The 144,179-nt window shown below is 37.1% G+C and overlaps 1 protein-coding gene across 1 annotated transcript; it reads left to right on the top strand.

Moving 5' to 3' along the window:
* Window positions 1–23,533: 23,533 nt before the first annotated feature.
* dkk2 (dickkopf WNT signaling pathway inhibitor 2) lies at window positions 23,534–123,259 on the top strand. The gene is made up of 4 exons (XM_028805202.2): window positions 23,534–24,196; window positions 81,049–81,199; window positions 102,166–102,312; window positions 120,631–123,259. The coding sequence occupies exons 1-4, from the start codon at window positions 23,981–23,983 to the stop codon at window positions 120,879–120,881; spliced, it is 765 nt and encodes a 254-aa protein (XP_028661035.1). The 5' UTR covers window positions 23,534–23,980; the 3' UTR covers window positions 120,882–123,259.
* Window positions 123,260–144,179: the final 20,920 nt, after the last annotated feature.

The following is a 144,179-nucleotide window of genomic DNA, read 5'->3' as shown; positions in this document are numbered from 1 at the left end:
CAGAGTAATGGGAATTGTGGAAGATAGGTGAAAAAGAGAGCACAGGCAGGGTGGGATGGGTAGAGAAGAGTGTCAGGAGTGATTTGTGACAGATGGATATCAGCAAGAGTGAAAGGGAAGGTCTACAGGACGGTAGTGAGACCAGCTATGTTATATGGGTTGGAGACAGTGGCACTGACCAGAAGGCAGGAGACAGAGCTGGAGGTGGCAGAGTTAAAGATGTTAAGATTTGCATTGGGTGTGACGAGGATAGACAGGATTAGAAATTAGTACATTAGAGGGTCAGCTCAGGTTGGACGGTTGGGAGACAAAGTCAGAGAGGTGAGATTGCGTTGGTTTGGACATGTGCAAAGGAGAGATGCTGGGTATATTGGGAAAAGGATGCTAAGGATAGAGCTGCCAGGGAAGAGGAAAAGAGGAAGGCCTAAGAGAAGGTTTATGGATGTGGTGAGAGAGGTCATGCAGGTGATGGGTGTAACAGAACAAGATGCAGAGGACAGAAAGATATGGAAGAAGATGATCCTCTGTGGCAACCCCTAACGGGAGCAGCCGAAAGAAGAAGAAGAAGAGGAATCCACCAAGTTGGGCAGTGTTAAGTTCAAAATGGAGACAATTTATATTGGCACATTTATGGCAACACTGGTCTTGACCTCCACAGGGTCCACCACTAGAATTTTCAGATGCAAATAGTAACTGATTTCAAAAACAAAAGAGCATTGTTGTAATTTTGGAAATAAAGGTGTTAATAATTTTCAAAGGCTTTCTACAATTACTTTCAATGTGCCAAATGATTTTCCATTTTAAAACACTATAACCTATCAGGCAAGCTTTCTTTTGTAAAAGAAAAATGTTTTTCCTTCTTAAAAAATAAAAACAAGATTGAATTCATGACACACAGGAACAGCAGAGCAAATAGACTGTGAATCTTTTAAATATGTTTTGCTTTTTGCATCTAATGAATGTGTTAGGGTGATGAGCTCTGTTGAATGCTTTACACATGTTAACAAAGTACACCAGATCCTTTGTATTAACCTCCCTAGCGTTAACCCTGAGCATCTCTCAGGCTCAGAATTTTATGCAAATATGGTTAATCCTGAGTAGTACTTGGGTTAACTAATTTTGATGAGATATAGAACATTAAGCCTGAATAAAGTAAACAACAGTATTCTGCTGTTATCTTGTAGATGCAATAACCTACTGCAGAAAAAGCATTCATTTTTCTTTGTATTCTGCAATTAGTATTCACATGTCAGGCAGAGCATTTAACAAAAGAAAAAAAAACACACACACAATAGCGTGTAAATGAGAAGCCACTTTTAAAACAAACATCAGACGTTGACATGGATAGTGAAACTGATGCATCTGACACTGTATGACTGAATGACCATTATATGCCTGGTGGATTTGGTCCCAAGAAGGTTCACTGTGGTGCAAGTAACTTTGTGGCAAAAATGCAAAATGAATGCAATCAAGTAGAAAGACAAGAAAGACATGGCCCCGTAAGTACTTATCATAATGCATCAACTATTAGTGTTCATGTCTGGAGAAATGTGGAAGTCAACAATAACACAATGCAGTGCAGGCACTGACGTTCTACCCCCTCATTTGCAAGCAACAGAAAAAATATTACAAGTCTGTATGCAAATAAACATGTTTGTACTATCCCAATTGCAACATTTGGCTGTGCATTGGTTTAAAAATATAATAGTATACTAAATTTGGACAGTAGACATAATTATGTTACTATATTTAGGTGGACATTTTATTATTTATATGTTTTTGTTACACATAACATTTTTTCTTCTTGAAAAAAAAAGAAATGTTTTTGATTCATTTTTCCAAGAGTAAAGATGACAATAAGGAGGCTATGCTGATAACTCTGTGAAACATACATACTAATTCATAAGTAAACTGATCACTGGTAAAATAGGATACACTGTATTTCATTAAAATGTTTTTTTGGAAAACTGCTTTCTGATAGGGCATGTGAATAATAAAAAATAAAATAAAGACTGATTGATTGAATGATTGGATATACTGCATAGAAACAGTTCTCTTTGGCCAGGTCTTTAAACTTTTTCTCTTAATGTCCATACGTTAAGTACTATAGGCCAACATGAAGTGATTTATAATAAAAAAACAAATCTAATCTAAATATCTATTATTGTACACTTTGGGTGATATTATAAGTTAATAAATCTGAATAAATAATAATCAACTGATTAATTTAAAAGCTTGTCAGGACCATACTACTTATTCATGGCTGGGATAATATAATAATCTACACATTAGTTACACAACATGATAAAGTAGTTTTAACAGGCAATTTAACATTCATATATCCATGAAAACATACATCCTCAGCAAATGTATGTCCACTCTAACATCAGTGGGCTTGTATTTTAGGTTTCCTGAATCATTCCTGTGCAATGCATTACTATTTGTGCTGCAAATTAATTTCATTTAAGTACTTCCTACTGAAAAACTTTACTTGTAAGCGGTACAAATCGTTGTTTCCACAATTCATTAAGCTAAAAATATTACAGAAAGAATCATAAAAAATTCTAGCAAGTGTTACCCTATTATTTCATATCTTGCATAAAGTCACTACATTGCCTCTTGGTTAAGTTTACAGCCCACTCCAATATATAAAGCCATAAGTTTCTTTGCTCCCTTTTATTTTACAGAGTTATTAAAGCATATCCTCTATAGTGATGCACCACAGTCACTAGTACAAATAAAAATACTGTAGGAGAAATAAACTTTGGTTAAAAGACCCCCAAGCTCCTAATTTAAATTGGTGGTGTGACTGTTCATGGTGCATAATATTAATTTTGCATTTACTACTTGTTATGCATGCGTATCAGAGGATCACCTTCCGGGCTTACCTAAAGTATGTGGTACCACCCCAGGATGAGAACGGGCACTGTTGCTAACAGTCTTGTTTCCTTTTTCCCTCACAGCCTCAAGAAACTGCACCTTGAGGGTAACAGAACTAAGGAAGCTCCAGTACATCCCGTATAAAAGGGAGACATTCCCAGAAGATGGTGGACCTGACCATGCTGGACAGAATGTCATTGAGAATGCCAGCAGAGTGGTTTAGCAGGTAACTAGTCATATATTGTAGCGTCATCTAGTTCATGTTTGGGGTTTTGCCCAGATGACACTCTAACTATTTGTACAATACACCCTCTAGACTAAATTTCCTCCCCCCTTTTCTTTCTCCTTTTCTTTTTGGAAAAATATTATCACACATGACTCCATTACTACCTTAACCAAATTACTACTAATTTCCATGGAGCAATATATCAGGAGACCGCAGAGAATAACAAATGTAAAGCAACTATTGGGTACTGAACTGAGATACTAACTAAATGAAAACAAAATCATTTTGATTTGTAGGTTATGGCAACATCAAGTAGAGTGAAAGACAAAATTGTGTATGCAAAATGAAATAGCTGTATATGTTCAGGATACATTAAATGAAGACCAAAATAAATAGTAAATAAAAAATCAGCTAACAAGAAGTGCTTTGACCCTTTTTTACCTGTACAAAATCCAGTATAAATTACAGGGCTCTGACAATGTCAGGTTAAGAAATGCATTACACACCCTAAGATAATATGTTTTTATAGCTTGTACATTTGCCACCCAGTAATAAAATTGAAAGTTAGGTAGAGCCATGCCATCTTCTGCCTTAGGTCATTGTAGGGTTGTCCTTTGGATATGTGGATATTTTGAATTCCAAATAAATGAGGTTATGATTGAATCTAATTACTTAAAAATTATTTATTAATATATATTTGAATGTTTTAAAATAAAAAAAGAAGCTTAGGAAGGATATTCATCTCAATAATGTTAACTCTTCCAGCCAACGTGAGATGGAGGGTAGATCATCTATGCAAAATTTTATTGATAAAGAGCTTTAAATTTATTTGTGATGTTTACCCCTAGGTATTTAAACTAATCTGTGATGATTAAAGGGAAGGTGTCCAATTGTGTGCTTGAGAATTCACTGGAAAGAGCACACTTTTGTTCAAATTAATTCTGACACCAGAAATCTTTTGAAATTCTGTTAGTGTTGTTAGGACTGCATGCACAGTATTCTGTGGATTGGAGATACAGTACAATATCATCTGGATATAGAGAAATTTTCTGTTCAACTCCTTCTCTGATAATCCCCTTTATCTCATAAGCATTTCGACAATGAACTGCCAGTGGCTCAATGGCGATTGCAAAAAGCAGTGGTAACAAGGGACATCCTTGTCTAGTACTACATTCTAGTTTGAAGTAGACAGAAGTAATGTTGTTAATACAAACTGTAGCTTCTCAACTGGTATACAGTAGTTTGATCCATGCACAAATGTTAGGGCCAAACCCAAATTTCTCCAATATGGTGAAAAGGTAGCACCATTCAACCATATCAAATGTTTTTTCAGCATCCAACGACAATAATATCTCCGGGGTGTTAGACTTGTGGGTGAATATATTACATTAAACAGGCGTCAAAGATTGGAAGCTAAGTGTCTGCCTTTAATAAATACAGTTTGGTCTTGTGATATTATCGAAGGAAATACTTTCTCAATCCTTCTAGCTAGGGCTTTTGAGAGTATCTTAACATCATTACTCAACAGTGAGATTAGTCTGTATGATGCACATTGTAATAAGTCCTTATTTTGCTTAGGAAAGACGGTAATTAAAGCTTGATGAAAAGTTTGAGGTAGAATTTTATTGTCTCTAGCTTCTGTAAATGTTGCTAATAAAAAGGGAGCTAACTTAATTGAGAATTTTTTTTGTAAAATTCAGCAGAGTAGCCATCAGGGCCTGCTGCTTTCCCACTCTGAAGTGAGTTTATAGCATCTAGTAATTCTGATAGTGCCAGAGGTTTATCCAATTCCTCTGCACTGAGAGTATCTAGTTGTGGAATCTGTAATGTATCCAGAAATGCATTAGGTTGTGTTGTGTCTTCTTTAAACTCAGTAGAATATAAGGACTTATAGTAGTCTCTAAATGTGTGCATTATATTTTTATGGTCAATGATTTTGTCTCAGTCTGTGGTGGTAATTGCTGGGATTGCATTGTGAACTTCCTGCTTGTGGATTTGTTGAGCTAAGATCTTATTAGCTTTCTCTCCATGTTCATAGTAATGATGTCTTGATTTAAAAATGAGTTGTTCTGTTTCTTTAGTTGTCAAGAGGTTGAGTTCTGAATGCAGAGCCTGTCTTTTCCTATGAAGTGTTTCATTTGGACATCTAGCATGTTCTTGATCTGTTCTGGTAATTTCACTGCTTAGCTCTGATACCTTCTTGGTTACCAATTTATTTTTGTGGGAAAGATATGATTCCTGCAGAAACCTCCGAAGATGTGTTTGTCTCTAAAAAAAATCAATTTGCTTGGATTTAAATTCTGTATAGTTCTCGTTTGTTAATAAAAGTGAGTTAAGACACCAGTTGTGAGATGAGTATGTCGGGCATAATGATTTTATCTCCATGATCAAACGGTCATGGTTGGAGATAACAATAGTGTCATACTTACAAAATTTAATCATAGGCAAGAAATTTTTATCTATAAAAAAATATTCGATTCTTCAGTAGCAGTGATGCACTGGTGAGTAGGAGGAATATACTCTTGAGTTTGGGTTTAGAAATCTCCAGGGGTCTGATAAGTTGTGATCAGTTACAAACTGTGCAATTGTTTTTGCAGTGTTAGATGTCATTGCCCCTGTGACAGGAGACCTATCTAGGTCTGGATTTAAAACACAATTCAAGTCCCCAGCCATTATAATTTTATGAGTATTCACATTGGGAATGGATGCACATATGTTTTGGATGAAGTACCTATCATCCATATTGGGTGCATAGATATTTTTCAAAATTACTTTAGAGTTAAATAAATTACAGATGACAATCACATATCTCCCTTCAGGATCAAATACTGTATCTGATAATACAATGAGATTGTTTTTGTTGTTGTTGTTCTTCTTCTTCTTCTTTCGGCTGCCCCCATTAGGGGTTGCCACAGAGAATCATCTTCTTCCATATATTTCTGTCCTCTGCATCTTGCTTTATTACACTCATCACCTGTATGTCCTCTCTCCATAAGCCTTTTCTTAGGCATTCCTCTTCTCCTCTTCCCTGGCAGCTCTGTCCTTAGTATCCTTCTTCCAATATACTCAGCATCTCTCATCTGCACATGTCCAAACCAACGCAATTTCACCTCTCTGACTTTGTCTCCCAACCATCCAACTTGAGCTGACTCTCTAATGTACAGCAAATCTTAGCATCTTTAACTCTGCTACCTCCAGCTCTATCTCCTGCTTTCTGGTCAGTGCCACCGTCTCCAGCCCATATAACAAAGCTGGTCTCACTACTGTCCTGTAGACCTTCCCTTTCACTCTTGCTGATACCCATCTGTCACAAATTACTCCTGACACCCTTCTCCACCCATTCCACCCTGCCTGCACTCTTTTTCACCTCGCTTCCACAATCCCCATTACTCTGTACTGTTGATCCCAAGTATTTAAACTCATCCACCTTCACCAACTCTACTCCTTGCGCCCTCACCATTCCACTGACCTCCCTCTCATTTACACACATGTATTCTGTTTTGTTCCTACTGACATTCATGCCTCTCCTCTCCAGAGCATATCTCCACCTCTCCAAGGTCTCCTCAACCTGCTACCTAGTATTGCTACAGATCACAATATCATCAGCAAACATCATAGTCCACGGGGACTCTTGTCTAATCTCGTCTGTCAACCTGTCTATCAACATTGCAAATAAGAAAGGGCTCACAGTCGAAACCTGATGTATTCCCACTTCCACCTTGAAAGCATCCATCACTCCTACAGCAGACCTTACCACTGTCACACTTCCTGTACAACTCTGTTTTGTCTTGGTAGAGTAATTTCCCCTATTGTATTATTAATATGTAACCTTTGTCATTCTGACAAATCTCACAGACTTACCACTGTTTATAAGTTATTATAGTATATAACTTCACCCCACCTTCCCTTCTACATCTATAACCTCAGGCAATTAGGTGTAGTAAAAGACAAGCAGGAGTTAAGTTACAATTTAAACAATGTATTATTGATAATATTAATAAATAATAACAATATGCAAAGTACATTTGCATATTGGCAACCATACAACCTGATAAATGGTGATGTGTAGTTTCAGGTGGCACACAGACTTGTTAGTTATTTAAAAAGTGTCTAGTTAAGGCATCATTTGTGTTCAGCTTTCTTCAGAACAGGCCACATGCCTGTCTCAATATGGCTGCCGAGCTGTGTTCTTCATTGTGTTGTCCTTTTCAGTTCATGGTGTGAGATGTTCTTTCATCAGTTTCGTAAGAGAGAGAGTGAGGTAAAGCAAGGAAATTTATAGGTTTTCTGTCCAACCCCTAGAGCCAATAGGGCGTCATGGTACTTAAAGGCTTCTGATACAAGCCAGTTCCAAACAGCCATACTTCAGATAGATAGATAGATAGATAGATAGATAGATAGATAGATAGATAGATAGATAGATAGATAGATAGATAGATAGATAGATAGATAGATAGATAGATAGATAGATAGATAGATAGATAGATAGATAGATAGATAGATAGATAGATAGATAGATACTTTATTAATCCCAAGGGGAAATTCACATACTCCAGCAGCAGCATACTGATACAAAAAACAATATTAAATTAAAGATTGATAACAATGCTGGTAAAAACAGACAATAACTTTGTATAATGTTAACGTTTATCCCCCCGGGTGGAATTGAAGAGTCGCATAGTTTGGGGGAGGAATGCTCTTCTCAGTCTGTCAGTGGAGCAGGACAGTGACAGCAGTCTGTCGCTGAAGCTGCTCTTCTGTCTGGAGATGACACTGTTTAGTGGATGCAGTGGATTCTCCATAATTGATAGGAGCCTGCTGAGCGCCCGTCGCTCTGCCACAGATGTCAAGCTGTCCAGCTCCATGCCAACAATAGAGCCTGCCTTCCTCACCAGTTTGTCCAGGCGTGAGGCCTCTTTCTTCTTAATGCTGCCTCCCCAGCACACCACCGCATAGAAGAGGGCACTCGCCACAACCGTCTGATAGAACATCTGCAGCATCTTATTGTAGATGTTCAAGGACGCCAGCCTTCTAAGGAAGTATAGTCGGCTCTGTCCTTTCTTACACAGAGCATCAGTATTGGCAGTCCAGTCTAATTTATCATTCAGCTGCACTCCCAGGTATTTATAGGTCTGCACCATCTGCACACAGTCACCTCTGATGATCACGGGGTCCATGAGGGGTCTGGGCCTCCTAAAATCCACCACCAGCTCCTTGGATTGGCTGGTGTTCAGGTGTAGGTGGTTTGAGTCGCACCATTTAACAAAGTCCTTGATTAGGTCCCTATACTCCTCCTCCTGCCCACTCCTGATGCAGCCCACGATAGCAGTGTCGTCAGCGAACTTTTCCACGTGGCAGGACTCCGAGTTGTATTGGAAGTCCGATGTATATAGGCTGAACAGGACCGGAGAAAGTACAGTCCCCTGGGGCGCTCCTGTGTTGCTGACCACAATGTCAGATGTGCAGTTCCCAAGACGCACATACTGAGGTCTGTCTTTAAGATAGTTCACGATCCATGCCACCAGGTATGAATCTACTCCCATCTCTGTCAACTTGTCCCTAAGGAGCAGAGGTTGGATTGTGTTGAAGGCGCTAGAGAAGTCTAGAAACATAATTCTTACAGCACCACTGCCTCTCTCCAAGTGGGAGAGGGATCGGTGTAGCATATAGATGATGGCATCCTCTGCTCCCACCTTCTCCTGGTATGCGAACTGCAGAGGGTCAAGGGCATATTGGACCTGTGGCCTCAGGTGGTGAAGCAGCAACCTCTCCATGGTCTTCATCACATGTGATGTCAGAGCAACAGGCCGGAAGTCATTCAGCTCACTAGGACATGATACCTTTGGGACTTGGGTGATGCAAGATGTTTTCCAAAGCCTCGGGACTCTCCCCTGTTCCAGGCACAGGTTGAAGATGCGCTGTAGAGGACCCCCCAGCTCCGATGCACAGACCTTCAGCAGTCGTGGCGATACTCCATCTGGACCCGCTGCTTTGCTGGCACGAAGTCTCCTCAGCTCTCTGCTCACCTGCGCTGTTGTAATTGTGGGTGGGGATGTCTCTCCTATGCTGATATCAGCAGAAGGATGTGTGGAGGGTGCAGTACTCCAAGGTGAGAGAGTGAGAGTGGGTTAGGGTGGTCAAACCTGTTAAAGAAGTTGTTCATTTGGTTTGCTCTCTTCACGTCTCTCTCGATGGTGGCACCCCGCTTTGAGCTGCAGCCAGTGATGATCTTCATCCCATCCCACACTTCCTTCATGCTGTTATTCTGCAACCACTGCTCCAGCTTTCTCCTGTACTGCTCCTTCGCCGCCCTGAGCTGGACTCTAAGTTCCTTCTGCACGCGCTTGAGCTCATGCTGATCACCGCCTTTAAAAGCCCTTTTCTTCTGGTTCAAAAGGCACTTGATGTCACTTGTAATCCATGGCTTATTGTTAGCATAGCAGCGTACAGTTCTTACTGGAACTACAATGTCCATACAGAAGTTGGTGTAGTCAGTAGTGCTGTCAACAATCTCCTCTATGTTCTCACTATGTGATCCCTGCAGGATATCCCAGTCTGTAGTTCCAAAGCATTCTCTCAGAGCCTTCTCTGCCTCAGGGGACCACTTCCTGAATGAGCGTGTGGTTGTAGGTAGGACCCTCACTCTTGGTTTGTAGTGAGGCTGAAGCAGAACCAGGTTATGATCTGCTTTCCCAAGCGCAGGCAGCGGGGTGGCGCTGTATGCGTCTTTAACGTTTGCATACAGTAAATCAATAGTCTTATTTCCCTGGGTGTTACAGTCCAAATACTGGGAGAAGGCAGGTAATATTTTGTCCAGTGTCACATGGTTAAAGTCCCCAGCAATTAGCACAAGCGCCTCAGGGTGCTGCGTTTGTAACTTAGCAACAGCAGAATGGATGATGTCACTCGCTGTCTCCACATCTGCCCGAGGAGGGATGTAAACAATAACAACAATGACATGTCCAAACTCTCTGGGCAAGTAATAGGGACGCAAACTTACGGCCAACAGTTCGATGTCCCTGCAGCAAGTGGAGACTTTGACGTTAACATGTCCAAAGTTACACCACCGTGTATTAACATAGCGAGCGAGTCCTCCTTCTTTGTGCTTCCCGCAGGTACTTGCATCTCTGACCGCTCTAACTGTGCTAAACCCGGGTAGCTCCACGTTAGCATCTGGGATGGTGGTAGTTAGCCACGTTTCGCAAAAGCACAACAAACTGCATTCTCTGTAGGTTCTGACATTTTTCACCAGTGCAGCCAGTTCGTCAATCTTATTTGAGATTGAGTTCACATTTCCCAGAATCACAGATGGCACCGAAGGCTTAAAACGGCACTTTCTCGCAAGCTGCTTCATTTTTAGCTTAGTGCCGGCTCTGCTGCCACGATACCACCTTCTTACCTTGTCGGGTAAATAGGGAACCACACCGGCACTGGCATTTGTTCTCAGCGCTCGAAGTTGAGTACTTGAATAGACGAGTCTCAGCGTGTAAAAATCCATGCCCACGGTGTAAAAGTAAGTGTGTCCAGGGAACGAATCCACATAAAATAAAGTGATATGAGTGATCAATAAAAAAGAGAAAAATAAAAATAGAAAAATAAAGTCGTACACGGAGCTGCTGAAAAATGCTGCCACTCTCGGCGGTGCCTGAGTCATACGACCAATGGAGGAATAGAACACCGTCACACCTGCCCTCCAAACCATGTGTTAAGGTAAAGCTTGGCAATTAGGCAGCCTGGCTTTCCTGTGGGGGTTGACTGAGAAACAGCAGAGAAACATTTACCAAACTTGTTTGAGACACTTCCCCCAACCCTGTCGTAAAATTCAAAGAGATCCATTCCTAAAGGAGGGGAAGGGGTTCTTAAACCATCAAACCATTGCTGTTATTATCTATAATGTAACACTAATATTACATTGCTTTGTCTAAGTTACAAATAAAGATATACAAAATATTTATCAACTTGTATGCAAAATTTCACATCATAACAAACTCTTACATACTGTGATATGCTTTCTCTAGTTCCACAAAGACTCAATGCAACTCCTTCTGGCCTTCTCTATACTTCTCCATCAACATCCTCAGAGCAAACATCACATCTGTGGTGCTGTTTCCTGGCATGAAACCATACTGCTTGCGCACTAATCATCACCTCACTTCTTAACCTAGCTTCCACTACTCTTTCCCATAACTTCATGCTGTGGCTCATTCATTTTATCTACCTGTAGTTAGGTATCTTCTCACTTTCCAAGATTCCATTAAACAATCTGGTTAAAAACTCCACTGCCATCTCTCCTAAACACCTCCATGCTTCCCCAGGTATGTCATCTGGACCAATGGCCTTTCCATTTTTCATCCTCTTCATAGCTGTCCTTACTTCTTCCTTGCTAATCTGTTACACTTCCTGATTCGCTATCTCCATGTCATCTGACCTCTTTTCTCTCTCGTTGTTTTCATTCATCAGCATATCAAAGTACTCTATCCATCTGCTCAACACACTCTCTTCGCTTGTGAGTACATTTCCATCTTTATCCTTTATCATCCTAACCTGCTGCACATCTTTCCCAGCTCGGTCCCTCTTTCTAGCCAATCGGTACAGGTCCTTTTCTGCCTCCTTAGTGTCCAACCTCTCGTACAACTCATCATATGGATTTTCTTTAGCCTTCGGCACCTCTCTCTTCACCTTGCGCCTTATCTCCTTGTACTCTTGTCTACTTTCTGCATCTCTCTGACTATCCCACTTCTTCTTTACCATCCTCTTCCTCTGTATACTCTCCTGTACTTCCCCATTCCACCACCAGGTTTCCTTTTCCTCCTTCCTCTGTCCAAATGTCATGCCAAGCACCCTTCTTTCTGTCACCCTTACTACATCTGCTGTAGTTTCCCAACTGTCTAGTAACTCTTCTCTGCCACCCAGTGCCTGTCTCACCTTTTCCCTAAACTCAGCCTAGCAGTCTTTCTTTTTCAAATTCCACCATTTGATCCTTGGCTCTGTCCCCACTCTCTTCCTCTTCTTGATCTCCAGTGTCATCCTACAGACCACCATCCTATGCTGCTTAACTACACTTTCCCCTGCCAACAATTTGCAGTCTTCAATCTCCTTCAGATTGACTCTTCTGCATAGGATGTAATCTGCCTGTTTGCATCTTCCTCCACTCTTGTACCTAACCCTATGTTCCTCCTTCTTCTTAAAATACATATTCACCACAGCCATGTCCATCCTTTTGGCAAAATCCACTGTCATCTGACCTTCTTCATTCCTCTCCTTGACACCATACCTACCCATCACCTGCTCATCTCCTCTGTTCCCTTCACCAACAAGTCCATTGAAATTCGCTCCAATCACCACTTTCTGTCCCTTGGGTACACTGTTCATCACCTTATCCAACTCACTCCAAAAATCTTTCTCCTCCATCGCACACCCAACTTGCGGGGCATATGCACTAACAACATTCATCATCACACCTCCAATTTCCAGCTCCATAATCATTACTCTCTCTGACACTCTTTTCACCTCCAAAACACTCTTGACATACATTACTGTTACTTCAGAATAACCCCTACCGCATTTTTCTTCCCATCCACACCATGATAGAACAATCTGAATCCACCTCCGATCCATCATTTCATTTTGTCTCTTGCACACACAATATATCAACCTTACTTCTCTCCATCATATCTGCTAACTCTCTCCCCTTACCAGTCATACTGCCAACATTCAAAGTTCCTACTCTCAGTTCCACTCTCTTTACTTTCTTCCTCTCCTCCTGCCTCTCGACACGTCTCCCCCCTCTTCTTCCCCTTCCTTCTTCTTCTTCGGCCAACAGTAGCCCAATTTCCACGTGCACCCTGTTGGCTAACAGTACTGGTGGAGGTCGTTGTTTACCTGGGGCTCGACCAATCCGGTATGGAAATTTGTATTGTTGTCCGCATATTGATTTGGCAAAAATTTACACCGGATGCCCTTCCTGATGTAACCCTTCCCGTTTATCTGGGCTTGGGACAAGCACGAAGAAACACACTGGTTTGTGCATCCCCTGTTCAGGGTTTACAAATGACATTGTTCTATGTATAAGAATTCCCACACCTCTAGTTTTCTTGGTAAAGCTGGAATGGAATATTTGGCCAGTCCAGTCTTTGTGCAGCCAAAAATGATCCTTGCTTAATAAGTGGGTGTCCTGTAAAAATAATATTTTAGCATTTAGACCTGCTAGGTGAGAGAATATTTTCTTTCTCTTTAATTTGTGATTAACATTCCCTAACCCTAAGATAATTTTAATGGAAAAGCATCACCAGGATGAAGGAATTAACAACAACTAGATACCACAAATCAGAATAATAAAGAAAAGAACCTGAACACATAAATAATAAATACAGTGTATCCACAAACAAATGAGATCTTGCCAAACTGATTAGTAAAATATAGCAATTCTCTAAACAGATATAAAATTCCTTTGCAAAATGATGCAAAAATCATTTTGATCTGCCCCCATACACTAAGATTACAGTCTTTATTATTAAAGCCAAAAGTTAAAAAAATGCAGAAGTAACAAAAATCAAATTATGAATGTTAGAAACAATATATGTCACTTAGGAAGTAAGACAATTAAATATAAAGGTAATTGTAGATTACTTTAACCTTGTAAAATGTTTTATATTTACACATAGGACCTGATACATTCCACTTTCAAGATGTCTCTTTATTCTATTTGTAATCTTTTGTATTGCTTTTTCAACTTACTCATTGACCTATTCATGCCATATATTATTTTATACTATTGTCAAAGGAAGTATATAAAAGAATGATTAAGAAACAAATAATTACAAAATTAAACCCTAAGTGGCCTGGTACCGGGTCAACAGGGGTTCAAAAAATGTTTTAAAACACTTTTCACTGCATCATACTGACTAATTACGCCATACACAGTCACAAACAATACCTTGTTTGAAATACATAGGTGTCTACTATGTGCTCATAGTGATCACATTGTTACACTATGTACAGCTGACTTTTAATCTGGCATGAAATCATATGTATGATGCTTCACATAATGTCATAAAGAAAAAAATTAAAACCATCCTAGTAATTTTTCTGTACGAGGAATACCCAGGTGTTATTCATCATTCGAATGGTCTTAAGCAGTAGATTTCAACCAATGTCTTGAACCCCAGCTATGACTGAGCAAATGGCAACCATATCTCAAGCAGTGGATAAATGGTCCCACCCTTGCGCATGCATTTTTACATGCTCTCACATATAATTCCACAAAACAACAGCAAAAATATACAAGTGACATATTAACACTAACAACATGTTCTCCTGAGGAAAATGATCCCTTACACATATATCTGCAATGAAGGACTCTTGAGAAATCGACATAATCCATACACACAGTGGCAATCATGGGATTGAACCATCTGGTGATTCTGGTTGGGGTGTGGATTTTACACCACAGAACACACACCATTGGATAGCTGAGACTGTAATGTTTACAAGAACACCAAATATGGCTATGTGTAAACAATGGGCTTGCCCCGATGTTGCTCAATGACTTACTGAGCTCGAAGTTTGAGCATGATTTTTGTGTGTTGTCACATATAATGTCAAAAAGCAGCAGGAAATACAGACATGTTATATATAGCAAAATTTACAGCAGCCTTTGATGAATAAGCCTAGCCCAAGCTCACTGTGGGATAAAGCATAAGTGAGATTTTCACCGTTCCTTTATTATTTTATATAAATATTTTATATTTTTTTATATAACTTGATTGAAGTATCATAACGGAACGTTCTTTATTCTTGACTGATGCTTCAGTCTTTATCGCAGTGGTAGTGCTGCTGCTTTGCAGTAAGGAGACTGTGGAAGATTGTGGGTTCGCTTCCCGGTTCCTCCCTGTGTGGATAGCGCTTTGAGTACTGAGAAAAGCGCTATATAAATGTAATGAATTATTATTATTATTAACATGCAGAATAGAAGGAGCTAGAATCTGTTTCACATTGGACACAGCTACTTTTAGGCTCTTACTAGGAAATATGGATTGTTGTGCAATCTTCTACAAGTCATGTCAAAATTTTTTTTTTATAATGAAGAATTTCTTCATAAGACACTGCTTTAAGAAGAGCTATCCTGATGGAAATGTACATGTAATAATGATGGCTTTAATGTCCAACCATTTCTCAAGTGCATGTGTATTTCTGACTCCACAATGCATTCCTTGCCCCTTGTACATCTCTTATCATCACTGACTGATCTGTAGATATCAGCAGACGTTGATATCTACAGATATTGTTCCTTGTTTTACATTCCCTTATGTAAACCCATTCCTCTTTATTGCTATATTGTCATATTTATTGTCTAAATATTGCACTGTAGGCCTGGGAAATGTAATTTCCTACCACTGCATAAAGCACCAAGGTATGTGTATGAATGGTGTGACAGTAAAGCCCTCTTGACTTGACTAGACTTGCTGTCAGATGTTCTAGGATTGTTGTGTTTTTTTCATGTTTTTATTTTCACTTTCTGGTTGGGACTTATAAAGACATTGTTTTTTCCAACTTTTGCTTATGCTTTGTTCATATGCCATTGATCTTCTTGTTATCACTTAAGTAGTTTGACATGCAGCGGCCCTCTCTGAAGCCATTTCATAAACATATGGTCTTCACATAAGAAGCTAATCAGAATTTTATTAAGAAGGATAGACTTTACTATATGAGTATATTTGTGACCAAAGTATTGTTAAGAACATTGGACAAAAATCAATCAACGTTAAGGTTAAGTAACATAATAAGCCTCAATAAGAAAGGGAAAAAAACAGACATATAATAATGTTTTTCAATAGTCATTAACATTAGCAATTAAGTAAAACAAGAAACTTTAACTTGAAGCCCCCCAACCCCAAGTAATACATATCTGCTTTTTCCATTAGTTGCTTTATTCAATTCCAGTTTTATTTGCCCTGACCTTTACTCTTAGTTGACTTTATTCAGCTTGCCATTCTTAAACATCTCATGCACTCTCAATATACAAACACTTTGGCATGGCGCCATTTTATGAACAGATCTATATGGCCATGACTCTTATACAACTTCTATATCAAAGTCTCTTACACTCCCAGCTTGGGTGAAGGTATGAAAGAACACAGTTTTCCTTTCTATTGAAGTTGTTGAAAGATATCAAAATGGCGAAAAGATATCTTGCTGATGTGGTTAAAAGAAGCCAAGACTCTGGAAAGGCTTGTGATGTCTGATGGCTTCTTCTTTGTCAGATTCAAATTATAGGAAGGAAGCTGCTGAAAGACACTAAAATTGTTGCGAGTTGCAAAGATGTCTTAAAAGAAGGCTTGGAGCATCCAATGAGGATTCTTGTTATGAACTAGTGAAGTTGCAGAAGATGCTGAACTATGTAGACATCAGTTTTATATCATTGCAGTAAATACAAGGTAATTGTTTGTATTGAATTCCAGATTACATAAAACAGCAGACATGCCTTTTAGAAAATGAAAAGAACAGCAAAGCTGACAACGTCAATGTTGTAGATGTCTCACTGACTCATGAGAAGAGACTGGAGAGCATACTGCTGACTCCCACCTCAAGGTGACTGGATTTAAATCCTGGTCTGGCACCAGTGTTAAGTTTGCATATTCCCAGTGTCACTACAGTCTTTTCTTCAGATACTCTAGTTATCTTTGGATTGTGGGTAGTCTAACTGTTAACTCTAAATTGGCCCAGTATGAATGAGTGTCAGTATGCGTGAACTTGCACTCCATCTAGAATGAAGTCCAGGTCAGGTATTGCACCAGGCCCTGCCATGCTAAACCACAAGTCAGACTGCATGGAAGAATAAATGCCATAGTATAAATGTATTACACTAAGACAAGAAATAATCTAAATATGTTCTGTCTGCCCTGAGCTATCAAATCAGCTAGTGTTTCTCTGGGACCTCTAAAAATGTATCAAAGTACAGGTAAATGAAAATAATCCTAGCAAAATATGATTTGGTCATTGGCAAAATTACTACGTCAACTTATTATTTTCCATAGCTTACAGTACAGTACATCAAATCAAAAGTTGTTCATAACTACTGAAAAGGAAACTAAAGCACATGGCCATTCAGCCACATTAGTGATAGACATCAAACTGGTTAAGTCTTTTTATTTTAGTAGAAACATAATCCTTGATTAATGGGAATACTTAATTATGTTTGGTAATGAAAGAAGTGAAACTGTTAACAACTACAGCTTTGCATTATATTATTTGAAAATAATTTCCTGTTGGAATGGACTTTCTTATTCCTCTATTTGAAGTTACTTGTCTAATTAATTAATATTGTTTAACCAAAAACTTTGAAAAACTAAATACACATTCCCAATCTTTAAAAATATTAGACAAAAATTAAAGAGTCTTTCACAATCTCTAAAAATAGTTAGTTGAGACTGCCTTATAGCAGCGAATGAATTTAGGCTGTTTAGGGTGATGATAAGATCTGTCAGAGAAGGTGTGCAGACATGGATCTTAAGCAGGACCTCCTCTCATTAACATGTGAACGTTTGAGCAGCAATGTTTAATTAGAACAGTGAAGCAACTGGTAATTCACTTACCTGCCCACAATAGGTTAAGCCAAGTGCCAAGTTAAAAGAGACTGAAAACATAAAAGTCCCACAATCACCACACGTCGACTTTCAAGAAGACAAGAGGTGAAAGTTTAATCCTTTGTAGGCAGACCATTTTTTCTTTGGTGTTTCACTGTTTATTAGTATATGAATATGGACTTGTTGAAAAACATTCTACTTCACCTCAACATCATGTGTTTTAATCATTGCTAGCGAGAAATTTGAAACAAAATCAATACACTTAATCTTTTACATACCTGCAGGAAAGTTCCTTACCCCAGAAACCGAAATAAGTAAAACATCCACAAGAGGGCTATCAACGTCTCAGATAGAAAAATTGGTAGTGGTTTTTGGTTTCGGGACTTTTGCCCAGTGCTTTCAGTGAGGTTCACCATTCAGAACATGTATGCGGTCTGCACTGCTGCTGTTTCACAGATTCCGATTCCTACGTCTGAATCTTGTGCACTGCCTGTGTGGCGTTTACATGCACTCTCCATGTTTGTATGGCTTTTTCCCCAAGATATTACACTTTTTCATCCGCATTCTAAAGACATTTGTGTGTGCGTGTATGAGTGGGCAATGTAATGGACTGGCCTTGTATGTGATGCTGCCAGGATAATCACACCTTAACCCTAACATTTTGGGCTGAGAATTGAGAATGTTGTGTTAGTTTCATGATGTGAATATCATAATTATCCATCCATCCATCCATTATCCAACCCGCTATATCATAACTACAGGGTCAATCCCAGCCAACACAGGACGCAAGGCAGGAAACAAACCCCGGGCAGGGCGCCAGCCCACCGCAGTATCATAATTATATGATATGATAAAGTACATAACACAGAACACATGTAGTAACACGGGCTGTATTAGATTAATATTTTACTAATAAAATGAATATCTGTATATCAGGTTGGTAACTTTATCATTTCATTTTACATCATTTTATATAACATATAAGTATAACAGATTTTAGCCTCATCAATCTTTAATTCCTGCCTTATGTGGGATGTTTCTGTCACAGGATCAATGAGCTCCCCGTGACACTTAAATAGAATAGTATATGAATTTGAGAATTTACATTTATGATGTTTTGTTGTGGCACAGTGGTGCAGTGGGTAACGCTGCTGCCTCACTGTAAGGAGACTAGGGATCATGTCCTGGGTCCTCCCTCCATGGAGTTTGCATGTTCTATTTGTGTCTGTGGGTTTCTTCCAGGCGCTCCAATTTCTTCACACTCTCCAAAGACATGCCAGTTAGGTGAAGTGGCAATGCTAAATGAGTGTGTGCTCACCCTGAGATGGACTAGCGTCCTGCCTGTGGCTTGCTCCTGCCTTGCTAGGATAGGCTCCAGCCCCCTGTGGCTCTGGTCTGGATTAAGCAGGTTAGATAATGACATGTTTTGTTAATTTGTGACATTAATCCAGTGTTACTCAAATGTGACCAAAACCTGCAGGATTTTATTGTGAGTCTATTTTATGTAATTAATAGACTGCCACAAAATAAACAGAAAGATTTAGGGGGTCAGTCAGAAGCTAACGACCGCATTGCAGCAGCAGATCTGAAAAAAAAAATCCTCTCAAAGCCGTAACTTGATGAAGTGCTTTGTTCTTTCTTAATCAGATTTAAGGGATCTGCGGAATATTATTTAAAAAACATTAAACAAAAACATTTAAAAACTTCAGATAGTGAACTGGAATTCATTCAAAATGACATTATGAAAAAAATGTACATTTAACTTACCAGTAACTTAATTATAAGCTAGGTACTGCTTGCTTTTATCTTTCTTATTGATGAGGTCCAGATCATTTTTCAGTAAATTTAATTTCCAAGCCTTACACAAAACTTGAGCATATAATGCGTAAGTCAACAAATGAAAAAGTATATATTTGTTTATGTAGAAGTTTTTCAAATAGCAAGTTCTCCTACATTAGAAAAGTAAACATTATAAATTATATTAAATTATATTCCCACATTTTACTGTCTTCAATAACTAAAAGTATCATTGTGCTACACATGTATAATGTAATTCACATGCCATACATGCAAAATATGTACTGTATATTTTCATCTTAATTTATGTCATAATTACTATAATAACAATAATTCATTTCATCACTAACCATAGATGCCATCTGCTACAACATATCATATCTGAACAATATACACAAAAGCATTTTTGCAGCTGTAAAGGCTCGCCATGACCCGTTTTGCAGCATGTTAGTTTCCCAGCTGCTTCAGCACCCTGCTGATTTTTCTTTTTCTTCCATTTTCTGTTTCTTTTCTTTTTTTGTGTCTTTTATGACTTTTGACATACAGCAGCCATGTGTGAACTAAAACAGTACAAAAGATAACCTTGACATTTGAAAACAATAGTCAGCATAAACCTTAATGGTTATTTGTACTGATTTGGCATGTAAGAAACTGTTTTATTTTCAGCTCTAAATTTAAAAAAAAATCTATCTGACATTTACTTGCATTGAGAGAAAGTTTAAGTCTTATAAATCTAAAGCATTATATTAGATTGTCTAGCATCCATTGCCACCCATTCAGCTGAATGCATAAGAGAGCATATGTACTATAAAATCTTGAGAAAAAAATGTAGCAAAAAGAGATCCCAATAGGCAAAAAGCATATGTAATTTTATTTTAAAGCAACAGCATCAAGCTGCATGAGAACTGCTCCACTGGCATCAGAAATCTGTTCTGAACTGGAAAGAGCAATTTTAAGATGACTGTTGTTTCAGCTTTGTTTTGCACTTTTTCAAATTTATATTTTTCAGTTTAAATTTGCACATAGGTTACTGATTATGGTCTTGGGAACATACTTCTGAAGGGTGATCAGTTTTTCTCAAGAACTCACAAGTGCTTTTCAAAATCACAACTTTCAAAAGTAAAAGCATACCAGCACGTAAAATACACAAATGCCCATTTCATTCATACATTCAGAATTCATTTTCCTATCATTTTTAAAATAATTCACTCATAAAATGAAGTAATATTTTGTAAATATTAATACATATTTTATTGTTTTTCCAGTGCAAAATGTGTGGCGTTTAAAATCAACTCTACTAAAAATTGATGTATAATAGATAGTCTATTTAGTTATTATGATTAAGTTAACATCACCAATGTTTTGTGTAACTTTTGCTAGTTTCATTTTGTTTAGCAAGAAAGTAGTTTATCTGTACTTAACATTAACAGTCCTCACATCATTGCACTATTTTGTACAGTGTGTTTTACACTATATTTCTTTTCTTGTATTAATAAATGGCTATCATTTCTAGATAAAGTAATTACCCAAATTAAACGAAGCCATTCTATCTATCTATCTATCTATCTATCTATCTATCTATCTATCTATCTATCTATCTATCTATCTATCTATCTATCTATCACACCAGTTTTGCCAAAGGGTAAAAATAATTTGTAATATCTAATAAACACACTTTATCGAATCAATTTTACATATGTTAAAGTGATCATTTCCTCTGTCTACAAGGATCACTTAAAATGAAATTTGACACTCCCCTATCTCTGTTATAAAACAAATAGGTACCTTTTCTGCAAGGCTAAATGAACACAGTCAGTTTAGATAGACATTTTAAAAAAACAAGCTGAAAAGGCGCAGAAAAGAGAAATTTGATGCGAAATAATCCCGATGCTTGTATCGAAGCAAGTACAGAATAAAGTAGACTTCGGTAATTGTAGGAAACGGAGATCAGATGTTCCTTTTCTCGTGGTAACTCCGTATTTCGAGTACTGTAAACATGTCTATGTACCTTACACTTGCATTCTCACCTGCTGTTTCTAAGCGTGCATGTTTCAGTCTGAGACGAGAAGGCAGTTGATTTAAAAGTTACCAACTTTATTATGTTCGCGTCAATAAATGTATTCCAATATTCAGTGCTCTCAGAAAATCTCAGTTACTCCTCTCTTGACAAAAAGAGATTTGGTCCTTGAATTGGTTACACTCATTCATCCGGAATCCGACCGCACATACAAAAAGTTGTATTTCTGTTCAACAAACACGTAAACACCAGAGAATAAGAAAGTCGTCGTAATTTTCTTAATTATCATGACATCAGTTCACAACACTTTTACTATAGGTTTATCTACAGTATGTAAACATTATAACTGGCGATCTGATTGTTATGCGCTAATATTGCATTGTTGTCGTCTTTTCTAGATAAGCATTTCCTTCGATGTTTCAATGTGAATGGTGAGATTTATAAAAATAAACAAACAAACATTAAAAAAAACTATAAACTTAAGAACTTAAGATCTTTGTTTAATGACAAGAGCGACATTTTTAATCCTTGACTATCTCTGCAATCAATTGATAATACGTCTCTCCCCTATGAATAATGCTCCTGGTACTGAGCACACAGCAAATTGTCCTTTTAGAAAGAAACATGCAGATGAATCCGATAAGGAATACCGATAAAAGACTGCTCGAGACTTTTACTGCATCCGTTTTTCTTTTTCTTTTTTCTTTTTTCAGAAATGTAAAGTTCTATCAGATAAGACAATTTTCCGTCTTTACAAATGTCAGTGTAATTAACAGTGCGAGGCTCGCGCCTTGCTGTCTATAACCTCATGCTGTCAAGAAACAGAATTTGACACGTGGGACTAAACTGACAAGTCACTTTACAGTCGCGGCTTATCACAAGATCACCGAGTTCTAGTGAAGGATAAACCCACGTTATTTCAACTAATTTGCGACCTGATGGGTAAAAGCGCAATGCTCAATAAAAAAAAAGTATTTGACTGTTTACATCACTTTGTGTATTTGTGTGTTTGTAAATCTTGGTATGTCTGCCGCTTTCTTTTCTTTTCTTTCTTTCTTTCTTTCTTTCTTTCTTTCTTTCTTTCTTTCTTTCTTTCTTTCTTTCTTTCTTTCTTTCTTTCTTTCTTATATACTGTATATATATTCATTGCATTCGTAGTCTGAGTCCCGACCTGAATTGTGTGGGTGGTTACCTACCAGTACGCCTGATGAGCCCAAATGAGGGGTAAACACGTGTCGCGTACTCTGCATTATTTGACAGTAAATTATGCAATATATATATATATATATATATATATATATATATATATATATATATATATATATATATATATATATATATATATATATATACACAGCTTATTACCAGAATAAAGTCACCTTATCACAGGGCACGCGTGTTACAGTTGGAGTTTAAACTTTATTTTCGTATCACTTGGTTCTAACTGCTAAGTATTATTAAGTAACATATATTTAAACAAAATGAAGACTGAAGTTTTAAGCATTATATGGGTTAGACTCTGCAGCTAGGGGTAGCATATATATACTGTACATACAGTATATTCAGATCCATTTCTGTATCTGTCCCAGGAAGGCTAAGTAACTCTATCATCATGCAAGTACATAATCTTAGAAACGCTACAGCAAGATTTTAAACACAAAGGAATTTCCTTATCTTTCTTTCTTTCTTTCTTTTTTTCTTTCTTTCTTTCTTCAGGTCAGGTTCAGGTCTGATGGCTTGAATAAATCTATGCAAATTACCTTACCATACCTTACTGACAGACTTTAACATTAGTTACAAATCAAACTAAGTTGTCAAGTTTTTCTTTCTTTCTTTCTTTCTTTCTTTCTTTCTTTCTTTCTTTCTTTCTTTCTTTCTTTCTTTCTTTCTTTCTTTCTTTCTTTCTTTCTTTCTCACCCTCATCCTATAGCTTCCCCCAGGTTTCAGATGTCAGCGCACGGACGAGGGCGTTCAGACTCCCCTGTTCAGCTGGCCTGCGAGACGCGTTTGAGATCAGTTTCACTCTTTGTCGGCTCTCAATGGGGGCGGCGGCGGAAACAAACCCATTGTGGAACCTATAAAAAGAAAGGCACTGAGATCATAAAATACCAGACTGAGTGAGCCTTTCTGCTTTCTGATCGTATGCACGGACAGACGGGGCACATCAGTACTTTGATGCAACTGGGCATGCAAGCATAAACTGGTTGAATGGCAACTTAAAAAAAGTTCGCGAAAAACTTCACTTTACATATTTCTTGCAACTTCAGCCCTCACTTGAGTTAACGTAAAAAGATTTAGGAGTATTCTTTTTTATAACCACGGAAAGGAGTCTGATATAAAATTGTCAATTTAGATTCTCACCTCACCGTTCAGTGTGGGTGCAAAATCTGTTTTTACGTTTGAAAGGTAACATCAGGAACAATCAGAATTTTCTTGCATTTTTATCCTGTGTTTCTACGATTCAGCTGATTTGAAATGTTGCTCCCGACGTGCACGCGCCTGTTCTGCCTGTGGCTCCTGCTGGCGGCGGTGCTGAGACTGGGAAGTCTTCAAAACTCTGACGACTCCAGATCGAAGGTGAACGCTATCAAGTCAAGTCTGACAAGTCAGGATCCGACTCAGGCCAGCAACAACCGCTCCGCTGTTTTTCACTCAGCGTTTCATAGCAAGAAAGGCGCCGCTGTTGGGCAGGTAAGAATCAAGGGGTTTAGCTGAGAGGCTGACAGTTTATCATCCGTAGACTGCAGCTACCTGCGCATTGCAGACGTTGGGAGAATTTAGTGTGATTAGCAGATATTGTGCAGAATATTGGAAATTTGAACTTTTTTTTTCTTTCATATAACTATATGCAGTAATAAGGAGCTTTTTAGCTTACGGTTAAAATGCCTTTTAACATTCAGCTCCACACACCAAAGGTTTGCTACTATGCATGTTTTCATGTAGTATTCTTTCTAAATTAATTACGAGCTATTCCAAGATAACAACTTATACATAGATCCCATATAAATCTATTGATTATATACATAACTGAATACGCGTCTGATAGAAAATCGCAGCTCTGTGAATTGTTGTATCGGTGCGCCTTGACTCATCACAGCTATTTGAAAATGTTATTAGGTGGAACATTACAGTGATATAGCAAATTTCATTTAGGGCTTAATGACTGGTAATTACTTCTGAAAACAAACATTGGGTACCAATGCAATTATTTATTAATTACTTTTGCATCACACATAGTGTCAAAGTGTAATTGACCACGTAACTGATTATATAACCTTTTTATTAGCAATTTAATGAATGACACTTGTGTTCATATTTTAACAAACTTGATCACAGTAATGAAACACTCTTAATATGATGTTAACACCCGTTATTCTTGTTTTCAGCAGGGCAGTATACACGTTTTTAACGGCACTGTAATGATAGATAGATAGATAGATAGATAGATAGATAGATAGATAGATAGATAGATAGATAGATAGATAGATAGATAGATAGATAGATAGATAGATAGATAGATAGATAGATAGATAGATATGGTACTGCTTGCTTACCATTTAGGAAGTAAAAAGTAAATGCATTTTTTGATTTACATCACCCTGCCCAGTAAACCGAGGAACACTACGTTAATCTTCATAGGTTCAGTTTTTCCTTCCCGGTAACTATCAGTAGTATTCTGATCTTGACATTTTCTAGTGAAAGTGGCGTAATGGTTGGCGCTTTTGCTTCATAACTCTGCATTGTATTTCTCTGCGAACTACTCTGTTCTTTTTATACAAAATTCATTAGCAATAGTTAAGTGTTGCAGTGATGGATCTTGCATGATGCTTTTGGAATAGTCTCCAGATCTCCACAATTTTGTAATAAATGCAGTTTCGGGAAACAGGGCTACATTTTCAACGGTGGGAATTCAATTATTACTACATGTTGCACACCTTAATCTTGTGTTAGTGGTGGAAGTGTTTTTGGTGTATAAGCCACTGGGCAGCTTAAGTAGACTGAGAATGAAGTGTTTCCTGTTGGCTGCCTGTATGTGTATGTCAGTTTTCTTCTACATGTGAAAGACATGCAGGTTAGATTATTCTAGACGAACGTGTCTAAGTATTTCCTGCAATGGACATGTATCTCATCCAGAACTGCTTTATCCCTTATGCTTATTTGGTCCCATACACTCCTGCTGTATGTAACCCTGTAATGGAAACCAGAGGTTCCAAAAATATATGGACAAGGAACAAAAAAGCCACATACACTTTGCAAATACTGATTTACTTTTAGTTAAGTAGATTGATAGTGGCATCACTTAGAAGAACCAGTCTGGCATCTTTATTTTTAAGAGTAAATATAGTAAAATAAAGACCAGCAGAGGCACATTGGTTAGTACCACTGCTTCACCTGGGCTTGAATCCAAGCCCTCTTGTGTGTGGAGTTTGCACGTTCTACCTGTGTATATAGTTTTTTCTGTCTCTGCTTAAATCTAAGTTGGAATAATCAAAATGAATTTTGAATTGAATTAAATTGGTGGTTTTACTTGTTTAATCTGAATCATAAAACAGGAGGTACATTTAGGAAGACATTTTGCTAATTAATATATTGTGCATGGTTTTCAGCTATACTGAATAACTTCCTGTAGTTTTAATTTTATCTTGCACTCCAATAATCAGCAATTTTGCTTATTGTTTACATATGTTTGATTAAGAATAAAAATGCAACATAAAATTTACAACTTTAAAAAAACATAATCAGGCACAAATACATTTAATTTAATATGGAATACTTAATGTATATATATATATACATATATATGAATATATGACTACTTTGTACTATGTCAGGATATATTTTTCAATAGTCATGTTTTGTGTTTGTGTTGTAACTAAGTTTTTCTAAGTAATTATACTGTCTTTATAGTAGTATATAATATGCCAGATTTATAAATGAAAGTATTTAATTAGAAAATACTGAATTAATTTGAACTGAATTAAAATTAATAGAATTTTTTTAAAAACTTTATTTTTAAAGTTAATTTTTCAGAAGAACACTCCTGTCTAAAAAGTAATATACAGTGGGATAAGCTGATTTCATAGCCATATAAATATTTTCATGACATTTCTGGATATTAAACAACAAGCAGTTTTTATTCCCCCTAAGCAATTTGGTTTTCTTCCCATTTGAAATGCTTTTTACACAAATAACTTGAAGTTTAGACTCCTGCTTGTGAGAAAATTAGCTACAGCTTGCTGGGATTTGAAGGAATTGGGAAAGCAGATATAGATCATGAAGGTCTTCTGTTCCAATAGCCACAAGGTGCGGGTTTAGAACCCACAAGTATTCAAACAAAGCATTTGGAAAAATTAAACAATTTGTTTGTGTACCAAGCTGCACTATTTAAATCATACTGAAAATGCCTTTTTGGTAATGTAATATATAGTAATGTGTAACAGACTTTATTGAGTAGAACATGAATTCTAAGCAGAAGAATGCAGTTTTAAGGGAAAACAGAAATGCTTACAATAAATGTGTAAGGTTTTTAAGGTGAAACTACAGAGATTAATAATCAGAGTAGCATGTTACCATGAACACCTTTTACCTTTACTATTAGCATAATAAAAGGTATATTTATAGATGGGTTACAATTACTTCTCCAGCAAACAACTGTCATATAAAGCACTGGTTTATTTTTCTACGAAAAAGCCAAAAACATGTTATACTTATGTGATCACCTTAGACGTAAGGTAAAATAAGATAATCCTTAATTGATGAATAAGAGTTGATGAGTGCATAATTGTGCACTATACGGACGGTCTCCCTGTTTATGTTTGGCTCCTGTCTTGTGCCCAGTGCGTCAAACAAAGTCTCTGGCCTTAAGAAAATAAAGTAAGAGATGCAGGTTCTGAATCTGATTGGATATTAATTTGTTTTGTGTTAATAACCCCGAACTTGTAATTACTTACAAAGTAACCTTAATACTATATACCCTGTATTAAAATAAAAATATGGAGTACACAAATATACATATATACATAAAAATCATTTTAGACTTAGAGTTGACACCAAATCTGTTTGAGCTAGAGTCAATGTGCTCGGTTCTGGGCACTTGCCTAAACTGTCTTGAAGCGGCAGCAGAGAGCAGAATGTTAGCTAAGCTGCTGGCTATTTTGAATAATGTCTCATATCCTCTGCATGGCACCCTGCTCAGCCTGAAGAGAACCTTCAACACAATACTGATTTAATCATGGTGCTCCACGGAGGTTGTTGCCAGCTACCATTAGCTACCATGACATAACCCTTGGTTAGAGGTTATGCCATTTGAATATATACATTTTACTTAGATTATTTTACTGTATTCATTTCTGTTAAATTCTGAGTGGATTTGTTGTAGTGTTTAAATTTTGGGAACTGCTACTCCACACCTTTTATTTTTATGTATCTATCTATGGACCTGAAAGTTTTTCCAAATATGGAATTACTGTTCACTCTGATACTTTTTTGTCAATGTGTCAAAAATTTTGTTACCTAACTTAAAATTAAATTTAATTCCATTGTATGAATTAATGCAAAATAGTAGAATATGAATATTTTTATTGAAAACCTTTCAGAAATGGAATAAAGGAAGAATTCTTTTGAACTATAGATATGAAACCATGTTCAACTAAGAGAGGTTTTAAACAGGACCATCACATTAGAAAGAGTGTGGCATAGTGTTTGCTGGGTAGAGAAATCCATAACAGTGGTGTGTTACTTGTAATAAAAGATAATAATAATGTACTGTGATATAAACAGAATGGTATTGGCGTATACAGTAGCAAACATGACAGCAGCTGATTACAACACTGCATAATGTGGTGCTTTTTGAAGGTGTCTTTTGACCATGCGAGTGTGTTCTTTACAGTCCTTTTAAAGTAGAGTTTCTGTAGTTGTGGATAAGGGTGAGGAAATGGATGGAGTCAGACTTGAGTAAGTCATCTTCATCTACATCAGTAATGTTGAAGCTGTGGAGAAAATAGTCTGGTTTGGTAATTCCTTTGTTACTAGTCCTTTAAAGAACAGTTGAATGAATGTGAACATTCTCATCTTTGTAAACTATTTTGTCTTGCAGGTGTAGTAATAAGTAACACAATATGATTGAACATGCTAGTTTCTTATTTAATCAGAGTAGATTGATAATAATTTTGATGAGCTGGCAAGTATTATACATCTTTAGAAGTTGTTTGGACAATGGGGATTAGCAGCATGTGATTCTGAGTAGTTGAGTATTTCTGGATTATTGAATGTAATATTCAGTTTGGTGATAGAACAAAGTGAAAGGTCAATTACATATTATCCATCCAGCAATTTTAACAACTGTTTATCTTTGTCACTGTCACATGGAGAGTATTTCTACTAGTAATAACAATGGGCAGCACAGTTGGAACGTATTTAATGCTGCTGCCTCACAGATCCAGGACAATGGGCTCAGTTATTCTTTTTCCACATTTACATGGGGTTTTCTCCAAGTACTCCAGTTTCTTGTCACATTCCTAAGATTTATTGTCCACTTTCTTAAATTCACAGCAAGTGCAGTTTTATGGTTTAACTTTTTAAGTTTTACCTGGGAGGTATTGTTATGTACTGGCTAAGACACATGAGTTGAACACCCAAGCTTTTAGGTTCAAATCCTGCATCCAGCTCAGCGTGTGACCCCGAGCAAATCATTTACACTGCCGTGGTAACATGAACAGCTGTAATTAATCTAAACTTGCAAGTTACCATCCTTCAGGTTGTCATCCAAATAATAATAGGAATGAAATATGTGAAAAGTTAATTGATGGTTTTAAATTGGCCCAATGTAAGTGAGAGCGTATGCCCCATGATGGACTGGCAGCATTGGTTTTTGTCTTGCACCCATTGCTGCTGTGACTCAGTTTAACTTGGATTTAGCAGGTTTAAAATCATAGATTAATGATGGAAGAAGCACTGTTCAGGGTTCCATCATCACTGTAAAATTCATTTTAACAGAAACAAATGTTTCAGGGCAGAGCTTTTTTTTTTCAGAGAGAAACAAAGTGCAGAGAAAAAAAGTTCAATGACTGTGTTTATTGTATGCTTATGCTCCTCCATAAGTCCTTCTTAAACAATGTTCTGTCCTAAACCCATAATTGGATTTATGGTCTATAGATTACACAAATTAGAAAAACAAAAAGCAAACATAAGAAATGACATGGGCCAAATGTCCTTTGCTGGAGTTTAGGATAATTCTTTCCAGTCCTTTTCTAAAACTGTACTATATCAATAAATGGCTCTGTGAAGATGGAAAAGGATGATCTTGATTAACACGTTTATGAGTGAAATTATCTTTGAAGGGCTTACGATGGATTTCTTCCTTGAACAGTCTGGCACATTTGTTTCTGTACTCACTAGACTAGCATAGTGAAAATGCCTATGATGTCACTGGTTTCTGATATGCCACACATTTTTTTTATTGCCTAATATGTTAACACTTTCATTTTTCTAGTAAACAACTGAGTTAATTTGCTGGTCAAGTTTCACTTTTAGATTAATGGATAACAATCAGAGCAGAGGAACAGATGAATGTTTAGTCAAGTAAGTATAGCCATTTATTTAGATGTTTATGCAAAGCAACATACAAATGGCTGTGCTGTTTTTGTATGTATCCAATTGTAGCCTCTAGTGTGTTAAATAACTTGTTGAGGTTCACACAGTGAGTCAGTGGTAGGGATTAAATTGGCAAGGTGCCAGTAGACCACACTGCTTGATGAACCACAGGAAAGAAAAGTCCGCTTGGGTGGCTTTTCATAACATGCTGTATTTGTGAGAAGAGTTAGTGTGCATTTCAGAAGCTTTCCCCAAAGCTGCTGCAAGATGCTTTCAAGACAATCTGTTTATGCTGTCACCACCTCAAAGGGTGGTGAGAATATATGAAGATTTCAGTTTATACTGTTCTCGGTGGTGATATAAACATCAAAAAACAAAGAGAAACTTTCAAAGGTATCATGCAAAAAACATTTCAAAGATAGAGCAACATGGAAGTTATGAGAAGTATAAACCTTCATGAAAAGTTTAAAAGAAAGTTATCAGTTAAAGGGATATCCAAAAATGACTGTTTTTGTGTGTATTACTTGCTCCGTGTTCTTTGTAGAGGTGGCCAAGAAAAAAAATTGAATCTAATGTTTACAGTATATGGAAAATGGAGATCACAAAGTTTTTGAGACATTGGGCTTCAGTGATGACCCAAATTCAAGAATAGTAAACAACATCAAAACAACCTTGGAAAAAAAATATCAAATTACTCAGGTTGCATAATCCACATGTGAGATATCTAGTCATATGTTTTCAACATCTAAAACACATGAAATTTGGCTAAACTATAGTTAATTAAACCACTTCTTTAAAATGCTCTCCTGCACGGGACAGAGAGGAGCACGCTCAAACAGGATAAAGTGTCTGAACTGAAGATTTGCCTCCACTCCCCCATTCTGTGCCCAGTAGTAGCTCTTTGACTGGCTATCGTGACACTTCACGTGTTATCAAAATTGCATAATGTTGTCTAGGAGAGGAGTAGAATTAGAGATTAAATGTTAAACAAATGACTAAAACAGGTGGAAAAGACAGTTCTGCATACCCAAAGTGTTTCACCAAATAGAAGGTCGATTCATCTGTGTAGTTTCACATACTGTTATTAAATAACTCTAATGTCCTACCAAAAGGAACATAAATGTAATGATCTATGACGATTCAAAGGTTCAATCTCATTTGAGCACATTTTAATATCATATACAGGTGGATTTTTCAGCAATGACATATATAATATTACTTTATCAAAAATAAATATATTTAGGATGTTGTGAACATATGACTCAGCAACACCAGCATTTTGAGATTCTTTAATGGATGTTTTAATATCGTTTGCTGTTGTCCAGTATGGTTGAAACCCATTGTATCAGGAATTTTCTTTTTTCCCTCTATGAAAACATGTATTTAAAAATATTTCTTGGCCTTCGCTACAAACAATGCCAGGTGAGATACAAATATAAAAATTCTAATGTTTGTGTAGAGTATTCCTTTATTACAAATTTTAATGCAGTCTAATACATGTAAATAGCCAAACAAAATTGCACAATACTCTGTCCACTCAGATTCCCATTCTGGCTCCTCTTTGATTCTTGTGAAGTAGTTTTAAAATATTCTAAATGAGACTCTGGGAGCTTTAGTAAGACACATCTCCAGTGAGGAGCAAACACATCTGCATTATGTAAGCATACAAAATAAATCAGGTGCATTGGATCAGTGGGGTCTAATTTAGGTCACCTTTTTAGCCTGGAGTTCCTTTACATTTGATTAGATAGTATTTATTAATCCCATGGGGAAATTCAAATATATACAGCAGCAGAAACATAAAAAAACAAGTATACAGACTCACAGGACCAATCACTGAATCAGTCAATCAATAAAAATAAAAAAATGTATATTGTGCAGATATTTAAAAATTAACTTAACAAGTACATCATTAGACTCCAAGAGAACTGCTCCTGGAAGTGATGGAGGGGATTTTTCATGATGGCATCCATTTGTGCCACCATTCTCTTTTCCACAACAGCTTCCATTGTGTCCAGGGTTCACCCCATAATGGAGCAGGCTTTCCTGATAAGTTTGTTCAACAATTGTGCTTCTTTTCAGCTCAAGTTGCTTCCTCAGGAGGCTGCAGCGTAGAACAATACACTGGCTAATACGGACTGGTAGCACATTTCCAGTGGCTTACTGCACACATCAGAAGACATTAGTCTCCTTAGCAAGTGCAGTCTGCTCTGGCCTTTCTTGTACAGTGCCACTGTGCTGTCAGACCTGTCCAGTTTGTTGCTTGTGTGAATCCCCAGGTACTAGTAGCTCTGCACCACTTCCATGTCCTCCCCCTGAATAGTGACTGGTCTCAGTGGCTCCTTGGCGTGCCAGAAGCCCACTACCAGCTCTTTTCTTTTCCTGATTTTGAGTTGCAAGTTGTTGTCCCTGCACCCCAAGACATAGTTCTCCACAACCTTCCTGTGCTCCAACTCATCTCCATTATTAATGCAGCCTATGATAGAAGAGTCATCTGAACATTCCTGTAGATGGCAAGTGCTGGTATTGTGCCAGAAGTCTGTTTTGTAGAGGATAAATAGGAAGGGAGACAGAACAGTTCTCTGAGTTGTTCCAGTATTACACACCATCATTTCCGGCACATAGTTCCTCAGCCTCACAAACTGCTGTCTTTTGGTCAGGTAGTCCATGATCCAGGAGATTGTGGGGGAATCAAGATTCAAAACCTTGAGCTTTTTACCTGGTTGATGATGCAGAATAATGTTAAAAGCACTGGAAACATCAAATAAAATTATCCTAACTGTGGTATCAGCTTTGTCAAAGTGGGAATAGGATTTGTGTTTGAAATTTCTCCTCACAGCTAATGCATTACACAACCATTTCTTATTACAGTCAATGTAAGATATTATGAAAGAATGTCAGAAATTCCTAAGGTTGACCAGCCAATGAATATCAAGTGCCAAAATATTTGCTCAGACATATAACTCTATTGGCACCTACAGTTAGGTCCATAAATATTTGGACAGAGACAACTTTTTTCTAATTTTGGTTCTGTACATTACCACAATGAATTTTAAATGAAACAACTCAGATGCAGTTGAAGTGCAGACTTTCAGCTTTAATTCAGTGGGGTGAACAAAACGATTGCATAAAAATGTGAGGCAACTAAAGCATTTTTTTTAAAACAATCCCTTCATTTCAGGGACTCAAAAGTAATTGGACAATTGACTCAAAGGCTATTTCATGGGCAGGTGTGGGCACGTCCGTCGTTATGTCATTATCAGTTAAGCAGATAAAAGGCCTGGAGTTGATTTGAGGTGTGGTGCTTGCATATGGAAGATTTTGCTGTGAACAGACAACATGCAGTCGAAGGAGCTCTCCATGCAGGTGAAAGAAGCCATCCTTAAGCTGCGAAAACAGAAAAAACTCATCAGAGAAATTGCTACAATATTACGAGTGGCAAAATCTACAGTTTGGTACATCCTGAGAAAGAAAGCAAGCACTGGTGAACTCAGCAACGCAAAAAGACCTGGACGTCCATGGAAGATAACAGTGGTGGATGCTCGCAGAATCATTTTCATGGTGAAGAGAAACCCCTTCACAACAGCCAACCAAGTGAACGACACTCTCCAGGGGGTAGGCATATCGATATCCAAGTCTACCATGAAGAGAAGACTGCATGAAAGTAAATACAGAGGGTGCACTGCAAGGTGCAAGCCACAAGCCACTCATAAGCCTCAAGAATAGAAAGGCCAGATTGGACTTTGCTAAAGAACATCTAAAAAAGCCAGCACAGTTCTGGAAAAACATTCTTTGGACATATGAAACCAAGATCAACCTCTATCAGAATGATGGCATGGCAAGAAAAAAGTATGGAGAAGGCGTGAAACAACTCATTATCCAAAGCATACCCCATCATCTGTAAAACACAGTGGAGGCAGTGTGATGGCTTGGGCATGCATGGCTGCCAGTGGCACTGGGACACTAGTGTTTATTGATGATGTGACACAGGACAGAAGCAGCCGAATGAATTCTGAGGTGTTCAGAGACATGTTGTCTGCTCAAATCCAGCTAAATGCAGTCAGATTGATTGGGTGGCGTTTCATGATACAGATGGACAATGACCCAAATCATACAGCCAAAGCAACCCAGGAGTTTATTAAAGCAAAGAAGTGGAACATTCTTGAATGGCCAAGTCAGTCAGTCACCTGATCTTAACCCAATTGAGCATGCATTTCACTTGTTGAAGGCTAAACTTCAGACAGAAAGGCCCACAAACAAACAGCAACTGAAAGCCGCTGCACTAAAGGCCTGGCAGAGCATTAAAAAGGAGAAAACCCAGCATCTGGCGATGTCCATGAGTTCAAGACTTCAGGCTGTCATTTCCAGCAAAGGGTTTTCAACCAAGTATTAGAAATGAACATTTTATTTCCAGTTATTTAATTTGTCCAATTACTTTTGAGCCCCTGAAATGAAGGGATTATGTTAAAAAAATGCTTTATTTGCCTCACATTTTTATGCAATCGTTTTGTTCACCCCACTGAATTAAAGCTGAAAGTCTGCACTTCAACTGCATCTGAGTTGTTTCATTTAAAATTCATTGTGGTAATATACAGAACCAAAATTAGAAAAAAAATTGTCTCTGTCCAAATATTTATGGACCTAACTGTATACGTTATTTGTGGGTGGTAAGTTGGCAAAGTGGTTGGTTGATGGATCCAGCATCCTGGATTTAAATCCTCCACCAAGTCATTGTCGATGTGATATATGCAGTTTCTCCCAATGTTCATTTTGGTTTCCTCCATTACCTGCAGAGTTCTATCCACATCCCCAAAGAAATATTGGTTAGGTTAATTGGTGCTTCAACTTGACTCAGTGTGTGCATAACTGGGTGTTGTCTTGGAATGGAATACTGTCCAGTGTCTGATCTACCTGGATTAAGTAGATTAGAGAATTATATATAATGTTTGTGCTTCTTAAGCTCATAAAGCACTGTGTTCTTAAATAACATGTAACAATTATGTTGAGCAATGGTCCCCTTCCATATTTCTACTTCTACAACCCGCTGCAGTAATTTTCTTTGTTCTGTCATTCATTATGTTCTACTGGAGTCAACAATCTCTACAGTATAAATTATATTTTAATGTCTAAATTCTGTCATGTGAGTACCTTTCTTCTTTTAGTAAGTCTTAGGCATTGCTTTAAAATGTGGCTCAATAGGTTCCTTAGTCTCGTAATATTTAGAGAAACCTGTGAGAAAGTTTAAAGAAAAGCTTGCTTAAAGATCTTTCATGTTCCTTAAACCTTACTTTCTATGCAATTACTGTATATGGAAGCTTAACTATATGTGTGCTGAGATGAGTTGGAATAGCACACATTTCAAAGGTTTCTCTATTCATATCCTCTAAAAGTCAATTAATGATTCTAAAATAACCCTATGTGAATGAGAATGGGTGTCTGCATGAGTCATTGACTGGTGGGTCATCCAGAGTTGGCTCCTGCTTTGTTCTCAGTGTTAATGGTATAGCCCTCTACAACCCTGAAATGTATAATGCAGGCTTGAGAATGGTATGGTATGGACATTTCAGTTTTGGCTAGCATCCTATCTTCATGTTGGCCTTTTTAAGCAACATCTAGTACTTTGATGTTTTACTATTGTCTTATTGTAGGAAAAATGTCATCAGGCCAGCTACCACTGTCAGCCTGTCTAAAATATATAAATGTATCCAGTCTAGAGCTACTGTGTTTAGCAAAGTTGATGAAATCATTAGATAAAGTAAACAAAATGGGGAAAACTGGTCTGAACATTTCAAATCCAATGTATAATCAGCAAGAGGGACTTTCTAAGTGTTGCTTTACTGCAAGGATAAATGGTCTGTCAAAATTCTTTCTTTTAAAAGGCAGAGTTTTTATTCTTCATAATTACAGTTTACTCTCAGTTGTTCTGCAATAAACAATGATAAATGTACAGTTCATTTATAATTGTCTTCTCTTTTCAAATGTAATTGAAACTTACTAGTCTAAAGAGGTGATTTTTTTAAACAAAGAATTTCCTGAATATGAAAAGAAAAGGAAAATAATATATAACATTATATGTCCCAGTGGTTAGGCCTGATATCCTAGACCTCCACAAGTCTGTCTATGTGGTGCTTGCAGTTTCTCCCTGAGTCTGTATGGATTTCTTGGGGGGTTTCTCAGGTTTTACTCTCACATCCCAGAAACATGTTTGTTCGCTTAAAAAGCAACTCTAAATAGGCCCCATTTGAGCAAATCTGGGGGTTTTCATAAGTGTACTCTGTGATGGATTGGCACCCAGTCCAGTGCTGGTTGCTGCATGGCATTCAGTGATGCTGAGATAGGATGAAGTAGGTTTGATAATAATGGATGGAGATATAACAATTTGGTTCCTAATTTTAATTATATGTAAACACATTAACTCCATTACTGAAAGCTTTAAACTCCCACTGTCACTCATTTTGAACATAAGAGTTTAAAATGAAGATATAAAGGGTACTTGGGAATTTTTTTGACTGTTTTCTTTCTTATTTTTCCTCATACCGTGATCCCAGCTTTTACTCCTGTACATCCGAAAAGGTAGGCCCTGTATTTCTAAAGAATATTTTCGGTCAAAACTTTCCATGTCTGTAACACATGTAAAATACAGTATGGGGCAATTCTTTAATGAGTTAAATGACTTTCTGCATCCATAAGGTGAGGTTTGGCACATTGTTGAAATGTGGAATTTATCAGGATTCAGCAACATAACATTTCCTAAAACTGCACAAAAAAAAGTTAACAAGCTCCAACATCTGTATGCTTTTGCTTTGTTCTTGTTTTCAGCTTTATTATTCCAAGATAATATTACATGACTAGTAAAGTGCAGGAAACAAAATAAGGAATAGTTTTCAAATGCTGAATAGCACAAAGATATTTAACTGGAATAAAGTCTTAAACTAAAACATGAAAAGCAGTATAATTGTAATTAGAATAGCATGGTGGAACAGTTTCTTATCCTGCTCAAATCCTGGCTCTATTTTTTTGAGTTTGCTTGCTTTCCTTGGTACTCCATTTCCCTCCCAAGAACAAGTGTGGGTATACACATCGGTGAGCCTTGTAATGAACTGGCCTTCCATTCAGGATTGGTTCCTGCTTGGGTTCAATGCTGTAGCGATAGATAAGCACACTAAGAATTTGAGAGCTGGCTGTAATTTGATTAATATATTATTAGGAATAAGTGGGGCCACCTATTCTTGAGTGAGCTTGCCTCAAAGTGAAATGGCACTACAGTAAATCATACTTTTTGAAGGCACATTTTCTTTATAGTCTTAAGTATCGCAGTGACAAGGGGGTGAGTTTATTTAACAAAGACCTTGATCGTACTTGAAGACCAGTAGGATCACACTTCCTATATGGAAGTATGCAGATTTCTGCTCATTCTGCTCCTTTTCCCTTGTCACGGATGAGCGGGGACACTGCCCGGCCGGGACGCCTGGACAGTTCCCGAGTTGGACGATACTTCTCCTCGGCCACGAGAGGGCAGCCGCTCGGGCCTAATTGGGGCCACAGGAATGGAGCCAGGACACTCACCACTGTGAGAAGACGTTGCCACCGCCAGGGGGCGCCGGGACAGTTAGGGAGTCCTGGATGGCAGCACTTCTGCCACACCAGGAAGTGCTGCCGGAAGTAATCCCAAGGGCACCCGGTGTGCTTCCAGATGTTCTCCTGACTCTTCCGCCACACCAGGAAGGGATGTCAGGGGGAGCACCTGGGGCTCATCCGGGTCATAATAAAAGGGGCCACCTCCCTCCACTAGGAGAGCCAGAGTTGGGAGGAAGAAGACGAAGCTTGTGAGGAGGGCGAGAGGAGGTCGAAGGTGAAAGAGAAGAAGAAGAGAAAGAAGAAGAAGAGAGAAAGAGAGAGAAGGTTGAAGGTGAGAAGAGAAGAAGAGAGAAAGAGAAAGAGAAGAAGAAAGAGTTGGTGAAGGAAGGCATTGTGGTGCAAAGAGGAAATAAAGAAGTGTGTTTTGGACATTCTGGTGTCTGTCTGTCTGTGTCTGGGGGTATGCTTTCCACACCCTATATTTCTAGTTATTCATCCATTTTCTTATTCATTTGCTGTACTGTAGAGGTGCTGACAGCTACTCTACTGTCATTATTTGACTTGACTTAGTAACCCAACTTCAGCAGTTATGATTGTAATTTTTTTTTCTTAAAATGTATGCATAATTAAGGCAACTAAGCAGGAACTTAAGATGTACAAAGTTAGTGAGATAAGGAAATTGTAACAAAAGCAGCAGAAAATAACCTTTTAGGAGGCCAATACAACTTTTTAGGTTTTAAAGTATTTTTTTGTGAGTGGCAACTATATAGTTTCTACAGTAACTTATTTACAAAATTCTAGTCATCCTCCATCTTCCACTTGTAGACTCGCAGGATCGGTCTGATATGGCCCATTTTATTGGCCATTGAAACTTTGTGGCCTACCTGTAATGAACTTATGGAGGATTAACAAATGAAAAAGAATCAGGAGATGGAGAACACAAAATCATAGTTAAAAAAAGGAAACAAAGTGAGCAGGAATATATCAATTACTAAACCAAAAGTCAAAGCCAGAGAAACTTGTGAAAGTCTAAGCCCCAAAAATATGTGTTAAAAAACTTCTAAGCACCGCAAAACGTTTTTTTTTTAATCTACTGTCTTGGACAACTTTGAAATATAAGGTGATGGCTTTTATATTGTCACCATAGGAACATCACATGCCATGACTTCTGGGACTCACAAGGTCACAGCCACATTAGTGTTACGATCTTTGTTACCTTTTAATTTTTCCTGACCTTATTTTGTATTATTTCTGCTGTATTTTCTTTTATACATAGGTTTTGAAACATGACGATTTCAATTCTGCCATTTATATTATTGTAGAAAATTTATTTAAGGAAGTTAAAATATTTTCATGGTTTTTATGACTCCATTTTTGTTTGGTTATTGGTGCTGCCACCGTAGTTCCATAGCTACAACACTGCTAAGCACAGAGAGCTGAAGTCATCCTGGTTATCTGAAATTGCAAGTAACAACTGTATTTTAATCATGTGCATTTTCTTGGTTCATTTAACATTTACAAAATTTTGACCTAAGACCTTTTGACTACAATATAGTTTATTATATTGGGTGTTGGTGATAGATACAACTGATTTTTTGCAACAAATCTTAGCTTTGTGTCACACCTATGATTACTTCTCATTTTCTGGCCTCCTCATAACTTTCTGCTTCCATTACAATAGGCAGAACAGTTAACAGTGGTAAACAAAATGGCAATGAGCCAAGATAATAAAAACAATCCTAAAACTTATAAAAATCATCAAACTATTTAAATAATCAAATCCTACATCTTCCAAAACTTTTAAGTAGCAATAAGACCTGAGATCAATGGATGTAGCTCACAATTGTGATGGATCAATAATATAATTTACAACCACCAGCTTTCACACAACAGTACCAATACAAAAATTATACCTAAGCAAATAATGGTTTGCCTGAAACCCCCTGCCCAAACTCTGGTCACACAAGGTCAAAAGCAACCTGACTTCCACACTGTCCCCCAGTTCATCCAGAGACCGTTAGCGGCCAGGCTAACAGGGAGATGTGTAATAAAGTGTTTCTCACAATGCTAGATTTGCAACCCTTTCTGCAGTGGGAGAAAATGAGATCTGAGATCCAGAGTCATTAAAACATTATTAGTAAATGTGCTTTAGTTTAAAACAATGTGCAATGCATAGACTACATTGTGGTACCCAAGTTGATTTGATGTTTTTTATCACCCTTTACAGAATCACAGTGATTAAGCTTGAACTAATTTGTGTTTGTGTCAGTTCATCTAAAAAAACGTGGGGACAAGCTTCTTTGTGAACTTTTGCTGAGTGAAAGTGCTGCACTTGTTAACATATCAAAATACAATAATCTTAACTTTTCTTATTTTAACTGTAAATACCATTTCACACTTGTTGAGTTCTGTGCCCCTGGAAGGCATTGGAATGAGCAGGGGATAAAAGCTTGGAAAGAATCGATATGTTGCTTCTTTGGGTGACACAAGCCTTGTAACACTGTTTGAAAGCAGCCATTTTAGTATCTTCAGGTTCAAATTTTTCATTTAAAAGAAAAGTATAGCTCACATTGACTGCCCTGTTTATGCTCTACATGACTTTTCTTAAAGGCACACAGCTTAATTTTCAATAAAGGCAGCATATAACAATTTCAGTCACATTTTCATGTTGTTAACAGTGCTTGAAGTGGAAACAAAAAGTTGCAAATACTCTGCTTCTTGGTCCTCCTTGAGATGCGCTACATACTTTACACAATTTCTTAATTAATCTTTCTCCCTCACAGCTTTGAGTGCACATGTCATTTGTATATTATATTGAAAGAAGGGTTCATTCCCTTTGGAGTTTCAAGCATTTGGTGCTTGTATGCAACCGTCAATGCTGGTGCTCTGACACTAAAACAGAAAATGGCAAGTACAGCGTTCCAGACCCACTACAAGCCCTGGTAGTAAGATTACCAAATTTTGCATAATGCTGGTATAGAAGCTTTTTAAAAATTTGGTAGTTCAGTACTTTTCTGGTACTGGTTTGCACCGGCTAACTCCTATGATATTCAAAATCAACTCTGAATGCAAAAAAGTCAACCAAATTTCTGAACAGTGTGATTAGGGTTCTCCTGCCTTCTGTGTAAAGCACATGGTGGTAGAAGACCATTTCCTGCCTCAGAGCTATTAAAATGTACTCTTTAATTGTTGTATATCTTTTTTATTTTGCATATTAAATAATTTAATAAGAGTAGCAAATGAAATCCAATTGTTCTATTGCTGAGTTCCATAGTTATAACAATATGCCTAGCATAACATTTTCAGTTCCACTTATTTCAATTCAGGGTCATATCCTAGTAGTATTGTCCATAAAATGGAAAGCAAACTAGCATTATGATGCAATACACTGCAGGGCCTGCACGGTCACCTACACTCACACTCAGTCAATTCAAACATTGCAAGTTAACCTCACACACATAGCTTAGAGATGTTTGAAGAAAATCAGATTACCTGGAGTAAAAGTACATGCGCACATAGGGAGAATGTCCAAACTGCAGCACTGGATCCACGAAGTAAGAGCGGTAATCAATGTGCCAACCTCTGGCCAGATTCTTTTAATAAGAATTAGATTTATGTTTATTGTAACATTGGATTATTGTCACACTATACAGCTCATCCATGTGTTATGAATCCCTTGAGGTTTTTTGCTGTTGTATATAATACGTATTTTGTTACCATTTCTCAGGTTAATTGCTAAATTACAACATTTTAGATAATTTAATTCATGCCAGATCTTCTTTTTGTCATTTTATGCTCCTGATTTTCTGGAACATCACATATACTTGTAAATAGTAGCTAAGTATTGAAAATAAAATAAGCACATGTTTATCCATGTATAAATTTTTGACACTCCTTAGACTGATACAGGGTCATGGGGAGCTAGAGCCTATTCTGGTAGCAATGATTTCAAGAAGGAACCATTCCTGGATGGGGATGTTAGTCAGTCACAAGGCCCACTCATGCATACATAGCTACTCTTACTCGAATTGAGCCCAATTTAAAGTTACTAATAAACTTTATCCACATGAGTATGGAACAAAAACCAGAGCGCCTGGAGAAAACCTCACAGACGACCCAAGAAAAATGGCACTCAAACAGACACCAGGCTGGGATTTGAAGCCAGATGTTGAACTACCAGGTAGCAGTGCTAAGGTCTGCACCGCTATGCCACTCTAACACAAGTATAGATGGCTTAAGAGGATAAAAGGTGTGACTTGAATGCTAAAACTGATGAAGCTGCATAGGCAGAGAGCTTTAAAAAGTAGTATCCTTAAGCTTAAAGAACATTCTCAAAGAGTTGTCTCGAATGCATTTCTTATTGTAAAAAGACTAGATTAGTAAATTTCAGGAATCTGACAGGTCAGATGGGGTATGGGGTATGGGGTATTAGAATTAACAGCTATGCAAGTCACTAGCAGTGTAGCAGTCATGTTCTGACATGGCAGTCACAGAGTTAATTTGCAACAAGCTCTAAACTTCCACTAGGCCGAGCCAGTGTGGTAAATCTGTATCTTTATGAGCAAGCGTGTAGTATAGAAGGATAATGAATTTTGCATGCTTAATCATTGCAAGGGGAGTGTTGATCGAAGGCTGGCAAACTTGCCATTGCTATAATAAATCATGATGGCTTATTTATTTATTTATTTTTTAAATAAATGGACCCCTGGGTATTTGGGCTCAGACCACCAGCTGGCAGGTGGTCCAAAGGATTTTTGCAATGATTGTTTGCACGAGCAAATAAACTATTCCATTAATTTTGGCTAAACATAATAAAGTTCAGCCCAAGAGGAAGAGATGTTTGTAAGATTTTTTTCTTTTTTACAATTAGGAAATAACCAAAATAGATTGCTAGAAAAGCCCTTTTAATGTGAATTCTTTGATTCTAAAGCTCTGTTTTATTCTCTGCTTTTACCACTATAAAAATAAAAGTTTTTCAGCCAGTGACATCATGCTGCCTTGATTTCAATGAAAAGATTTTTGTCTGACATCTTGAAACAGACTGTTCTTTATCTGAAACCTCCATGCTTTTAGAGAGGGGAGTTTGTGCTTTTTCTATTTTGAAGTGTCTAAAAGTGAAACATGCTTCACCATGAAATATATGAATGCTGCTGAGCTGTCCTTTTTCATTAGGCTGTCTTAAATAATGCCTTTTTTGTATAAAATGTCCTTGTGCTGTCTTTGCTAATGCCACTGCATAATTAAAGGCAACTAAAAAGTAAACCTAAATAGCTTTGCAAAAGTGCCTTTCATATGGCATGAAGTACACTGAAATTATGTAAATTCTGAGCTATTCATGGTGTCAAATGGAAATGTACATACAGTAAAACAATTCTAAGAATTCAAAAGTGACCTGAGTTTTTGTGAAATTAACATCCTAATACATTATAGTAGCTTAGTTCGAAGGTGTTTAGGTTATGTTTAATTGCTCTCTTGTTACACTTCTGTAAGCATTGGGTAGTGAGATTTAAGCTTTCAACTCATCTAATTTGAAAAATAATAATATACCGTAACGAAAAACATCTATTAGAATAAAAAAAATGCAAATTCAGAGTACATTTGATATGATGTGCAGAAATCTAAAATTTTCTTTATTTTTTTTAATGAATACAGATGTTGACAGTCTAAACAGGGACTTCAGACTATATTTTTCCTTTCTGATTTGTGAAGGGAAATCTCTGAAAACCCACTAATTGATACTGATGTGCAAGTAGAAAACATGCTTAGTTTTTCTCATACATTCTCACTAAAAAGTACAGAGTGGTACTTAAAGTCAAGTCAAGTCAATTCCAATTTATTGTTATGTGTACATATTACACTGAAATACCCAGATTTACTTCCCTGTCTTGTAACTCTCTAACTGAAGTTTATGTGTATATATTTTCTTTTATAATCTTAGTCCATGTTTAATCTAAAGATAGAGATGTTGGTTTTTGGTTAGTTGGTAATTTAACCCTTTTATAGTGAGTGTGGATGTATATGTACCAATTCGGATTTTTCTTTTTGCCTTGCGCCTGATGCCTTCTCGCATCTCGGTAATTCGAAAAGAAGATGCCTAGATAGAGGGATTCAAACAGTATAGAAACCTGAAAGTTATACAGTATAATGTATGTTTACTTAAAAGAACAAGATTGTTTTTTAAGAGGTTCATATTTATGATAAAATTATGTTAATATTATAAGATCCTTTCATCATCAGACCCACTTATTTATATTTAGGGTCATCTGGTAAGAGTCTATCTTGATGGTTTTTGGTACTATGGTAATTCCAAAGTGGAATTACCATCTTTCGAGCCCTATATTTATATATATATATACAGTATATACATATATTGAGAAACAAGCCCAGACACAGACAGAAACTGAGACAGCCAGAAGTCCCAAAACATACACTTTTATTTCTACTCCTGCACACAGCACCAAACAATACACAAATCAGCAGTAAAGCTCACAGTCCTTTCTCTTCTATTCTCTCTGTTGTCACCTCTACTCCACTCCTCACAAGCTCCGTCCTCTTCCACCTGACTCCGGCTTCTCGAATGGAGTGAGGCGGCCCCTTTTATGTTGCACCTGGATATGTTCCAGGTGCACCCCGATGAACCTCCCGCAGCACCTCCTGGTGAGGCGAAAGGGCACGCGGAAGCACTCCAGGTGCACTCGGTTCCCCTTCCAGCAGCACTTCCTGGTGTGGTGGAAGTGCTGCCAACCAGGGCTCCAGGATTGTCCAGGCGCCCTCTGGTGGTGGCCATGGACCCCAACAGGGTTGAGCTTCCAAGCTCTCCATTCGTGACCCTGATGTAATCCAGGGGGCTGCCATCTTGCACCCCGGGGAAGATATTGACCCTCTCCCAGTCTTTCGCTTCTCCAGGTGTCCCGGTGGGGCAAGGTCCCTGGTAGTCAGAAGCACCTACAAGATCATGAAAAAGGAGTAAAATGCTGAGGGTCTCATCTGGTCAAACACATCTGTAGTTTTTTTAAAAGCTACATCTATGACAGAAAGGGGTCAAGTTCAGATTTCTTTATCCAGGTCATTTGTCATTAGGTAATGAGGGTAAACAAATAGATATGTAACTTTCTGGCTTACCTATAAGCACTTCATCCACACTATATATATTTGTTTATTTATTAGCTGCCAATTTGTTACGTACATCTATCTAATGGTCTCCTTTGGCCTTCAGAGCATCATAAATTCAACTGGACATTTATTCCACAACAAAATGGATGCATTGTACCATTGGGAAAAAATTGCATTGTGCCATTGCTGCAAATTAGATGCCTGCACAGTCATACTGCGGACAGCCCTTTCAAATGATCAATGATACTTGATAGGTTTGATAGGCTCAATAGGGTTTATATACATAAAGAGTCTGGGTAAGAATACAAGCCAGTTAAGTTTGAAGATAATACCAACATAGGTGGAATAGAAGATAATGTAGAATCACCTGTATTGTTACAGGGGGATGGGGACAGTATACATTCTTGGGTAAATTAGAGACAGATGAAATTTAATGTAAGTAAATGTGAGGTATTACACATAGTGAAGTAAAGTATCTAGTAAGAAAGTAATTAATCTAGGAATCATAGTAGGCTCATCACTATCTACATCAAGACTATGTATAGACGCAATCAAAAATGCCAAAAAGAAGTTAAGTTATATATTATAATGTGTGGAGTAAACGTAAAGGGAGGTTATGTTTAAGTTACATAATACAATAGTGAGCCCTCATCTGGAGTACTGTGTGCAGATATAGATCAAGGTGTTTAAAATTAAAAGATTCAGGGACTGTTCAAAGCACTAAAGTTGTGGAAACTCACTGTCATGTTCTTGGAACCATTTGGTGATACTACTTGCCTTGTGACATGGTGTATTAATATATTGGACGTGTCCATCCAAGTGTGGATAAGGTGTAGACATGAAAAGCTTAATTTTATTGGTATCAATGTTTGGATAAACCTTGCTGTTCAGACATTGTTCAGTGGGTATCAGGAGTACTAATTTGTGGCAGGCAAACATTCCCCACCATGCTCTCACTGGCCTATACTGCTATGTGACATACTGAAATGTTGTGAAGGTACTGGGGTATACCTAATATACTGACAACTCTTTGTATATGCATGAATAATAAGAAAATCACACAAAGACCCAATAATAGTTAGGAGTTCAAGAGGGGCAAACCTTGTTTAATGACATTAGTTGCTGGAAACCAAAATAAACATGTTTTAAATGAGAGCTTGTGCTGTGGGCACACCACTGTGCCTCTAACAATTGCTGCTCATATCTGATGAAATAGTGTTGTTTCTTCTGGGCTATATATTCTGGGGGGTCAGTGACAGTGTGGTTTGCATCCCAGGAATTCTTCACAGGAATCTCAGGAATTCTTCTATGTCATGTTTGTTGCAGCTGTAGAGAAAGAAGGAGGTCGGTTAGTGGGTTTGTTAGTTCCCTCAGTATCTTTCCCCAGTGTTTTATTCACATTGGTCCTTGTAAGGTTCAATATAGATTCAGTATATACTGTAGGTATATAATATACAGTGTACCTGTAAATATAACCATTCATTCTGTCCCAGCAGCATGAGGAACAATACAGGAATACCTCTATCCACATTAGCCCATTTTAAATTCTCTAATTAACCTGACATGCAGATCTTTAGGATAAGAAAACTGGTGTTCCTGGCTCTGACAATGACTGAGATGAGATTGCCTAACCCAGCAACACTGGACATAAAGTAGGAACCAGATCTGGTGAGAGTGCCAGCCCATCGCATGTACTGCTCAAGCATACAGTACATCCCCACTCACGTGAGGCCTTTTTAGAGTCCACAATTAACTTAACCCGTCTTTAGGGATGTGGGAGAAAAACACATGCAGATACAGAGAGAATATAGTATGTAGAAAATTCAACTAGCAATGTGCCTTTCATTGTCATTACATAATTAATAAAAAACATGTTTTTTTGGAAACAAATATTCCACAAATTTGTAAATTACTAATTATAAGAATAGTATTACATGTTATTTATTTCGCACATTTTCCATGCTCAAATGTAAACTTTTCATTGAAGCTAAATGCCATGTATCCTTTAACTGTGCAGCTGAATCAGCATTTGACCTTGGGTGACCATGTGAAAAAGGTCTCTCTTCTTTGTCTGGTTTGTTATAATTGTACAGTAAATTAGAAGACAAATGTGTGACTTGCAGAAAGCCATCTCTATGGTAAGTTGTTATAATGCCTGCAACCAATGATTAGAGAACTTCAGTATCAATTAATGAACAGCTACCTGACAGAAAAAGGCATAAATCAGGTCAACAGGAAAATGCTTGCTATTAAACATCGTATTGATATTTTACATATTGTCACTCTTTATAGTCAACTTTTATAATTTGACCATTTCCCTGCTGATTTTTTGCTGTTTACTGTACTGTTTGCCTGCGGTGGGTTGGCACCCTGCCCAGGATTGGTTCCCTGCCTTGTGCCCTGTGTTGGCTGGGATTGGCTCCAGCAGACCCCCGTGACCCTGTGTTCGGATTCAGCGGGTTGGAAAATGGATGGATGGATGTACTGTTTGCTGACAATATATAGAATAAATTATATGATGGGTGGTAAAATATTTAATGTTTTTGTTTTTCCTCCATTTGGATATTTATAGTACAGTGTTGCTCTGTCCTGACGTTCCCATTGTTCGAGGAGTGATGGTGAAGAAGCTCAATGTGGAATTATTCAGAGTTTAACAAGAGGAGAGCAATGCTGTCCTCTGCTGAGCACACTCAGTCCTCACTCATCCTGTTAGGCACATGTGATACCTGGACACTGGTGAAACAGTTTTGACAGAAATGTCACTTGAGATGTCATCAATTTGGTGACTGACAGTGGCTATAGTACCAAAGCAACAATATGAATAAAGGCTTCATTTTGAATGCATTGAACAGTACTAGGATATTGAAATGAATGTAAATGTAATATAATGAAACTAGCTTAACTAAATTAATAGACACCTGAAATTGAACCTATCCAGGCGGCATTGGGTACAAAGCAGAAATCAGCCCTAGACTGGGCACTAGACACTCACATGGCCCACACATACACACATATCAAGACAATCTAACTTTATCTATTAAAATACTAGCATTTCTTTGGCTGATGTGGGCAGAAAGCACATACAGACAAAGGGAGAATCACCACACACAGACATCGTGTCAGCCCAGGATACAAACCTAGAACAGTAAATCTGGGAGGCAGCAGGGCTAACCACTGTGCCTCCCATGTTTATATTAAATGTTTTCTAGAAATTGAGTTAGATGCCAATAGAATAAAGGAGCAGAATGGTGTTTCTTTTTCTTAAATATACCTTCAGCATGGGCATCTCACATTCCTCCATGCTTAAGGGGCTATACCCCATTATATAAGTCTTCATTGTTTACCAATCTAGTGGCCAAAACTTTATCTGAGGGTTGGTTAATCAAGTGTTTTTAAGTTACTGAGCTAGAGTAAGCATGTGGCTTCCTTCCTTTGGAATAGTTTCTTTGGTTACAATGTGCTGTGTGGTCCTTGTATTGTTAAAGCGTCTGTGTCTTGGTAGTTCAAGTCAGACAAAGTGACAGTCTTGAATTAACCAATAAGATTTAGAGTTCTTTAAATATATTCCAAGGGTTAAGTGCAAAAGAAAATTTGTGGAAAAAAAAAAACTTTATTGTGTGGACCACCCAGTGTAATCCAGAAGACATGAACAGAAAAATAGATGAACCACTTATGTGAAAAAATTATTTGAAAGTGTACCAAATGTGAAAAATTAAGCATTTATGCTGTTAGATACTGCATTTTGATCTGTTTCCAGGACCACAAATGTTTTAGTTGTGGTGGAAAGCTATTAAAGATATTTGTTCAGTCTGTATTGTTGGTTATTTTTCAGTTGTAGGTGCATGTCAATCTGTAAAGCTTTTAATAGCAGTTAGATATAATTAGACATGCCTGCAAACAATAGCAAGAAATAAAAAAAATAACAATTTAAAGGGGAATTGCTCTATTCTCATTAGACCCATAAAAAGAACAGCCTTCAGTTTTTGACATGGCACCTGCACCTTTAAAACATTGACCACAGTTTAGTGTAAATCGAACTTTATAAGTGAAATCTCTCTATTCTTGTCTGCTTTCTATTAGTAACATTGTCAATGAGATGTCTGATGTCGGCTTCTCTGCTTATTATCGATGTCACTCGTGTCTTGAACAGACAGCTAGTTTGCATAACCCTGAATTCCAGCATACTATATTTGCTTATTAAAAACTGATTAGCATTATTTATTCTGATATTACTGTAATTCTGAAATAGCATGCCATATATCTTCCTATGCAACCAGGTGCAATAGGGTTTTTTAATGTACATATTGAAACAAAAGAAAGGCCTGTCATATAAAACCTGTTAACTTAGTCATGGGCATATTCTCTGTATAAAGTCAATTTCAGCTTATACTGCAAGCTCACCAACATTTTCAACTTTCGTACTGTTTGTGCATTCTGGTTACTTAGGAGGCTGCTGTTGCTTGTCGTAACATTCATGCAAATGTGATTTAATGAACATCATCAATTATACTTTGCAATCGGGCATTTAACATTTTGTATTTGATTATTTCCTGCAATAGGCTGGAGCCCATTCAGGGTTCATTACCAACTTGCTTGTGATTCTGGCAGAATGCTCATGGAAACATTCCAGGACTTTCAGTCATGTGGTGTAGAGCATCATCTTGCTGCGGAAGTCCATTGGCAGATGAGAATATTAATATGTCATAAAGACATGCACCTAACCTGGACTGATGTTCAGATATCTTGGGCATTTAAGTGTTGCTCAGCTTGGATCATTGACTCCTGGCAGGATGGATCCATGGACTCATAGGCTTTTCATTCTGTTCTTGTTAGTGCTTGAAGTAGAGACAAATTGTTTGTGGTATTTAGTGCCACGATGCAATAATATCCAATTTAAGAGAGGAGGGGGAGTCCCCAGTGACAGTTTGAGCACATGATACAGTAACGTAACAATCAAAGAGCTTCTTTTCCCATGAAGCTTCTAGTATCCCTGGGTATTGGGTACCAGCCCACTTCAAGTATTGGTTCTTGTCCTCTTATTCAGCAAGGTTATTGGTCCTGATCCACTCATTGAAGCACATCGCATGCTTTTTATAATCTTGTATTCAAACCCGCTTAAGTCTACTGTCTTTAAATTTTTTTTTAATTGTTCATAAACGTACACAACCACACCCTCTCTAACATGATCAGTATGTGTATCTGAACAGTGTATGACATGCAGTCCTGCCACTAATTGGGTACTCAATTACTCTAGAAGGGCAGATGTGTCTAATTAAGTGGCCAAGCATGTGACAAATTGGTCATAGTTAAGGTTCTTGCTGTATTTTAACACTTTCTTCATTTCTTTCTTTCTTGATTTCCTATCATTGTTGTCTTACATACTGGTTGTAATCATTTCATGTTTTTAATTGTGTTTCTTTTTAAAGCTCAGCTTGATATCCATTCACACTCTGTCCATCTGTTTGGAAAATAATGAAACATTTTTAACCAAATGAAAAATTCCTTTTCACATCAAAGGGAAGACAGTTTTTTTGTTCAATTTTATGCTCGCTCCATTTATGTATGCACATTTTACAAACTAATGGCATGCATTTCTTCATATGAAATGCTCTATGTGTGAAAGTACATGTAGTAGATTCATCGCACAGGACTGGTATGATTAGGTTAACCACTAAACCTGGTGCCCGTTTCCAAATATTTACAGATTATTTGAAATTTTCTTCATTTAGATGAAAAGTTTTCTATGTGTTCCTTGAAGTACCGCAATGCATATAGGTGTTTACTTGTTTTGTGTATTTTGTTACTTCCACTCTGTAGAATATGGAAAGTTAAAACGTACACTTCTAAGTTCTGTCAAGTATAAGTTAGGAAACTGAATGGGAGCATATGTAATATATGGTTCCATGACAACTCCCCACCTTAGTCAATTCCCCACATTCCCAACTCCCCACAATTACAATTCCCCACATCACAATTCCCCACATTGCAATTCCCCAAATTCACAATTCCCCACGTCCACAACTCCCCACATTGGGATAATATTTATTATAACCATAGACTAATGTACTATATAAGACAGTCCATATAATGATACAAAAGCGTGCCCTCCGTTTCCCCACATCGAGCATTATTTTATTTAAAAACGCTACTTGTTAATAAATATGTAAAAATACATTATCCAAGCATGCATTTTTATATACAATTTGCCTTTTAAAAATTTGAAACAGGTAAGTTGAATTCTATTATTTTTTGAATCTTTCTTAAAACATGCTAAAACGTAACATTTTTGATTTTTATCTTTTTTAAATTACCAAAATTAAAGTTCTCAAAAATAATAGACTCTACTTATGGTGTAAAAATAAAAACACGAAATAAATCAAATAAAATTCTTCTCGCGCCTTACAACGTATCTACGTGCTCCGCGTCGCGCGCACCAAGTTTGCACGTTTGATAGTCTGTAGCGAACTTACCCTAGTCGGGTACTGTACATTTAGTTTAATGATTTTCTTTTATTAGATAAACCTGTACAGTGGAATTATTAGCAAATGGAATAGGACCTTATCTAATTCATTATTTTGTACCAAGCATATTTTGTATTAAACTCATTTGTTCATTTGTGTATATCAGTTACTTATATTTTGTAATCAGTAATGCATTTCAATAAATTGTCATGAAATAAAACTTTTGGAGATTAATTACTACTATTTGCATTTTAGAATTCCTTCATTATATTATTAATTCAGTGCACTCCATATTATCCCAATGTGGGGAGTTGTGGAAGTGGGGAATTGCAATGTGGGGAATTGCAATGTGGGGAATTGTGATGTGGGGAATTGTAATTGTGGGGAGTTGGGAATGTGGGGAATTGACTGATGTGGGGAATTGTCTGGCCACCGTAATATATATGTTTGTTTTTTGCCAAAAAAGGCATTACATTTAAAGATTATAGGGTGGCCACTGATCCATACTGTTCAGGTATTAGTTACAAGCTGGAGAGACTGCATGGTATCCTGTAATCACAGGATATGCATCAGACAAGAGATGGAGATGGGAAAAATGATAATTCCAAGTAGTAATAACTAGAGAACAATATTATTTGAGAAGTGATACTTTTATAAATCTAGCAGACCTCCAAATCCAAATTCCCACTTTACACTATAGTATGTGCAACATTGGGAAAAGGCAAAAGTGAACGTTCAGTAATGCAGAAATGGATTGAGGAGTGCAATCATGTGAAACTGCTTAATCTAAGCATTCATTCATAAAGAGTTTTTTTTAAAGATGAAAGTGTAAATTGTATCAGTATTTTGTGTTGTAGTTATTCTTTTGTATTGTGTTTAGAGATGCTATAAACTGCACCACCCTGTTGCTTAAAGTGTGTTTGTGATTGTTTCTGGTCAGTCAATGTGGAAACATGGATGCCAAAAACCCTTAGCTAAATGCTTTCATTGAATTTCTTACTAGACAAAAATAAACTTTGCAGTCATTTCTGCCTAGTCAGCATACACCAGAACTTCATACATCACTGTCAACGTTAACACACCAATTGATTTTGCAGTTTTCACCATTTATGTTGATTGGTTCTGAAACGGGAAATGTGCACTATAAGCCACAAATGAAATTTAATTGTCATTGACATACTGTATTTTAGTATGCAGGAGCCACCTACAACATCAGAACAGTAGGATAGCCCATTCAGGTTTAGGCTTTTTCTGAACATACCCCATATACTGTTTGTGTATGTACAGTATATGTACTGTATATCTATAATATATATGTGTGTGTTTGCTGTTCAGGAGACAAGCTTATTGTAAATGTGTGTGTCTGTGTAATAAAGCAGAAGTGAAAATATACAGACTGGAATCTGACTGCTTCTCAGGGGATACAGTTATTTCTGTGGCTCATTTAAGATTGAAGATCATTTTATCAGCAAAAGGAAATGTTTGAATAAACTTTGAACTTGTTACTGTGATTGTATTCAGAGTGTTGTGGCTTCCGAATTTCAGTCTGGCATATATGTTAGTTATAGATGTGTATCTTTCAAGACTGTATGACCAAATAATCTTGTATCTACCCATGCCAAGTAATTTGAGAGAATGAAAAACTGCAAAATGCATATTGTTTTGACTTTTAAAATTGTATCAAAATGTAAACTATCCTTTCTCGGTTTTATTCTTTGTCTGGCAAATAGTGAAAAATAAGTAAACATTATGATGTAATGATATATGTAGAGTGGGATTTAATGCTTACTGCTGAAGACCGATGCAAATTGGTTTCACTGGTTGTGCAGAAGAACTGTGCAATTGTAAAGAGTCAGGCATACCACTAGCAATATAAAGTGTGCTTAATTGCTGTTAGATGCCTTCTGTAATTTGTGGCTTAAGTAAATTGTGCTTCCCAAAGTACTTATGTGGATTATATAGACTTTCTCTGACCTTTCAGTTAGCAATTTTTCAGGCACTGCCCACACAAACTTCAGTGCATATGTTTTTTCCCATCCTCTCTCTTCCTGCAAGGATATTTCACAAAAGCTGAAAAATAAAAATTTAAGATTTAAAATTTTTTTTACGTAGGTGCTTTGCTATTTATTGTTATATACAGTATAAAATAATTTAATTACATGAGCTGTATGTTGTGAGGTACAGAGAATACAATATAAACAAAATGGGTTAATTAAAAAAAGTTTATTAGACAAAATTTATTTTACATTTTTATTGTAACTGTTTCTTTGACAATTTCCCATAGTGACCAAAATATTACAGAAATCCAGGCCCCTGGACCGATGCAGCATTGACCATATATGCTGTTTTTTTTTATCCCTTCTCTTAAAACAACTGTGCAATATGCACTAAATGTTCTTCTTTCTGTCCAGTTTTTGTAACCTGTTTAGTGTTTTGAAAAATGTAGGAATGCAAAGCCACATATTGCTTTGGGATATCCTGCCCTGCAGGCATGACAGAAATTCAAAGTTTGGCTTCCACTTAATGGATCCCATAGAACAGCACTGGGTGGCACATGAAAAGGTAGCCATGTGCATGGTAAGGAGTCCCACAACTGGTGAAGTTGACGTAAAGTCGACTCCTCTGTAGGTTTAGCTTAATTTTGTTAAGTCTTTAATTTGTTTGTTTGTTGGAGAGCAGACTTGCCATATTTCTTGAAATACTGTATTTTGATCGTGTGAACAAAATGGTCTTATTAGAGGCTCCTTCAAGTTGACAAATGAAGGAATTTTGGAACGATATGCGGTTGCCTGCATAGTCCAGCAATTAGTGAAACACACAAATCAGCAATTAGTGAATAAGCAGCATACTGCTACTTCAGAGAGCAGTTTGTCCATACCTCAGAAATTGTTGCCAACATTGTGGATTGTACAGAAAACAGTCCCCAGAAGTTAATGAGACGATTATCATAACTGAGGAGTGTGTTACAAAGGTCATTTCTGTATTTACTCTATGAATTGCAGGCTACTTTTCCATGTGCCACCCACTAGAAAAGAATCAGGTCAACAAAACATTAAGATTCCAAGTAACTGCAGTAGAAAGAAAGCATTGTAACAAGGAGCAATCCAACAATAGAGATAACTCATTGCATGGAACTGATTATCAGCAATATCTGCACAGTGAGGGGTGCAATATCCCTAGGGACCACTAGGTGTCAGTATACCTGGAGGCTACAGAAGGTTAAGCGTGAATAGTGGCCAATTTCATGGTATAAACACCCAATGCATAGGGAATGTGCAAAAAACTAACTGGAAAGGGAAAGTGTGGTTTGGGGTAGAGTAAATACAGTATAAGACAGGGAAGAACGAAAACATTATAGTGTTTGAATAATGTACACCAAGTAAGTCACCTGAAGTGTCCTAGATTTAAAAGATTTAAGAAACCACAAGAAAAACGGGAAGGCATTTATTCTAACAATATGTGTTTTTCTCTGTTTTGCTAAGTATCCTTATACTTCTGAATTAAAAAACAGTAATATTTCATGATTCCTTGGCTACTGCATTTTGATTCAAGGTTGATGCTAAGTGAGGGAATCATAACATGACAATATACTGTACTATTGTAAAAACATATCAAAATGTGTAGCACCTTTCATGGCATAATGTTTTATACAATTGTATATAATATAATAAGAATAATTTAAAATCACACATCTATTACTGCAAAATAATAACCAATCCTAATTTATATTTACAAATTTCTTGCTTTAATCCAAAATTAATTACAAATACATCAAACACTTGTTTACATTCATCTTCAGCTGAAGCTCTGTTTAAGTCACAATCTCACCAGCCAGTCACTCCATGAGGGCTGAATAGGAAGCCTCAAGGCACTTAATCATCACTTCTAAGAACTTCACCTCCTTTGGTGCAAATGAAAGTGACTACAGGTGCACTAGAGAGTCAAAAGAAAGGCACCACCCAAAAAGGGAATGGTTTTGCAGGTGGTGGCCACAGACAATTGCACTCTCCTTATCCTTTCTTTTTCTTTTCTAGTTTTGCATTTTGCTAGTGTCCTTGTCACTACTGGTAGCATGAGGTGGTACCTGCAGCCAATTCAGGTTGCACAGGTAGTCCAGCTCCATTAGGATGGCACATCTATATGTGCTGTTTCAAGAAGGTTTGCTGTGTCTCCCACTACAGTCTCAAGAGCATGGAGGAGATGCCAGGAGACTGACCCTTGCAAGAGGATACCTGGACAGGGCCATCAATGGGCATCAACCCAGCAGCAGGACTGGTACCTTCTCCTTTTTGCAAGGAGGGGCAGAAGGAACACTGCCAGAGCTCTGCAAAATGACCTCCAGCTGGCTACTGGTGTGAATATTTCTGACCAAACTGTCAGAAATATACTCCATGAGGGTGGCATTGGTTCTGACATCCCCTAGCGGTACCTGTACACACAGCCCATTACCGTGCAGCTCAATTGGCATTCACCATAGAATATCACAATTGGCAGCTCCACCATTGGCACCCCGTTCTCTTCACAAATGAGAGCAGGTTCACACTGAGCACATGTGACAAACATAAAAGAGTCTGGAGACGCCGTGGTGAACATTATGCAACATCATCCTGTATAACCAGTTTGGTGTTGGGTCAGTGATGGTCTGGGGAGGCATACACTTCTCTCTTCTCTACCGTCTCATTAGAAGCATGCCTGGATGTTGTTATGAGTGCATATGGGCATGTGAGGGGCCATACACACTACTGAGTCACATGATGAAATTCATACAAGTTGGATATGCCTGTGATTTAAATTTTTGATGTTGATTTTTGGTGTGATGTTGAATCCAGCCCTCAGTGAGTTGGTGATTTTGGCTTCCATAATTTTCATTTTTTTCTCAGTGAATTACACAGTATTACTCTGTAAAGATTTTCCACTTAAATATTTGATTCATCGAGATATATATGTGTGTGTGTGTGTTAATACTGTACATAGTATATATGGTATTATAAATATTTTTATACACTAAACACATTTACATATTTTTCAAACCCAAAAACTCTTTCTCCACTCCTTCTTGTGGTTGCAGTAGTCTATGTAAATTGAACACAAGGGAAATTCTTTTATCATACATTTTTTTCTGTTCATCAAAATGAATTCACTTTTTCTAGTTTTGATATTTTGGAATAAGAGTAGCAAGAAAAGTCCAATCAAGTGTATTTTCTGAAAGTCATGAACCAGTTATACTTGAAAAAGGTTTCTTATTTCATTTATTTGGACTGGTGTTCCATTTATTACTTTCAATTCCCCACAGTTCTCAATATAACATAAAAAACTAACATGAACTAAGCATTCTGTTAGGTAGCGAAGGCAGAAATTGGAAAAGGTAACTTGAATATGTTGTATTTGTGTTAGTCTTTAAAGGCTAAGTTACTTGGACTTTTAAGACTCTGAATCAGCAGATGGCCACATACTGTACATTGTTTAATTTGAATCTACAATGGGCTAAATGACTTCACCTAACCACTAAAAAATTACACTTGTTTTAATTATGTATCTGAAAAGCTGGAGGTTTTGCTCATATCTTTTAGGGATACATCTAGGCACAAAGTACTAAGGTTCTGTATGTGCCTTTTTACATGCATTAGTAAAATACTTTGAGACTTTGAAATACACTTTTATTTATCAATATATTTTCTGAACCTATTTATTCCACAACAGTAATTCAGAAGGCCAGTAGTACCAGGCACAAGTCAGGAGCTAAGACTGAATGGGATGACAGTCCATTTCAGGGAAACCGATTTATGTAAAAAAAAAGAAGGTTTCAAGTAAAGCCAATGAGGGAGCTGAGTGACTCCACTATTTATTAGTGTATTTACATTTAGGTAATTTCTAATTGCTGTTCCAAATTCCTGTAACATTCCAATAATGCACTTGTTATGTTTTTTGGCGACTCTGTATTTACCTAGTTTGAATGATATGGTTGTGAGTGTGGACTGACAACACATTCAGAGTTGGATCCTGTATTGGGTTTAAAGTAGTCAATATCTCTACAAGAAGCAGCTGAGGTGAAGGTGAAGTACGAGTGCAGATTGCCCACCAACAGTTGCCAAGATTTAGTGGGGTCATGGGGGTACGAGACCAAGTCTGAAGTAGACAGGAAATCCTCTGTGGGAGGCCAGTCACAATAATTGTGTGTGAAAGTTTACAGCCCTGATTTAGTGCTAATATACAATTAGAAAATACCCATTGTGAGTGTCTGTCAGTGTGACTTGCAAGTTGATTTGCCACATTAGCTCACTAGAGAGCGGCCACAGCAATATTTTACATTAGAATGTCAATTTTGATGTCATTTTCTCTGTTTTTTTATTTCTTGTGCTGATTGTACCTAGAGATGTAAAAGTGATGAGGTTTTTAAGACTCCATTAGTGCAGGTAAGTTGGTAAGCAACACAGTAAACCATGTTTATGATTATTTTAGTCATTATTAGAATATTATATAAAGTGCATTAATAACAATCATTGGAGTTCGCACATTTGATGCAGTTGAGTAGTAGAAACACAATGCCCAGATTTCGAATTTGCCTATGCTGGGAATTGTGCTCTTGGTGAGTTATATACTAAGCTCAAAAGAAGATGTAAATTAATGTTTCCTTTTTTGGTTTCAAATATGATTTTCCAGACTTGAGGCCCCCAGTAGGAAGCATGTGTAGGTCCCCTGGTTTTTAGTAATAGCCCTTCTTTATGCAGTTAGCCCTTGGCCTGTTTCCTAGTACTTTATGAGTATTAAAAGATGAATGCAGGAATGTCCCAAGTGACAGAAAGGAAGAAGTACTGACTGTATATCATTGAAGTTTCATAGAATCTCTGAACTCCAGATCTAATTAAGGCATTAAGCCAGAAATAGTCCCTAGATTGAGGTATAAACGCACATTTCCTGCGAGGGGATGGTCAAATGAGAACAGGAGGCAGAGGAAACAGTTTTCAATCGGAAGAAGACTCCCCTCAAAATGAAAAGCATAGAGCAATTCATCACAGAAAAAGATAGTATGAAGCAGGAACAATAAACAAGTTTTGAAAATGGGACCCTTACAGGTTTTATATAGTGCCTAGGTTAGATATTGTGGTTTTGGGAGAATTTAGCTATTGACTAAGCAAAATGGCAAGGAGTCACTCCATCTGTAAATTTTCTAATGTTTCTTTTTTTTCGTATAGAATTTTTTACTGTTTGTTCCTAACTTTTTAACAACTGTACAGATTATAAACATCCTAGTAACCATGTAGAATTATAAGACAGAGTCCTGATTATACATAGAAATCAATTGGTCTTAATAGACAATAAATGGTAAAATTAAGTCAGCACTAGTCTACATTGTAGTTAATCTCAAAAAAATGTGAATGCAGGAATATGAAAACCAACACTATGAATTTTTTTGAGTACATATGTGATGGGACATAGTCTTCTTACTTCATTAGAATGGTCTTTAGCCTCCAGTGTCAAGAGTGTCACAGACAGATGTGCTGAGTGAATACTACATAACAGAGCAGTTGAATTGCCGAAAGTTGACTGTAAAAACCAAGGTGTTAGAAAAGACGCAGTTGTTGTAATAGGTCATTGATGTCAGTTAAATAACATTTTATAGAAGCAAACAAAAGATTTTTTTAATAAGGGATTTAATTGGTCTAATACCTTTAAGTCTGAAAACTATATTTAAACATTTTTAGACTGATTATGTACATATCAGAGACATGTATTGTTTTCAATCTGAAAAAGCCCTGTATAACAGTTTAGACATAAGAGACACAAACTCAACTAATTTGCTTTTAAAGATTACCATGTGCATAAATTTGCAGCTGCCTTCACAAAATAATAAAGATTAATATTTGTCAGACACTTGATTGTTCAACATTTGTAACTGTGGATTTTTTTTGTGATTTATATGTTAATTTACTGTAGCTGCATAGAGTCATGATAAAATATTGTCCACACACTATCAACTTAACAGTCGGTCTGCATCTAAATCTTCAATATGGTCATGTGTTTTAGGTAGTGACCAAGAAAGAAAGAAAGAAAGAATCAGACCATTAGAACAAGCAGTCAAAATAAGTTTTCTCCTCAGTGTTGCTCATTGTCTAAGACAGGATGACGAGCTTGGCAATGCAAGAGAACTTCAAGGTAGCACTGCTGCTTCTCCTCCAGACAAAGAGGAGGAAGTTGAGGCTGTTTATGTAATTAATTAGGATGATCTTGGGTACCTGCCATGACTGGTGAAAATACCAATTTACAGACTCAGGACATGTTGGACAATTTATATCTCTTGACTATCCTGAGAGTGGTTAGGTATTTTCCAAGATAGTCCACCATTCACTTGATCATAACACTGTAGAATTTCTGTAGGGATGCTCTTAACAGGTGCACTATTAGATAGATAGATAGATAGATAGATAGATAGATAGATAGATAGATAGATAGATAGATAGATAGATAGATAGATAGATAGATAGATAGATAGATAGATAGATAGATAGATAGATAGATAGATAGATTTATGAGAGAAATGTCCTAGGGAGAAATTTAGCATTTACGAAAGCTCAAGGAATACTGAAATACAAACAAGAGTTACTAAAAAGTAGAAAAAAACATCACTTGATTAATGATAAGAGGGCACTGTAAAACATTATAAAGGTATATTGTATACAGTGGCGTAGGAAGGCGGGTGCGGTGGGTGAGGCCCGCACTGGGTACCAGTTCTGAGGGTGTGACAAAAAATTGCCGGTTTTGTATTAATGCGCCTTTTGTTACATAAAATAACATGTCAAATAATTTACATGGGCTTTAACAAACCCTAATTGCAGCAAATTGCGGGTGAATGATGTGATGCTGTAATGATTTAGTATTATTGTGTAGTGCGTGGGGGGAGGGGGTGTTCTGTCTCGTTTCTTTTGAACTGTGCTGGTGCTCAAGTAAACAAACAACTGAGAGGAGTTTTTCGAAACTCAAACTAATTAAGAATTATCTCAGATCCACTATGAACCAAGCACGACTCTCTAGCTTAGCCATTTTGTCAATTGAAAATAGTGTAGCTGAAGGTATCGATTTTGATGATGCAATTTCAAAATTTGCAGAACAAAAAGTCAGAAAGAAGAGATTCTAAGTATCATGTTAAAGTACAATTTGTTGGATTAGAACCTAGAGAACGAAACGTGTAAACAATTGAGTTTTCATTAAATTGTATTATAATAATAATAAAGTTATGCCCTAGGTACTATCACTATGAAAAAAGATTTCTTACATTGTACATTAAACTGGCTTATTAATAAAAAGGCATTTTACTTTTTTTTTTATAAAAAATTGTTTACAAAATAATTAACATTATGCCCTCTTTACTTAACCAAATTGAATAAAAAAATTGCTTTCTCAATAAATTTTATTTTATATTTTGTTGGACATGGGGGTGACAAGTTTAAACTCCGCACCGGGTGCCACCAGACCTTGCTACGCCACTGATTGTATAAACGAGCTCCATATATTATATATATTATTTTCTCTTGTCTTTACAGATCTTTATATAGATGTTTATACATTGTTCGAAATTACTATCTCATAAATACAATATCCCAGCAACATGTTATTTTTTTCAACATAAAAATGAGAAATTTAGTGAAAAATAATAAGGATAAACCACCCCTCCACCATTTTCTATTCTTGAAACAATGCTTGCTAGTTTTGATGAAGATAGGCGGAGTTTTAACATGGAATTTTAGGAATGTACCCCTAGATGATCTCAGGGGACAAATACAAAAGGATCATCATATGTGAATTTCAATGGAACTCAGCTATTTAGAAAATGTATTTCTCTTCACTTTGTGTTAAAACCTGCTACAGTATAATTCAGCTAAAAATTGTACATTGTTCATTAATACATACATGCATATTAATAGTGGGAGAAAGAGAGCTGAATCAATCAGCTGGATGTCCTCACGCTGCAATGTTTAAAGTAGGATCAACTCTCTACTCGTCAAGTCATCCGGGGACCTTGGTTACCACATTGGGTGACACCAAACCTCATAATGCCACTGGGTGAGAGATATAGCTAGCCAGGAAGGGGCAGAGGACGATTAGATGCTGGAATGGACAAGGCTATTGTGGGTAATTTAGCCAGGACAATGGAAACACCAGACTCTTTTTGAAAGATGTCCAGGGATTTGTTATCAGTACAGGGATTCAGGATCTTGGTTTTATGTCTTATCTGAATGGTGGCACCAATTTTTACAACACAGAGTCTCTGTCACTCCACTGGAGCATTCAAATCAACACACAGACCACAGGGCAAGCACACACCCCCATCCCCCCCCCCCATAGTCTCATCAACACTTTTTCCAACAGCAGCTCAAGTTTGTCCTAGATGATCTCTTTTCCAAGTACTAGCTGGGCCCAAACATGTTTAGCGTCAGGTGGATGACCTATTCTGAAGTGCAGGCAGTATGGTTGCTAGTATGTTTGTTGCTCAAAGCTGAAATCGAACTTGGGTTAAATTGTTAATCTTCATGATGCTAAGTCAGGTGAACATATCATGACAGTTATTGTGTGTGTACATTCAATCAGAGCATTACTGTATTTGATCATCATAGGAGTAGATGGCTAATGGATCAGGAGACTACCTGGTATAGTATTTATGTGGATATAACCTTTAAACTATTTCCAAGCCTATTAAAGCAAACAACACTGTTGTTTAAAAAAAGGAGTTTAAAAATGATATAAGAAAATTATTTTCTTGCATGCAGCAACTGAAACCTATTGATCACTTTAGGATGCCTGTATGGACAGCAGTAGAAAACATGGCTAACATTAACTTTGAAGGCATGTCTATCTTACAGCTACTAACATGACATCAATCAGCACAGGTCAAGAGATTAAGTGCCACATCTGCCTGCAATTCAAGATGAGCCAGATGCTTTGTAGTCATTTCTGTGGATAACTGTTTTAATCGTACTGTTGTTAAAATAGTTCTTACCAGCTATAGGCTAAATTCAGACATAATTTTACCTATCCAAAATCTGCATGCAATCCTAAAAAAATCTGAGATAAACATAACAAAATTTATTTTTAAGTCTCATATTTAAATGCAGGTAGCCAATGAGACTACATGAGATTGCATTTAATGCTTTCTAGCACTAACAAAATGTACTTGAATATTGTGCATACAGTTAGAGACTTATTACAGAAGAATGGCTACAATATGAACACAAGCATGAACTCATGTAGTAGTTTGTATTTGAATACAATGAATTTATAAAAGCAAGATCTATAATCTGTAAAAATACAGTTAAAAATCAGAGGCAAAAGCTTTATAATGATGAATAAACTATTATTATTTAAAAGGATTGTGACTCATAGATCATATACAGTATTTATGCAACTACAGAGAAACATTTTTTCAAACTGCTTAGATTCTGATGCAGCAATATTTTTTGCAGTGCAGTGGTAAGTACTGAAGTATTATTGTACAAGGGGTGAAGGAGATTATTGCAATTTTCCATTGTGCTTTTAATAAAGTAGGAGACTGCCTTAATGGTAGAGAACAATTTCAATAAGAAGATAGATACTCCTCTCAATCATGTTTGAAAACTGTCTTTAGAGTAGCCACAAGCTTAATTGTGGCCAAAACAGGATCCAAACAGGTAAATAGTTCTTATTAAGCTGACTTAATGCTGTAATTAGTTATGTGGTTATCATATTTTGTGAAAAAGGTTGTGATTTTGGGTGGTTCAGTTAATTTTCAGTGATCAATGCCTCAACTCAATAATTCTGCTCTTTTTTCTTTGGACTGATCTCCTTTAGACTCTTTAATTCATATGTCGTTGTTTATTGTGTTTTTTGTTATGTTTTTAAATATAGGTCTATTGTACTTGTTTGCATGTGGTCTAAAGAGATTTACATTGTGAAAATAAATTAAATCTGTCAGTTTGCAATGTGTCATGGGCAGAAGTTTTAATCTTTGTTGATAGATATGTACTTTAGTATATTTGGCATTACTTGTTTTTACAAAGATCAGCAAGAAGACAATTATTTTGCAAAAGACATCTTGTTAGTTGCTACAGGACACTGTATAATATATATCAAATAAAAATTAAATTAAGTTAAATGAAAATAATGCAACATGAATGTTTTTTTCTGTGAATATTAAATTAATATAAAACAATGTGAATGTTTTAAATGTTATATTAAAATATCTTACAAAAAATAAGTTTTAGGTAGGTTAGATGCATTACCCACATATTCCTTTCCTCTACCCTCCTATGTCCTCTTTTGAGTGAGAGGCATTTATTACAATTTTATCGCTCCACTTTCATCAAGGTCCCTTCGTCTTCCACTTGGCCTCTTCTTGTCCTTTCTGCCACCACATTCCAGCTCTTCCTTCATACTGTGCATCTTGCTTGATCTTTAATTTTCATTGCATGTACTCCAATCCTTCTTCTCAAACCTGTACCTGTCCTCCTTTTCTATAGTAAAGGTCTTCACATCAAGTCAGTTGTTATTGTGCCTTATTTTTTGCTTTGATGAATACAACATAAATACAGAAAGTTAGGATAGCTGCCCAAACTTATTGTCTACACATCTCCCACAAATTACTGCCATCATTTCCTCACCTCTACTGTATATAGCTTGACATCTAAATAAAACAAGTCCCAGTACTTCCTCCAAAAGATTTCCGTTCTCAGTGTTGCAATTTATATAAAATTACATAAGCAATCTCACAAAATGGTGGCAAACACAGGTCATGGTGACTAACCTGCACGCCACTACATCTTACTGTACATCGATCCACTTCTAATAACCAGTGTGCTGGAGAGAGTTCCTCCATTACTTTTATATCTCATGCTACTTAGCAATTTACCTGCTATTCCAGGTGTCTATTGCATCCTCCACTTGGCATTTCATCTGTTGGCCTTCAATTTCACTGAACTTGTTCCCTTCTGAATCATACCTTATTCTAATCCAAGGGGATTTATTTTGGGGAAAGTTACATATACTTTGCTGGAAATGCCACACAAACCACTGAAACTGTTTAAGTGACCGGTTGCAGGACCCCACTTAAATGTAAGGAGAGCCTGTTGTGAAGTGTTGTTGGATTACGAACATATGCCAAATGTTAAGTTGTGCTATTATTTCAATTTTAAAATTCTTAAAGTGAATGCAAGCAAATAGAATGCGTGTATTCTAGAGTGATTTACGCCATTTAAGAATATAAGAGGTTTGTCAAATGAGTTAGACCAAGCAATTTTAGTTAGCTAATGGCTAATTCTGATGAAAATCTCTTCCATATACTTTTTAAAAATTCTCAAGTTGAAGTGTGTGTGTGTCAGGAGTATGTTCATGGAGTATATGCAGTATATTCATCCTGAGAAAAGATAAAGAAAAGGACGCCCACAAGTCAATTTAAAATAAGAAATCAGAAATCTACTAAGAAATTTGAGCATGAAGCATGGTGCCTACAAAATGTGACAGATAATAAGAATGCAAAATGTAGAATGAGAACAAATAAAGAAATTATTAGTTTCATGGTTGCCACAGTGCCTGATTTAATTTATGCCATTTTCTCATGTTTAATTATGAATTGAATATTCCATGCCGGCGGCACGGTGGCGCAGTGGGTAGCGCTGCTGCCTCGCAGTTGGGAGATCTGGGGACCTGGGTTCGATTCCCGGGTCCTCCCTGCGTGGAGTTTGCATGTTCTCCCCGTGTCTGCGTGGGTTTCCTCCGGGCGCTCCGGTTTCCTCCCACAGTCCAAAGACATGCAGGTTAGGTGGATTGGCGATTCTAAATTGGCCCTAGTGTGTGCTTGGTGTGTGAGTGTGTTTGTGTGTGTCCTGCGGTGGGTTGGCACCCTGCCCAGGATTGGTTCCCTGCCTTGTGCCCTGTGTTGGCTGGGATTGGCTCCAGCAGACCCCCGTGACCCTGTGTTCGGATTCAGCGGGCTGGAAACTGGATGGATGGATGGATATTCCATGCAGCAATTTGGTGAGTTTCACACTCACTGAGAATATACTTATGGAAATACATTTTTCATGAAATTACTCTGAGCTTTTGTAAGTGAAAAAGAGTAATTTGGAAACTTAATGTGATTTGCATATAGACAGATGAAAGAATCAATGACTCAGTGACATCTTAGAGGTCTAGGTAAGGATTTTAATCTCCTCCACTGTATAAAGTAGAAGGGATGCCAGAGTGACTAAAGCTTTCAATATTTTTTCAATAGAAAGAAAGAAAGAAAGAAAGAAAGAAAGAAAGAAAGAAAGAAAGAAAGAAAGAAAGAAAGAAAGAAAGAAAGAAAGTCTTAAACTTATGATAGGATCTGCTCAATATTCACTCCTTGGAAGTTTTCTTATTTTATTAATTCAACATTTACAAACTCTGAACATTTTAATATTTAAAAGTACTGTACAATGAAAGAATGAATTTTGAGTTTAGCTGATTTTGGTGGGATTTAATAAAGGTATCTTTGATTTGTAAAATGTGGTAATACACACTGTAGTAAAAAGCACACCTTTAGACTATAATTGACCTACCAAGGAAAATTTCCACCATCTTTTAACATGTTAAAGTTTTGTGTAAACCTTTTGTGAGTATAATTTAAGAAAAGTTGCAGGATGGAAGGAGGGGCCACAATAACAAAAAAGCAACTAAATGGTGAAATATATATGTTACATACAATATTTAAATAAAAAAATATCTTTTTATTCATACCTTTTTTTAGATGGTAAATATAAATGGCCAACACAGGGTGCAGATAAAAGTGTTGCAAGTGTAACTATTGTCAGAACCTGAATTGCAATATGTCAGACAGCATCCTGGAATCAATGTCCATTTTTATGGGTCCCAGAAGACATTCCATATTGATAAATAATGGAAGGATACCCTGAAGTATGAAGTACGTTTCCAGAACTAGAGAGGTTATAGGTTTCAGAAGCGGATAGGTGTCTCCTATCTAACCTTTGTAATGTACAAGTGTCCTGGCCTGACCCTTTAAGGCAAATATGGCATTCAGGATTGCAAGGACACCTGGGGTCACTGAAGTGAGTTCTAGGAGGAAGGCCACAGGAGTTGCCAGGGCAAATCCTGAACACAGAAGTGATTTTCAGACCTGCCCCAGAAATAGTCTCTGGCCAGAGGCTTAAAGACCCTGTAGACTGTTGACTATTTGAACCAAGAGTCAGGAGTGAAGTAGTTGGCAGCGGCTTACCAGGCAGAGGAAGAGTGGCCAGTGTGATAGAAGGAGAACAAAGAGAAGGTTGGAAGTAGTGCTTTGGTTTTGGTGTATTTTTATAGTTGGGAGTGAAGTAGCCACCTACCTGGCTACGTGGGGATCCTGTGTATTCTGTTAGGACTTGAGAACCATCATTGTTTTGTGTTTTATTAATACACCTTCTGTATTACCTATCTCTATATGTTTATTTATGTTAATGAAAGAGTTTTTCTTTTTAGGGTATTTCCGGGACATCTCAGGGGAGTCCTCCTACAGAGCACAGAATGTAAAGTGCATGATGTATGTACTTAATGCTAATGGCCTATAAAGATTTCATAGACTAAGATGGCTGGGAATCCTTCCATAAATATTCTGCATACCAAACAGTAAAGGGTAAATCATTGTCTTTTTTTCCTAAATACTGAGAAGAACAAGGTATTAAAATAGTGAAGCGTTTGAACAGCACAGCTGGAGGCTGTGTGTAAACTGAGTGGCATCTTTTATTTGGGGCACCTCTTCTAGCCACGTAGCTGACAGTTTAAATCACTGACAACATTTTATGGCCAGAGTGTTATTTAAGGCAGGTAGGTAGGATCAGTACTACCAACAGATGGAGCAATTTAGGTGACTCTGAGCAAGGCAATTCAGTGGAAGTCCAAAACGTCAGTATGAATGTATTAGGAATAGCAACTCTTCTAAATTGTTAAACATGAATGGTAAACATGCATTACATAACTAGCCAACAGCAAGGCATATGAAATTGTAGAACCAATAATACAAGAAGAGCAGTGTTTCAATACTAACGGATATTGACGCATTGTTGCTGATTAGGTGCACTCCTTTCAATGTAGAATAATATCCCATAACACAAGCCTAGACAGGTCCTGGAACAGCTTCTTTCAGGACTTCTTCAGCCATCAGATTTCAATTCAATGACAGGAAGACATGAAATGAGGTATTCAAAATAGAGATCCTCCACCGGTTCATTTATTATAATAAATGTGTGTTGATATGTTTGAAAATCCCTGTGCCACTCTTTTGATAGCTTATTGAGTCAACATGGCAATGTATTCAGGCTGCTTTGAGGAAAAATGGAGGAGCAATGTGGTAGGTGGTAGATGTAATTAACTGATCATTCATTCAGTGGGTGTGGGCAGATACACTACACTCATAGGCACTAACATTATATAGTGAAAGAATAGGCAACCATAAGTACTAAGGGATATCAGTCTATCTTTACAACATCTTCTTGTTATAGTTTTTCAGACCCTGCTATGCATCAGAGAAAATGGAAGTTTGAGCTGGCATTATCTTTGTCAAGATTGTGAAATTACTGCTCTACATCTGTAGTTTTGGTAGTATAGTGTCTCAGCATGGTCTATCATAGTTACTAGTGTATTTCTCTGCTCCCTAGTATAGAATGAGTTTATGTATAATTGCTGACAATGTACCTGAAAATGTGCAATAGGGAAGTTAAAATGTAACAGTTATGTGTTTGACCACAAAATGTACAATGTACAATTTATTCAAAGTAAAATGTTTCCTTAAATGTCCTTAAATTCAGTATGCTATTTTTTCCTGTACCAAGAGTGGATATCAGTAATGATTCACTCTTGAAACACTGGAATTAGGGTGCCATTCCTAGAGCAAGGTATTTTTTTAAACATATCTGTCTTTATATCAGTTTTTCTTGAAGTATATCAGGATCTCCTCTCATAGACCAAAATATAAAAGTTTGTCTGACTGACAACTTTAGGTCTGCTATGCTGGGTTTGTAAGTATGCCCTGTGATGGACTGGCACCCGCTTCTGGTAGATTCCTGCTTTTCCAAGGATGCTGCTGAAATTAAGTGGGTGCACCAAAAGGAGAGACAGTTGCAGATAATAATCAGTATTACAGAATAATACAATTTGGGAAAATCACTTTAATTTTGTTTTACTTTATGTCAATGAAAACATTCATTTTGCTGCAAGAGGTGGTAACATACTTTCTGCTGTATGGGATTTAAGGTTGGAGGTGACAAGCCAAACAACGAAAATATATGAACTTCAGAAAAACCGGTGAAAGCACAATCATATTCTTAAATAACGAAATATTCTGATCTAAACTTAATTAAGACTTTAGTTTAAAAAAGGTGTATCTGATGGTGTTTAAGACATCACTAGAATGTAATGCTTAGCACTGCTGCCTCACTGCTCCACAAGAATGGATTGACATCCAGGTTTGTTTCCTTTTTCTAGATGTCTGTGCATGTTTTTCTACAGGGACCCTGATTTTTATTTTATCTTCAAAAAAGACAAATGCCTATTAGGGGTGCAGTTGACTTTAACTGGTCTGTTACAGTATGCAAGTCTGCATTTGTACATTAGTGTGCAATACAAAAGACTCATTGCCCAGGATTGGCAGTATACCTGTCAGTATGGTTTTGACAAAGCATGGTTGGTTGCACCAGGCCTGAGTAAAATATCTGATTGTTTGATTGCTAATTTGCCACAGTTGTAAACTGTAAACAGGAAATTGACAGTTGTAGTAGGATAGTAAATCTCTGAAAGAAAAAAGGCCAGTCTAATCTAATACATGCAAGAGATGAAATCTAATACAGGCAATACAAAATTATATATAAAGGAGATATGGCAAAGGCTAATAAACATTGAATGCAAACATTAATAGATGGGTTTTAACTTTATGTTACTATTTAGAAAAGTGTATCCCTAATATTCTAAGGAATTTTTACGGCAGCAGGTCTCATGTGGAGTTATGGGGAACAAATAAAGTTAAGGAGAACAAATAAAGTTTACAGCAGCAGGTTTCATGTGGAGTTACGGAGGACAAATAAAGCTGAGTTTAAAGTTAAAACTGATATTGTTTTAGCTACTTAATTCTACAAACCAGAATTTTTGGACAGCGAAATTTAATAACTGAAGGGCTGTTAAAGTTTGGCGTGTTATTATTTCTTCTCACAAAAAAGCACAAGTGACCACTGTTGCCCATAATCCAACATCTGCAGTATTTAATATTAAGTTGACGTTTCCTGCCATCAAGTGGTCTCCTAAACTTTGGCTAAGTATAAGCCTCAAATTTCAATCAGTTCTTAGGTGCCCATTTTTGTCCAACATGTGCTGTAAGTAAAACTGTGTTTAGTGGCATTTATTAAAACTAAATGATATGGTGATTGGTAATCAATAAACAAACTCCCTAAAGCTGTTTAAAAACTGAGTGATAATGATATCCACCTGTCTCAGACTGAAATGCTTATCTTGTTGTTCAATAAGGTAGACAAAAATGTATGAAATACAGCAAGGCACACAATAGGTTTTTCGGACTTTTAGATGTTGTATTGATAAAACAGAAGCCTGTCTATGCTTAGCATAACTTAGCATAACTTGCTCCTCTTTTCAGACTTTATATATGCATATACTCTATTTGGTTTAACAGTTTCCATTGCTCCAGACTGCTACATCCAAAATTCTGAATTATGAGAACCAAATTGTGCATGTCAGTATGTCAGAGTTTCATCTGCATACTAGGACACAGAAAGAACATGCAAACTCCATGCATGGAGGACCCAGGACATGAAGCCTGGTCTCCATACTGTGAGGCAGCAATGCTACAACTGCACCACTATACTATACTATACTATACTATACTATACTATACTATACTATACTATACTATACTATAAATGGACAATAGGTACATTAATAATAGGTAATACATTGAAATAGATAGTAATAAATAAATAATAATAACAACTAATAATAAAAACAACAGTAATAATAAATGTTCTGCTTATAGATAAACTACTAGGAGCAGATCTGAGGGCAGTGCAGAATCACAGAGTTCAAAGTCTGGACTGCTAAGGGGTAGAAGCTGTTGTAGAACCTGTCAGAAATAAGTTGGATGCTATGATACCTTCTGCCAGATGAAAGTAGGACAAAGAGACCATAGGAAGGGTTAAATTCTCTGGAATTTGTGGATGCAGTGCTTAATAAAGATGTCATTAATGGAAGGTAGACCAGTCCCAATGATCTTTTCTGCTATATGTAGTATCCGTCGTAGGCCCCTGCAGTCAGAGACACTGCAGTCCTCATACCAGAAGGTGATGGTGCCCCTGTAGAATGTGGTGAAAATGTGAGGAGGTTTGCTTGCCTTCCTCTTCTGCAAATTAAAATGGAGGTGCTGCAGCAACTTCTTGGCTATTGAGGTGATGCTAATTGGCCAAGTAAGGTCAACTGCCAGGTGCACACCAAGGAATTTGGTGTTCTTGACCAATTTCTCTACAGAGCCATTGATGTGCAGTGGGGTGAACACAGAATTGGTCTTTCTGAAGTCAACAATCATCTCTTTCATCTTATCCCAGACTTGTAATGCTGCCAAGATAAACTTAAAGTCCTGGTGATGTTTAAATTTAGTAGATGTATGGATGGATACTTCAAAGTCAAAGCCAAAGTGAACTTTATTGTCATCTCACCATATACAAGTATACAGATAGACGAAATTGCAAAGCTCAGGGTCCACAGTGTAAGAACATGATGTGCAAATAATAAATTAAAAATAGAATTAAAATTTAGATTTAAAAATTAAAAACACAAACAAGACAAGACATTGTGCAAAGACAGGACAAAGAAGTAGCAGCAATATTGATGTGTAAGATATGTAATATAATAAATAAATAAATAATAAATAATAGATATAGATAATACAGAAATTATCAGTGTATGATAATAGTTGTTTAAGACATGTGTAAACAATGACAGGTCAGAATGTTTCACAGCAGAAGGGTAACAAGAGTGTCAAAATACTTAAAGGTCAGTATGAGATTTACAGTTCTTTTCTACATGCACGCTCATCTTTGCAGGAAAGTGGCTCTCATGTATAAAAGTTCTGTTTTTTGAGGTAGTTGAGGCAGTGTGGAAGGTCCCAGGGGGCAGCCTGGTGTTAAGGAGTCTAACAGCTTGGGGGTAAACACTCTCCTGTAGCCTGGCAGATCTGGCTTTGATGCTGCAGTATCTTCTCTTGGATGGCAGAAGTGTGAAAAGTCCATGTGAGGGGTGTAAGGGGTCCTGCACAATGCTGCAGGTCTTGTGGACACTGCGTTTGTAAAATATGTCCTGTAGTGAAAGGAGAGGCACCCCAGTAATGTTCTCTGCTGTCTTCACTATCCTTTGTAGGCGCATACCAGACAGTGATACAGCTGGTCAGAACACTCTCAATGGTGTCTCTGTAGAACATGGTGAGGATGGAAGGGGGAAGACTTGCTCGCTTCAGTCGCTTCAGGAAGTGTAGTGCTGGGCTTTCTTGATTAGTGATGAGGTGTTATGTGTCCACGTAAGTTCCTCAGTTATGTGCACACCGAGGAACTTGGTACTCCTAACAGTCTCCACATCTAAACCGTTGATGCTGAGTGGGATGTAGGCAGGACGTGATTTTCTGAAGTCCACAATTATCTCTTTTGACTTGTTGACATTGAGAGATAGATTGTTGTCTTCACACCATGCAGACAACTGTTCCACCTCATCTCTGTATGCTGTTTCATCATCCCCGCTTATCAGTCCCAGCACCGTCGCATCATCCGCAAACTTGATGATGTGGTTGGTGTTGTGCGTGGCTATGCAGTCGTGAGTCAGCAGGGTGAACAGCAATGGACTAAGCACGCAGCCCTGCGGTGCTCCAGTGCTCAGTGTGATGATGCTGGAAGTGTTGTAGCCCATCCGAACTGACTGGGGCCTCTCCGTCAAGAAGTCCAGGATCCAATTGCAGAGGGTGGTGTTCAGGCACAACCTGCTCAGTTTTACAACCAGCTTTTGAGGGATGATTGTGTTGAAGGCAGAGCTAAAGTCTATCTATCTATCTATCTATCTATCTATCTATCTATCTATCTATCTATCTATCTATCTATCTATCTATCTATCTATCTATCTATCTATCTATCTATCTATCTATCTATCTATCTATCTATCTATCTATCTATACTTCAATCAAATGATGCAACAAAAGATTTCTAATAGAATGAATTGTTGGTGCAAAGGCAAAACTACAAATGAACCCGCTGTATTTGATCTGAAAATGCAGCATCTGTGAAGCATTTTATTGCTTGATAAACATATTTTGTCACACTTAAAAATTAAATAAATTGAAATATCCCTATATATTGAAATGTCTGTTTTTCCTTTTACAATTGAAAAAAAAAAACTGGATACAAACACTAATGTAATAGGTAGATGTCAGATTTGGAACAAAATTCCCTGAAACAAGTAAATAATGTAATGACCTTACTCTACCTTGATTTAATTGCTTCCATAAGGAAATACCGCTAATAAAAATACCACAGGCGCCCAAATAAAACAGTGGGCAACATACGCCAGCCGTAAATTCTGGGATCAGATTTAGTAATTACCACCTAATTCAATAACTACGATTCCAATGCAAAGTTGCTCCTGTGACCATAAACCTTACTATTGTGCTCGGAAGGGGCATTGCTCTCTAAACACTCAGAATAAAAGCATGCTTTTCTGCTACATGAAGGAGTCACCATCTGGTTGAATTTAATCTTCGTAGAAAACGATGCCATGGGGCACAAGGGACGTAAGTAAACAACGATCAGGTTACCGAGTTTATGTGTTTTTTGACTTGGGACATCTCCACTGTTCTGAATTTTTTTTTTCACCTAATTACATAGAAAGGGAGAATTGTTGCTAATTAGGTGGACTTTTCCTGCCAAGAATAAAGTATGATGAGCCACATGCCAATCAGCAGTAGTTGCCGATGGATGATTGTTTTAATGTGCTTGTACTTCTATTCCTGCTCCTCCCCAGCATCTCTGATCTTCTGCAACATACAATTTGTTTCAAAAGATTTGCTTAATGTATAAGTAGAGTGTTTACAGAAAGAGAAAAATGAAAGACAACACACTTTTTTTTGCATACCATACTGGCAATATTATTTCATTAAAGTGCAAAACTGATTTGCAAAGAATTTTACTGTTCAATGTAATTTTCAACACATAATGACATTTTTTGCAGGACAAAATATAACAATATTCTATTCCTTATTTATCCTTCCCAAGAGATCCGAAAGTTTGCAGTCACTTCCACAATTTATTTGCTCTTGGCATATAATTCACTTACATTTGCGTAACTGAATTTTTTGTTTTATTTAGAATCACATTTCATGTTATGTAAGCCAATGGAAATGGTAGACTAATTTCAAATGTGATAGCTATCTTATTGCTTTAGTTGTTGGCTGTCTATACAAAACATAATCTCTGTTACATCCTGTGTATTGTAAATCAGTGTAAAATTGAATTTTCTAATTTTTAGAAAAAAATTAAGTGACATACTTACTTACACAGGACAAAAAAATTGCTTGGTACGGATATAAGAGTTGTTTGAAAATAAAAGACAAGAGTAATTCAATTATTAATTAACATTGTTCAGTGTTTTGGTGAATCACTATATAGTTTTTTAAATATGTGCATTTGTCATTATATCACATACCAAATTGTCAGACACTTTGCTTCTTATGTGTAAAGGGGGGCCACACAAGATTTTATTTTAGTTTTTTGCTGAGGTGCCCTCTCTGTGGAGTTTGTATGGTCTCCACCTATGCATATGGTTTTTCTCATGATAAGTCAGTTTCCTCCTGCAGCCCAAAGACATGCAATTAATATGACTGGTTACTCTAAATTGGCCCAATGCAGTAATGCAGTAACCCTGTCATACGTTGATATCCTATTCAGAACTGGCTCCTCTACAGTCTGGTTGGCTAACCTCTTGTGCTGAGATAAACCAAAGAAAGTGAGTATAGAAAATTAATACTTATCCCTCTATATATAAAATCCAACATCTGTCTGTCTATCAACTTTTCACGAGAGAACTACTTAACGAATTTAGATTGGGTTTTTTTCTATAATTTTCTTGAACATTCAGGTTGATTTTGCGACTTCTCTCATTGCACTAACAATCATAGTTTGCTTGCAGGAGTGATATTCATGCTAATCCGAGACAGAGGCTGTGGGCCGAGGGGAGAGGGAAGCGTGACGTCAGGAGTGGGGAGGCAGGGCCCTCCTCACTGTCCTATTCCACTACTACACAGGTGGAGCCGCAGGAATGGCTAGTCTATATAAAAAAACAATCTTTATTTTTATAAAGCATGATCCAATAGTGAACACCATGCTAATGTGCTTAACAAGTACACTGGTATTGCACACTTTTAAATTTATAGTTTAAAATTGGAAAAAAAGCGGGTGAAGTAACTCACTCCAAGGTTAACAGTGAGTAAAATGAAATTAACAGTAGAATAAAGGGCATATAGATATTTATTTTCTTTAGAACTGTGAAGAGCAATAAAGCAAAACATCAATAACGTTTGGGGCACCATGGACTAACCCAGTTAAGGAGGAGTGAAGAAATCATCCAGGATTTTATTAGAACTTCGGCAGGGTTGACACAGATGTGTCTTTTTCCTGTGCCTGGTTCAACATGACGATGCCTTACTACTGCAGGGTTGTTTAAGTGGCTGGAGGAATGGGGGAGGCGGGACTTTGATGACGTCAGACTTCATCTGACCAGACAAGGTCCACTTGGCCAAGGGCGTAAGTAAAGAATAGTTAGCTGATGTGCAACCCTCAACTCCCTCACCATGCACCTTGTAAACCAGAACACACATTCTTCACAAATGATGTAACACAACATAAATAAACACATGCAATAACAAGTATACACATTGTCACAATAACATTGTAAATCTTAATATTTATGTTTTACTTGATGGCATCATTGAGCATCACCACTTTAGAACTGGTTGCTCACTAGGAGATGTGTCTCATATGCATATATGTCTGTGATGTCAAAGTATGTTGTTACTAACTGTCACCACTTCATTCTAAATAAAGGAAAGTTTGGTCAGCTAGGGAAAACTACTTTACTTTCTCAAGTAATTTCAGTTTGGTTTAGGCTTTTTGCCTATTTTGTGATTACGAGTTTGTTTAGCCCTTGTATTTTGATCACTTGCTTTTTTAATGTCTGTAATCCTAACATTTTTGAGAACTCTCTTTTCAATTACCTGTAAAATATCTCCACCACTCATTGCCTGAATTGTAGAAACTTCATCTTCCTTGTTATTAAGGATCTTATTGTGACACATTTATAAACTTAATATCTATCCCATAACCCTGATTGATTTAAATAAGTTGAAGAATAATTTTCTATACAGTATGTATAGCATTAATATACAGTATCTACACACGTATCTATCAATCAATCAATCAATTATGGCTTCTTGTGGGCTCTAAGTAAATCAAGAGATGAGGCTCCAAAAGAGATTCTTTAAATTCTACTGCCTGGTAGTGTTTTTAAATACACAGTAAGCAAGGTAACAGCATCATTATCTAAGAAATCTGCAAGTATGTATTTTGAAGTCCATTGTGGGTTGCCTTGAGCAGCCTCTCAGGAAGCGTTGCATCTCTTGAAAATGATAGCAATACTTTCTTTATCTTCATCATTCCTCCTTTTATAACACTCCCACATAAGCTTTTAAATATAAGGAGTGATTTCTGAGCTTCCTACCTGATATTCTTTGGCCATTGTGGCCCCCCATATCTTGGATTCTGCACTTCTGGTTACTTCCTAACAATAAAGCAAAGCATGCTCTGAGGCAGTTCTCGGCTCCCCTTTTAGTGGTCCTCCCTGTCTATCTATCTATCTATCTATCTATCTATCTATCTATCTATCTATCTATCTATCTATCTATCTATCTATCTATCTATCTATCTATCTATCTATCTATCTATCTATCTATCTATCTATCTATCTATCTATCTATCTATCTATCTATCTATCTATCTATCTATCTATCTATCTATCTATCTATCTATCTATCTGTGTTTACTAAATGCAAGCCTCTATACGTGAGACCACCAGCAAAATGTCTAAACCACATGGCTTATGTTACAATTGTTATTAATCCTGGATAGACAAGTAAGACTTGGAAAAATTCTGAGCAATCTGTTTTAGCATTCAGCTGTATCTTTTTTATCAGTAAATGCTGTGTGTTTGTGTCAGATTATTTGTATTGCAACTGCTTTTGCGTGAATAAATGGCTCTTGTGCAGAATTCTTATCCACAATAATAGCCTGCCTTATTTTTTTAGTAACTAAAATTAGTTTGCATTCTTACAATGCAAGCTTCAGTGTTAAATGTTTGTTCATCCACTGTAACCTTTTCCAAAGGCCTTGCTGATGCACTCTACAAACTCCTTGCCTGTTGCAGTGCCCTGACTTAACTGTATGGCTTGTCTTTGGCTATGCCTCTTGTTTACTTTTGCATAGCAGCTTCATTAGTCTGCCAGTCATCCATTCAGCCGTAACATTGCTCGTATTTTAGAAGATTCTAAATAACATGAATCCTGCTGTAATGAATGTCTTAAGCATCACTTGCTTTGCCACGCCTTCCCATTACCTTAGTTTACCCTCAAGAGCCTAACTCACAGCAAGGAATGGAAATCACCATCTCAGAAGTGAAGAAATGGCACAATTACATCACCCTTTGTGGCTCACAATTAATCAAATGACACTTTTTAAATACCTATTAGCTTTGGAATACATAAGATAACATTTTACGCATAACAATTAAACAATAACATCAATGTTGTCTGAACTATAACATATAAGAGACTCTTATTATCAATTAAACAAGAACTGAGTTTTCATTATTTAATGTGCATCAATTCAATTATTTTTTAATAATCAGAATGATAAATGTGATGTCAATTCACATATCAATAAAAAAATTAATGTGACAATTAATTTCCCCTCTAATTCAATTTTCTTCATCAACACAGCAGTGGTTAATGCTACTCCTCCCATCCCATCAGCACTGCATTTGGATTTGTAAAATATGTGCATTTTTCCAATGTTCACGCCCATTTTATATGTGCATTGCCTGTTCTTCCAGTAACATGCGCATTACAGTCACTGGTTGACTGCTGTGTAACCGAGTGTAAGTGTGTGTGTGGATCCTGCCATGGACTGATACCACCTCCAAGATTTGCACTTGATGCTCCTGGGAAGTAAGATTTGAAGTGTTTTGACACTGAATTGAGTGTTCTAGGATGCTGATTACAAATACCCAGCCATTGACCATCTTTGTAGCAACCAGCGCTGATCAAGAAGCTGCCCTGAACACAAAAGTAAAACCAAGTCAATTGCCTGAAAGTTTTTCAGTCTTCCTGACACCACATCAGTGTGAATGTGAGAAGAAACCCTTGCAAAATCCACCGATCAGATTAAAAGTGTTTAACATATTTGCACATTTGGAAAATTAAAAAAATATATATGATAAGGTATCACCATTTGGCTGCACACAACTTGAACTGGTTTATTGTTATTTATATTATTTGATTAATGTTATGTGTATTGCTAGGATGGTGAAATCAAAGCCAAAGTCAGTCAACACTGTTTTCCAGACAAAACAAAATCAAAGTATTGCATATAGTTATCACAACATTGAAGGTTGGGGGCTAGATTTAAACTGGTATGTAGTGGTTCAAAATGTGATTATATGAACAATTTATTGGGTTTATATATGGCTGGATGTCCAGGAGTTCCCCAGGACATTGAACAAAATAGGACGAAGAAATATACTCTGCAGGTAGTATTGAGCGAACCACTTAACTGCTGAGTGCTTCAAGACATATAACACTAATAAACATGCTTAAACTACTTTGTGGTCAAGGGGTAAAGCCTCCCCAAAAACATCAAAAAGAAGAAGATCATTTCAAACTTGGGCCTATTCAGGCGACACCCATTACACTGGATTACATTGGAATTACAATTACAATTACAATGGGTTACATTAAAGTTCATTCAGAGTTACTAACTGACCCCATCACAACTGTTTTATGTATGTGGGAAGAAAACTGGACTACCTGGGTAAGAACCCACTTAGTCATGGCAAACTCCACACAGACAATGCCAGAATGAGGCATTCAAATTCAGAATGAGGTATACATGAGGCAGTGGTGCTAGCACCTGCTTCAAATGCAGATATCTATAAGGATTTTCTTTTGATTTTTTTAAAGTATTAATTAAATAAATATTCTTTATAATAAATATACACTTTAACAAAAGTAAATATACATATTAGGTTAGTGTTTATCTCGCAAACCGTTGCCAAAGACAATATTAGAAGCAATTTGTCAGACACAGCCTCACTTAGCTTAATCTGACAGCATCTTTCTGGGCAGGGAAACTTGATTTGTAGAGAATACCACTCCGTAACACAGAGAAAAAAAAAAAAGCAACCGAAAAGTTATGAAAAGTTTCATCAGTTCACTATTTTACTTTCTAATAAGAAGTGAGGCAGGAGCTAAATCAGGCTTTCTCCTTGTGAAACCACAATCTGTGCTGATAAACATATGTCGATAATCAGAAAAAGTGAAGACATGAGCTATATCGTATGTTTTTCTGTCACATTCTTATTTATTGTCATTTGATAGTCCTGCACACCTGCTTGAATAAATTTGTCTGTGGAATGTTTAAATGGCAAGGACTGGCTAGCCTGCTGGCTTGGCGCTGTCACAACTGTACACACAGATGGATTTGTTTATTTGCTGCAGTGTTAATTTCCTCCTCTCCACTGCCATTAAGAATATCTCTTGTAAATAGATAGATAGATAGATAGATAGATAGATAGATAGATAGATAGATAGATAGATAGATAGATAGATAGATAGATAGATAGATAGATAGATAGATAGATAGATAGATAGATAGATAGATAGATAGATAGATAGATAGATAGATACTTTATTAATCCCAAGGGGAAATTCATATGATTTTCCATCTAACAAACCCACTTATTCAAGTTCAAGGACACTGACAACAAATGGGCACATGATTCAATCCCAAGATTATGAAGGTGTAAAGTAACTGTGAGGAAGCAGTGTTAACAACAGCTACCACTGTGCCAGGCTAGATATGATTATGTTTGACTTCATAAACTGACTAATGCTTTTCAATGTGGTATATTCAGAGCTGGCAAAATGCCACACTTTTTTAGTGATTAGCCCTCTACCTCCCTGTTCCATGGGCATGAGTTTGATTCATTGCCTGGTCAGTATTTGTGTGTAGTTTACATTGCTCTCACCAAATGTACAGGTGTTTTTTCTAAGATAATAAACACATGAATGATGTTAGAAATTACATAGTGAATTCTGTGCATACATACTGGAATAAATATCTATACAAAAAAGACATTACAATTTTATGGAGTCTGTGTCCGAGTACCGCTTATTTTGTCAGTAGCATTTTCAGTGCATTTTACAAGAGTGAGTTACATTTTGATAATTACATGTGATTTTTGGCATTGTTTTTGAGTGGCATCACTGCCAAAATTATTTGAGAGTGAAAGCAACAGGAATTTTGTTTTTTAAAGAATAGAATTTTGTCCTTGCAATGATGTGTAGAGAAGGGCCATGAAACATCACTGATTTTAAGGTTTGATTGACATTTTTGCCAGGGGGAACAGGGAGTACTGAAATGGATACAACACCTTTCAGCAAACCAACGAAGAAAAGCAATACTTTTAGTTGAGTTCCAAGTCATTGACTAAACTATGCATGTTCCCTTTTTGGAAGGGAAGGAGGTGTGCCTCGTGATTGGCTGGTTAGCATTGACTACTCCCATTGGCCAGAAGAACAAAGTGCTGCCCTTGTCTTGCTGCTGCTTTCACTCTCAAATAACTTTGGCAGTGATACCGCACAAGAACATGGCCAAAAATCACATGACCACAAAACACTTGCCAAGTGCATCACTCACACTCAAAATGTAACTGTACAAATATGCTTGAAATGTAACTTGTGCTTGTGAAATGTGCTTAAAATGTAATTTGCACTTGTAAAATGTGCTCAAGATGTTAAATTTTGTAGCTTACAAAAATAGCCATACTCGGACATGGATTTTTGGCAGTAGTCTAAATCCATACAATTTTTACTCCATTCATCTGTGCAAAACTGCTCAAGATCTGTCAGGGATCAGGAGATGAGGGAACTCAGGATGATGAATCCATGAAGCATGGTCAGTAAACATGTCTGTCTATGTACAGTGTATTTAAAGTGATATACTACATGGGAATTATGGAATATGGTAACTGCATATGTTAAGCGAAAAATCAAGTAAAAAAGTATTTTCGTGCAGAAAAAATGTAAAAAATTGTTAAACACATCACCAAAATTGTATTTGATCTCTTGCCTTACATTACTTTCACATACATTATTAATATGTAATTAAAGTAAATTAAAAGCAAAACTGAAAGGAAAAGAGAATTCAAAATAATCTAAGCGGATACATGTGTGAAACTAACTTACAGATAAAACCCACTTCTGGATGTACAGGATAAGTGCAGTGGTGTTAAAAGAGAGCAATCATTCAGCATTAATCAGTCATGCAAAAAGCTGCTAAAAGAAGAATTGACAATTATCCTTTTAGAGCAGAGATATGTTGCATTTTTAATATGCTTTGCCCCACAAGACTAAAGTGTCCTTTGTTTTGTCTTCTTTTTCTTTGTATTCTATAGGTGTATCCCTGTAGCAATGATAAGGAATGCAGCATTGGAAGCTTTTGCCACAGTCCTCAGAAGGGTCCCACGAGATGCTTGGCTTGTAGGAGAAAGAAGAAACGTTGCAACAGAAACAGCATGTGCTGCCCAGGAAATCACTGCAGCAATGGTATTCATTCTGTTCTCAAGTTTGACTTAAGCGTTGATAAAAAATGCTATTGTTGCTATTGTTATCTTTCGTTTAGTGTTTCAATGGGATACTCTACTAATACTTTATTCAAAGTACCCCTCAGATTCTCAGGAATTTTGTTTGAATGGCTATTCCAAAAGCAAATGCTCATTAATTCTAGAGTCACTAGGTGACTTTGTGAGAAGAGTTGGCTTCCTGGCAGAGAGGTAATGCAGCTCCCCTCAAAAATAACAGAAGTGAGAGTCTGCGATAACTGGGGCAGGGCAGGCAAGTAAGTAATGCAGACTCCACCCCCATATCGTTTAGTCTGGTACAACAAATAAGATTTTCTTTAGTTCCTTTATATAATCTTTGCAAGTGAGGTGCAGTATTTATATGTTCCTCGTATTTAGATGCACGTCCTCACAATGCACCTCAGGAATGCTTAACCTTTACACCTCATTGCTCTCCTCTGGTGACCTTTTGTCTTAGTTAATGTTGTTATTGTTATATTGATAGTTTGTTCTGTCTGCTTCTAGGATGGACTGCTGCACTCAGTTTCTTATTTTATAGCTTAAAGTTATAGTTCCCTCAACATGGAATAAATTACCTTGATCATTTTGTTGTTGTTGTTGTTGTTGGACAAGAACCTCAAAGTGTACACAATATATTTCAGCTTTGTGCCCCAAAGCATAGGATCATGAAAATAAAACAAAATCTCTGCACAGCACCACAAAAGCAAAGATATGACATTTAAAAAGAATATTAATAAACTAGTTTATTTTGAATTTAAAAAGACATTCCATTTCCCTTCTTGAAAAAAGTCACAGCCTCCATTGTGGGAGAAGGGGAACCTGTAGTTTTTGTGGCCATGGTTTTGAAGAGTCCTCTTTAAGCACATGCTATAACTTTCTTTTAAAATTAAAAATATCATCATTATATCCACTCAAACTAAATTTTAAATCTGTTCTAATGGCAGTGAAGAAGAAAAATGCAATTACGCAATGATGTTACTTCATTATTTTGTATTATACAGTATTATGATGTACTGTATATACTGTATTGATTATTCAGAAATTTTATTACACAGGACAACTAAAATGTTTCCTGTTGTAAAAGGCGCTATATATGTGCCCGACCCGACACAGACTGACACGGAGGCATGTGTAAAAGATTTATTTTTTCTTCAGCTGAGGTCCACGTCTTCCCCATATCCCTCAGCCCTAACACAGCACAAGCACACCAAAATAACTAAAGCAAAGTATACACTATAATACTCTCTTTTTCCTCCACCACTCCTCCCAGGCAACCTCGTCCTCCTCCTCCCGACTCTCGCTCCCAAGTGGTGGCCGCTGGCTCCTTTTATTAGGCACCCGGAAGTACTCCAGGTGCTTGATTGCCGAGTCCCAGCTGCACTTCCGGGTGTTGTGAAAACATTGCCCACAAGAGCCCAGCAGCTATCGCTGCAGCACACCCTGGCAGCGCCTGCGGAACCCAACAGGGCTGCACCACACTCTAACTCCCATGAAGCCCTGCGGGAGTCCAAGGCACCACTGCAACCCAGGGAGGCTGCCATCTAGTGTCCAGGGGGAGGTATTGGGTCTGCCATGCTTGGTCCCCCAGAACATATGCTGACAGGGTGTCCCGGCTGGGCAGGGGCCCCGGCCGTCCATCACACTGTTTAGATTATTTTTAGTTTTAGGTTTTCATTTCTTTCTGCTGCTCTCATGTTTTATCATTTTTACAATTTATCCACGCTCCCTTGTTGCTGCTCGGTTTCCTTTTTTTTTCTTTTCTTGTGTTTGTCATTTTGCATCAGTGCCTTAGTCCCAGTTATGTCTTTTCTGTGTAAAAGTCAACACTCACTAGCAATCAAGACCCTTTAGGTGCAGTGGACACTTGGGTTACTTGGTAGTCCTATATGTGTCACCTGCAGCATAAGCCTCAAAGCTGTGACATTTTTCTCATTTAGTGGGGTCTTTGGCTCTTGTTTGTGCTTCTCCATTGTTTGTTTTGGATGTTTAGTTTTTTGACTTATTTCTGATTTTGGATTATGGACTTTTGGTTTAGTTTATTGCTTTTGTTTTCTCTTTCTTTAATTAATAGATTTTTTATATTTTTAAATATTTACACTTTAGCTTTGTACAATTTGAATCTTTTGAAATTTTGATTTTCCTCCTTTGTTTTGTTATTTTAGTTAATAAAAAGTTTAATATGAGAAGTTTTGCTTTAAGGCCAGGTCATTTTGACCTGATTATGAACAATACATCCACCACAGTATATGTAGACATGTTGCATTCATAAAGTACAGTATATCATGCTGATATAATTCAAGAACATACATCTTGATCCATCTGTCAGTAAAATGGAGAGAGTGCCATAAACTAGATAAAACAGAGCTTGTATTACTTTAATGATCAGCAATGCTGCCTCACAGCCCCAGAATCCTAGGTTCAGATTCGTGCTCAGGCACTGCTTGTGGGGAGTTTACATATTTTGACCTGTAATGGGTTTATTAATGAGGGATTCTTATCTTGTGACCAATGCTACCAGGATAGACACTAGCTCCCCAAGGCCCTGAACTTGCATAGGGATTTAAAAAATAGATGGATAGATGAATTAGTTTAAGCAGGTATTGAAATTATAGTTTGTGTATAGAAAGTCATAATTAGTAGTACTGCTCTGTTTAAACAGGTAGGCACTATAGCTGAGAAATGTAAAGACTTTGTACAAATGTTGTGAGAGCAAAGCAGTATTATAATATCACTATAAATAAGATGAAGACATTAAAATAAGAAGTAGTTAAGTGACACTGAGTTATGCAGTCATACTGTAAATAAACATTATAGACCTGGAGAAATAGCGTGTCATTCTGATAAATGTGAATGAGCAGATTCCCCCAAAATAATGGAATGATTCACATAGACATATCCATTATTCTATCTATAAAAGAGATATCTTTAAAAATGGAACCTAGTGGAAAATATTCACAGAAGAAGGCCCAGTATGACAACATTGTAAACATTAATGAATATATTAAGACAAAATTACTTTCAAGACCTTACTTAAAGGACCATAAATGCCCATGTGAGAATATCATTTAAAAACATAATACCTGGGATAAATAAATTAAGGAAACTTGAAAACTTCAAATGTTGGCACTAACATTTGAGTATATAATATAAACATGCATAATATCTCACCTTCAGCTTATCTTGGCTTTTGTTTGAATGAGAAATGTAAATGGCCTTAATAAAAATATTTAAAAGCAGTATCATTGAGGTAATTTATAGTCCTTGAAAGTGAAATTCCAGCCAGAGAAATATTACTGTAAAATAAGACGTCTGCACAGATTAAAATATAGTTAAACATACATCAAAGTACATAATCTCACAAAAACAGAAACTGCACACAGCAGGACACTGAAAGCAATATCTCCACTAAAAATTTTTATTTTCAGTGTAGCCACCACATACAATGGCAAAGAAATTAATAAAAACTTTAAAAGTTCTCCAGGGCTTTTTAAAAGTGAAAGACTGGTTTATTAGTCAAGTCAATAAAGTATTTTAGCACTATTGGCAGGATAAACCACTGCTTTACAAAGTGCTATTACTTTGCACTAAAAGAAGAACCAGAAGATTGCACTCTGTTCTGCAAAAAATAATTTGATTCTGAAACTAAATGACTTTCAAAATATTTCATAGTATAATGACTGTCTCACCAAATAGTTGAATGCAGTGTTTAAATCAGGAAATCTATTTGTTGCAGCAACAACAGTGCATACTGTATATATTGTAATGAGTTTCTCAGCTAGCAATATGTTTCCATATGCAGAATAAGTTACAGAATAATATATTATCAGAAATAGGCTATGCATGAGTCATTCAACACACATTTACAAATAGTAGTTGGGGCTAATGAGAAATGCTTGGGGTGCTCAAACTACAAGTAGGGCACAGTGATGTGAAGTGGTGACAAGTGGTTGGCATCTGAGATAAGTGAAATGATAACCGTATTAGTAAATGAGTATAAGAAAACAGAGATATAACATGGGCATCAGAACATGCTATCCTGATTCTGTTTAAAAACTGCTTTTTGCCACAGTTGTCAAGACTCTAGAAGTGAGCTAGAGCAAGGGTCCAACATAAGATAGATGAACAGAGGGAGAAAGCCAGAGCGGTGAGTGGGAATGCAGTTTAATTAATGGATTTTCTCAAGTAGACAGAAAGGTGAGCCATTTTTTTAGAAAGACAAGGACATACTGTATATCCTGTCTTAGTATGTGTGTTTATTTCAAAGATATGCTACTCATACACTGTACTCATATATTACCTTTGTATCTTTTAAATAATAACTTTCATGATTTTAATAGTGCTGAAATGGTGTAGTGGTCAGCACAATCACCAGTGTTTTTGAGTTTAAATCGCACACCTGGTTACTGCCCATGTATAATTTGCACATACACCACGTGTCTATGTAGGTCTCCCTGTGGATATTCTTGTTTTCATCTCAGGCTGTGCTAGCTAAGTTGATTGGCAGTTCCAACTCGACCTTGTGGATGTGTGAATGTGGGCACCGGCAATGGACTGGGACCCTTTCCCAGGCTGCTTCCTGATAGGTGTACAGTACTGCAGGGAAAGACTCTGGCCACCCTCAGCTCTTGATATATAGTATGTAGAAGTTTCTGTCATTTTACTGCATGTTGCAGTGGCGCATAGATACTTTGGTTAAAAATGGTGTGTATGGTTAATGTCTCTTATTCATCAGTTGGTCAATGAAAGACCTGAGAGTTCCTCAAGTTGTAGATTTTAATGGATGGCAGACCAGAAGAGGCTGAGGGTGGAACAGGAAGGTATACAGACTGCTGTTAAATGTTAAAACCCTATGTGCATTTGTATATATATCTGCGCTGGCAATCGGAAGGTTGCCGGTTCGAATCCTATAAATGCCAATAGGGACTCTGCTCTGTTGGGCCCTTAACCTGCAATTGCTGAGCACTTTAAGTTGTGAGAACAACGCTATATGAATGCAAAGAATTATTATATATATATATATGTATACGCGGCTGGGGGTCAGACCTGGACGGGACGCCTGGAAGGAGAGGGTCCTGGCATATTTATCCTCCGGGTAACGAGGGGGCAACCGCCCTGGAGTAGAAGAGGCCCATGGAAGGGGAGCAGAGAGGCTCAAGACCGTTGGGAGCCCGGGACTTTTTCACTTATTCACTTATTCACTTCCGTCACACCCATGGAGGACGATCCTTCCAGGGTCACCCGGAGTGCTTCCGGGTGCTCTCCTGATGCTTCCGCCACACCAGGACATGACGTCAGGTAGAAAACCTGGAGCTCATCTGGGTGAGGATAAAGGGGGCCGCCTCCCTCCTGTCAGAGAGCTGGAGTCGGGAGCAGGAGCAGGACGAAGCTTGTAGGAGTGAGAGTATAGGTGGCCCAGGGACAAGAAGAGAGAAGGCCCAGGAGAAGGGAGACTGGGGCTAGAGGCACTGTGTTGGTGTGCGGGACTGTGAATTGTGTTGTGGAGAGAAAATAAAAGGTATTCTGGATAAAGATGTGGTCTCCGACTGATGGTGTCCAGGCAAATATCACAATATATATATATATATATATATATATATATATATATATATATATATATATATATATATATATATATAGAGCAAAATACCCGCGCTTCGCAGCGGAGCAGTAGTGTGTTAAAGAGGTTATGAAAAAGTAAAGGAAACATTTTAAAAATAACGTAACATGATTGTTAATGTAATTGTGTTGTCATTGTTATGAGTGTTGCTATCATATATATATATATAGCAAAATACCCGCGCTTCGCAGCGGAGCAGTAGTGTGTTAAACAGGTTATGAAAAAAAAAAGGAAACATTTTAAAAATAATGTAACATGATTGTCAATGTAATTGTGTTGTCATTGTTATGAGTGTTGCTGTCTTTTATATATATAATATACACACACATAAACATATATATACATATACATATATATACATATCTACATATACACATATCTACATATATATATACATATACACATCCACATATATATACATATATATATATATATATATATATATATATACACATATCAACATATATATACACACATACATAAACACACACATATATATACACACACAGACACATATATATATATATAAATATTTACATATCTACATATATACACATCTAGATATATATACACATATATATACATATGTACATATATATATATATATATCTAGACATACATACATAGATAGATTGACACATATATATATACATATGTACATATATATATATATATGTAATTGTGTTGTCATTGTTATGAGTGTTGCTGTCATATATATATATATATATATATATATATATATATATATATATATATATATATATATATATAGCAAAATACCCGTGCTTCGCAGCGGAGAAGTAGTGTGTTAAAGAGGTTATGTAAACATATATATATATACATATACATATATACATATGTATACATATCTACATATACAGATATCTACATATAGCAAAATACCCGCGCTTCGCAGTGGAGAAGTAGTGTGTTAAAGAGGTTATGTAACTATATATATACATAAACATATATACATATATATACATATCTACATATACACATATCTACATATACATACGTATATATACATATACACATCCACATATACATATATATATACATATACAAATTTACATATCTACATATATATATATATAAATATAGACATACATATATACATACATACATTCACATATATATATATATATATATATATATATATATATATATATATATATATATATATATATATATATATACTGTATATATACATATCTACTTATTGGCTCCTGTATTTAGGATATAGCAGGTTGGATAATGGATGGATGGACATCTGTATGCATAGCCCTATTTGCCCGTTTTCGTTTTTTTTCTTTCTTCAGTAATATTTCAGTAAACCCGGAGCTTGTCAGTTCAAATCCTGGTACTGACACCACTGTGTGACCCTGAGGAAGTCACTTCACCTGCCTGTGCTGCAAAAAACAAAAGTAATGTAACAAATTGTACCTCAGATGTTGTAAGTTGCTGGAATAAAGGCATAAGTAAAATAGATAAATATGTATTATACACATAGGAACTATTCATTTATTTTCAGTTAAGTCATCTGCAGCAAACTTTTATAAATGAGGGTTTCTCATTTTTAGATAGTGCAAACTGTTTCTTCTTCATTGACGTTTTCTCTTGGAGAGCTTTTTTCATTTCATTTAAAATTAAAGCAGCAGCTGCCAAAATATGTAGCTTTCTTATTAATTTTTCAACATTTTGTAAAATAAATGTATAAAGTAACATAAAAGGTTTAAATACTGGTTATCCTTTTACACTAAAATATTACTAAAGAGATACAAAAAAAGTAAAATGGATATGTTCTTTTTCTTTAAGGAGATTAAATATTACTGAAGAAAGAAAAAAAAAAATTAAACAGCCAAATGGGGCTATGCATACGAACTTAAAAGGTTTAAATAAAACAGAAATATATATTTTATTTTTACTTGCTTAACTTGTGGAGGGTGTATCCTGTAGCAAAGCCCTAACTTTTTTCGTGAAAGCCCGTTTCAGTCAATAAGTCTTAAAAAAACGTGTAAAGATATTGACAATAAGCTAAGCAAACCCAGGAAGACATTGAATCGTTTAAATCAAGTATCATTACATCTTCCTTTCTTAAAGAGAAGTAAGGCAGTACTTATAAGCTTACATATTTATATATAGACATACATACATATATATATATATATATCTATATCCGAAGCCGTGCAAGCACACTCTTGAGAATGCAACGTATAGTTGTACAGAAGAAAAGCAATCATGCCTCAAATGAATGGCAACCTTTTGTAGGTCTATGAACTTAATTTAAACTTTAGGTTTGCATGGTGCTTTCTTTCCGAAGTACCTGCACTCATGAATATGTCTGTATGTGTCAGTCGGTCAAATCCACGCGCTTCGCACCGGCGAAGTACCGCTTTTAAATTTTTATTAAGAAGAAAATAAAACCTTTTTAAATTGAGGGAAAATATTCTAATAACAGTTTGTTAAGGATCTGTTTTTTTGTGAAGCTGCCTTTACTCGAGTGATCACTTCGACCTGACTTGGTGGCCAACTATAAGCGTTACCTGGTAGGTAACCACCCATACAATCAGATTGTGAATCAGACTACGAATGCCGTGAATGTAATTACACACTCACTGCACTTGCTTACGGTAATCGAACCTCGGACGTCAGCGCTAGAGGGGCTTAGAAGCGGTGAAGTATTGCTTTTAAATTTTAATTAAGAACAAAAGAAAACCTCAGAGGTTCGATTCCCGTAAGGGAGTGAAGTGAGTGGCTGGTTACCTACCAGGTAACGCTTATGGTTGGACAGCAAGTGACGTAACATCAGCCACGGTGCCTTCGGTTGTGAGAAGCAGATCATAGAATGATTGAAAATAGTTTTGCATTTACCTTTTTAGTAAAAGGCAAGCTTTTAAGCCTGAGAAATCACCCCGTAAATGCACACGTTTAATTGCACATGTGTTAATATGTATGGTTACACAGTATTAAAAGACAGTGAACAACGTCATTTACCTTTGTTCCCGCGTTTGATAAAAGGCGAGCTTTTAAGCCTGAGAAATCACCCCGTAAATGCACACGTTTAATTGCACATGTGTTAATATGTATGGTTACACAGTATTAAAAGACAGTGAACAACGTCATTTACCTTTGTTCCCGCGTTTGATAAAAGGCGAGCTTTTAAGCCTGAGTAATCACCCCGTAAATGCACACGTTTAATCGCACATGTGTTGATATGTATGCTTACACAGTATTAAAAGACACTCAAAAATTAACGTCATTTACCTTCGTTCCCGCGTTTGACTCGTGCTGTAAATCTCTTCCTTGTTTTTAGTTCATGTGATTACGTAGGAGGCGTGATGACGCGATACGTGACTCCGCCTCCTCCATTAGAGTATATGGACAAAAAACATGTTCCAGTTATGACCATTACACGTAGAATTTCGAAGTGAAACCTGCCTAACTTTTGTAAGTAAGCTGTAAGGAATGAGCCTGCCAAATTTCAGCCTTCCACCTACACGGGAAGTTCGAGAATTAGTGATGAGTCAGTCAGTCAGTCAGTCAGTCAGTGAGTCAGTGAGGGCTTTGCCTTTTATTAATATGTATAGATATATGGATTAATCTATCTCTTTATGTAATTTATTTATTTAAAGAGCTTCTGTAAAAAGACAAATTTTCCACTGGGGACAAATAAAGTTCTATCTGTCTATCTAGAACCTCATTAGGAGGAGGCCATACACATCCACTGAGATCACAGAAGATGCATTATTAGTGCACAGTAGACTAAGCGCTGCAAACATCGAAACAAACAATAACAAAACAAAAGAAAAACAACCTGTAGTCTAAAATTTATATCCAAATTAATCAACAGTGTTATTAACAATTATTATTGTCGTGTGTACAGAGTACAGTGAAATTCTTACTTGCATGTGTTAATCAACATGCAACATGCCACCACTGTTGAGTGCCATGCTTCGAAAATATAAAATGTTAGTGTATGTAGAAATATTAATACTTTATGTTACTTTATAACATATTAATGCATGTCTATTCTATATTTACTGTATCCAATAAACCTCAGAGCATATAATATCGAAAACAGCTGATTTTTATGGAGAATGCCCCTCACCTGAGCAATGTGTTGCATAACAAAACTGAATTTATAGTTGCACAGCAAAAAATGGACAGCATCTGCAATGACCACATGAGAGCCAAACATGGTTACTGTGGTATGAGTGCCTTTTACTAGCAATTGACCTCCATCAGTGCTAAAAATAGCTTCTCTCATCAGTAATTACTGATGATTAAAAGGCAGTTCTTTTTTGTCTCGTCTGTAAGCATTTTATACACAAATCTCAATCCTGAAGTCAAGCCACAGAAATGCTGAACAAAGCAGATAATCCTTGGCCAGAAAAGAAAAAGGTAACTTTATTAGATACTGGGCCAATTTCCAGCATTGTATACCATATTTGTTGAATGATCGCAATGTGTTTGTAGTTGTCCATAAGTGCATCCAGAAAAGCTTCATCATTTTCAAACCTAAATAGTGGTAATTAACTTTGGTCACTCTTAAGAACATAATGCATACAAGCTCATTAGGATTAATGTTGCTTGCTTGTATTGACAAATTGTTTCTTAAAGGATTCATTAACCTGCTAAATCACTCTTCTTAAAAACTCCACATATTGCTTTTTATTTCCACATGTCTAATTTGCTGTTTTCCAGTGATACAAGATATTAGTCTCTCACAAAGTGCAAATAATCTTCTAGTTTAGTAGTAGAAAATTCCATGTCTTGGCTGTATGAAGAAGTCTCAGTTTAGTGAAGAAATCATTTATAGTCTAAGAACAAGCAACCGAAATCCAATTTATAAACCAAAACTGAAGTGTTGTGAGGTGGTGATATAAAGTGCAGTGCCCTGTTTTATCATTTAACTTAGGGTATTGATATATTTACTCACAACTAAATAGACTGTTTTTAAGGATTGTGACACTGAAATAAGTGACATAAAATAGTGAAATTAATATTCTTCTCCATGATTTGTGAAGATGTTGCACCATTAAAGGAGAACTAAACATAAACTGGACAAAAGCAGTTCACATTCCTTTAGCAGAATAGTCAATCAGTCATTCTCAAACTCGCTATGTCCTAATACAGGGGTCTTCTGGAGCCAATCCCAGCCAACACAGGGCGCAAGGCAGGAACAAATCCCCGTGCAGGGCGCCAGCCCACCGCAGGGCACACGCACACACTAGGGACAATTTAGGATCACCAATGCACCTAACCTGCATGTCTTTAGACTGTGGGAGGAAACCGGAGCACCCGGAGGAAACCCACGCAGACATGGGGACAACATGCAAACTCCACACAGGGAGGACCCAGGAAGTGAACCCAGGTCTCCTTACTGCGAGGCAGCAGCGCAACCACTGCGCCACCGTACCGCCCCAGCAGAATAGTAAGTGAATTCAATTAAAAATACACACTAATCAGTGTGATATATCCTTAAACAAACTATTGAGTGAATACTGTATATGTGGCATATTTTTAAAAAATTAATAATTTTTATTTCTGAATACAATATATAATATGTATAAAGTAACATTTTAAAACATGCTTAATCCCACTCATGGTTACATGGTCTGAACCCTTTAGCTGGCAGGACCAATTGTGTGGCACCACTGAGTGGGTGAGCCAGTCTACTGTAGGGAGCACTTGCACACACACCCACTCTCTTAGGGCTCATTTAATTTGACATTTAACTACACTAACTACACTATCTCTTTAAGACATCACTGGAAAGTGAAAATGTCACATATTCAGGAAAAATGTTCAGACTACAGTACACAGAGAGCAACCTGATATGAAATGTAAACCCAGGATGCTGGATGCCAATCCCTTGCAGGATCTTTTAAAGATCTATTCTGCCCAATCTTATTTTTCCTTGTGCTTTAATTGTACTATTGTACAATCCCATTACAGAATTTCTAACTTGCTTTGACTCACTGTGATATTAACTTCAATAGTATTGTTTTTGGGAGTTTTATTTTTTTTTGTTCAATTAATTCAATTCAAATCTGAAAATGGCTGAGCTTGTCTTTGCCAATAGTTAATGGCTGTTCTCTTTTTGCTTTGTATGCAAATGTCAATCACGTACTCAGAATGTAAAAATACTGTTTACAAAATTAATCTGTGATCAAATCTGAGCACAAACTGAATATACTGTTATTTAAATGCAGATTTTAAATGTATTAATAAGCATTGTCTTCATCATTCCATAAATTCTTACTGGTATAATAGCCACATTTTATTTTATTTGGAAAAGCCTATTTATAAGGAACAATAAAAAAACTGGGCTTGATTGTTCAGTAGATGAAAAAATTTAACAATAGACATAAAAGTTAAAAGAAAAAGAAAAAAGAAATACAACAAAAAGTGTTTATTATGTGCATCCACAGAAGATAAAATTCATTGCAGAGTTTTCCCTCTTCATGCTGTTTACTTACTACTACAAAAACAGATGCAGTTCAATTTGTTTTATGTTTGTATAGCACTCTTCACCAATTGGAACCACAGAGTGCTGTACATATAGGTGCACTATTCCCAAAATTCAAACATCCTAACTATAAGTTCAGGTCATGTAATGTGATGAAATAACAAATTCTCAACTTCAGAATGTTACAACAACTCACCGATCAGCTTATTCAAGTCGTCTCTACACAACTTTATTTTCACCTCAGTTTTGCACAGAAATATTTCAGTAGTCATGTCATGTCATGTAATTTTCTAACCCACTTAATCCAGCTCTGGGTCGCAGGGGGTGCTGGAGGCTATTCCAGGTAGCACAGGGCACAAGGCAGAACAAATCCTGGACAGGGCGCCAGTCCATCTCAGTATTTCGTTATTGTCTCATTTCATACAGTAAGTAAATATACCCAAATCCATCATTATTTTTGCTCAGTGTTAGCAAAGTAAAAGGTTACTGAAACAATGTGACAACATTTTCCTAATCATCACTTCACTGATACAGCATATATGGGAAGCCTCCAGAGCATGGATATATTAATTCTACCAATCTATAAATGTGCACATTGTCTACATTCAGTCAGAACTGTCAATGTAAAATGTACTGTGCAATAAAATTCACAATTTGTTGATAATATGTGCACTACATTTAGTACATGCACTACATTTAGTACATGCATACTAAATATAAAATAATGCACAAATGTGTTCTTAAAATTTGCATTTGTCTAGGTAGAAAAGAATAGTAAAAATAACAATATAGAAGTTCACGTTGTGTTGAAATGTAAAGGTCCAATAAGGTGCTTCTTTTTCTAGGTAACTGGTCTCTTATATTTCCAATCTTTGTTGTGAAAGAAAATAATCAGATCCTTCATAATGAGGGTTCAGGAGGAAGGACAAGGCACAATCAACCATTTAATATTTAAACCTCTTTGAAACCACATCTGTTTGTATTTCCTGCAATCCCTCCTCCAGTCGCAACACAGACATTGCAGCAGCAGCCTCTCGGAGCATTTAGGTAGGAGTCAAATGATGTCTGATAACCTCTGGAGCCACATGATCCCCCACATTCTAGGAAAATTTTCATCATAGTATGTGGTCAAGTATTTCTTCAATACTCCAACACCCTTAAAACAACAGCAGTAGTCAAATAAAAAAATATTACAGTAAGTAGTAGTTTGAATTATTTGATTACTTCTGTGAAGTCAACAAAGAAAAGATAACACATTTGAAGTAAAAAGCTGATGTCAGCTTTACTCACTCCCTTCATCATTTCAGGTCTTCATTTGCTTCACTGTAGATTAAAACCCCTGTAGTAAATCTAAGATTACTTGTCTGATCTGCATTTATAAATGTGTTACAGTCTTCTGTTGGTATGGTCCAGACCTGTATGTTACGTAGCCTGAGTATATCCATCCATCCATCCATTTTCCAACCCGCTGAATCCGAACACAGGGTCAAGGGGGTCTGCTGGAGCCAATCCCAGCCAACACAGGGCACAAGGCAGGAACCACTCCCGGGCAGGGTGCCAACCCACCGCAGAGCCTGAGTATAACCTCTTTAAAATTCGCACATTAAAACACCCTGTAATTACATGCTTTGGTTGTGGACATTGTCATGCTGTAAGTAGTCTATTTTATTAAATGTACTGGATATATATTGTGTAAATATATATAATATTTTCCTTTTCTGTGCATGAAACGTGAGATTTGTTTAAGTTAAATGTTATTTGTGACATACAGTATCAGTTTAATTTTGAAACATTTCAACTTGAATATCATCCTGGCCCTATGATGGACTGACGCTCTGTCCAGGGTTTATCCCTGCTTTGTGACATATGCTAGCTGGGATAGACTCCAGCCCCAATCAGCCAAAAAACCCTGATCTGGATTAAGTGGCTTAGAAACTGACATAGTAAGTGCACGGAAAATGTTTCAAATCATTCATAGGCTGATTCAGACTAACTGTCTTTAAAGCCAAATGATATTCATTCTATTGCACCCTAACTGAATTGCTTCAATAACACAATTTAGGTAAAAAATAAAACTTAAATTTTAAAATTGGTTAAATCAAAACAGAAAAATAATATATACTATTGTATTATTCCAGTTTAAACTTAAGTTTAGAGTTAATGTCAATTCCTCATTGTTGTAAAGTTGTCAGCCCTCCTTTGGCCTTACCTAATTTATTCACTGAACTATATGTCAGAACATACTATACAATCACAGGATGCGGGATATCTGAAAATGCTAAAAAATTAAAAAGTTAATATAAGCATTTTGAAAACATAAAAATAGGGCAAGAATTTTTTTATTTTAAAATTTTAAACAGTAAAGATTAGGATTCTTAAAATGATCACATTCATAAAGGGACAGTTGATTCAATGCATGGATAATATTTGTTTCTGCAAAGGTTATTATGTTTTTTTTCTGATTTGCTGTTTCAAATGTACTAATGTATATTTAGAGTGCTTTTCAACATTCTCAGTTAATACTGGTAAGTTTAGGTTATAAAATTTATCCCGGCCTAAGACATAATTTCAATAAAATGTTCCCTTATCTTTCAGATAGCTTTTATTTAACAATAATTCCTAATTCTCTAAGAGCAATATAATAAAAAATTAGGCTTCTTTGCTTAATGAACAGCCTTTTATGGTGATTTACATTACATTGCATGCATGTCATCTTATCTTGCTGAAACTCGAACTGGTCCTGGAAGAGACCTATACCCCCTTGACATTATTTGTCGTTTGAAACCAATCACAGAAGTGCACAGCAGAACTAAATTGTTACACTTGGTTCACTTATATGCAAGAATGGACAACAAAAATAAACAAGAATAACAGCATTAAACAGCAGATAATCACCAACAGATTGAGTTACTGTATATATTTCTTTGTACTAACAGATTCAAACTGTATTATCAGACTGGTTATTGTTTAACAGTCTAATGGCTTTGGTACAATGTTTTTTATGAAAAATGTCAGCTCTGCACCATGTACTTTGGTACCACGTACTAGAGGGCAAAAGGGCAAACAGTCCATTTTCGGGGTAAATGTGGCCTTTCTGTTTTTGCACTGTTTGCTGTAGAGTTCCTGTTTACTAGGAAGAGATGTTCCAGTGAGCATCTCAGCTACTCTCACCACCTTCTGCAGTGAAATCCTGTTGGAGGCTTTACAGTCCTGATACCAGACAGAGATGCAGGTGGTCAATATATGCTTCATCTGTAGAAAATGATGAGGATGGGAGTGGGGAGGCAATCTCTTTTAATGTTCCACAGGACATGCAGTCACCTCTGAATAGAGAAGGAGGTGTGTTGGGTCCAAGGTGAGATCATGTGTTATCTCAAGTCCCAGGAACTTTGTGCTCCTGACTGACTCCATAGTAGAATTGTTGACAGAGAGGTGAAGTTGTGTGGCATGGTCCTCCATAAACTTTTCAGTGTTCTCCTTTATTTTATCAACATTCAAGGTCACGTTATTGCTCTCACAGTAGTTCACGCTTTGTTTCACCTCCTCTCTATAAGCCATCTCATCAATACCACTGATGAGGCCTATCACTGTTGTGTTGTCTGTGAACTTAATGATGTGCAGTCATAGATTATCAAGGTGAAGATTAGATCAGTCAAGACAGAATCTTCGGAGCCTTCAGAGCCAGTGCTTAAAATAATGGTATTTCATGTATTGTTTCCAACTCAGACTAACTGGTGTCTAATATACTATTTTGGGGGGGTGTTGGGGGGGTGAGGGGTTTTTGGTTTGTCATGGGTTTCCAAAACCTGTAGAGCAATGTTGTCCATGAGGTGCTGAAGAATAATTGTATTGACTCTCTCAGGGCGAATGTTGACATTTGTCGAAATTCAGGGGTAGAGAACAGTAATCAGCTGTGAACTGCGACAAAACTTGCCATTACGTTTTAGTTTAACTCTCTTTGCTAGAAGAAAAGTTAGCTTTGTTGATTTGACTTCAATTCCCTGCGCATGATTAAGTGACAAGAGGAAACAACCTCTAAAATGACATCAACATCTGGCAAGAGACCAAAACGAATACGCAAAGTTCAATACTTCGTGGACAACATTTTGCATATTATCGCTGAATCACACTCTTGACTTGTCGAACTGTGATTTTGATGCAATTGATCTGGAGATAGAGATTAAAAATGAAAGAGAGATACCAGCATGAGTTGATTGGTCTGCAGCTGATGTGCCTACAAGAACGTTTGTCTGGGAGGACTTCCACTTACGATAACAAGAGTTGCAAACCAGATTGCATTGCATTGCTTCTGCCACCACCAAACTGGCAGCACCCAGCGTCAAAGCAGTGCTACTGTTCCTGTGTGGTTACCCTTTCTTTTTTAGATCCACATCCCCTGACACGGCTTTATTATATGCACTGAAACTAACTGCATATTAGTTTAAGGCATCTGATTGTAATTAACCTGTAACAATATAATGGTCCAGGGAATAGCCAAAGTATTCCAAATACCATAGCTGCTTTAGCGTTGTTACTATCTTTATCTTCTTTCAGCTGCTCCCCATTAGGGGTTGCCACAGCAGATCATCTTTTCCCATATTACTCCCACTGCACCACTCAGAGTATTTATATCACTATATCTGAGTGGGGAATCACAGATCTACAGCAGCTGATCGGAAAGAGAATTATCGGTATACAGCATCAAGCACACACTGCCTCAGCCATGCTGTCTGTTGAACTGCTCTCACATGGCAAACGCTTCAAAGCCTTTCCTGTACGGACCTCGCGCTTCAGAAACAGTTTCATCCCAAGAACTATAAACGCACTCAATCAGTCCATCAAGTTCTCCTTGTAGAACTGTTTGTACTTCTAAGTACAATCACCTCACTGTAAACTTGCACTACAGTTATAATATTGCACAACTTGAGCCACTTTCTAAAGCGCGTATTTACATATGATGATGATATAATTTTTAAGATGAAATGCAGCAAAATATGTTTATTATATTATATAGATAAAACTTTAACTTCATTTAAATAATCTATATTGTTAATAATTAAACATGTGAGGACACAGTGCCACAGTGCTAGCGAGGAGCTGGCACTCCGTTCACAGATTGTTCCTGCCTCGCGCTGTATTCTTGCTGGTGCTGGTGCGACACTGGAATGATAGATGGATAGAATAATTAAACACGTACTACGAAGATATTTCAGTGTTCTTTAAAAGTTTTGAAGAATCGGCGTTCTAAGCTTACAGATGGCTTAACGTCTATTACAGAGCTGATTGTGTGGCAATTGGGTATTTGGAGAAAGAAAAGTAAGGAGAGCAATTTGGGGTTAGTACATTTGAAAGAGACAGTACTGCTAGAATAAAGTATTTCATCGAAGGTCGCGCATGGCGCAGCAAGCATCTTGCGTGAGACATGAACAATCACTGCGCCACCGTGTTGCCATGTTTAATAACATGCTTTAACTCTTATCATTGTGAAAATGATATCATGTATACAACTCAGTATTTTAATTATTCAGAGAGCTGTAATATTATGAATGTAATGGATTCTGTGTCATGTCGGAGGAAGAGAAAGCCCGGAAGCATGTAATGATTCACACACATAGAGCACATAGAAGATCAAATACAAAACAAAGCATTTAACGTGCTACTTTAGTTACAATGGGATTTGAGAAACTAGTAAATTAAACGATTTTAAGATGAAGTTTATGATGTTCTACTTTAATGATAAAATAAACTATGTGATTAAAGTGGAAATTTCGAGATTAACGTTGACATTTTGTGCTTTTTTCCCACTGTGTGCCTTTTTTTTCCTCCGTACCATAATAAGCTTTCATATGACACTCAGATGGTGGGCTGCAACTCGCCTTTTCACGGCGACTTTGATATGTGACAATTTCTTTTTTATTTTTGGCACTGTGCAACTTTGTGAACTTGAGCTTTCTAGTTTCTCCGACACGCTATGTCACTCGATCAACTTCCTTTTGTTGTTTATACCACTGTTTAAACCAACAAATAGTACGTTTTTCCACTTGGTATTTGCTGTAATTCTTCTATTTTCCCTTGTGCTTTTGCCATTGTCTTTACACAGAAAGCTGCGCTTAAGGGCTATTTATATTGATTTGCATATTCAAAGAGGCGTAATTCTGGGAGGAGTTGGGGTGGGACAGCAGGCGCGTGCACGTGCATTACTTTTCACACTGACCGGGATGTATGTAGCGGAAGAACGTGGAAGTTGGCATTCGCACAGATTTATGCATCTGGATTTTTTTTTACGTATGAACATTTAAGCTTTTGTGCTTACGCCATGTTATAGTGTGAGTTCTATACATGGCGTTATACTGTACATGAGGCCCCAGCTGTTTTATGTTTGTTTATGTATGAAACCATTGCTTTCTGTGCTTTTCCGAAAACTGAGTTTTTTTGAAAAAATATTCAGTCCCCAAACAGTTAAATGTGGAGATGAAGTTTAAGGATGGCATCAGAACACAAGTGTCTTGACCCTCCAGGTGTGTCAACCTCAGGTGGTGTGCAGTATCTATAGTGTCGCCGATGGAGGGATTAGGACGGTCAGCTGACTGAAGGAGATTTGGTATGGGAGAAAACCTGGATGTTATGTGGACCTTGAAAAGACTCTCAAGGCACTTCATCATATTAGGACTGAGTGCTATGGGAGTGTAGTCACTAAGGAATGCAACGGTTGACTTCCTTGATACTAGTATGAAAGATGTGACTTTGAAACAACAAAAAAAGCCTGGTTTAGAGAAGTGTTAAATACAACAATGATTATGTGTACTGATTGGTCAGCACATTCCCTGAGCACATGACCATATTATCTGGTTCTACAGCCTTTCATTGGTTGACTCTATGTATGCTCCTCTGAACATCAGTTATGCTCAGATGCAATACTTGGTCATCATCCCGAGAGGTGTATTTCCTTGCCGAAGTTTTGTTGGAAAAATAAAACGTTCAAAATTGCTGTTAAGTGTGTTGAGGAAGTCCTCATTGTCGTTGCAGGGAGAAGGAGCAGGCATGTAATCAGTAATACTTTGAATTTCCTGCCACAGGCTTCTGATGTACTGTTTTAGTTAAAATTGAAATAAAAAATCTAATTTGCATTATGAGTAACCATTATTTGGAATTTGATAGATATTTACCACTATGATCCTTAATTAAGCATTTAAAATCTCTTCGAACCTTCAGTATGTCTCATTTTTTTGTCAGGTAGTACCTGACATTTTATTGTTTGATTTCTTGTTCTCAGGATCTTTGGAGGATTTTTTACCTGATAAGAAAAGAATATAGCATTGCATACTGATTTTCTTATTGTAATTCTTTCATTGTAAGATAATTGGTAAAATCAATAAAAATTATTAAAAAAATGTAAATAAATGATGGTGGTCATTTCAACAACTACCTGTTAGTAAAGGAAGATGCCTATTTGGCCTCTGAACCTCTTAGTGGGATGCCTGTTGGCTGCTGTCTGCCTTTAGCATTGTCAACATTTGTTAATGACTGTAGTCACAGGTACTGCGTATTTGCTCTTTCCAACTTCTTACAAAATTTCTGCATCCTGATGTGTTGCTATTGTTCAAATATTGTAAAGAGCACCTGAAAATAATAATTCAAACTCCAGTGCATTAACACTAACAGTGTAACTAATATCAATTGGACACATTATATTTAAAAGCACCTTGTTTTGGGTATTCTTTCTTAGTGAAGGAGGATCAAGTTATTTCCATCCAAAAAGTGAATCTTCTGTGTTCAAGTCAGGATCATGGATGGGGCTTCAGTCCAATTTTTATATCTACTATCAATATATTCATGAAGACCATCTTGTAAAATAAAGGCTTAATATTTTCCAATCAAAAAACAGCAAAGTAATAATAATTATTTGGAGCATAGTTGGGGGTATTTATTTGAGGTAAAAAATAGGGTTTCTATAGCTTCCTCATATGTAATTTTACTGTTAAAACAATAACAATTTAACAATATAATCTGCTAAATATTAAGCATACTTTATGTTGCACATCTTATAATATTGAAATATTGCAATAAAATACATGGTATTTTCAGAAACTGCAAGATCTTAATCAAAACTTTTGCAACCTTTCGTTTTACTTCAAGCTGATCTTCATAAAAATGCCCTTTATCTCAATATTGTTTTGATCAAAATGAATAATAATTTTCATGCTGAAATTATGTTTATTTCACTGATGGCATTCTTCTTAGAGATGAATATCACTGGCATGCTAAAATAAAATAAAACAAGCAGTATTAACTGATCCTTGAGGAAGTGGTCCCTGCTCTGCTAGAAAAACAAGCTGTCTGCAGTGCTTTTAGGAGAGAAATGGTCAGCCCTAAGAACACATGCTAGAAAGAAGAAAAGAGATCTAAATTAGTCCAGTAATTGATACATGCTGGACAGAGGAACCGCAGAAAGTACAGTCCATGTCTTTTTTTGTACCCACCATCCACACAGCAAAATTGCTAGTATTATGTTAACCCTATTAGTTTTAAAGTAACCCTTCAAAGTGTATATGTGGAAACATGGTCAACAAAATTTTTGTACAATAAATATAAATTTAACATTGGTGATTTTGCTGTGCACCTGCAATTATTCTTATATGACTGACAAAACCTACTAGAATTCTAATATCTCACTTTCTCTTGCCTTCATATACACTTTGAGTTTATGGTGATTATTATAAAAAAGATAATTAATTAATAATAATAATAAAAAATAAAGCTAACAGCATTGTTATATTAGTCTATTTTTTACATTCTGCTGCTTTATGTAATAGCTGCTTTTTTTTTTTTTTTTCTTCAGGTATCTGTATTGCAAATTCGGAAAGTATTCTGACTGCTCACATTCCTATTATAGATGGTCATAACAAAAAGAATGGGCAGCTTACCACCAGAGATATGGGGTGGCAAAACATAGGAAAAACACAATCAAAGTTACCGCACGTAAAAGGTGAGTTTAAGAAAATTTGTGTACATGTCATTGTTGATATTCTCAGTCTTCTTTATATTGTTCATAACACTCAAGTAATTTCTTCCATTACATTGTGCTTATTTTTTCATTTTTGATGAAACCTTCATTAAATAATTTAACTCTCTCCACTTAATCTCCATGTCATCACCAAAATCAAAATGCCAAATCATTTGAACAGGGTTTTGCCAAATAGTATGAGTAATGTTTCTTTCTGGGCAGCATGGTGGTGCAGTGGGTAGCGCTGCTGCCTCGCAGTTGGGAGACCTGGGGACCCGGGTTCGCTTCCCGGGTCCTCCCTGCGTGGAGTTTGCATGTTCTCCCCGTGTCTGCGTGGGTTTCCTCCGGGCGCTCCGGTTTCCTCCCACAGTCCAAAGACATGCAGGTTAGGTGGATTGGCGATTCTAAATTGGCCCTAGTGTGTGGGTGTGTTTGTGTGTGTCCTGCGGTGGGTTGGCACCCTGCCCGGGATTGGTTCCTGCCTTGTGCCCTGTGTTGGCTGGGATTGGCTCCAGCAGACCCCCATGACGCTGTGTTCGGATTCAGCGGGTTGGAAAATGGATGTTTCTTTCTAGAATTGTGTTATTCTTGCCCACGTTAACCACATCAGGATGCGGTTTATCAAAAAGATAGGGTAAACGTTTTTTTGTTTGAATTCATCAATAATCTTACCCCTCAGTAGGCCTGTTAAGTGAAGTAACATATATAGACAGAATAGGCTCAAGCAGACAAAACAGTTTTTCTCAGGAGGTAATTGTTATTTAAATGGCAAAGGAGGAGCCAAAGCCAATGCAGACGTATTGCGATTACAACGGTTTCATTTCCACTCTAAACATATTCAGACCATTACGTGGGTACCTCAGTGGAGGTACAGAAAAAAAAACACTGATATATAAAGATTGAAGGTGCCGAGTACAGATACTGTATGTACCATCTACTCCCTCAATTCTTGTGAAAACAAGACTTCAGAACTCATGACTTCAAGGCATGTCTGAACTAAATTGGATTAATGTGCTCATAATGGATTTTAAATATTGCTTATAAGTTCACCAATATCATTGCAGGTCAATGAATAACTTTGTAATCATATTATTTGGTCAGAAGGGAAATTTGTTCTCTGCGGTGGGTTGGCATCCTGCCCAGGATTGGTTCCTGCCTTGTGCCCTGTGCTGGCTGGGATTGGCTCCAGCAGACCCCCTTGACCCTGCGTTTGGATTCAGCGGGTTGGAAAATGGATGGATGGATGGAAATTTGTTCTGGACACTCAGCTTAAGGTAGATGTTGAATTGTCAAGTGATCACTTAAATGGTAGCGAGGGTGTCCAAGGACTGCCTGACATATACTTCACTTTTTTATTAATTCTTCTTGTACTTGATGGCCAGCAGCCATACCTTTTGCATTTCAGAACAGGTAATCCACTTAAAGCTAAGCATATGTGGGCTGAGCAAGTGCTTGAATGGGAGATCATCTAGGAAAAGCTAGGGTTGCTGCTGAAAGAGGTGTTGGTGAGGTCATCAGGGAGTGCTTACCCTATTATCAATACCCTTAGTGCAGTGACTCAGAAACCTGCTATAGAAATGACTCTGTCCTTTGCATGAGACGTAAAGCTGAGGTCTTGACTGTCTGAGGTCATGAAAGATCCCTGGCATCCTTTATAAAGATTAGGATGTATCCCAATGTTCAGGCTAAAATGCCACCATGGCCTAGTCATTCTGGACCCCTGATCATCATCTGTCTTTAATTGGCTATCTCTCTCATCACTTCACCACCTAATGGCTAATGTGAGTGAACATACTGACACAAAATGGCTGCCCTTACATCCTCTACGTGGATGCTGCATATTGGTGGTGGTTGAAGTGCATGTAAAGAATTATTATTATTATTATTACTATTTTTATTGTTATTACTTCCAGGACATTTCTACTGCAAAATCGTCAATTAGAAAGCTGGAGGCAAATCAGAAATTGTTAGCAGATAATCCGGCAGCCAAGAAGACACCACTATTAAAGTGATTGTCTAGTTATGGTACTATTTTAGGGTCTCCTTGGTGAATGGCTTTCAGGTACATTTAAATAGATTGTAGCTAATCACAGAGCAAATTACAAAATGTATGCAAGGGACTGCACATGCTATTTTTTTCACAAGTGTAGGAAACTGTCTACAAAGTGTAAGGAAATGTTCTCAATGACTGGAAGATACTTCAAGGGAGAAAACAGCTAAATAAGGAACTTCTGAACCCAGAAGAAACACCCTCTTCAAAAGTGGCCATTCTGGAAGCAGCTGGTGGGGCTGGATCCATTACTGTGGCTGAGATTATTACAATGCATGCTGTTGAAGAGTCTTGGTTAATTCACCACTTCAATGTTGTGTGAAAGACTGCAACAGTATGTGTGGTGTGGAAAATTGGAAAATTAGTCTTCATTTTCAAAAAGAGAGATGAGAGGCTGCATTTCCAATGTGGGAGATGATTCTAATCTTGTCTGCATATGTTTTATTGACTTGGAAAACGCCTGTAACCATGAAATACAAAGTATCTACTCTTGTGCTGAAAAAGTACAGAGTTCCGCCTCATTTTTCCAAGCCATTTGTGTCCTGTATTGTATTTTCAGATGTAGAGTGGTCAACATTCTTGGCATTAAACTAAATATCTTTAGGTTGGATAAAGTAGTAGACTAAGGGTGCACCTTGTCTCCCTCCCATTTTTGTGATTTTTTTCAGAGAAAACAAAATATAACACAAATACAATACAGTTTGGAGGCCAAAGGATTGCACCTCTTTGGCTTGTGGATGATTTAGCATTTTTGGCCCAGACTGTTATGTCCAGTACACACTATCACAGTTTGCAACCAACTATTAAACAGTCAAGATGACAATCACAATCTAAGGTCCACAGTTTCCACCTAGGGAACTGTAGTTGCTGTGAATTAAAACAACTTCAGTATGGAGTCTTGTCCAAAAATGAGGGTTACTCTGGGTAAATTCCAGAGCACCTTCACTGGGACCAGACCCAGTGCAGACCAAGCACACACTGGAGATATTATATCTCTTGGATGGCCGGGGAGTGCCTAAAAATTCTCTCAGGAGAACCTAGAGTCTGATGCTAGGTAGAGGAAAGTTTAGACTAATAGACCTCTTATTATTTAGATTCTCACTAGCGCAAGTGCTACAGAAACAGAGGTGATAGGTTTATTATTTTCTTGCACACATTTTTACTGAAATAAATGCACATTATTCTACTGACATCAACTCTGAACCGTAATATTAATTAACAGTTACAGTTATACCGGCATCCCTGTAGCAGAGAGCACTGCATGAGGTGGAAGCAAAACCACTTAGTTTGCTCTTATCACATAGCACATTTAATGATTTAATCTTTTCCTTAGTAAAATGTTTTTGCAAAGTATCTCCTGTATCTATAAAATGCACTTCAGGTGGTATTTTTATATTTCTTTAAACACAGAGACGTGTCGAGTGATTCATTGCCAGGCAGCTTTTTACAACTCAATGTAACCATGCAAATGAAAAACAAAACCTATTAAACATTCATGCTTTAGTCATTTCAGCATCTAGTGAAATACAATGTTTATATTATATCCTCACAGGTGGCGCAGTGGTAGTGCTGCTGCTTTGCAGTAAGGAGACTGTGGAAGATTGTGGGTTTGCTTCCCGGTTCCTCCCTGTGTGGATAGCGCTTTGAGTACTGAGAAAAGCACTATATAAATGTAATGAATTATTATCAAGAGAAACATAAATGAAGGAATGGAATATTCTCTGTATACAGGTATCTACATACAGTAAGCAAGATTGCTAACAGAATTACTGCTCATAAATTTAGACATCAGACATACAGACAGTATATTTCTGGTTGTGTGCATTTACCTTTAAATTATAGGTGAAAAGAAATCCAATTTTGATCAGTTGTAAAGTTGTGCACTATATCTATGAATTTACCATTGACTGCTGTGATTCTCCTTTCATAAACATTTATATAGTTCTGAAGTTCTGCCAAAGCATTGTCTACTTTTGACACTTTAGTTTAGCTTTCATGTTATTATTGACTCGCTATACATGTACTGTAATTGCCTACTTCATAAAGCCATAATGAATCATGGATCAGTGTTTGAAAACTGACACACTAGATTTATATGGAACATGATACAAATTAAGATGCTTACTGGTCACATCCCAGTTTAGAACAGTGATCTGTAATAACCAAACAAAAAATGGAAGCATAGCAATTCATGTATAAAGGCACACTTGCCTATAATTTGAAAATACAAGCAATCATTCATTCTCGACAAGTGCAAATTTTTAAAACGTTTATATAGAGAAGCATAATGATGAGCATTTGTAAACTTTCAAAGCATTCTTGATAGGCAAGCAGGTAATTTTTTTTATTAATCATAACCCTGAAATCTCACAAAAACAATATATATATATAATATACATCCATCCATCCATCCATATTTCAACCCGCTGAATCCGAACACAGGGTCACGGGGGTCTGCTGGAGCCAATCCCAGCCAACACAGGGCACAAGGCAGGAACCAATCCCGGGCAGGGTGCCAACCCACCGCAGGACACTATAATATACATACATTTATATATATAAATTGATAAACTGAAATTATACCAATTGAATTAAATACAGAGCTGACAATCAATATAACAATTAAAACAGAATAGATGGAACTTTATTATTTGTCCTTCTTCTTCTTCTTTTGGCTGTTCCCATTAGGGGTTGCCACAGTGGATCATCTTCTTCCATATCTTTTTGTCCTCTGCATCATGTTCTGCTACACCCATCACCTGCATGTCCTCTCTCACCACATCCATAAATCTTCGCTTAGGCCTTCCTCTTTTCCTCTTACCTGGCAGCGCTATCCTTAGCATACTTCTCCCAATATACTCAGCATCTCTCCTTTGCACATGTCTAAACCAACGCAATCTCGCCTCTCTGACTTTGTCTTCCAAACGTCCAACTTGAGCTGACCCTCTAATGTCCTCATTTCCAATCCTATCCATCCTTGTCACACCCAATGCAAATCTTAGCATCTTTAACTCTGCTACCTCCAGCTCTGTCTCCTGCTTTCTGGTCAGTGCCACCGTCTCCAACCCATATAACATAGCTGGTCACACTACTGTCCTGTAGACCTTCCCTTTCACTCTTGCTCGTCTGTCACAAATTACTCCTGACACTCTTCTCCACCCATTCCACCCTGCCTGCACTCTCTTTTTCACCTCTCTTCCACAATCCCCATTGCTCTGTACTGTTGATCCCAAGTATTTAAACTCATCCACCTTCGCCATCTCTACTTCTTGCATCCTCACCATTCCACTGACCTCCCTCTCATTTACACACATGTATTCTGTCTTGTTCCTATTGGCCTTCATTCCTCTCCTCTCTAAAGCATATCTCCACCTCTCCAGGGTCTCCTCAACCTGCTCCCTACTATCGCTACAGATCACAATGTCATCAGCAAACATCATAGTCCACGGGGACTCCTGTCTAATCTCGTCTATCAACCTGTCCATTACCATTGCAAATAAGAAAGGGCTCAGAGCCGATCCCTGATATAATTCCACCTCCACCTTGAATGCATCCATCACTCCTACCACAGACCTCACCACGATCACACTTCCCTCAACATATCCAGTACATCTCTTACAAATTTTCTCCACTCATGACTTCCTCATACAATACCACAACTCTCGAGGCAACCTGTCATATGCTTTCTCCAGGTCCACAAAGACGCAATGCAACTCCTTCTGGCCTTCTCTATACTTCTCCATCAACACCCTCAGAGCAAACATCTGTGGTGCTCTTCCTTGGCATGAAACCATACTGCTGCTCACTAATCATCACCTCACTTCTTAACCTAGCTTCCACTACTTTTTCCCATAACTTCATGCTGTGGCTCATCAATTTTATCCCCCTGTAGTTACTACAGTCCTGCACATCCCCCTTATTCTTAAATATCGGCACCAGTACACTTCTTCCCCATTCCTCAGGCATCCTCTTACTTTCCAAGATTCCATTAAACAATCTGGTTAAAAACTCCACTGCCATCTCTTCTAAACACCTCCATGCTTCCACAGGTCCTTCTTTCCTCCTTGCTAATCCGTTGCACTTCCTGATTTACTATCTCCACATCATCCAACCTCTTCTCTCTCTTGGTCTCTTCATTCATCAGCCTCTCAAAGTACTCTTTTCATCTGCTCAACACACTCTCCTCGCTTCTGAGTACATTTCCATCTTTCTACTTTATTACCCTAACCTGCTGCACATCTTTCCCAGCTTGGTCTCGCTGTCTAGCCAATCGGTACAGGTCCTTTTCTCCCTCCTTAGTGTCCAACCTCTCATTCAACTCATCATATGCCTTTTATTTAGCCTTCGCCATCTCTCTCTTCACCTTATGCCTTATCTCTTTCTACTCTTGTCTACTTTCTGCATCTCTCTGACTATCCCAGTTCTTCTTTGCCATCATCTTCCTCTGTATACTCTCTTGTACTTCCCCATTCCCCCAACAGGTTTCCTTTTCCTCCTTCCTATGTCCAGATTTCACGCCAAGCACTCTTCTTGTTGTCTCCCTTACTACATCTACTGTAGTTTCCCAACTGTCTAGTAACTCTTCACTGCTACTCAGGCCACTCAGTGCCTGTCTCACCTTCTCCCTAAACTCAACCTTGCAGTCGTCCTTTTTCAACTTCCACCATTTAATCCTTGGCTCCGTCCTCACTCTCTTCTTGATCTCCAACGTCATCCTACAGACCACCATCCTATGCTGCTTAACTACACTTTCCCCTGCCACCACTTTGCAGTCTTCAATCTCCTTCAGATTGACTCTTCTGCATAGGATATAATCTACCTGTGTGCATCTTCCTCCACTCTTGTACATAACCCTATGTTCCTCCCTCTTCTTAAAATACGTATTCACCACAGCCATGTCCATCCTTTTGGGAAAATCCACTATCCTCTGACATTCTTCATTCCTCTCCTTGACACCATACCTACCCATCACCTCTTCATCTCCTCTGTTCCCTTCACCAACATGTCCATTGAAATCCACTCCAATCACCATTTTCTGTCCCTTGGGTACACTGTTCATCATTTCATCCAACTCACTCCAAAAATCATCTTTCTCATCCATTGCACACCCAGCTTGCGGGGCATATGCACTAACAACATTCATCATCACACCTCCAATTTCCAGCTTCATAATCATTACTCTGTCTGACACTCTTTTCACCTCCAGAACACTCTTGACATACTATTCCTTCAGAATAACCCCTACCCCATTTCTCCTCCTTCCCACACCATGATAGGACAATTTGAATCCAGCTCCGATCCACCTGGCCTTACTCCCCTTCCATTTAGTTTCTTGCATGCACAATATATCAACCTTCCTTCTCTCCATCATATCTGCTAACTCTCTCCCCTTACCAGTCATACTGCCAACATTCAAAGTTCCTATCCTCAGTTCACTCTCTTTACCCCCTCCACTCCTCGTGCCTCCGGACACGTCTCCCCCGTCTTCTTCTCCTTCTTCTTCTTCAGCCAAAAGTAGCCCAATTTCCTCCAGCACCCTGTTGGCTAACAGTACTGGTGGCGGTCGTTGTTAACCCGAGGCTCAACTGATCCAGTATGGAAATTTGTTTTGTTGTTCGCATACTGATTTGGCAAAATTTTTACACCGGATGCCCTTACTGACGTAACCCTCCCCATTTATCTGGGCTTGGGACCAACATGAAGAAACACACTGGTTTGTGCATCCCCTGTGGCTGGGTTGGAACTTTATTATTTGTCCATGGTGGGAAATTTGTTTTTTTACAGAAACTCTTTAAATAAATACATACATAGATAGATAAATATATATATATATACTGTAAAACACAAGAGAAGACAGGAACAAGATATGGGGATCCACCATGTATATTGTGTACACTGTAGAGAACTGCCATTTCAATTTCAATATATTTTACATTTATATGATTTCTAGTTTGTAGATAATGTTCAAAACTCTGATGGGCTGACACTCCATTCAGGGTTAGTTCCCACCTTATGCCCAGTGCTATTTGGATGAACTCCAGTTCTCTGCATTTTTTAATTCTATTTGAGAATGTTATGTTAATATGTTTAAAATGTGCAAATTCCATACGGTGCTGGTCACAGGTCATCTCCTTGGGGGACATGATTACACCACAGTACACATTCCATCTCCCTACACGCAGCTCAAAATGAGTGACAAGTCTACTGAGCTCAATGTGTCTATCAGCAGTGTCTGTTCATTGCCTGGGTAGTAACATTCTTATAAAATCCATTTACATACTTTCACTGTCTTTTTATAAAAGGATAGAACTGGAAGTAAATAAAATATAACTAGGTGTGTGATAATATCCATAAAGCTGAAGAAGCAAAAATTATATAAAAGCTACATTTGTTTATTTACTTGATTGTCTGAAATTAAAAGGAAAGAAAACTTCTGTACTTGATGAAAGGAAAAATAAAGGGAGACAAACTAAATATCAGATTGTATGGATATGTCAAAAATGTAAGAACTGGAGCTGTAAACTTTATGAGCTAAATTTGAAATACATTTTTGTAGATTTTGAGCTAGAGTTTTGGTATGTAATTGAAATGCATTAGTGTTATTGGTTTTTTTTTGGCATCCCATCTGTTTCATCATATAACCTGGAACTCCCTTGGAAGAGAGAGCTCTATTAAGTTTAAATAGCTGGAGTGTAATTAAATGACTGGACTGGTGTGTAATTAAATGAGTTTCTGATTGAAGGAGATCAGCCAGTCTTAATCAGTCATCTTAAACCTTCACCTTGAACTTTCATTTTAAAAGAAACAAAGAGATTACACTAATTATTTGAAGCTCACACTGCTTTCACAGAGTGACATTTATAAACAGAATGATCCTTTTTCCTGTCAGTCAATGTTATATGCAGTCATTTAAAAGTGACTGACTCAATATTTTTAAAAATTTAGACTAATATTACATTCCCTTTAAATGAGAACTTAGAGTGTACTTACTGCAGTCCACTTTAAATTAGGTTACACAGAATTATCAAACCCTGTTAATCCAGTTCTGCTTTATTTGTTGAAGCCTGTCCTGGCAGTGCTGGCAAACACAAGAATTAACCTTGGATGAGGTGCCAGTATGTTGAAAGGTTCACAGGTTCACATAAGAGGATATTCACCCTAACATGTAACTCTTTGAGATGTGATAGGAAAACTGTCATACGCAGAGAAAAACCCATGCAGGCGATGTAAATTCTGGGCAGCTAATGGTCAGGTACAGAATTCAATCCCAGAATGCTTCTACTTCAAGAAGCAACAGTGCTAACCAGTGAAATATATTGTATAATCCACAGCGCCACAGTGGTTAGCATTGCATCATGGATTTGAATCCAAGTTCTTCAGTGTATGTTTGGAGTTTGCACAGTTTCCCTACCTCCGTGTATTCTGTTTTTTTTTCTTGCTCATCTCAGTTATCCATCCATCCATCCATTTTCCAATCCCCTGAATCCGAACACAGGGTCGCGGGGGTCTGCTGGAGCCAATCCCAGCCAACACAGGGCACAACGCAGGAAGCAAGCCCGGGCAGGGCGCCAACCCACTGCAGTCATCCCAGTTATGTGTGTGTTAAATTAATTGCTAGCATTTTGACCGCGGTGGACTTGCAACACATCCATACTTGGACATCAAAATTAAATTTGACAGTTCTTCTTTTTTGGTTTGCTACTCTTTTTCTCAAACAAGACAGAAATAATCATGTCATAGGTTTCCAAAGTAAGTGCTGTTTATCAGAAGTGGAAGTTGCTCTGTAAAGTGTGTGACTCATTTTCGATAGCTGAATAATAAGAACACAGGGCTTTCAACTGATATCTCTTTTTTGTTGTTGTAGTGAAAATGGTCGGGCCCACTCGTCTGTCTCGTGTGTGAATTAGCCTCTGGCAAAGAAAGACAAAGTACCATTTTGTTTTTAAGAAGCAGCATGAGGGATTTTGTTCTTTAATAAATATTTTCTTTCCTAATTATGACCTTTGGTAGAATAATGAAAGCCATCCGACAGGAATATTAAGTTATGTTTAACTAGGTTATAATTAGTTAATTGACAAAAAAAACATTAGTCAAATCCGGCAGTGTGGTTTTTATACCACTACAAGCTACTCAGAGTTATTAGGAGAGGCGCAGTCAAGTCAGTGTTTGGGTTTGACAAATTCCATACAAATTTAATAGTGATCAAGGACACATTGACAATCCAGGCAGGGTTTAAAAGATTATCTTAATGCTTCTGCAAACTTCCAGTTACCTCTAAACAGGGGTTGGTAAGTTTTAGTGTGGTTTTCATTCATTTCTGACAAAAACAAAGAAACTAAATAACAAGAGAATGCTAGAGAAACCCAGGCTCATTTATGCAAATTAAACAGTCTACTGAAAAACAGAATTACAGTAGAGATTATTTAGAACTAAACATGACAGATATTGTGATCACCTACTTACCTTAAGCATTGCACTTATCCATTCATTTCTTAAGAATCCTTTTTCCAATTGGAACACAAGGATCTGGTAGCATGAGGCACAAGGAAAAATCCAACTCTGACTGAAACATCAGTCCAATGAAGGGTAAACTTACATCCACTGGCTCCTAAATTAAACTTTACAGAGCTCTAATCACCAAATATGATATGCATGTCTTTAGAATGGAGGAACCCATGACCCATATTGAACATAAAAAACACATACCATAACCAGGTTGGAAATCAAACCCAGATCTCTTGAGCTAATAACACCAATGTGTTACTCCATAATCATCATCATCATCATCATCCCCACCAGTGTAAAGGCCATTTTTTACTCCGGTTAGTTCACTGCCCTCTAATCTTTTTCCTCTACTTTCCATGTTCCTAGACCCATACTTTTCATATCATTTTACACCACCTCCAACCATCTTATTTGACTTCCTCTTGACCTCATCCCCTTCACATCCACCTTCTCCCACAATTATACTCTGCCTTGCACTTTACATATCCAAAACACATTATTCTGTTTGTCCTCAAAAAATGCCTATCACCTTGACACCATAATATGTTATCCCATGATAGAGATAATAATTATTAAAATAATTATAATTGCAGTAAGCTCAGGCATGGAATTGTCTGACGCATCCAGCATATATTATCCCACCAGAATGTCCACAGATAGTTACAGTTCTTTCTGTTAATAATGACATTTTTGTGAATATATGAATACATTTCTTTCACCAACAGCCATTAAACAATGTAAATCTTAGGCTGTGAAACTCACTTATTAGTGAGGCTCAGCTTGAACTTGTGACAGTGATTAGAACTCTAATAATCAGCCCAAGTGTTTCTCGCCATCCGTCTACCACACTCATATTTTCCTATTTGTGATTGCTGGGGCGCCAGAGCTTGTTAAACTAACTTCCACCTTGAATATCACATGCCGGCATTTCCTCTCCATATCTTTATGAGCGCATGGTCTAGCTCCATCAAAGCAGTGTGATTTCCTTTGCTGTTACCCCACGTATTCAGAGCAGCTCAATGAAGCTTGGATCAGAGACACATCTAGGACATGTTGTATCTCTTAACAACTTTAATAGGTATTTAGGTCCACTGCTTTGGATTGTTATGTCATATCAAAAAATGGTAACACTTTAGTTTAGGTACTGCACAAATGCATCTATTACTCATTTACTGTTATGTAACAAGACCTTAACAAAGGCTTCTTTTGCTCTTCATACCTCTTACAAAGCATCAGTAGATAAGTTATTCTTCTCTGTGCAATGTAGCATTTGATATGCTGGCAAAATCACTTATGAATATGAAGGATTCACAAGTCTTACACTGAAGTATGCAATATCAAGAGACATTATGTCTCAGTCAAGCCAGCTCTGGCTGCTCAAAAGTGGTTATTTTAGGAGGCCACATTGTGCAAATGAATAACTGCTTTAATGACGCTTTATAAGTGTTACCTTATAACTTTTTTAAGGTCTTGTTATTATGAGTAAATAAGTAATAGATGCATTTTTGCCATACTTAAAGTGTTGCCTAAAAAATAATAAATGTCAATAATTTGACTTTTTCAGAGCAATAGATGCATTTCAAGCAGTGCATTTTTACAAAGTGTGCCTCACACATCCCCATAGATTAATTTAGTTAAAAAGGGAATGTTAGTATTTAATATCAGCATTATGAAAAAGTGACTACACAAAATAAATAACTTAAAATTCCAGCAGAATAAAAATGACCTGAAATGCAGTCTCTAGGCTCACTTTCAACCTTCTCACTTTCTAATGAGACAGTGAAGTTACTTTACACCCCTCTAGTACATGTAAATATATGGAAGATACCAAGGTAACATAGGTAATTCAAAAAATTTTCAAAGGTGATATTTTAGGCAGTGGATCCATATTACTACAGTTAGGCCCAAGGTTCTATGACCAGATGCATAGTTTGGATTATTTGTGTTTACAGATGACTTCTTGTAGGGGATTCCAGTTTTTCAGGAAATTTTGTGGCAGGTCTGTTTGCATCTCCATATAGCCACACACTGTAAAACTGTTTGTGTGTGCCATGTAGTATAATGACATCCCCTTGAGGAAAGACATCAAAAGAGAGCTGTTTAGTTTGTGTTGCTGCGACCAACCCTAGTCCCATTATTCTTCTGTCTGGCTCACTGAGCACTTTATTCTTTTCTCGCATGAATACCATGAACATGTTAAACTCTGACCTTAGGAGTAACATGAGAGTATTACATTCTGCCCAAATGGTGGATTCACAATGTATGCAGACCCCTTCACTTTCTGCACACTTTATTGTGTTGTAGATTTAGTTTTAAATGGATACCTTTGCCACTTTGCCTATCGGCCTACATGCAGTAACCCATAATGACAAACTAAAAACATGTTTTCAGAAAGGTTTGCAAATCTATCAAAAGTCTAAATCTCTCCTCCATATAACCCTTTGTGGTAACCCAAATTGTGGTTACATGCATCCTGTTTGCTATCTTTAAGATGTGTCTAGAACTTAATTGGAATCCTCTTGTGGTAAGTTTAGAAAGGCTCACACCTGTGTGTATAAAATCCCACTTGATGGCAGGACAAACACAAAGCCATGAATTCCAAGGAACTCTCTGTAGACAGCCATGATAAAATTATGGTAAGGCATAGATCAGGACAAGTGTATAAGCTTTGAGTGTTCCCAGGAGCTCAGTCACCTTAATAATTATGAAATGGAAGGAGTTTTAATCCACTGGGATTCCGCCTAGAGTTCACCGTCTGGCCAGACTGAATAACGAGGCAAGCAGGACCTTGGTCAGGGAGGTGACCATGAACCCAATGGTCATTTTAACAGAGCTTCAGAAGTCCACTGCTAAGATGGGTGAACCTGTTGGAATTACGGCCATTTCATCAGCACTCCATAAATCAGGTGTTTGTGGTAGAATGGCAAGACAGAAGCAATTATTGAATGAAAGGCATTTGAGCATGAGGAAAAGACTCTTAGGTCTGATGAAATAAGAAATTAACTCTCCGGGGCAGAACTCCAAGCACTATGTCTGGTGAAGGCAATGGCCCTGCTTGTCACCTTACTAATACAGTGAAGTATGATGGTGGCAGCATTGTGCTATGGGGATGCTTCTTAGTGGTTGTCAGAATTGCAGGAAGGATGTGTGCAGCCAAATACAAAGAGATCCTTGAAGAAAACCTGCTCTAAGAAGCACACAACCTCAGACTCACATGACAGTTCATCTTGCAGCACTATAATGACCTGAAACATATAGCCAAAACAATGACAGAATAACTTCAGGACAAGTATCCTGACTGTTATTGAATCCCCAGCCCAAAACCCAAACATAAATCTCATAGAAAATGTGCTGAGAGACCTGAAGATGGCAGTTTACAGAAATTTCCCATCCAGTGTGATGGATCTGCCAGAGAAGAATGGGATGAACTGCTCAAATCCAGGTGGCTCAGAGCCTGTGGAGACTTACTGAAGTACTGAATACTTATATGAATGACAGATTTCAGTTTTTGATTTTTAATAAATTTGCAAACCTTTCTTAAAATATGTTTTCACTTTGTCATTATGGATTATTGAGTGTAGCTTTACTAGAAAAAATGGCACATTTATCTATATTAAAAATTAAGTCTACAACACAATAAAGTGTGCTGAAAATAAAGAGGTCTGAAGACTTTCTGAATCCACTGTATATTTAATATAAGAGAGCCTATCATGTGTATTTGTATCTAACAAGAGGTGTTTTCTCTCTCAGAATTAGGTTCTTTTAAAAAAAAAAATATATATATATATATATATATATCTTCTGGTTTGTCCTGCTTCCACTTCAAAACCGGTCCTGCCCACACGCAGCCGACACGGCATTTCTCGATTCCTATTCATCGTCTTCCATGTCATGCACTATAATGGCCTGCTGAGCGTAATACATCCAACAAGTACTTGAGGTGCTGCCACAACAGTAAAGTAGCTTTACCACCTTTGCGGGAGCCAAATGTGTCTTTACAACAGCCTCTTACACAGCAAACATCAGAAGCTAAAAATTATCGTGAACACATTTGAGAATACAACTCTTCTCTAGCGTTTGCTTCCATGGGTGCATAGATAACAACCTCCTGGCCACGGACCATACTGTTTTAAAATACACGGGCACATTTATCACCAAATCTCTCCACTATACGCTAACACTTCTACCTCTCCAGGATATGGACAGTTGTATGTTTTTGATACAGCGCAAGCTACTGCAGTACACTTACAAAATAAAGCAAACTCTGCATGCAGCGAAAATGTACTTCTCCAGCTAGATTCCATGCTCAGAATCATCAACCCCTTCGCTAACTCATACAAACACATGCATGAAATCGCTCAATCCAATCCAACAGCATCTGTACGAATGGTTTTCTAGGAAAACCCTAGGCAGGATTTATGACGATACAATGCCCCGACATTGCAGCGATTTCCGTCGGAGAAGATGGTGAAACGCCTGCCGAAAGGGACATTCTATCCCATACGCAACTCCTGTAAACAGATTTCCACGCTCAATATGAATTGCGATCCTATGGTTTACCCACTTTTATTCTCTTATGGAGACATTGGCTGGCACAAAGATTTATAACATGTCCCCGATAAAAGAACCACCAAGCCAATTAAGGCTTACTCAATGCCAATTTTACGCGTACAGATTAGCAATGAGGAATATATTTAGTACTTTGCATTCCAGCTGCAAACTATTCCAACAGTACATCGTAGATGCATATGTTAAAACAGAGGGCGCACATCTCAACTATCTCAGATTACATCAACAAGATCTGCGCGTGGAACAATACAAAGGACTATCAGACGCACTGCAAGCAAACGCTGAAAATAACAACATATGAGTAGGCAAAATGATCATATTACCGTCCACATTTTCAGGAAGTCCAAGATACATGCAATAAAACTATCAGGATGCCATGGCCATAGTACATAAATTCGGAAAGCCTGATTTATTTATCACTTTCACATGTAATCCTACTTGGCCGGAAATTCTACATGCACACTGCGTCTTTCAAGAAGTATTTATTTCTTCTTGATTTCTGAATTCCTTTCTCACCGTTTTCCATTCCTATTCTTACACTGCCGTATGCTATGGGGGCGTCGGCTAGTAGTATTTATAAGCACTACAGTGTTTCATCCCTGTCCTTTACAAAAACAATATGAAAGATTGCACTCAGCTTGATTTCTTTTTAATGTCAATAATAGTGTTTTTAACATTTAACCGAATCCCATTTGGAGAAAAACAGACATGCATTTTGCTCTTCAACCAAACTATGCTGGAACAGATGGTGTACGCAGAATGTAGGATTGAGTGCACTGAAATAAAGTGAAGCAACATCAGACCATGTCCCATGCTGAACTGGTCATCTTTTTTATTCCATGTTGGTGGGCCTCTCTTTTTTCCTTAGATATACACTACATTATTGTACTGTTTTTTTAGTACCTTTCAGCACAAAACTAACCAGATAAAACCATGTTATTTATCTGCTTGTTAACAGTTTGTTTAACCCATTTCAAATTTTATTTTTCACATACAATTATAAACACAATACAATAGGTATAAGATACTTAGTTGCTAAACTCTGAGACTCCACATATATTTCTAGAAATCTTTCAGAAAATCTAGACACAAACCAAATTTCTAGCATCTTCTTCTTCTACTTTGTCTTAATCTTTTTCCACTTCTACATGGGGTTGACATGCTAGATCAACAACCTTCTCCACACCAGCTCGCTTCTGCACCTCCTCCCTGTCAGTCCAACTGTACTTTGGTCCCCCTCACTTTCTCTTCCCCTGTACTTCCATCCCCATCACACTTTTTCCCACATATTCATATGTCTCTCCTCATCACATGTCCATACCTATTCAACCTACTTCCTGTAGTTTTTAAGATATTTGTCTCACTTGGGTTGTTCCTGATTGTCTTATCTCTTATTCTGTTCTTTTTTGTAATTCCAACATTCTCATTTCTGCCACATCTAACTTCATATCCTGTGCAAAAATTTAATGCCCATGTTCAAGCTCCATACATCATTGCTGGTCTTACACCTGTCTTAAAAACCTCACCTTTTAACCTTCGCCTTATCTTTAACCTTCTTCGATCACACAATACACCAGATACCTTCTTCTAATTATTCTATTCATACCGCACTCTTTTTGTTATCTCTGCATATTTCTGCTCTATAACTAGGAAAGTGGTTGCAAACAATAATAATGTATCGAAACATTACCGTTACATCATATAAAAAATTAATTAATTCTAAACAAACATTAATTATATTTTTGTATTCATATTTCCAAACTTTATTATTGTAACCCTGATCATATTAAATTTTGTAACTGATGTTAGTAACCAAATAATGTGCAGTCACAAAATATGGCCATGTCTTCAGACCGTAAGAACACTCAACATTGTATCAACTGCCAGCTATGTTCACAGACAACAGCATGGCACATATAATTGACTCCAACAGTGTTACACCATAACATGAGCTTGGAAGGACATACCCTTATGTAAACGATGTTACGTCGTGCTGGTACAAATAAAATAAACACATTGTCCAATGGCTGTATGTAAAAAGGGTTCATTATGCTGCTCTAAAACATAAAATGAGTGTGTTGTAGTCTACGTTTATGCATAAGTGGGCTGCCTATCTGTTAGTGTACACATTTTTTTCAAATAAATGATCTCTACAATATCCTGAATTGAGTAATCATTGCAGAAAAATATTGGAATTGATGGGTGGAAGTGATGAATGCTAATCTCTTGAACACTAATTTTCATAAGAAGAAAAACCTAGGACAGTAATTGGCCTGAACATGTTATGCATTCTTTATTTAGAAACAGTTATCACACAAATTGGGGAAGACAAATGAGAGGCATTTTTTACATTTATTCAGTCTCAAAAAAGGTATATTATTATTTTACTGATTTTATTATTTTAGCAAAGTATTTCAATAGTAAATGCTGGTAAAAGATGTATCTAAAATAGCCATCACTAAATGGGCTTGATTTTTAATCCCCTGTTGTGAAAATTCCCAAAGACTCCTACACAGCATGAAACTTTAAGTATTTCAAACAATTATTGTGTCTTTTTTTCCCTTTTTGTCCTCTTTGGTATTTTAGATCCCTGCAGGTTGGCTGCTTGATAATTGCAATATACTGTATCATCAAACAAAAGGTCTAGTCCATTATTTTCTGATGGGCCTGAATGGAAGACATTTCATCACAACAGTGATTATTCTGTAAACAGGAAATAAGAATTTAGTTTATGACTGCACTGTCTGTAGTAAGGAATAGTTTTAAATGTGGCTTTTCAGTAGTCTCGTAGAACATTTTTCAAACCAAGTGATACACCAGCAATGAATTTATGACTTTTAAACAGCTTATCTTAAGGTCTACAGAATAATGTTTAAAAAATCTGGGAACCCAGGTGCTGGTTATAAACATGATGACCTATAAGGAAGGCCTCCACAGGATGAAAGAATAAGTTTTTTTCCAGGCTTACTGCTCTTCAAACGAGGTTTGAACCTAAGAATGCTTGTGGGCGTCAGTCAGTCGCCTGACTATTTGTCAGAGGTGCAAGTCATGTCACGGAAATTCTCAGTCACGGATTATGCTAAATTTTCCTCTCTATCTCATACTCAGATTTAATCATTGGTAATTCTCAGATTTTATAGTTAATAACATGATGCTTTTTTTGTGTGTCCTAACAGGACATGAAGGAGATTCTTGCCTTCGCTCCTCTGACTGTGCAGAAGGCTTCTGCTGCGCTCGCCATTTCTGGACCAAGATCTGCAAGCCAGTTCTTCAGCAGGGGGAGGTGTGCACAAAACAAAGGAAAAAAGGGTCACATGGTCTTGAGATTTTCCAGCGGTGTGACTGCGCCAAGGGACTTTCTTGTAAAATCTGGAAAGACGCCACTTCTTCCTCAAAATCGAGACTCCATGTGTGTCAGAAAATATAACAGAAGATAAATCCTGCTTTGAAAATGTGAAATACAAGTATTTACTTTACAGAGTCCTATAAAGACTTTTCAATGACACTAAAGTATGAACATGGATAATAGAAGGAATCCAAATGGTCTACTCTACGTGGCAATAAATGTACTAATAAATGTAACGTAGATTTGGTACCCTGTCAAAAGACTTTTTTTTATTGTGACATGATCTACAGTATAATGAGGATAAATGTAGCTGCCTTGGTGTAAGACAATACTTTTAAATGCAAATTCTGTCTTACAGAAAAGGAGAAAATAACTGCATCGAGTATGTAAATCAGTTGTTTTTCATGCATTTTTACTGTTAGTCTTTCCTTATGTGTTGACATTTAATAGAGACACCTAGTTATTCACCAGAGATTATTGCAGAATAGACAAACTAAAAGGAAATAAAAACACTACAACTGAAATCTGTTTGCAATTTTCATAAGGTAGCAGAAAGCTCATTCCTCATTTTGTAGAGTGAAGCTATGGAATCAGTTGTTTTAATGTAAACTGAGGGTAATCTGTTACAATAATTTAAAAAAATGATTCAGTTTAAAGTGCAAAAACAAGATGAATTTCACTTATTTCATTTATTCACAGAGTACTTTTCAAGCGATATGCACAAAGTGCTTTCCAATGACAGAACAAAAAGGTATAAAAAAGAATAACTTAAATAAAGAACCATTGCAATATTTCATATAAAATGGTATAAAAAATGTACATCAGCATATACAACATATCCCATTTTAAAGTTAACCATTTATCCAGACAATTTTGTAAATTATATTTAAGCTGGGTAATGCTTCTTAAATGACACAAAAAGAGCACTGAGTGATGCAATATCTTAAAGATTAAAGGACAGGTAGGGTACGAATGACCAACACTGCAAAAGTGACCCTATTGGGCAGGGATAAAGAATGTTGGCAAGCATCTGAAGGAAAAAGAAATTTATTTAAGTAGACATCATCATATAACCTTGAGAAGAATTCCACTTTGAGGAATTCACTTAGCAAGTAAAGCTGGTAGGTTTTTTGCATACATTACTGCAAGGTGTAATACATGAGGAAACGTCTCATTTGATAGCAAACATTTAAATGTAGCACTATCACTCTTTTGAAGAAAGAAAGAAAGAAAGAAAGAAAGAAAGAAAGAAAGAAAGAAAGAAAGAAAGAAAGAAAGAAAGAAAGAAAGAAAGAAAGAAAGAAAGAAAGAAAGAAATGGAATAGTTCACTATATTCAACTTAGCCATTTTGAAAGCTACTTCCTTGAAATTTCAGAGCTATATTGAAAAATATTCTTTTACATACAAACTAATGACACTGTGCAATGCACATATGTTTTATACTAATATTTTACATTTACAATGATCTCATGCAGCATTTAATAATTTATTCTTCTTCATAACTTACATGGCTCCCACATTATTTCTACCATACTGTGGTACTTTTTAGTCATTCTCTCTGCAATTTTACTACTTGCATTAACCTGTCATACATTGTGTGTAGAGGCATTATTTTCCCCAGCTGAAATGCAAACCTACAAAAAGCGACAAATATTTTGTTGGACGAAACTTAGCATTTTTTACAAAAATATTATATATACAATTTTAAATTTATTTTGTATGATATGTTGAAAAGATTACCATTCATTTACTTTCTGCCTTTGTTGGAATTTAACTGGCTTATTCAAATTGAAAGTGTTTTTATTGTAAATAAAATGTCCACTATTGCCAGTGTATTTATGGAAAAAGAGTATATTGTGTATAGATTTGCACTTGCATTTTATTGTTACTTGGAGAGAGCTGATGAAGTTTGGTATACCTTCTCTGTGGATTGCTTTGATTTGTGCAGTGTTTCTTAATGAAGGTGAAAAGGCAGTCCTGCCGGATATATGAATATGGAAGAACTCACACTAATGATAATTTGCAAATTGAATTTAACCTTGCCAGATTTTTTCTTCCACATTGAAATGGAATGCTGCTCACTACTTATAGAAATAACATTTCAAATCTGCCTCCACTTCTTGCAAACAGTTAATGTCTCACATTTCACTTCTGTGCATGTTGTGCTCTTATAGGTCATATTTTTCATTAGGGAAACCAAAAAAGCATGCTGAGTAATACCAGTTTGGCAAATACACAATCAGTACTGGACTGGTATTTAAACACAAGAGAAGGATATGGAAGGATGTAACTATTGCCATGTATATAGAAAAGTTGTAAATTCCCTCCAACACCTTTATTTTGACTATCGGCATTTTGTTAGAAAATCGCCAACTCTAGAGCTGTTAATATTTTACGATTATTTTATTTTTGTTTATTTGCTTCTGTTAAGACTGAATAAAAGTTTCCTTATTTTGTACTCCTGCCTGTCTTATGCATTATTTTGTCTTTCAATTACATATTACATTTACTTTTAAACAGATCTGTCTATGGACCTTAAATTGTAATACAAATAGTGTGTGAGCAACCTTATGAAATGTTCAGGGGTCTCAAAATAGATAACAGAACCAGATTCTGAATTTGCATTCATATCAATTTGATTTTCAAAATCAACTAAAGCAGAGATACAGTGATCCCTCGCTATATCGCGCTTCGCCTTTCGCGGCTTCACTCTATCGCGGATTTTATATGTAAGCATATTTAAATATATATCGCGGATTTTTTGCTGGTTCGCGGATTTCTGCGGACAATGGGTCTTTTAATTTCTGGTACATGCTTCCTCAGTTGGTTTGCCCAGTTGATTTCATACAAGGGACGCTATTGGCAGATGGCTGAGAAGCTACCCAACTTACTTTTCTTTCTCTCTCTCTTGCGCTGACTATCTGTGATCCTGACGTAGGGGGTGTGAGCAGGGGGGCTGTTCGCACACCTAGATGATACGGACGCTCGTCTAAAAATGCTGAAAGATTATCTTCACGTTGCTACCTTCTGTGTGCAGCTTTTAAGTATGCTGCACGGTGCTTCGCATACTTAAAAGCTCAAAGGGCACGTATTGATTTTTGACTTTGTTTTTCTCTGTCTCTCTCTCTCTCTATCTCTCTCTCTCTCTCTCTCTCTCTCTCTCTCTCCCTGCTCCTGATGGAGGGGGTGTGAGCTGCCGCCTTCAACAGCTTTGTACCGGCGGTGCTTCGCATACTTAAAAGCCAAACAGCCCTATTGATTTGTTTGCTTTCCTCTCTGTTTCCTTTGAAGAGGAAGATATGTTTGCATTCTTTTAATTGTGAGACAGAACTGTCATCTCTGTCTTGTCATGGAGCACAGTTTAAACTTTTGAAAAAGAGACAAATGTTTGTTTGCAGTATTTGAATAATGTTCCTGTCTCTCTACAACCTCCTGTGTTTCTGCGCAAATCTGTGACCCAAGCATGACAATATAAAAATAACCATATAAACATATGGTTTCTACTTCGCGGATTTTCTTATTTCGCGGGTGGCTCTGGAACGCAACCCCTGCGATGGAGGAGGGATTACTGTAAAGCTTTTCCTGGAGCCTGCTTAATATAGTCTAGTTCCTACAGTTTTTTATAAAAAGCTTGTATGAGATACAAAGAGTAACCACAATGTTTTGAGCCTGACCTATTAGGAGAAGCAATATTAACCCCATTAAAATTAAGTTATTTTAATTTTCAAAAAGCTTTTCTATGCCAGTCAGATAAACTGTTTTGTCCTGCTTCTGCAACTCCTCTACTGCAGCTGACATAACATCTTTATTTGTAGCATAGAAGGCCCCAAACAAGTGACCCTTCAGATTGGAAATCTGGTTGTAGTCACACAGGGCTAAGTCTAGGGATAGGATCAGTGTGACATCTCTTCAGATCCGCAGTTTCACAGAGCAGGATTTGCAACCCATGTATTGTGAGCAGAAAGATTGCCAAGAAGCTTTGTTCGCTGATTTCCCTTTATTGATTTCAACAATTGTCAATACGAAGTAGGTTTAATATTGACCGGTTATGTGTACCTTATGAGAAAGTTAATCAGTATAGACTACAACATCAGCATCACAAAAACTCGTGCAAATGATTTGAATACTGAATTACCATGATTCCATTGTTTGACTGTTGAAATTCGTAAGCATGAGATAGTCCATGAAATCTTGCAGTTCTTGGTTCTGTATTTCTGGAGTCATATTCTGGATACCCTGCATGAACAGACCATGAATTTTATTATGAAGACTGAGTCAGCTCACCCATACATACAGTTAGGTCCATAAAAATTTGGACAGAGACAACTATTTTTCTATTTTTGGTTCTGTACATTACCACAATGAATTTTAAATGAAACAACTCAGATGCAGTTGAAGTGCAGACTTTCAGCTTTAATTCAGTGGGGCGAACAAAACGATTGTATAAAAATGTGAGGCAACTAAAGCATTTTTTTAACACAATCCCTTCATTTCAGGGGCTCAAAAGTAATTGAACAAATTAAATAACTGGAAATAAAATGTTCATTTCTAATACTTGGTTGAAAACCCTTTGCTGGCAATGACAGCCTGAAGTCTTGAACTTATGGACATCACCAGATGCTGGGTTTCCTCCTTTTTAATGCTCTGCCAGGCCTTTACTGCAGCGGCTTTCAGTTGCTGTTTGTTTGTGGGCCTTTCTGTCTGAAGTTTAGTCTTCAACAAGTGAAATGCATGCTCAATTGGGTTAAGATCAGGTGACTGACTTGGTCATTCAAGAATGTTCCACTTCTTTGCTTTAATAAACTCCTGGGTTGCTTTGGCTGTATGTTCTGGTCATTGTCCATCTGTATCATGAAATGCCGCCCAATCAATTTGACTGCATTTAGCTGGATTTGAGCAGTGCAATGCACCCTCTGTATTTACTTTCATGCAGTCTTCTCTTTATGGTAGACTTGGATATCGATACGCCTACCCACTGGAGAGTGTTGTTCACTTGGTTGGCTGTTGTGAAGGGGTTTTTCTTCACCATGGAAATGATTCTGCGATCATCCAACACTGTTGTCTTCCGTGGACGTCCAGGACTTTTTGCTGAGTTCACCAGTGCTTGCTTTCTTTCTCAGGATGTACCAAACTGTAGATTTTGTCACTCGTAATATTGTAGCAATTTGACCACATGTTGTCTGTTCACAGCAAAAAATTCCACATGCAAGCACCACATCTCAAATCAACTCCAGGCCTTTTATCTGCTTAATTGATAATGACATGACGGACTTGCCCACACCTGCCCATGAAATAGCCTTTGAGTCAATTGTCCAATTACTTTTGAGCCCCTGAAATGAAGGGATTGTGTTCAAAAAATGCTTTAGTTGCCTCACATTTTATGCAATTGTTTTGTTCGCCCCACTGAATTAAAGCTGAAAGTCTGCACTTCAACTGCATCTGAGTTGTTTCATTTAAAATTCATTGTGGTAATGTACAGAACCAAGATTAGAAAAAAGTTTTCTCTGTCCAAATATTTATGGACCTACTGTAACTGTAACTCTCAAGTGCCTACTATTTCACACACTGTTAATCATAGATTCTTCATTATGACTTACTCTATGAGGCAGAATTTGCTTAATTTTTCATATTGAAGACTTGCTAGTCCTTGGGTCATCTTCAAGACATTTTCCATCTCCATGTAATTCTGCAGCCCAACTCTTGACTGTGGCATATTAGGATAGTTAGAAATGTGTAAAGATATCACAATATTTGAGTTTGTGCTTTTTGGTATCCATATTGACTTGGTTATGAAACAAAAAGCATAGATTAAAAAGTACAAAATTCACATATTTTAGTTTTTGGCCACTAAGGAAATCAGCACTATAGAATGGCTCTTTCAGGTTCAGGATCAAAATTCAGTGATTACCCCTCATATTAGTGCTGGGTGGTATGACCAAAATTCTATATCACGGTATTTTTCAAAATTATACCAGTTTCACGGTATTGGACGGTATTTTTTTCCTATGCATGCGTGGATGTTAACCACATTTTCCACTGCAATTACTAGCTAAGAATAACCTATTCCACTGTCATGAGAATTGTACATTGTACAAAAAACATTTTAATGTGCACACAAGTATTAATACAGGTTTGCATGGCCCCATAAAGTGATAGTTTTCAAGGGGGTGGCACTAATGAAGAGAAGGAATCACATTGCATGACAGATGCAGTCAAAATATAGAGCTTTTTATTGAACAAAGTTTGCAAACAACTTCCACAACAACCATCCAAAGAGGCATTTAGACTTAGTAAAATATCCAGAGGTGCTTGTCAAAAGTTGTATTGCACTGAACATGTCTTAGAAAAAGAATAAATAGTAAATATTTTTTGTAAACCAACTACACTTTGTTAATGTTAACAATCTCCGTCCGCCAGCACATTAATGTGACTTTTTAAACAACTTTACCATCATTGAACTGCATAATATTTAAACTAATAAATAACAATACAATAAATAATAGTGCAACTTCCAGTTATAATACTACTACTTCCAAGACTTCAAAGCCCAGGTGCATTACACAGTGTTCACCAAGTTAAAATAAAATAAAACAAGTGCAACTTGGTGATGACATCTTTACAAACCGAACGATCATTAAGGCAAACTGCATTAATATGGACATTGCTTCAAGCTAAGCTATATACATAAATAATAAAACTGCAACTTGCATTTATAATGCTATTTGTGGTATAGCCCTACAGAAGCGTATTAGGGCCACGGTGAAGAAGAAAAAAATATGGACACAGTGAAGAAAAAAAAAAACTATATGTCGAGATTAAAGTCGACATTTCCACTTTATTCTCATAGTTTGTTTTGTCATTAAAGTAGAATGTCGTAAACTAATTAAACTCAATGTTTAATTTACTAGATTTTTTCAAATCCCGTCATAAGTTAATGTAGCAAATTAAATGCTTTGTGTTAAAAGTGTTCCCTGACGTAGTTGTTAATCGCTACGCGCTTCTTAAACTGACTTCCTCTGCACTAAGAGGAGGTGCCGGCAGTGATCGCCGCACAGAATACATTCACTTCATGATATTCCTACTCTCTGAAAATGTAGAATGCTAAGATAAATTTTCATGATGAAATGCATTAAAACAGGTATTAAACATGCACGGTAGTGTGGTGGTAGTGCTGCTCCCTCACAGTAAGGGGTCCCCAGGTGTACATTCAGTGTAGAGAACTTCATGGCAGGTGTGACAAGGCTCCAAAAAAACTGGATGTATGAATGGGTATATCACAGGTTTAACTTAAATATTGTGTAAATATTGGGTTTGTGATCTGGTGGTTGGAGACACGAACACAGAATTCAGGGGCATGTTCTTCTGAGCGGGCTTTCTTTAGTGCATGTGTGCTGTCTCTGTCTGATGTACCATACCCCCAGTTCCTATCTTTCCTTTTTCTTTCTCCACATAACCAATCACCACACGATAAACGTCTTTGTGAAATTAAACATAGTTATAAAGTTAGACCAAGGAGTGTTCAGAACTTAAAAAAAATATTCATTATACATGTAATCTGTACATCCCAGTAAGCATTGTGTGCGAGACAGGAGCAAATCCTGAATGTGGTGCCAGCACATCGCAGGATGAATATGAGCAATACATACACTAGCAGGGTTAATATAGCATAACAAAACCCCACATCCTACATGACTTTGAAAGGAAACTGAAGCACACCAAGTAAACCCACCAGAAAAACATGCAAATTCAAAGCTGGGAACACCCAGGACCCCATTACTGCGAGGCAGCAGTGGAATCTCAATGCCACCGTGCCCCCACATGATTAATACATGCTTTAATGCATTTCATCATGAAAATTATATCAAGTATTTATTTTAGCATTCTAAATGTTCAGGGAGCAGGAATATCTTGAAATTAATGCATTCTGTGTGCTGACTGCACCTCCACTTAGTGCAAGAGGAAGTCAGTTTAAGAAGAACGTAGCGATTAACAACTGGGTCGGGGAACACTTAACACAAAGCATTTAATGTGCTACATTAACTTATGACGGGATTTGAGAAAATCTAGTAAATTAAAACATTGATTTTAGGATGAAGTTTAGTTTATGACATTCTACTTTAATAACAAACTAGCAAAATACCCGCGCTTCGCAGCGGAGAAGTAGTGTGTTAAAGAGGTTATGAAAAAAAAAAGGAAACATTTTAAAAATAACGTAACATGATTGTCAATGTAATTGTGTTGTCATTGTTATGAGTGTTGCTGTCTTTTATATATATAATATACACACACACACACACACACACATAAACATATATATACATATCTATATATACATATCTACATATACACATATCTACATATATATATATACATATACACATCCACATATATATACATATATATATACACATATCAATATATATATATACACACATACATAAACACACACACACATATATACAGTGGTGTGAAAAACTATTTGCCCCCTTCCTGATTTCTTATTCTTTTGCATGTTTGTCACACAAAATGTTTCTGATCATCAAACACATTTAACCATTAGTCAAATATAACACAAGTAAACACAAAATGCAGTTTGTAAATGGTGGTTTTTATTATTTAGGGAGAAAAAAAAATCCAAACCTACATGGCCCTGTGTGAAAAAGTAATTGCTCCCTGAACCTAATAACTGGTTGGGCCACCCTTAGCAGCAATAACTGCAATCAAGCGTTTGCGATAACTTGCAATGAGTCTTTTACAGCGCTCTGGAGGAATTTTGGCCCACTCATCTTTGCAAAATTGTTGTAATTCAGCTTTATTTGAGGGTTTTCTAGCATGAACCGCCTTTTTAAGGTCATGCCATAGCATCTCAATTGGATTCAGGTCAGGACTTTGACTAGGCCACTCCAAAGTCTTCATTTTGTTTTTCTTCAGCCATTCAGAGGTGGATTTGCTGGTGTGTTTTGGGTCATTGTCCTGTTGCAGCACCCAAGATCGCTTCAGCTTGAGTTGACGAACAGATGGCCGGACATTCTCCTTCAGGATTTTTTGGTAGACAGTAGAATTCATGGTTCCATCTATCACAGCAAGCCTTCCAGGTCCTGAAGCAGCAAAACAACCCCAGACCATCACACTACCACCACCATATTTTACTGTTGGTATGATGTTCTTTTTCTGAAATGCTGTGTTCCTTTTACCCCAGATGTAACGGGACATTTGCCTTCCAAAAAGTTCAACTTTTGACTCATCAGTCCACAAGGTATTTTCCCAAAAGTCTTGGCAATCATTGAGATGTTTCTTAGCAAAATTGAGACGAGCCCTAATGTTCTTTTTGCTTAACAGTGGTTTGCGTCTTGGACATCTGCCATGCAGGCCGTTTTTGCCCAGTCTCTTTCTTATGGTGGAGTCGTGAACACTGACCTTAATTGAGGCAAATGAGGCCTGCAGTTCTTTAGACGTTGTCCTGGGGTCTTTTGTGACCTCTCGGATGAGTCGTCTCTGCGCTCTTGGGGTAATTTTGGTCGGCCGGCCACTCCTGGGAAGGTTCACCACTGTTCCATGTTTTTGCCATTTGTGGATAATGGCTCTCACTGTGGTTCGCTGGAGTCCCAAAGCTTTAGAAATGGCTTTATAACCTTTACCAGACTGATAGATCTCAATTACTTCTGTTCTCATTTGTTCCTGAATTTCTTTGGATCTTGGCATGATGTCTAGCTTTTGAGGTGCTTTTGGTCTACTTCTCTGTGTCAGGCAGCTCCTATTTAAGTGATTTCTTGATTGAAACAGGTGTGGCAGTAATCAGGCCTGGGGGTGGCTACGGAAATTGAACTCAGGTGTGATACACCACAGTTAGGTTATTTTTTAACAAGGGGGCAATTACTTTTTCACACAGGGCCATGTAGGTTTGGATTTTTTTTCTCCCTAAATAATAAAAACCATCATTTAAAAACTGCATTTTGTGTTTACTTGTGTTATATTTGACTAATGGTTAAATGTGTTTAATGATCAGAAACATTTTGTGTGACAAACATGCAAAAGAATAAGAAATCAGGAAGGGGGCAAATAGTTTTTCACACCACTGTATATATATATATATATATATATATATATATATATATATACACACAGACACATATATATACATAAATATTTACATATCTACATATATACACATCTACATATATATACACATATATATACATATCTACATATATATCTACATATATATATATATATATATATATATATATATATATATATATATATATACATATATATATATATATATATATATATATATATATATATATATATATATATATATATATATCTAGACATACATACATAGATAGATTGACACATATATATATATACATATCTACATATATATATATGTAATTGTGTTGTCATTGTTATGAGTGTTGCTGTCATATATATATATATATATATATAGCAAAATACCCGCGCTTCGTGGAGGAGAAGTAGTGTGTTAAAGAGGTTATGTAAACATATATATATATACATATACATATATACATATATATACATATCTACATATACAGATATCTACATATAGCAAAATACCCGCGCTTCGCAGCGGAGAAGTAGTGTGTTAAAGAGGTTATGTAACCATATATATACATAAACATATATACATATATATACATATCTACATATACACATATCTACATACACATATATATACATATACACATCCACATATACATATATATACATATACAAATTTACATATCTACATATATATATATATAGATATAAATATAGACATACATATTCACATATATATATATATATATATATATATATATATATATATATATATATATATATATATATATATATATATATATATATATATATATATATACATATCTACTTATTGGCTCCTGTATTTAGGATATAGCGGGTTGGATAATGGATGGATGGACATCTGTATGCATAACCCTATTTGCCCGTTTTCGTTTTTTTTCTTTCTTCAGTAATATTTCAGTAAACCCGGAGCTTGTCAGTTCAAATCCTGGTACTGACACCACTGTGTGACCCTGAGGAAGTCACTTCACCTGCCTGTGCTGCAAAAAACAAAAGTAATGTAACAAATTGTACCTCAGATGTTGCAAGTTGCTGGAATAAAGGCATAAGTAAAATAGATAAATATGTATTATACACATAGGAACTATTCATTTATTTTCAGTTAAGTCATCTGCAGCAAACTTTTATAAATGAGGGTTTCTCATTTTTTTGTTTCTTCTTCATTGACGTTTTCTCTTGGAGAGGTTTTTTCATTTCATTGAAAATTAAAGCAGCAGCTGCCAAAATATGTAGCTTTCTTATTAATTTTTCAACATTGTGTAAAATAAATTTATAAAGTAACATAAAAGGTTTAAATACTGGTTATCCTTTTACACTAAAATATGACTAAAGAGATACAAAAAAAGTAAAATGGATATGTTCTTTTTCTTTAAGGAGATTAAATATTACTGAAGAAAGAAAAAAAAAATTAAACAGCCAAATGGGGCTATGCACACGAACTTATAAGGTTTAAATAAAACAGAAATATATATTTTATTTTTACTTGCTTAACTTGTGGAGGGTGTATCCTGTAGCAAAGCCCTAACTTTTTTCGTGAAAGCCCGTTTCAGTCAATAAGTCTTAAAAAAACGTGTAAAGATATTGACAATAAGCTAAGCAAACCCAGGAAGACATGGAATCGTTTAAATCAAGTATCATTACATCTTCCTTTCTTAAAGAGAAGTAAGGCAGCACTTATAAGCTTACATATTTATATATAGACATACATACATATATATATATATCTATATCCGAAGCCGTGCAAGCACACTCTTGAGAATGCAACGTATAGTTGTACAGAAGAAAAGCAATCTTGCCTCAAATGAATGGCAACATTTTGTAGGTCTATGAACTTAATTTAAACTTTAGGTTTACACGGTGCTTTCTTTCCAAAGTACCTGCACTCATGAATATGTCTGTATGTGTCAGTCGGTCAAATCCACGCGCTTCGCACCGGCGAAGTACCGCTTTTACATTTTTATTAAGAAGAAAAGAAAACCTTTTTAAATTGAGGGAAAATATATTAATAACAGTTTGTTAAGGATCTGTTTTTTTGTGAAGCTGCCTTCACTCGAGTGATCACTTCGACCTGACTTGCTGGCCAACTATAAGTTACCTGGCAGGTAACCACCCATACAATCAGATTGTGAATCAGACTACGAATGCCGTGAATGTAATTACCCCGATCTACATGTTGTCAAATAAACGAACCACACGCCGTGGCGCGGAATGTAATTACCCCGATCTACATGTTGTCAAATAAACGAACCACACACCGTGGCGCAATTTTAGGGGCTTTGCCTGTAGCGCTGACGTCCGAGGTTCGATTCCCGTAAGGGAGTGAAGTGAGTGGCTGGTTACCTACCAGATAACGCTTATGGTTGGCCAGCAAGTGAGGTAACATCAGCCACGGTGCCTTCAGTTGTGAGAAGCAGATCATAGAATGGTTGAAAATAGTTTACTGTCAAATAATGCAAAGAGTACGCAACACGTCTTTCCCCCTTATTCTTGGCTCATCAGGCATACACACTCACTGCACTCGCTTACGGTAATCAAACCTCGGACGTCAGCGCTAGAGGGGCTTCGCAGCGGTGAAGTATTGCTTTTAAATTTTAATTAAGAAAAGAAAACCTTTTTAAATTAAGTCTTAAAAAGAGGTGTAAAGATATTGACAATAAGCTACGCAAACCCACCAAGACATGCAATCGTTTAAATCAAGGCGCGAGTCGAAAAACACCATCCCATAATATTAGTTAACGATTAACACATTTCTATATGTATTGTAAGCATACAATACAACTGATAATATGTTGCGCTTATTTATCTGGTGTACCGACATTTTTGCGCGTTTAACGTCTGAAATCTAACGTGGTTTGTGCCCTTCAGAATGAAAACAGTTTGCATTTACCTTTTTAGTAAAAGGCGAGCTTTTAAGCCTGAGAAATCACCCCATAAATGCACACGTTTAATTGCACATGTGTTAATATGTATGCTTACACAGTATTAAAAGACACTCAAAAATTAACGTCATTTACCTTCGTTCCCGCGTTTGACTCGTGCTGTAAATCTCTTCCTTGTTTTTAGTTCACGTGATTACGTAGGAGGCGTGATGACGCGATACGTGACTCCGCCTCCTCCATTAGAGTATATGGACAAAAAACAGGTTCCAGTTATGACCATTACGCGTAGAATTTCGAAATGAAACCTGCCTAACTTTTGTAAGTAAGCTGTAAGGAATGAGCCTGCCAAATTTCAGCCTTCCACCTACACGGGAAGTTCGAGAATTAGTGATGAGTGAGTGAGTGAGTGAGTCAGTGTCAGTCAGTCAGTCAGTCAGTCAGTGAGGGCTTTGCCTTTTATTAATATGTATAGATTACAAGAATAAACTTAACGTGTCGACTTTAACCTCGACAAACGGCGAGAATAAAGTAGAAATGTCAAGAATAAAGTCAACATGGCGACTTTATTCTTGTCATAAGTGTCGAGATTAAAGTGGAAATGTCGAGAATAAAGTCAACATGTCGTCACACTATTACACAGTACCCAGGTACATTACACAGTATTGAAAAAAATAAAAAAAAGTACAACTTGGCTTGCAATATTATCCAGTAGTATAGAAACAGTATTCACACATTGAACATAAAGGTCCACATCCGATCTTTAATCCAAAGTATCTCTAGACAACAGACATAACTCCTTTTTCCAGCAAAAGTTCTTTTGTGTCATCATTTTCAACTTTATCATCTGCTACAGCTTTAGTTTCGGAATGTTCTCTGGCCATTTTCACCGCACAATACCTCCACTACCGCATGTACTCCGTTGCACGCCTGTTTAGTGGTGTAGCAGTGAAAAAGAGCCCCCGCACAACACCGGTGTAGCAGTGAAAAAGGTCTCCCTTAAACAGTTTCCCACAGCGCCACGTTCCGAACGTTGTTTAGGTATAATAATCCATATCATAACACAGCACTACCTCATACCTACAATTTTAAGCACAAAGCAAGAAAAGCTAAAATTATGCCACTCAGTCCTGCACAGCTTAAATATATTCCTGTTCAACAAGTATTCCTGTAATATTACTATGGCTCAAAATTCTTCACGGCATTACACTTCTTTACAGTATGTTGCACACACATACACACACACAAACACACACACATATACAGTACTGTGCAAAAGTTTTAGGCAGGTGTGAAAAAATGCTGTAAACAAAGAATGCTTTCAATAATGGAAGTGTTAATCATTTATTTTCATCAATCAACAAAATGCAGTGAATGAACAAAAGAGAAATCTAAATCAAATCAATATTTGGTGTGACCACCCTTTGCCTTCAAAACAGCATCAATTCTTCTAGGTACACTTGCACGCTGTTTTTGAAGGAACTCGGCTGGTAGGTTGTTCCAAACATCTTGGAGAACTAACCACAGATCTTCTGTGGATGTAGGCTTCCTCACATCCTTCTGTCTCTTCATGTAATCCCAGACACACTCGATGATGTTGAGATCAGGGCTCTGTTGAGGCCATACCACTACTTCCAGGACTTCTTGTTCTACTTTACGCTGAAGATAGTTCTTAATGACTTTGGCTGTATGTTTGGGGTTGTCCTTCTGCAGAATAAATTTGGGGCCAATCATACGCCTCCCTGATGGTATTGCATGATGGATAAGTATCTGCCTGTATTTCTCAACATTGAGAATACCATTCATCCTGACCAAGTCTCCAACTTCATTTGCAGAAATGCAGCCCCAAACATTCAAGGAACCTCCACCATGCTTCACTGTTGCCTGCAGACACTCATTATTGTACCGCTCTCCAGCCTTTCGACGAACAAACTGCCTTCTGCTACAGCCAAATATTTCAAATTTTGACTCATCAGTCCAGAGCATCTGCTGCCATTTTTCTGCACCCCAGTTCCTATGTTTTCGTGCATACTTGAGTCACTTGGCCTTGTTTCCACGGCGGAGGTATGGCTTTTTGGCTGCAACTTTTCCATGAAGACCACTTCTGGCCAGACTTCTCCGGACAGTAGATGGGTGTACCTGGGTCCCACTGGTTTCTGCCAGTTCTGAGCTGATGGCACTGCTGGACATCTTCCGATTTTCGAAGCTTGATGTGTCTTTCATCTGCTGCACTAAGTTTTCTTTGCCGACCACTGCGTCTACGATCCTCAATGTTGCCCGTTTCTTTGTTCTTCTTCAAAAGAGCTTGAACAGCACATCTTGAAACCCCAGTCTGCTTTGAAATCTTTGTCTGGGAGAGACCTTGCTGATGCAGTATAACTACCTTGTGTCTTGTTGCTGTGCTCAATCTTGCCATGACATGAAACTGTCTTCCACAACCTCACATTGGTAGCAGAATTTTGGCTGTTCCTCACCCAGTTTTAAGCCTCCTACACAGCTGTTTCTGTTTCAGTTAATGACTGTGTTTCAACCTACGTGTGACATTGATGATCATTAGCACCTGTTTGGTATAATTGTTTGATCATACACCTGACTATAATCCTACAAAATCCCTGACTTTGTGCAAGTGTACCTATAAGAATTGATGCTGGTTTGAAGGCAAAAGGTAGTAACACCAAATATTGATTTGATTTAGATTGTTCTTTTGTTCGCTCGCTTTGCATTTTGTAAATTGATAACAATAAATAATCATTATTTATATTTCTGAAAGCATTCTTTGTTTACAGCATTTTTTCACACCTGCCTAAAACTTTTGCACAGTACTGTATATATATATATATCTATATATATATATATATATATATATATATATATATATATATATATATATATATATATCTATATATATATATATATATATATATATATATATATATATATATATATATACACACTGTATACGAGGTGCAACAATTTAATTCCTGGAATGGCTGTGTAGTGTCACCCGTGCCGTAATTGTATCAAAATCACATGAATATTCATGTTTGAACATAATACGCAAGTAAATTGCAAGCTGATAGAGCCAGTTGTTAGTTAGCTATTGGTAAGGTAATAGATACACTTTAGCATAAGGAGCAACACGGTACCGCAGTGGTAGCGCTTCTGCCTCACAGTAAGGAGACCTGGGTTCGCTTCCCGGGTCCTCCCTGCATGGAGTTTTCATGTTCTCCCCGTGTCTGCATGGGTTTCTTATGGGTGCTCCGGTTTCCTCCCACAATCCAAAGACATGCAGGTTAGGTGCATTGGAAATCCTAAATTGTCAGTTGGTGTGTGGGTGTGTGTGTGTGTGTGTGTGCCCTGCAGTGGGCTGGCGCCCTGCCTGGGATTTGTTCCAGCCTTGCGCCCTGTGTTGGCTGGGTTTGACTCCAGCAGACCCTCATGACCCTGTTAGGATATAGCGGGTTGGACAATGACTGACTGACTTTAGTGTAAAAAGGAGTGATAGAAATTTAGAACATTATATCTCTCTATTATTAAAAAAAATCTTTGGGAGGGAGACTAGGGAGACAAGGCGTGATCTTCTTGGAAGACAATTTGAAGTCCCGCGAGAGACACTTTAACTTGCTCCCAGCTCTTAAAACAACAACAAGCGTCAAGCAAAACATGTAGCTCGCCAGCAGCAGAAACCCAGCGGATGATCCGACCGCTTCTCCTTGCGTGCGTTCAGCCACGCTAACCCCCCCCCCCCTTCACAACGTGAGCAGCAGAGAAGAGAAGTGGCAAAAGGACAGCTGCTGTACAGGCTTTAAAATGATCGATGGGCAGCGCAACAACAGCAACAGCAGCAGAAAGACAGCAGATGAACCGAAGACATCTCCTTAGCATGTGTTCAGCCACCCCCCCCCCTTCCCCCTTGACAACGCGAGCAACGTAATATGTCCTGCGAGAAAAAGATTTAACCACGCCTGGGGTCAGAAATAAAGGACAAGTATTGTTTTTACAACGTCACGTGAGACAAGGCAGTGAGACATCATTTAAAACAAGTCCACGGACATCTAACCTAGCAGTTGTTGGAATGCTGTTGGCAGACACGCTTCATGTGCTCCCAGCTCTTAAAACAATGACTAGCGACAAGCAAAACATGCAGCTCGCCAGCAGCAGAAACCCAGCAGATGATCCAACCGCTTCTCCTTAGCGTGCGTTCAGCTGCACCCCCTTCACAACGCGAGCAGCGTTATACGTCCTGCAAGAAAGAGATGTAACTGTGCCTGGGGCCAGAAATAAAGGACAAGTATTGTTTTTACAAAATTTTTAAAGTAAAAGTGAAAATAATGCATATGTAACAATTCCCATGAAACTAACAATCTCTTTAAATTGTATATCCGGTAAACCAAACCCTGGGGTGGGCAAGCGAAGCGATAATAAATTCATTATTAAATTTTGTGTGAAAATCGCCAAATACACTACTGAAATGTTACAACTGCTGCAATTGACATATGGTGAAGATGCTATGAAAAAGTTGAGTGTGTTTGAGTGGCATAAGAGGTTCAAAGATGGGTGAGAAGATATGATGGAGCATGCAATGGAAATCCCCAGGTTCACCACAGCCTTAAAAAACTCTGTCCAGTACATTACTTTGGGCTGTTGCCACACATTCACATGGACAATAATTAACAGCAATACTGATGAGGCCATATTACATTCCTCCTTAGATCTGCAACTCATCTTTGCAGTACAAAAACTAAAGAAGAGTTTGGAACAGCTTGTGAGCAGCAATCAGATATGATGTCCTCTGCTATGAACTCCAACAAAAATATTATAGTCTTTGATGTCTTATTTTATTTCACTGAACAAATCAATACAATACTTCTGCATCATATTGTATGAATCTCTTATTTTTTTTCCAAGTAGCACATAACTTTTGATTAAAGAACTAATCATTAACCAAAATACTTTTCAGACTCATAGCATCAGTTTTAGTTTGCTCAGACACACACAGGATTATACCTATATTTATATTAACTTTACTTTGGTAGTTTAAACCAGTAAAAATGTCAATTAGAGGCTAATTTTCTTTTTATCTGCTCCTTTCTTAAGCATTTTGAGTTTAATTAAATTACTTTACATGATATTACCCTATTCTTATAAACATAAATGCCTTAATTAAACATTTTGCCTACATATAAAGTGTGGACTGTAAGGCGTGTCACAGAGCCCCAAACTCTAGACACAAACTATACCAACACAGTCATGGGTTCAAGAAATTTATTTTAATTTTCAGAAAATTATATTCACAACAATTGCTTTTTCAATTAATTCTTTCTCTGTATTCTTCATCTTTTTCTTCTTCTTTCTCTTTCTTAATTATCAACTCCTGCCAAATGAGCTTTCCTTGAGGCAGTTCCTTTTATGCTGGACCCAGGAGTGCTCCTGGAGCCACAGCATTACATGGTGAAGGCAACTCCGGATCAAGCTGAAGTGCTTCATGATAGGGGCAGACACTTTTGGACCCAGCAGGGCTGTCCAAATGAAACTACAATTCCCAGTATACCCAATGAGCATGCACACAGATTTTCCACTGAAGGGACACTGCCCCCCAGCTCCTTGGGGGATATTTAGCCATAACAGTCAAACACCCCTGTCCTTCCACTTTGTTGTTCTGACTGGGAAAGGGAGCACCAACCATCCATTCAGTTAGAGACTCTATTCAATGTATATGCCTTCCTGCTAGGTGAGCCAGTCCATCCTTGCCATTAATTACAAAAGACACATTTCTACCCTTTATTCAAATAAATGTCTTTCTGTTCTTCTTGTGCTTTTATTTTTATAGCTACAAAGATCCTTTAATTTCCTAACTTACTTAGTGCGGAACAGGATGATTGGACAGATCCAAGCAACTATACAGTCAAAGTAAAAAGTATGTGAACCCCTAGGAATTATCTATATTTATGTCTAATTCCCATATAAAACATGGTCATATCTTCATGTCAGTCACAATAATGAACAAACACAGTCTCCTATAACTAAAGATACATAGATTTTCAGAGAATTTTTGACCATATGGAATAAATCATTCAAACTGTGAAACTGGAAAAAGTAAGTGAACCCTAAGCTATTGACTTTTTTAAAAAGCTCATTGCAGTCAGAATTTAGCACACCTGGAGTCCATTTAATGAAATGAATGAACCCTAGAGTAACAGCAAAGGACTTGAAGAAGTCATTAGAACTGGCTAACATCTCTGTTCATGAGTCAACTATCCGCAAAACGTTGAACAAGAAAGGTGTCCATGGCAGGACACCAAGAAGGAAGCCACTGCTATCAAAAAAGAACATTGCTGAATGCCTGAAGTTTGCAAAACAGTGCTTGGACACTCCACAACGGTACTGGGAAAATGTTTTGTGGAGTGATGAAACCAAAATTGAACTATTTAGGAGGAACAAGCAGAACTTCATTTGGCGTAAAAAGGGCACTGCATATCAACATCAAAACATCATCCCTACAGTAAAGTATGGTGGAGGGAACATCATGACTTGGGCCTGGACAGCTTGCCATCATTGAGGGGAAAATGAATTCACAAGTTTGTCTGTCAACTTAAGCTCAGAAGAGGCTGGGTGATGCAACAGGACAATGACCCCAAACATCACAGCAAATCCATAGCACAATGGCTTCAGAAGAACAAACTTCGCCTTTTGGAGTAGCCCAGTCGGAGCCCAGATCTCAATCCTACTGACATGCTGTGGAATGACTTGAAGAGAGCCATATACAGAAGACAACCAAAGAATATGGAAGAGTTAAGGCAGTTCTGCACAGAAGAATGGGCTAAAAATTTCCCCTGCACGATGTGCAGGTCTGATCTGCAGTTACAGGAAGCGCCTGGTTGAGTTCGTTGCTGCCAAAGGGTCAACCAGTTATTAAGTCCCAAGGTTCACTTACTTTTTCCACTACCACTGTGAACGTTGAATGCGTTTGTAAAATAAAGACATGAAAGAGTAGAATTTTTTGTGTGTCATTGGCTTAAGCTCACTGTGTATATCAGTACCTGTGACTTTGATGAAGATCACATCACTTTTTATGACCAATTCATGCAGTAAACCGGATAATTCCAAAGGGTTCAAATACTTTTTACTTTGACTGTAGACCTATAAGCTTAACACAAATCACATATAAATTAATGGAAAGATTTATTAAGGAAATGATGATTGACCAACACATGACAAGAACAGGAGTTTTACTGACCAGTAAGCATGGGTTCAGAAGAGGAAGACCATGTTTTACTAACATGCTGGAATCCTATGAGGAAACAACAAAAGGGCATGATCAAAGTGGAGCACATGTCCGTAAGACCTCTTATACTGGTAATGCAATGTAGATAAATTACAATAGAAAGTATTAACCAAGGCCATATGGAAACTGCATTAGGATTGGCTGTCTACACAGACAGTCAAATATCATTCTCAGTGTACTTATGCACGGACTCAATGCACAGGCACATAGGCAACGTAGAACAGAAATTGAATCAGGTAACACAGAAATTACTTAACAGGCAACAGTCAGTACTGGGAACACAAAGATCTAGGTAAAAAATATACAATGTAAAAAAATTATACTAAAGGAATATAGTTCATGTAACCTAAGCATAAACAAAGGATAAGAATAATTTTCAAAAGACATAAAGTGATTTTGTAGCAAAAATCTGTTTTTAACAATAATAACTATGTTTCTTGGTCATGTCCACAAGCCTGGATATTTATGCTGACCATAAATACAGTATTGTCACTGTAAGGATACCTCCTGTTGCACGCTCCCAAATTGTCCTACCTAGCAATTACATAGCAGCTATGACACAAAACATCTCAAAATGTCAGCACCCACAAGAAAAGCAAAATAATGCCATAGCAGTGCCACGCAATACAGTATGTTTTCAATATTGTTAAAAACACTAAAATGTAACCATTAGGTTCCTTGTTCTCTAAAAACCCCAAAACAATGTTTCACAATTTTTTAGAAAACAGGGAATAGTTGTAAAAAATGTAAAACGAAAGCCAGATCATGACAATGTATATACTGTATTTATTAAATTTAAATCACACATGTTCATCAAATAAAATGTAAATTCATATATAGAATCATTGAAATTTTAATTTTTAACCAGACAGACAGCAAACATTCATTCCCTTAATTATTTTAACTGAATTTTTCCTTAAAGAAAAAGATTTAGAGCACAAACCAAATGTGAAAGACTTGCCAGTTCACTTTTGCACATGCCAGTGTTTACTGACTCTGGGATTATTTAGAGAAGCTAATTTGTCTGTTTTTGGGGATAAGAATAACAAAAGGAAAAACTAGTTAATTCATTAATTGAATAAAGAAACAAATCTGAAATGCACAAAACTATGATAGGCTCCAAAAATAATTATTAATGAAATCTTTAACAAATGTAAGAGATAACCTGCTCTAAGAAAATGAACACAGAACACTAACTCAAAAAAAAGAATACAAATTCTCTAAAACTAGAACAATCCTAGAAATTACAAACAAAAGGCAAAATGTTTTCCAAGCTTTGGCTGTGACCACTGATAAATTTAAAAATCAAGAAATGAACTGTTGACATGCAGAAGAAACCATAAAAAAGATCCAAACTCTATCCTTGAGTCCACAAGACAAAAACTCTTAAGCAATGTAAATAGGGATTGGTTCCATTTTTACTGTCCATTGTGTTATTTATTAAGTAATTTAATTTAGATGAATTGTTATTTACACTTACGAGTGGAGGAAAAAGAGCAGGAGGTCTCAACTTCCTAAAACAGCTCAGAATAATTGACTTAATAAACAAATCATCATAATTGACGTAGTTTCAGGCCAGAGGGGTCTACCAAAAAGACCAAATAGCTGAAGCCATGGGCTGAGCCAGACCAAACCATTTTATCTAGTATAACATCAAGCTTACACTTTACTGCGTGGTTATCACAAATTTCAATGAAATTTCAACCAACACATCACATTTGTATCAGTATCATGATGCTGTTCAAAACTATACCTACAAACAGGACATGCTGAATGATACCTAATTAACAACATTAACTGTAATGTAGGAAAACCTAAATGACCATTTTCAGCAATATAACAAAAAACAAAGGATAGGACTTGTTTATGTAGATTTATCATGAACTCCTTAGATAGTGTTGCATTGTTCAAATGGTTTAACAACCATATCCCATAGGCATATGACTTTGTGGCTCTAACTTGTCTTAGTGTGAGTGAATGCTTCTTGTGATGGGTTTGTCTATGCTTTGTGAATGCTACTGTCCAAATAGCCCTTCCTGTCTAACTCTTAAAACGGAATTATGCATGTAATGAATATTGTGTATATCCATTATGTTTGGATGGATAGCTTTTTAAATTTTATATAAAGATGAATAAACACAGGGTAGATTGGATAATACATCCAGTATCCATTCAAGTTCCACGTCTTCTTGTTATTTGTATAGATTTTATCATTCTGCCCCTCAGGCATTCAGGTTAATTGGAGACTCTGAATTGGCCCCAGAGTGAGTGGGTGAGTGAGTGTGGATGTGTGTATGTGTGACTGCCTTTGATGGTCTGATGCCCTGCCCAGAGCTGTATCCCACCTTGATCCCACTTATCCTGGGAAACACTCCAGCCCTTCACAACCCTTAGCTGGATTAAGAGTATTTGAGAATAACTGTGTACTGCTTCTCACAAGTGAGCAGAAAAAAATGGATCTGTGAAACAATCCCAGTACCATGGCAACAGGTAAGCAAAAAGGGGCATGTGGCCAACTTACATTAAATGTGCTCTTAATGCAATACAAATGTCAGTCCACACCATGCCCTGTTGATGCTGGGGGCAGTAGGGGGGAGTGATAGGAGATGGAATAATGGATTAGCACCCAGGTAACATTAGTGAAATTTCGCCTTCACAAGGATTATTCAGTGGCTCAACCTGGCCTCACTCTACTCTTTCACGTCCACTACTCCAACTGATCCCAAGTCTTATTCTGCTCATATGGAGTTTGAGGTAACAAATGCCTTTTGCTCCTCAACACCTTGAAACAATCTGTGTCTAGACCAATAGACCTTCAGAGCCATACATCAAGGTTGATGGATTTTAGCCTCATAATTGTGCCTCTCTCGCAGGTAAGTGCTGTCTATCCATCCGTCCTCTACATGTTGTGCTCTGGTTTCTTTTATGACCAACCTCTACCTATGGCTTCATCCCTTCTAATAGTCCATAGGCACTATTTTTAGTGCCTATGGACTATATTTGTTATTTAGGCACAGTCTGTGTACATTTCAATATATACTGTACAGATAAAAAAGCACAACTTTTTGTATTGTCTTTGAAAAATGTTTGTGTAATTATCTGACTGAAAA

Source organism: Erpetoichthys calabaricus, chromosome 7 (genome assembly GCF_900747795.2).
Source record: "Erpetoichthys calabaricus chromosome 7, fErpCal1.3, whole genome shotgun sequence".
NCBI classification, from domain to species: domain Eukaryota; kingdom Metazoa; phylum Chordata; class Cladistia; order Polypteriformes; family Polypteridae; genus Erpetoichthys; species Erpetoichthys calabaricus.
The sequence above is the reverse complement of the archived record's forward strand: the minus strand, read 5'-3'. Positions and strand labels throughout refer to the sequence as shown.

Coding starts and splice junctions, on each gene's coding strand:
- dkk2 (XM_028805202.2), top strand. CDS start 23,981: ATGTTGCTCCCGACGTGCACGCGCCTGTTCTGCCTGTGGCTCCTGCTG. Junction 24,197..81,048: donor AAGGCGCCGCTGTTGGGCAG/GTAAGAATCAAG, acceptor TGTATTCTATAG/GTGTATCCCTGTAGCAATGA. Junction 81,200..102,165: donor AGGAAATCACTGCAGCAATG/GTATTCATTCTG, acceptor TTTTTTCTTCAG/GTATCTGTATTGCAAATTCG.